Genomic DNA, 113,331 nt, shown 5'->3' on the forward strand with positions numbered 1-113,331 from the left:
CAGCCAGTCCACTGGGTCAGCTGTTTTCAGCGTGGCCCCACTCCCTCCCACACCTTTGTTATATGTTGTCAGAATGCTGGGGACCTTTTCAGCAAGCAAGGGGCTGGTTTGGGTCCTGCAAAGCCAGAAGTACAGCAGAGAGAAAGGGCTGGTGCTTATAGGGTACTATTTTGGAGATATCAGGAAACCCCAATATCACCTTTGCCCCTGACCGTTAGTGTTATGCCACTGGGGCAAAAATCACTCCCTTATTGGGCCTTTCAAAATGCACAGCAGAAGGGGGGCTCTATAAGTCATTGGTTTCTTGATAATAACAATGATGTATTTATTCCACAAATATTTAGATAGCATTTATTACAACCCAGGAATTCTTAGGCTAGTCTCTACTTTTCCTAAGACCCCTCTGAAGTCAGGCTATTATCTTCATCTTACAGATGAGGACACTGAGGTGTAAGCAACTTTGCCAAGGTCACAGAGCCACTGAGAAATGGAGACAGAATTTGAACCTGACAGTCTGGCTCTACTGTCTGTGTTCATGATTGCTATGCCATAAATAATAATAACAACCCCAAAGACAGTAGCAATGGACATTCACCCTGTGAGGTAGTTACTATTATTTTCGTGTCCATTTTGTAGATGAGAAAGCTGAGGCTTACAAGAGGATAGGACTGGCAGAAGGTCAGGTAGGTAGTAAGTGGCACAGCTGGGATTTCAGTTCAAGCAATGTGACTCCAGAGCGTGTCTTGCTAAATGTGAATGTGGTGAGTGAATCTCTTCTTGTTCTTTTTGAAAAGAAAGTGATAAAAAGAGGGAGAAAGCTTTAAGGGTAAATGTGGGAATAATCCTACTTATTTTAGCTTCTGCCAAGGGATGGCCCTGTCAGTCTTGCCTGCAGGAGGCCCATTTCAGTGTGGTGGGGGATGAGGGCTGACCAGGATACTGTTGAAAATGCACAGTGTTATGGACAACCAGGCTCCCTGCACTCTGTTCTCTTCAACAGGGGGATTTGGTTTCCTTTCCATCCATTACCTCTCCTCCTGGCTCAATAACTCCTTCAGCCATTAGAAATCATTCCTGTCTTGGAATCTTCTGTCTTGCCCACCTCTTATCTTCCAGTTCTTGTATCTGAGTCCTTGACTTCTCCCTTGTCCTTAATAGTTCAATTTGATGACCTGTCCATGTCCTATTTCCTGCAAGACCAACCCCTGTTTTGCTTTCTCCAGGCTCCCAAGTGCTGGAGGTTTGGCTCAGACCTCCAGGCCTGTGAATGTGGCTTGCTGTCAAACCTGCCATGTTGATGGAACACCTGCTTTTATATCTTCACTCATTTGATGCACATGTATGGAGCCAAGAGAACACTTATCATGTGCCAGGTACTGTGTTAGATGCTGAGGATACAGAGACCCACAAGAATCAGTCCCTTTCAAAAAAGAACTCATGATCCACTGGGAAGAAACAAATCAGCAATTACAGCACAATGGATGGAGTGGCATGACAGTTGTGAACACGCAGCACTATTGGAGCAGAGAGGAGGACGATCTTAAATCAGATGGGGTGTGTGCAGGTGTGTGTGCATGTATGTGTATTGTGAGGGAGGGAGGCATGGGGTGGTGGAGAAAGGTTCAGCCTTGCCATAGGTGAGTTTTGAATGTTGAGGGAGTGGGTGAAGAAGGAGAAGGGATCAGTGTTTGTACAGAAGGAATGGCAAAAGCGAAGGTCCTCAAGTTTGGAACAGCGTGGCCGGCTTGGGTAAATTTTAGCAACCTGATAAGGCTAGAATAAGGAGACAAAGGAGGGGACATAGGAGGGCGTGGTGGCTGGAGCTGCAGGGGAGATGAGAGAAAAGGATGGGCCTTGTGCACTGAGTTACAGAATCAGAAGTTTGTTTTGTAGGTGATGGAAAACCAGTAGAAGATTTTAAACAGCGGCATGCTCATCATGTTCAAGTCACCTTTTCAGATTGCCCACTCCACTCAGGCTGTCCACAGCTTACTGCGACATGCAATTTGTGCCCAATTTTTCTGCTTTCACCAAAGGCCCTGTACCATTGCTCTCCATCTACTCCAGAGGAACTGTGCTCCACCCACTAGATTGGACACCCGGGAGCTGGGTCAGGTGCCCCGCTCCATCATAGTCCTTCCCCCAGCCTGGCAACCCTGGTGGGCTCTCATACCAGTACTTCTGGGCTGTCTGAGGGTTAGCAAGGAAGCCAGTGGGGCTGGCACAGAGAGAGTGGGAGGGGAAGAGTTAAAATAGCACAAGGTCAAGTCCTGACACTGACCTACAGTGCCCTTACGGTGTGCTCTTTGTTACCTTTCTAATAAAGATTAGTGTAAGGACTTGATCTGGTACTTTTACTGAGATAAAGAACCAACCATTGGAGGTTTTAAGTATAGACATGACATGATTTGATTGACATTTCAATAGGATCATGACAGCTGCAGTGTTGAAAAAAACTGTATTGTGGCAAGAATGAAAGCAGGAGCCTAGTTCAGAGGCTGTCGCCTAATCCGGATGAGAGAGGACGGCAGCTTGGATGAGGATGGGAGTAGTGGACATGGTTGGATTCTGGGGATATTTAGGAGATAGAGATAGAATTTCCTGTTGTATTAATGTGGACTGTGAGAACAGAGAGAACAGAGAGGGAGTCAAGGGTGACTCCCAGGTTTATGGCCTGTGCCATAACCCTGATGGGTTACCATCGCCTGAGATGGGCAAGACACCTGAGTATAAAACCTTTCAGTGTCCCTGACAGATTTTGCATGAGTATGACGTGACCAGGAGACCAAAGGAGAGGCCCTGAAGATCACAGGGGTGTCTAAGGGAGTGGTGTCTTGGCCTTGTGGCTTCCACTACAGGGTCTAAGGTTTGGAATTTCATTATGGGAAATGTTTATTTCTGGAAAATACAAGCAACTTAGTCACTTCAGTCTTTTTTTTTTTTTTTTTTGAGACAGAGTCTTGCTTTGTCACCAGGCTGGAGTGCAGTGGCACGATCTCGGCTCACCACAATCTCCACCTCCTGGGTTCAAGCGACTCTCCTGCCTCAGCCTCCTAAGTAGCTGGAACTACAGGTGCCTGCCTCCACGCCCAGCTGATTTTTGTATTTTTAGTAGAGACGAGGTTTCACCATGTTGGTCAGGGTGGTCTCGATATCCTGACTTCGTGATCCGCCCTCCTCAGCCTCCCAAAGTGCTGAGATTATAGGCGTGAGCCACTGCGCCTGGCCCTATTTTCAATATTGATATATTTCCAAACACCTGTGTGCTACATCTGCGGTTCTATTGTGTCCTTCCGAAGGTGCTGCCTTACTTATCCTATTGCTAGGTGACAGGATTTATGGTGGCCTCTTGTGCCAGGCTCTGTGATGTCAATGTTTGCTAATCAGAAACTCTGGTGCAGGGACTCAGTAATGAATGGGTCTTTCCACAAGCCTTGTATGTTTAATAACTGCCTGGTTATCCGCAAGTGATTTCCATGGGAGTGAACCAAAAATTGCCTATCAGTCCTAATGAAGAATGCCACAATTTCTTCTGCTTTCCAGTTACTTTTTAATTTCCACACCAGCTGCTCCTAGTTCCACCAGGGCAGACTCTGCCAGCATTATCATTAAGGACTTTGTCTTCCTGTGATGTGTAACTCATCATATCACGGTCCTGTCACAGCTCAGGAGCTTAAAGAAGTGCTTGCCAGTGTAGCAGTATCTCTGGCCCGAGAGACATAAAATGTGCTGCTCCACTTATATCTAGATTTTGGGCCCATTGACAAAGCATGCCACAGCATTACTTTGTGCGTGTGTATTATGTTTGGCATCAGGGTAAATTCCACCAAGGCAGAATATGTGGAAAGTACAGGGGCCTTTGCATCAGAAAGAACTGGTCTCACATCTTAGCATTATTACGTACTAAGCTGGTGACTTCAGGTAAGTTAATTATGTCAATTATGTGCTTTGAGCTTCCCCAGCAGTAAAATACGTATGGCATCTGCCTCATAGGATTGTCATGAGGAATAGGAAGGCATAGAGGAAGCACCAGGAATGGTTTGGCATGTGGTGAGCTCATACTACTTGTTAGTTGCCTCACCTTGCCTTATGGATACAGTCTCACGAACTTCCTTGTCTGAAAATGGAGATACACTGAACATCACTAGAGGTCAAGTGCTTTGGTGCCAGGAGACTTAGGTCTGAGTCCTCATTCCTCTTACTAGTTGTGTGGTCTTGGGAAATTACTTAATCTCTTTGTGCTCAGCACCTAAAAACAGACATTAGCCGGGTGTGGTGGCTCATGCCTGTAATCCCAGCACTTTGGGAGGCCGAGGCTGGCAGATCACGAGGGCAAGAGATCGAGATCAGCCTGGCCAACATGGTGAAACCCCGTCTCTACTAAAAATACAAAAATTAGCCAGGCATGGTGGCTCACGCCTGTTGTCCCAGCTACTCGGGAGGCTAAGGCAGGAGAATCAGTTGAACCCAGGGGGCAGAGGTTGCAGTGAGCCGAGATCGCGCCACTGCATTCCAGCCTGGTGACAGAGTGACACTCTGTCTCAAAAAAAAACAACCAAACAAACAAACAAAAAAACAAAAACCAGATGTTAAGAACATTAGCTTCCAAAGATTGTTGTATGTCTTAGGTGAGCCAGTTAATTCATGGAAATCTTTTAGAGCAATGCTGGACACAGAGTAAGCTCTCTACAAATGTTAACTGTCATCATTCCATAAGGTTCCTTTTCCATCAAGGGCACATTTAGTTTGTAGTTAACAAATCCCTATATCAACTTTGCAAAGTCAACTCAGATACTTGATTTCATTTGATTCTCATAATCCTGAGAGGTAGGAAAATAACCTTTTTTTTTTCTTTTTTTGTGAGGCAGGGCCTTGCTCTGTTGCCCAAGCTAGATTGCAGTGGCAGAATCATAGCGTACCTCAGCCTCCACCACCGGGGCTCAAGTGATCCTCCTACCTCCGCCTCCCAAGTAGCTGGAACTACAGGTGCATGCCACCATGTGTGGCTATTTTTTTTTCTTTTTGTAGAGATGGGGTCTCACTCTGTGGCCAGGCTAGTCTTGAACTCCTGGGCTAAAGCAATCTTCACACCTCAGCCTCCCAAAGTGCTGAGATTACAGATATGAGCCCCCACGTAGCTTTTTTTTTTTTTTTTTTTTTTTTTTTAAAAAACTGCTATCTAACATACAGGTAACTGAAACATGAGCAAAAACGTAAATTGCTCGAGGTCACAGACTAAGTTAGTAGCAAAGCCCAAGTTAGAACCTGTCTCCTCAGCCCCTACTCCCAATTCTTCTCCAGTGTGTTGTACTGATTCCCATCAACAGCTGGATGGAGGGTATAGGACAAGTCCTTGGAGCAGTGCGGAGTCTGGTGACCTATGATACTCTTGAATCTATGACCCTATCCTCATTTTTCATAACAACATCACAGTACATTCATTGAGCATGTTCTTTGTGTCAGGTACTTTACATATATATTTTGTTAAATAACCCCACATCCATCCAGATTAGGCGATAACATTCCTATTTCATAAAGAGGAAGCGGAGGTCCAGGGGGAATTAGTAACTAGCCCAAGGTGAAGCAGTTGATGAGTGGGGCTCTGGGATTTGAATCAAAGTCTGTCAGGCTACTCCAAAGCCCATGCTTTTTTCAGTGTGCTATGCTGCATTCTTTAGTGCCCAAATTAAGCACTTTCATAGGCTATCTGGACCCCCTTGTACTGCCTATTTCTTTGAGAAAGAACACTGGATCCATTTCCAGATATAGCTCATATTATTAAGTTGGTGCAAAGGTAATTGCGGTTTTTGCCGTAGCTGCGCAACTTTGAGTAAGTCGTGTAACCTCTCTGAGCCTAAATTTCTTCATCTTTAGAGTGGGGATTACATATGCCACACCTGATCAGTAAGAGCAAACTTCATAAGACTCTTAGCCTGCATCTCTCTGGGGTATTGGGAGAGGACTACGTATAAAACGTATACAAAATGACTTCACAGACAGAAACATGATGTACTATTCTGTTTTTTTGAGATATAACTCACATACCATAAAATTTAGCCTTTGATGCCTTTTTTTTTTTTTTTTGAGATGGGTTCCCACTATGTTGCCCAGGCTGGCCCTGAATTTGTGGGTTCAAATGATACCCCTGCCTCAACCTCCTGAGTAGCAAGGACTACAGGCATGTGCCACCATGCTTGGCCAAATTTAGCCTTTTAAAATGTATAATTTGGTGATTTTTTGTATATCTTCAAGGTTGTGCAACTATTACCAGTATCGAATTCTAGAACATTTTTATCACCTCCCAAAGAAAACCTGTAACTATTAGTCGTCATTCTCAGATTTTGACAGTGACGAATCTACTTTCTGTCTCTGTAGATTTGTCTATTCTGGACATTGTATATAGGTAGAATCATTTGTGACTGGCTTCGTTCATTTGGCACAACTGTTCAAGGTTTATCTACATTGTAGCATGTGTCAGCACTTCAGTTCTTTTTCTGGCTGAATAATCTTCCATTGTATGCATATCATTTTTGTCTATCCACTCACCAGCTGAGGGACATTTGGGTTGTTTCCATTTTTTGGTTATTATGAATAATACTGCAGTGAACATTCACACATTTTTTTTAATATGAGTATTTTTTTTTTTTTTTTTTAAAGACACAGTCCCACTCTGGCACCCAGGCTGGAGTGCAGTGGCGCGATCTCAACTCACTGCAACCTCTGCCTCCTGGGTCCAAGGGCTTCTCGTGCCTCAGCCCCCCGAATAGCTGGGATTACAGGCATGTGCCACCACACCGGGCTAATTTTTGTATTTTTAGTAGAGACAGGGTTTTGCCATGTTGGCCAGGCTGGCCTCAAACTCTTGACCTCAGGTGATCCACCTGCCTCAGCCTCCCAAAGTGCTGGGATTACAGGCATGAACCACCGTGCCTGGCTGAGTATGTGTTTTAAGTTCTTTTGGGTATATACCTAGAAGTGGAATTACTGGGCATATGGTAACTCAATGTTAACTTGTTGAGGAACAGCCAAACTGTTTTCCAAAGTGGCTGAACCATTTTATATTCCCATCAGTAATATATGAGGGTTCTGATTTCTCCGCATTCTCACCAATGCTTGTTATTGTCTGTAAGGCATTAATTTTATAAAGGCTATATCTTTATTTTGAATACTTCTTATCTTATATACCATTTAAAAGACCATACTACTCAGTCAAATAGATGAGAAGATTTTCAAAGTTCATGGGTTCAAGAGGAAAAAGTAAATTTGCTTCCTTCCATTTGTAAAATAGCTTTAACGGGAAAGAACATGTAACTATTGGCTTTCATATCCTTTTTTTTTTTTTTTTTTTTACCATTTATTACCAACATTTATTCTTATTTACCATTTGTTCATAACATTTCTTCTTTATATTCTCTTGTTTTGAGAAATCATTTCAAGAATCTTGAAAGAGACTAAGTTATATGACCTTAGGTCCATAAGACCTGCTGTTGTACTGGTAGCAGTAGTAGTAGTGATTATGTATCTCTACTATGTGCTAGGCATTGTTCTATGTGCATCATGCATATTAACACATTTAACCTTTGCAACCACCTTATGAGATGGGTACTCTTAAAATCTCCATTATGCACTGAGGAAATTGAAGTACAGAGAAGTTAAGTAACTTGCCCAAGGACACACAGCAAGTAAGTGGTGGAGCAGAAACCTAAACCTACAGTCCATGTATTTAATCACTTTCTGCAGTGGTATTAATTTTTATAAACTTTGCCTGAGGTTTCCACCTATTCTGGGCTAAAACACTCTCAGATTCCAAGGTCTCTGGGCAGAGCCTAGGCTTGTTGAAATAGGTTTTTACAGTACCAAGGCCATACCAAGGGACTGTGTGAGTAATACTATGAATAGAAACAGCAAACAGAGAAAATTCCAAGTTAAGACTCTAAATCCTCCTTTCCTAAGACTTCCTCGATCCCCTCATTCAGAATTATATCTTATGACAGTTCAATTCAAGAAATATTTTTGTGCCAGACACAGTAATAGTTACTGAGATGCAGAGATATTAAGAAACAGTTCTTCTAGCACCTATAGTAGTTTGGCTTGTAGTAATTGTTTACATATTTCTCTGTTTCTTCCCTAATTTTCTCTGTACTGCTCCTTTTCCCAGGTGAATAAAAATGAAAATAAAATCTAAGTTTTAGGGTAAGCCTTTATAACCTCCTTATATTTCTGTGATAAAAATTGCCCTCATTTTTCTAGGAGGAGAAGGTATGTGTTATGTGGCCTGTTTGTTTTCCCCCAAAATTCATATGTTGAAATCCTAACCCTCAAGGTCATGGTATCAGGGGGCAGGGCCTTTAGGAGATGATTAGGTCATGAGGGTGGAGCCCTGATGAATGGGATTAGTGCCTGTATACAAGAGGCTTGGAGGAAGCTCTTCACCCTTCTATCGTGTGACGACTCAGTGAGAAGGTGCCCTCTGTGAACCAGGAGGTGGGCTCTCACCAGACACCAAATCTGCTGGCACCTTGATTTTGGACTTTCCAGACTCCAGAACCATGAGGAATAAATTTCTGTTGTTCATAAGCCACCCAGTTTATGTTTTTTTTTGTATAGCAGATGGATGAAGACAGTATGGGATCCCCATTTCTTGTCTTCCCTCCCAAAGAGATACTGACCTGATTGGAGAGATCAAGAGAAGGAAGAGGGCACGCTGGTTTCAGCTTGCTTCTCTCCACCAAGCCTAACATGTTGCTCTCCAAATCCCGAGCCTCCTCTAGGAAGGCAAGGAAATGGCACTGACATCCACTCAGTTGCTCAGGTCCCAGATCTAATAGTGTCTCTGATTTCTCTCTCTTCCTCATCCACTACTTTGAATTATATGTACATTTTGTGAACTCTTTATAAAAAAAAAATCACACAGCTGTCCACCTCCTTCCACCTCCACTTGCCCCTGGTCCAAGGACTTTCCTGCCATCATCTCTCACCTGGGCCACTGCCGTTAGCTCCACTCTTGTCTCCTGCAATTCTTTCACTACACAGCAGCCAAAACAATACTGTTCAAACATAAATCAGGTTACAACACTCTCTTGCTCAAAACCAGGCAATGACTTTTCATTGCACAGAATAAAATCCAAATTCCTAACCAGGGATAAGGCTCTTTGTGATCTTGCTCCTGGTCACGCCTCCCACCTCTTTTCCTTTTAGTCTTCCCCTGCTCACCCTTAATATTCTTTGAATACTTCTTAAATGGCAAGAGGATTTTTTCTCAGACTCTTTGCATTTTCTGTTGCTTCTGCTAAAATGTTTTCTAACCACCTCTTCTCCTGAAAACTTGGCATGGCTCATTCCCTCTCTACATTTGGGCTTCTGTAGAAATGTGACTTCCTGAGTATGGCCTTCCCTGACTCTATCTAACAGTTACCCTTTCTCCCTACTCCCACCTCTGTCATTCTCTATCCCTTCTTATCCTGTTTAGTTTATATTTGTAGGAGCTATCACCAGCATCTTACATGTTTAATGGACTATGTCTCTCTCCTTTGTTAAATATATGCACCATGAGTTTCGGTCATAGTCTTAGTGCCTAGAGCAGCCAGCCACATAGATCTCAATACATATTCCTTGAATGAAAGGAAAAACCAAGCACGTGCAGCTCCATTCCTTTCCCCCTGCCCATTTCCTTTTTCAGAAAGTCCTGTTCTCAAAATGCACACAATCTTCACTCCTATACAGGTAAGCTGACAGGTAGCTATCAGTTATCTTTGTCCTGCCAAGATCATCTGCCAGGGAGCAGATAGTCATGTGTTAGGTCTCAGCTTAAATTGTGAACTCTTTAGGAGTGCCTTCCTTGGCTACTCTGTCCAAAGTAGATCACCCTCAATGAAGCTATTCTCTTTCTCAGCATCCTTTTGGTTTCTTTCTTCATAGGGCTTATCTTTTATTTACTTCTTACTGTAGCCCCTGGCACAATTGCAAAACTTCTTTGGGCCAAAAACCTTGCCAGAGCCTTGGAGATATGACATGGTTACTATTCTGAAACAGCCTTCACCCTAGTTGGTAAGCTGAGGAAGCAGAACAGACAGACATCATTCTGTCTGCAGCAGAATTCTAAACTGTAGAATATGAGGGAGGGGACATTTGTGGGGTTGTTGCTTGTACCAGCTAAGCTAAATTCACTTGCAATGGAAAGACATGACCCTTCCAAGGACTTACTTACTTTGTAATCTGTTTCCTTGTCTATAGTATAAAGATACCAATACACCTACCCTATTGGAATAAGGGTGAAATGAAACCGTATATACCTATAAAGTGCTGTCACTATGTAAGATACATGCTAACTTACAATGCTTGGTGTTGAAAAACAAAAATGCTTGTAATTTCAAACCAAAGACCATTTGATTCCTTCCCTTTCTGTTATTAGTGTTGACAGTTTGGTATGTATTGCAGCAGATTCTCATGGGTGTAAGCAGGTTGGTTATGATGGCAAGTGGTGCACAGGCCCTTCTTTTCTTTCCTTTCCCACCATCACACCCTTCTCCTGTAGCTTGCCCTGGAATGTTGGACAGCTGGCCCAACTGTGTCCCTTGGCAGAGCCAGATGTGCTAAGTAGAGCCAATAGAACAACAAAACTGAGACCAAATATGGTGCATGGTGTTCTGGAGAGCACACAGATTGATAAAATCCAGCAAATCACCCAACCTTGATGCAAGATTTTCCAGAAAAATGATTGGAGAAGTCAGGTAGCATTATTAGGCAATTCAGCATCTAAATGGCCACATCAACAAGAGCTCTAGCCAGATAGAAATCAAGTTTTCTTTCCAGTTTGGCAAATACGGAGTGTGTGCTCCACGCCAGGCCCTCTCGTAAGAACTGGAGTAAAGAAAAGAAGCTCAAATCCTGTCCTCAAGGAGCATACATTCTAATAGGAGGGAGAGGGACAATAAACATAATAAGTAAGTTAGGTGGCCGTGATGCAATTTTAAATAGAGCAGACAGGCAACGTGAGGCCTGAGCAAAGAGTAGAGGAAGATGAGCAAGTCATGTGTGAGTCTGCATGAAATGCACTCCAGGCTAAGGGCAGGAGCGTGCCCTGCAGGTGCGAGGGGCAACAAAGAGACTGGTGTGGCTGGAGGAGACTGGGCAAGGGGCAGAGCAGTGGGAGATGAGATCAGGGCAGGAACGGGCTCCAGGTACTGTGGGGTTGTCTCGTAGGTGATCTTGAGATTGGGCTTTTACCCCTGTGAAATGGGGAACCATCGAAGGGTTTTGATCAGAAGAATCGCCTGACACATTTAAAAGAAACTGGATTATGGAGGAGTCATACGTGGAAAGAAAGACTGATTTGAGTACTATTCCAATAATCCAGGTGAAAGATAATGCTGGATTGGGCCTGGATGGGAGTGGTGGAGCTGGTGAGAAGTAGGCAAGGTGTAGACATGTTTGGAATACAGAGCCAACAGGATTTTCTTAAAATTATTGTTGATGAATCAAGCTGAGTTAATGTGCTTAAGAATGTTGTCTCTTTCTGTGAGTTTGTAAACTTTTCAGTTTATTATCTCATGTGATCCTTATGACAATCTTGGGATGTGGGAGGGGCCAGCAGCCCCATTCTCAGGACAGAGAGGTGAAATGGTTCTCCCAGGGCCACACAGCCTGGAAATTGGCTGAACTGGGGTACTCAGCACCTCAGTCCCCTGACTCCTTTTCTAGTCTTTCCTTCTTGTCAACTTGCTGCCTTTAGACTTGTGCTCTTTTAAGAATCTTACGCTCTATTTTCTGAGCTACCAATGAACCATCCCCATCTTTAATGGCTTCACTCATATCCATCCAAATTTCAAAACACAGTGATTTAGCAAGGACAAATGGGAAAATCTGCAGTGCTGGAGGGAAGACTTTCTGGCTCCCAGGCCCTGAACCCCCTCCCTCTGTCTGTCCCCTCCCCTTCCAGTTCTCTGCTCCCTCCGACCCTGTGAGTCTGGACTGAATTCAATTATTCCTCGCACTCTCATTACAGTCTGACCAAGATTTATGAGTTGATAATTGTCTGAAAGTAAGACCACAAAGTATCATTTGTGTTTGGGGCTGACCTTCCCGGTGACCTTTAGGATTAAAGGCAAAATGAAAAGTGTGATTTCTGCAGAGCCAAACAGGGTAACGTGATCCAACCCGGCGAATAATCCAAAGCCTCGGATTTCCCTGGTTGAGGACATATTAAAGCTGGGCACAAAGGCGGACAACTAATCCTGCAGGTTCATTTCACAAATTAATTTTTTTTAAGGCATCACAACCTCCCTCCCTCACTTTAGGGTGCATTCTGAGCGACGTTTTCCAAACAGGATGATGACAACAGCTCACACCTCTGAGGCCTTTATTGGATTATTTTTACAGGCCATTTAAAAACACTTTTTTGAGAGGTCCTAATTGAAAACAGGCCTCTCCCCTTGCTTGAGTTAGCAAACAGAGCATCGTTGGGGGTGAGAGGAAAATGAATTCATGGAAACTTTCCCAGATCAGTGGGTGAGACTTGACACTCACTTCCCTGAAGCACAGCACACGCGCAATAGTGGCCCTTCCTGATAGTTCTTCCTCACGTGCACCAGCTATTCAAAGACAAAACTGCAAAGAAAACACTCCTTGAGACTCAATATAAAGCTTCCAGCCAGCCTGAAACATTTGTGAGGCATCTGTGGTTCCCTGTTGGGAATATGTAATACTGTGTCATTCTGAGTTAGAAGGCCACTTCCTAAGGGAAGAGGGGCTGTTGGCCTGTGTCCCACGTGGTGAATCATAAAATGAAAAGGCCTAATAAATATGAAACTGTGATAACGTCTTCCCTCTGCTCAGGCAGCCTCTATTTTTAGTTCAATATGTATCTATTGCACCCAGCACTGGGCTGGGTCCTCTGGAAGAAATCCCGTAAAACCTCAAGGAGCTCACAGGCTGGAATATTCTTTCACAGGCAAGCAAGGACCCAGGGCTGTGCTCAAGCTGGGCTACAAGGACTGGACCAGGGTCTGGGGTTGGGCATAGGTTGGGCTGACTTGCAGTTGCTGGCCTTGGAGAAAGGAGAAGCAAAGCCATTGTGATTGGAGGAAGGAGATTCAGGAAGCAAGGACAGCTCTTAGTGTCAGTTCCAATGGTTGGGTATGAGAAAGAGGGAGTAAAAACTGGGGCTTCAAGAAGGCAGGGATTATAGCTGTATTTCCTCCCAGTGTATTCACAGTGCATCTGGTTCACCAAAGGTAAGATCAACCATTGCTGAACTTAACAATTTGCTTCCTCCCTTTGTAGTCAATTGTGGTGATATCTCTAAATGCACATATTATTTTACACCAAGTATTTGAGCATTGTCTGGGAATCATGTGTTTATTCCACTTTGGAGTATTTCTTCATGTATTTTTTGCCTTCTCTATGACATTTTAAACCCGTCTAACACACACATGTACCTGTACCGGATGGGAGGTACAACCACAGTCTCCTCTGGGGTTAGGCTGCCTGTTGCATCTGTAAAATGGAGCTATCAATAGTGAGATCAACTATGTAAAGCACTTAAAACTGCACCTGGTCTACATTAAGTGCTCAATAAACTTGAGCAATTATCATGATTAGTCACTAATACATGTGAGCGGTGTAGGTCTCACGGATATCTGTGACACATTCCAAAACTCTCCTCACTTGTTCCTGAACTATTCTTTTTTTAAACAGGAGTTGGCCCCAGCCCTGTTCTGATCTGCACGTTCTTTGTGAAGTCTGCCTTCAGCTCTTTTGGTCTGGTGTTAGGACTTTATCTCCTATGTGTCTGGCTTTCAGCTCTCTGTAAATATTGGCTTGGCCTAGTCCTGTATTTCTTACCATTCCAGATGGCTTCAAGTAAGCTGTCAGTTCACATCTGGCCTCTTGAATTGCCACCTGGAATCCCTGTTCTGACACTGTTGCACTGGTCAGCCCTCTATCCAAGTGAAGTCTTCCCAGTGGTGCACTGGAGTGGATTGCAACTGCCCATGAGGGCCAACTGTTAAAAGCTACAGAAATTTTGTAAGCTGGTCATCAAACACAGCCACTATTAAAAATTAAATGGTATCAATTCTCAATTAAATAAAATATATTTAAAACAGAGTTAATAAATACACAAAAATCATTGCCTCCAAATTACTTTATTATATTTTACCATGTTCCATACTCTCAAGGTGACTTCATCCATGGCAGCTGTGTGGCAGGAGTACTATGTAACGGCGAGCTACTTGCGCACCTCTTCTGTTCCGTGAGGTCATGTTGGCAGCTTGAAATTGATCAAGTGGGAAGCATTTACATCACAGAAATTGGTAAGAGCTGCAAATTAGGGCTTCTTTCCCCCTGGACAGCTGGTTGTTTAACACTGACCAGCACACCCCTGGTTCGGCTCTCCCGATGTGGCATAGGAGGCTGCTCAGGCTTCAAACACAATGGCTGCAACTACTGGCATAGCAGTGTGTCCCTTACTGGACTGTGACCAGGTTGAGGGTGGAGGACCAACATCTATTCATCTTGGGTCCAGAATCCCTCTTTCTCTATGCTGCCCTGTCCCCAGCCTATTTGTAGAATAAAAATTTGAATGTGAGTTTACAAAAAAAAAAAAAAAGAAAGAAGAAAAGGCCTCTGGTAACATCTGCCAAGATCCCTTTTTTGGGATCTTAACAGCGTGACAGGTAGAGAAAGGGTGAATGACAGCGAAGACTGTCATACCATCCTCCCCACTGTAACTGGAGGGAGCTGGTGTTTGGTTGGGGTGGAGTGCCCCCCAGGACACTTAGTGACTAATCTACACCCACACATCTTGTGCCAGGCAATCTCCATCAGCAATAATTGTCTTTTGAAAATGGAGTAGGGGTGAGAGAGAGAAAAAAAGAGAGAAATTGAGAGGGGGAGAGAGAGAGAGAGAGAGAGAGAGAGAGTCAGTTGTGTAGATAGAAAAAAAGACAATGTTGGACTGTAGGAGGGAGAAGGCGAAGGAAGGATAGAGTGGCTGTTTAAATATTACTTAAGGATGCTAAACATGTCTCAAAGTTAGAGTTTTTGGTGATCAGACTATCGTTATAAATGCTTGCATTTAAAGCTTTTGCCTGATGCCTGCAATGGAATGTCTAAACAGTGCACATTCCAGCTCCTTGTAACTGCAAATGGTAGAGGTGCCAAGGAAATAATAAATAGCCCTGGGTTTGGTGCATGCATAAATTTCATATAATGATAACTGGTTAACACTTTTCCAAAGGTCCAAGGAAACAGCCAGGATGACCCTTCACATTTAAAACTCAGCTTCACACATTTTATAATTAAACTGCCTTCCAGGTGACTTATGACCTGGGATTTTTCCTTTTTCCTAATAGACTGCCTTGGCATCTTGTAGGGCTTGACTGTTAACCTGGGTGTCTGCCTTTTGGGAATAATCCTGAGTTCTGGAGAATAAAAAGCCATTGCTTGTGCTTATGCAAAAGCAGATGTTCAAATGGGAGACTCTGGCCACCTCACTCCCCAATAACCTGAGCCACATCATTAGGAACATCTCTGTTAGGAATGTTGCAGGCCAAAGTTTGTGACTCTGGGCACATTAAGACACCAGGAGAGATGAAATTGCTCTTCAGTTGGAAAGTTGTCTTCTAACCTGTAGTTTGGGACAACTGGGATCTTTAGGGCAATCGATCTGAATCTGTTTTAAAATTTGCCTCAAGCATGCTGTTGGCTTTATTTCTAAAATAGTCAATTTAATCATGTAGCTACAGACTGTGGACACATGTCCTGTGTCTGTAGGTTTCCCTGCTAAGTCAGAGCCAGGCAGTACAGTATCTTAATGAAAACTAATGCATGTTTACTGTTATTTCTATTTAAAATAATAATAATGATGCTAGCAAACATGATTTTATGTATTATATATATTATATATTTATTATGGTACATTGCTATAAGCCAGGCAGCCAGGCATACTCTAAGAATTTAATATGTACAATATCATTTAGCCTTATATAAGATGAGTGTTGTTACTATCATTCTCTTTTTTTTTTTTGAGATAGAGTCTTGCTCTGTTGCCCAGGCTGGAGTGCAGCAGTGCTATCTCTGCTCACTGCAACCTCTGCCTCCTGGGTTCAAGCAATTCTCATGTCTCAGCCTCCCGAGTAGCTGGGATTACAGGCACATGCCATCACGCCTGGCAAATTTTTGTATTTTTAGTAGAGATGGAGTTGCACCTTGTTTTAATTCTATTTATATACATTTGTATGTACTGGGTTATCACATCAAATGTATTTTTTTTTTTTTTTTTACTGTGGATAGCAGTAAAATAAAGTTTGAAGAACAATTTTAAAGCCAGCAGGGACTTATAGGGGTGGGGTTTTTTAAGTAAAGTGACTAGGCAACTAGATCACACCTGCAGGCCTGCCATGTAGGGTGACCAGCTGACAGCTTTGTGTAAGTGGGTTGAAGATGAGTTGGGATGGAACCAAGGTCAGGCAGGTGAGTTAGGAATGACTGCAGTTGTCCAAGTGGTGGCTGATTTCTTTCCAGTCATGGGAATATTGTCTGCTGTGCATTTAAAAAATCTGCCCTATTCCAGGCAGGGTGCAGTGGCTCACACCTGTAATCCCAGCACTTTGGAAGTCCAAGGCGGGCGAATTACCTGAGGTCAGGAGTTTGAGACCAGCCTGGCCATCATGACAATACACCATCTCTACTAAAAATACAAAAATTAACTGGGTATGGTGGTGGGCACCTGTAGTCCCAGCTACTTGGGAGACTGAGGCAAGAGAAGCACTTGGACCTAGAAGGCAGAAGTTGTAGTGAGCCGAGATAAAGCCTCTCCATCACTCCAGCCTGGGTGACAGGGTGAGACTCCATCTCAAAAAAGAAAACAATCTGGCCTACTCTGTTCTGCTGAGAGGCAGGATGACATGAGGAATAGGGGCATGAACACCAGCCAAGTGGTCCTGAGCAAGGTCTCTAACTTCTGCCTGTCTTAGTTTCCTCATCTGCATGATGGGGATAATACTAGTACCTGCCTGTGGGCTTATTGTGAAGATTAATTGAGTCTGAACATTCAACCCCCTAGACCAATACACATTGCCTAATATAATTTTGAGATTGACAGGAAAAATGGCAATGTTACAATTATGGATTCATCTATTTGTTGCCTATTCAAAAGCTGTTTACTGAATGCCCATAGTGAGCCTGGAACTTTGCCAGCCCAGGAGATACAGGCCAGTGGAGGAGACAAATCCTGATGCTATAGCAATAATAAAAATAAAATAATTATAAGGACCACTGATATTTGTTTAGGATGACTAGATTATTAGCTCCATGAGGACGTGGAATTTTACTTGTTGTTTTCATTCATTGCTCTGTTTTTAGCAATTAGAGCAGTGCCTGGCACATGGTAAATATTGATTATTAGATAAATATGCCAGCCACTATTCTAAACAGATGTATATGTAACGATCACCCCATTTCACAACAACCCTATGAGGTATAGACTGTTCATATTCCTATCTTGGAAATGAGATAAGTGAGCCCAAGGCCACTCATTTAGTAAAAGGTGACCCACAGCAGCTGATGCCCAAGGTTCCTGCTCTATGCAGAACAGATAGTGCCTTAAATTCCTGAAGCTGTCCCCATGGCACCCTGTTTAGGGCACAGCTGATATACAGTAGGGCTCCACTGTGTGTCACCATGCTTGGATTCTGAGCTACAGCGATTGGGGAGGATCCCAACACAGTTCCACTCTGGGGTGTCTGCCTTTGAGACAAAGTAAACATCTTAGGGCCATCTTTTTGTGCCCACCTCCTTTCCAAAGCACTCCAATCAATCAGATGATGTATCAGGCATTTACCATGCAACCTGCAAAAGCTGTGGGGAGGATGGGAAAGTGAGATGGAGTTTGTTCTTTCAAATTCCACAGACTCTCTCTAAGGAGAAAGGGTTCGCACACAAGGGGAGACTATGAAAGACAGTAGGGGTTTGTGATGAGCTGTAGGAGCTCTGAAGTGGAGAGCCCAGGGCCACTTGAGTGGTAGGTGAAGGTCTGAGACAGAGCTTGGAATTGTACGTCTCCCATGGGGCCAAGAGATGCATGAAACCCCGTGTCTACACAACCTCATCAAGCAGTTGCCCGTTCTCCTAGTCACTGGTCTCTACTGCCCAGGGACCCTCATGTCATCTCTGCATAGCTTTGCCTCCTCAAAAGTTCTTTCTTATCAGCTGAAATCTGCTCTCTGGTAGGTTTTGGTTGACAGGATGACTCAGAATAGAAAGAGTGGATGAGAAGCTGCCAGGGAGGGAGAAGGCTTCAGGTGCAGCAGCATGTGATGGCTGTGAACCCTCATTGACTGAGGACTGGATTTCCCGGATGATAGCAAATGTGAGCTAATGTCTGTGCTAAGCCATGTGTCTTTGAAAAAGAACTGTTAAGGATGTTTTCCCTTCTTATTACACACACTAATTTCCTCACCAAAATAACAAGTCCTGAAGGCTTGCATCTGCTGGGAAACTGTATCCTCTGGGACCGTGTTCTGTATGTAAGTTCATTTGGAGTTTGGCCTGCGCTGGGGAAGCCTGCCTCTCCTCAATTCCTTGTGTTTTCCTTGGACAAAGGAGAGACCTGTGTTTGCTCCTTTATAAGTCTGAGAAGCCCCCTCATGGCTCGGGCCCCAGCTTGACACTTTGCTGGGTGGGGGACCCACCTGAGATGTCTTCTCCTCCTGTGAACCCTGGGAAGCCCCAGCTGTGCCGAGAACAAGTTGCTGAGTGGCTTGTTTTGGTTCATGGAGCTGACCCACCAGTCATCGGGCCCTGTGATTGATGCAGAGCCCGTGCTCTGGGTTATGTGAACTCGGAGTGTTTTCAAGGGAAAATTTTGGTCATAAGGCAAAGCCTAGCCAGGTTTGAGATAAGTGTGAAAAACACATTACAAAAGGAAACAGACTCGAAGTTTCCTGACAAGGGAAACATTTAACCCTATGTTTAAGGAGTGTGAGAAGCACACACTCAGAAACCATGCATGTCTGTGTGTGCACATGTCCCTGTGGACAGAACGGCTGAGTGTGTGCGACGGAAAGTGTGTGAGTGTGTGGTGTGGGTGTGCACGTGTTAGGGAGAGAAAGAGAAAGAGAGAGAACAGACGTGCCTGGGGAAGGCAGGGATATTAATCATGCTAAAAGCAATCTGGCCCCATGGGATTTATAAGGATCCAGCTAAAATCAATGGGAAGTTTTATGAGACAATTTTCTTCTTGTCGGCTCTGGGGATTGTTTGAACTCTCATGGAGCTTAGGATGGCACTGGCTCAGAGCTCCCCCAATCCTCACACCTGTGCATGAGACAATGTACATTCTCCATGTCTGCGCCTCTCAGCTGACTTATCTCCAAGGACTGCCATGGAGGGTTCCTGGCCTCCTGACTCCCTGGCTCTCTAGCTCAGACCTGCAGCTTCTGGAGGTCCAGAGACCTTGGTACAGCTGCTTCCTACTTAGCCTTTTCTATTCTCTTTCGCACTCAGGCATCCCGGGTCAAAGTGACGCTATGGGCCACTCCTCAGATGGGGTGCTTTTACAATTCTGTGCTGCTGGTGATGTTCCCTCAGCCTGGAGGGCCCACTCCTCCCCATTTCTCCCTGATATGAATCTTCCAGTTTAATTTTGAACTCTTTTAAACTTTCCAGAAAAGTACAGAAAATATTTACCAGAAACTTATATAGCCATCATTCAGCTTTAAGAGATGTTGATATTTGCTAAGGCCCTTTTCCCTTTTCCCTCTCCAGAGGTGAGTCAGGATATAACCATTGCCAATGTACTTTTACTGTATTTAAATATAGTCACAAGCAATACATAGCATTGTTTATGTGCCCTTATATTTTGTATAGTGGTGTTAATCAGCCCATATCCTGTGGGGAACCATTTGGCAAGGCCTGACAAGGAACATACACCAGTAATTCCACTTGTGATTGTTCATGCTAGCAAAAGATCTTGCATGTGTCTGAAGCATGTACATGGAGAGTCAATCTAATAATGTAAAAGTGGTAACAACTTAATTGCCCCTTAGTAGACCAATAAAGATAAGCTGTAGTTTAATAAAATGAGATACTATATGGTGGTGGTTAAAATAAATAAGATCTACTTACATGATAAACATAATATGTGGAAAAAAGCAAGCTGCAAAATTGTCTGCTCATTTTTTATGGGTAAGTTAAAAATGTAATCCTTCTCTTTAATGAAGTGTCCTGTGAAAAAATCCCATCTAAATGTAATTAATTGCTCTTTCTCTCCATAGAACTTTATGACTTTATTTGTTTAAGAATTACTTCTTACCCTTCACTTCCCATCACACATACATTATGAGCTTCTTACATGCAGAAACTGGGTCTTAGTCATCTTTGTATCCCCAATGTCCCAGGCTGAGAGCTTGCTTACAGTTGGTACTCAGTAAGCAGTTGTGTAGAGAGAAAAATGCTTATGTGTGTGCTTTAAAATACTCCCATGAAGGCCAGGCATGGTGGCTCATGCCTGTAATCCCAGCACTTTGGGAGGCCGGGGAGGGCGGATCACGAGGTCAGGAGATCAAGACCATCCTGGCCAACATGGTGAAATCCCGTCTCTACTAAAAATACAAAAATTAGCTGGGCGTGCCTGTAATCCCAGCTACTCAGGAGGCTGAAGGAGGAGAATTGCTCGAACCAGGGAGTTGGAGGTTGCAGTGAGCCAAGATCACACCACTGCACTCCAGCCGGGTGACAGTATGAGACTCCATCTCAAAACAAAAAAAAAAAAATAATACTGTGTATCTCAGGTCATGAGAGCTTTATTATCCCAGTGTTTCTGATGAGGAAACTGACTGAAGTGCATTATGTCAAATGACTTCCCCTCTGTCACTGATGGCAGTGAACGATGAAATCCAGGTGTCCTGTCTCTTGGCCACTGGGGGAAGTGGGAAGATGAGGATCCAGTCGCTCTTGCACAACATTGCCGTGTAATTAACTTCAAGACAGAGGGATGATTTAAATTTTATGTGACTGATCTGATATATATGGAAAAGATGGTGGAAGACTTTCTGGAAATCAGGAGAGCAATACATGAAGAACCTTAGAGATTGAGTGAGAAAGCTGAGGCCCAGAGAGGGAAAGTGATTTCATTTCAAGTCAGCATAATTGAATAAATATATTTGAATATGCATTATGTGCCAGGTGATTGCCTAAGTCCATCCAGGTAGAACAAATGGAGAAATCACTGGAAAAGTGCCTAGCAGAGCACTGGAACAGAGCAGGGTTCAATAAATGTCAATACCCCACCCCCCAACCTTTTTTTTTTCTTTAAGGGCAGAGCCAGGATGAGAACCCAGATTTCCGGATTCCAAGTCCAACATCTTTTCAACCATCTCATGGTCATCCAGAAGTGCAACCAGGAAAAAGTCTGTAGGGAGATCATGCCTGTAATACTCTTGCTGGTTAAAAAGAGTATTATGGATTTTCTGACAGCTCTTTTGCTGTGTCACATCAGCCCCCTGTCTGATTTTATGCTTACATGGCCATTACTCTCTATTAGCATACTAATAAATGTTTATGAGATTATGCTGTATAAACTATAAACTTTTACATATTATTAATTAACCTCATACATTGTATTGGGAGCTCCTGAACATTTACTGACTTGTAAAACAGGATAGTGGCGTACAGGGAGCCGTGTCTGCAAAACTGGTCTTATTTGCTGTATCTGGAGGAAGGGTTGCATTTTCATTTTTGTGACTCTTAAGTGCAAGCCACAGATAGTATAGTATTTGAAAACAGAAGACCTGGTCTTGGCTCTTCCCAGCTGTGACCTTAGGTAAATTTTGTAAGCTCTCAAAGGCCCAGTTTCCAAAATGGGCATAATAATACCTATCTGTGGGGGTACATGGCAGGTACTTAATAAACTTAAACTGAATGAAATTGAACCAATGCAGGGAAATGAGTGGAAATGACAGGAAGCCAGTTTGATTTGTTTCTGATGAAAAGACCGATGATAGGGATTTCCAAGAATGGATGGCCTACATTCCGATGTGGTAAATAATGTGTTCTCTCTGGAGGTGTGCAAGAAGCTGGACAAGGGGATTCTGTAAGGAATAGGAGGGTTTCCTCCATTCCTATGATCTAAGAATTCTATGAGTCTCTCTTCCTCTCTCTTTTTTTTATTTTTATTTTTTAGATGGAGTCTTGCTCTGTCGCTCAGGCTAGAGTACAGTGGCGCGATCTTGGCTCACTGCAACCTCCGCCTCCCAGGTTCACGCCATTCTCCTGCCTCAGCCTCCTGAGTAGCTGGGACTACAGGCGCCCGCCACCACGCCCGGCCAGTTTTTGTCTTTTTAGTAGAGACGGGGGTTTTACCATGTTGGTCGGGCTGGTCTCGAACTCCTGACCTCAGGTGATCCGCTCGCCTTGGCCTCCCAAAGTGCTGGGATTACATGCGTGAGCCACTGCGCCCTGCCAACTCTCATTTTTTAAGGCCAAAGAGGAGGCAAAGTGGGAGTGGTACTTCAGGTCTTAGATTCTAGTTTTAACTTAGTTGCTGATGAGTTTTGCAAATTAGTCTAGACTCTAGACACTTCAATCCTGTCTCTATTCTTTTATCTATAAAAGAGCTACACAAATTTGATGTGGTGATCAGAGGAGAGAATGGCTAAGAAAGCACTTTCAATAATACAAGGCTGATCTTTAGAAAAATATTAAGTTTAGGCCGGGCACGGTGGCTCACGCCTGTAATCCCAGCACTTTGGGAGGCCAAGGCAGGCGGATCACGAGGTCAGGAGATCGAGACCATCTTGACTAACACGGTGAAACCCTGTCTCCACTAAAAATACAAAAAATTAGCCGGGCATGGTGGCGGGTGCCTGTAGTCCCAGCTACTCGGGAGGCTGAGGCAGGAGGATGGCATGAACCGGGGAGGCAGAGCTTGCAGTCAGCCGAGATCGCACCACTGCACTCCAGCCTGGGCGACAGAGCAAGATTCCATCTCAAAAAAAAAAAAAAAAAAAATTAAGTTTAGCAGCTAGGTTCATTTCACTATTTTTGATGTTGATAGCCAAACATCCCTGCTTTGAATCTTCTGCAATGCTGCAAAAATGTTATGGGAAGAACCCAGACCTGAGAGTCAAGTGACCAAGTCCAGGCTGTCACTAAGCTATGAGACTTTGGTGGAGTATTTCTGTCCTTTGCATCCCAAGTAACTGATCTCATGTCTGTAAAACGAAGCTAACAAATCTGCTGTGCCAACATCATGGGGGTGTCCTGAGAGTCAAATAAGGTAATGGATGTGATTTAGTGCTTTCAAATCAGCTCTCAATTTAGCTATTTCATCAGCTGTGTTCTCATTTTCTACCCTACAAGGCTGTAAGACCTGTAAGTAAAAAGCTGTTTTTTAGATCTTTGTATTTGCCAGTGCCTAGCAAAGTGAATTCATTGATTCTGGACACATTCATGAAATGCGTATTTGGGCCAGGGATAGTGGTAAGTTTTGGGGTCAGGGATGAAAAAGACATGGCCTCTACCCCTAAGGAGCTTGCTTTGCAATAGAGGAGTAAACTATAAACATATCCAAGAATAAAGTTAAAGGAAACTGATACTGAGATCTAGCCTTTAAGGGCCCCCGCTGTGTGTGAGTGTCGCCACCTCCAGGGCAGGATAAGCTTCACCCCGTCTCTACTCTTGCAAAGAACTGACAGGCACCAACTTCTGTGTTTTCGATGGCTGCCTCTGTGTTTCTGATGGACACATAGTTTTTGGGTTTGTGTGTTTCCCTGCCCTTGGACACGTTCTGATGGAGTACAAAGTGGTAACTGACTCCTGGGGTCTGCTCAAGGTGGCTGGATGTAAAAGATTGGTGAAATGATTTAAAGCTTATAGAGATGGGTAAGTCCCCAGGGGCTAGCAGGTACTTTCCAGGGAGGAAGAGGATGCCTCTTATAAATACAATTACTATTGATTACTGTCAGATTCTTTTATCTGATTCCTGCCCATTAGGCCCTCTCTTTGTTGCTAGAAGCTCTCACTTGCCCTCTGCCCCATCTTACCTCTAGAAGTGCTTCTTAAATGAGTCCTGCAGAATCCTAGTGATCCTTGAATAGCTCATAGGTGCTAAGAGAGCATTCAGAAGAATACTTCAAAGCTTGACAATAAATAACCATTTTACTATTATGACATAAGTGGAAAGAAGGGCCAGCTCATCTCAAAACGATGGCAACAACAGCAAGGTCAGTGAATCCCCATCCAGCTGATTAGCAGCAAGAGGCTTTGAGTGGCAGCCTGACTGTGAGAGTGTGCATAAGGGACACTTGTAGACTGCTTTGCATCCACGGTATCTTCCCTTAGCGTTTGACAACACTACCCTACCTTTGCTTTGGGAGAACTGCCACTCCCTCATTCTCAGTCTTATACTTTCATATGTCCCAGGGGCCGAGCACTTTACATAGGCAAAGGCAATATATGAATTTTATTTTCTGGTCATAGGCATGACCAGATGTTCCAGTTCAGGCCAGTGAAAGAGACAGAGAGTGGTGGTCCCAGGCTTGTGGAAGAACCCACTGGAATAGACAGTGCTGTGTAGTGTGATGTGTATCTGAAGCTGCCGGGGCAATGAGGAGCCTACAGTGTGAGTCTGAGAATGGGGCCATTACCCGAAGAGCTGAGTCAAGATTTGGATCCCGGACATATTATCTGAGCCTGGGTCAAGCTGTGTCTGAAGCCAAATCTGCTCACAGACTTTCCAAGATATTCCTTTATCTAGTTTGAGCCAGGGCTGGTGGAATTTTCTGTCATTTGCATCCAAAATATTCCTAATATTATACAGTATGTGGTGTTTTACTTCATTTTTGCAACATGTTTGGCTAAACAATAATATATTACATAATAATAATAATATGTAATAATATATTACATTATAATATGTAGTAATATATTACATAATAATATGTAATAATATATTACATTATAATATGTAATATATATTACATTATAATAATATGTAATAATATACATTCCTCTATTTAATCATTATGCAAAGCTAAGAGGTAAAATTTATGATCAAATTTATAAATTAAAATACTGAGTCTCAGAGAGAATGAGTGACTCACCTGAAGATACACAGCTGATAAATGATTGAGATAGGATAAGAATGTAGGGCTCCTGACCACAATGATTGCTAAAGATGCCTTTTTCCCAAACCAGCTACTTATGGAAAGCGAATATAAAAGAAATGCAAAGGAAACCAAAGGTAATACTGGTTGCCACAATATATTTTTTTGTTGGGAAGTTTCATCCAAAATACATGGTTCCGTCCAAAGGTAAAACACCCTCAGCCATATTTCCTACGGCCAGTGCCGTGGTCCATCAGGCCTTCATCACTTCTCACCAAGTTTCCTCCAACATTTTTCTAGATGGTCTTTTGCCTCCAGTCTCACTTCCCTACTATCCATCACTCAGAGTAGGACAGAATCATTTTTCTAAATGCAAGCTGGATTATGGTATTGTTTGCTTACAGCCTTCAATAGTTTGCATAGCTTTTAAGTACAAATTCGGCTTTGCACACAAGACACTTCCTGATCTGACTCTGGTGTTCTCTTTTGCTTCATCTCCTCATTCCTCCAGTAATAGTGAATGACCCAGGGTTCTCTGAGGCTGATCCATTGCTCTACTTTTGTGTACACCATTCTAGCTGTGTGTGGAAACTGTTGCTTTTTTTTGCTTTTTTCGCCTGGCAAACCCCTCTTGTCCTTAAAATCTCCTTCATCCTTCAGATGTTGTTTTCTCTAGGAAGACTTTTATGATCCCTCAGACTGATTTGGATGTTTCTTCTCTGTGGCCCCGCTAGACTCTGGATCTATCTCTCCTTGTACTCTCACACTGTAGAGTAACTGTGTATTACATGCCAGTGTCTCCTCTAGATTGTGGGAAACAATTGTGCCCTACTCCATTTTACATCAAGGGCCTAGCAGACAGCTTGGCACATAACAGTCAGTGAATGTTTATTGCATGGATGAAGAAGGAAAGGGAGGAAATAGGCCAGGCATGGTGGCTCATGCCTGTAATCCCAGCACTTTGAGAGGATAATCGGGAGGATCACTTGAGGCCAGGAGATTGAGATTGGCCAGGGCAATGTAGCAAGGCCCTGTGCCTAAAAAAACTAAAAAAAAATTTTTTAAAGGGAGGACATATGGAAGAAGAGGTCAGTACTTTCTCTTTTGTTTGACACTTTCGTTTAAAGTATTATACACTGATGTTATATAGTTTCTTTTATTAAATTCAGATATTATGTTCTTCCTAGCTTTAATATTTGAATAAATTGCTTTGCTTTTTTTTTAAAGAAAAATTTCATGGTGTTCCAAATTAAGTAAACAGTGTTTATTTTTCTGTGACCTTGAAACACTTGGGAAATATTACATGATGAAGTGAGGAAGAGGGGTGGGGAGGGTTTTGTGAATGGTGAGAGAGAAAGCGGACATTTGGAAGCTGAGAGCTGAGGTCTCCTGGTCCCATTGCTAGCTGAAGCCTTTGGCAGGATGAAAATGATTTATGTTAGGAATCTAAGAGTAGCTAACTTCAGTTTTCGTGGACAGAAACATTCTTTCCCCAACATGTCAAGTTGGGGGTCTTGTGCTTACTGAGTCTGACAGTTGGTACGGAGTCTTGTCTCCAAGGACCTTGTCTTAAATTTGCCCCTGAAAACTTCCAGGGGAATGGCTTTTGTTCCTTTGGTTTATGCATTAATTGGGGTTCTTTCTAATTAAGTTGCTTACCTGCTGTTTCTGGTGAGTATTAAGTGTGTATGTGCTGAGCAGGAATTTTCCATGTTAGGTCTATTATTTTATGAAACAGATCCTTAATTATCAGCTCTCACATATTTGTAGAAAGTTTAGCTTCCATGTCAGATTTTAAAAATTCATGTTTCACCAGAGGCATTTTATACTTGCCCCAAAATGTGAAATGAGCTTTTGGAAAGTTGATTTCTTGACTGGGTTATCTCACTGAACCATCCTTCCCTCAATCTATCCCTCTATTTATCCATCCACTTATCCATCCCTCAATCCATCCGTTCCATAACCATTTTCTGAAATGCTATGCTTTTCCCTGCACTTCTGTAGGAACAATGAGGAGGGATACCTAAACCCAAGGTGGGGTGGGGGGGGGGGGCGGGTGGAGGACAGGGGCAGAAAAATCTTCCTACAGGAAAGATGCCTGAGATGAATAATAAGAAGGGAATGGGACTTAGCTACGTTGGTGGATGGAAAGCAGAAAGGGGGCTTATTTCAGGCAGATGGAGCAACAAGGGCCAGTGCCCAGAGGTATGAGAGGGCATGATGAGTTCCAGGGACTGAAAGCCATTTAAACAAATATTTACTGAGCACTTTACTTGTGCCAGGGGCTGCACTGAGATCTTCTGGAATGAGCTTTGCCACATGACTACAAGAGTGAAGGCCTAATGCTGAAGCAATTGCTAAGTATTAGGGTGAATGGAACATTTACTAAATAAATTTGATCTAGATGGCAAAGGCAATGGAGGAGCATGAGAGACAGGGAACTACATTCTATTTATTGTCTGCTATATGCCAGAAGCATTACCTTCACATTCTCTGTGATGTTCCATGTACTGCTGTAGGAAGAATCCCCATTCGAGATAAAAGATAAGGAAATAGAATCCCACAGAAGAAAAGCAAACAAACACTGCCAGCTTTGGGGACTAAAAACACCCATAATTTTTCTACCATACAATTCTGTCTATCATCAAGAAAGGTCTTCCCTTTGACAGATGGCTCCCAGGATTAGAATCTCCCTCATTTTTCCCTACAGCATTTGGAAAGAGAGCTTAATCATACAAGCTATGACTGTAGGCAGTCTTTTCTGAAAGAAGGCCCCCTAGCAGGGAAACTGAATAGAAAGAATAGAAAGGGGATGTCAGGGAGACATTTGAGTTTGGTGCTTTGGACCAAACCGTCTTTCAAGACGCATCTTAAATCCTTTTTCCTTTGACAAGCCTTCCCTGACTACCCCAGACTCTACCCATCTCCCCCTGCTGTGCTCTGATTTAGGAGATGGTGGCTGTGCAATAGACTTAGCAATTAATCATACCTGCCCTTGTGACAGCTATTGTACTATTGCCTTAAACTGGTATTTTACTCTGGCCTTAGAATTCATCTTTGTGCATGTACATTTTCTCCAATGAGATTATAAGCACCTTGAGGACAGAGATTTTGTCATAAACATATCTTAAATCCTTCCTTCCTCCCCAATACCTAGCGCAATTCTGTCCACATAGTAAAGGCTCAATAAATGTTTTCTAGTTTCGTATAAAAGGCCCTGCAAGGATTTCTGAATCAAAAATATGATAGAAATCAAATAAATTAGTTTGAGGAGCAGGTGATTTAGATTTATTACTTATGGTGGAATGCAAAAATTGCCACAATAATTTAAAGCCATTCTTATCAAGAGGCAGAGTCTATTTCCCGACTCCTTGAATCTGGGCTGGCCTTGTGATTTGTTTTGACCAGTTGAATGTAGTGAGCTTAATGTAGTTTGAGGTCTGAGCCCAGGCATCAAGAACCCAGCAGAAGAACTGCACAGCTGAGACCAGCCCAAATCACAAACCTACAGGACTGTGAGTTAAATAAATGTTTTTTTATTATAAGTCACTAAGTTGTGGGATGATGTGTTAGGCACCAAAAGCTAACTGTTGCATGATCTTCTTTAATTATCAGGAAAAGCCCTTGAGATGCATCTTAGCATCCTACCTTATGAGTTAGGAAGCAAGCATTCAGGAGCAGTATGACGTAGAATGATCATAATTAGCATCTTTCAGAGCCGTTGTTAGTGTCTTTTAGCAAATGTTACCTGGATGGGGAAACATATCAGGAGGCACATGTCTCAGCAGGCACTGGTCTGTCTGATGGGGAGGGGGACAAAGGAGTGTTTGTTGGCAGGAGTCAGGAAAAGTTCAGACCATGGAGAGTTCAACAATGTGTTGAAGGAACAGGCAAGACAGAGCTTGAGGGCTCTTGGGTCCATGCGTTCAGGCTGAAACGATGTAACTTGGGAGTCTATAAAGAGGGAAATGATAACAACAGTGACTAATAAATTCACTGAACATTTCTCATGTGCCACAAGCTGTGCTATGTCTCTAATCTTCACAAATGTCCTAGGTGAGGCTGAGATAAATTAAATAGGTCATATAACTTGTAAGTGATTAAATTGCCATCGAAACATAAATGTGTCTAACTCCAAAGGGAAATAGCAAACAGCTAAAAATGCCCTTTTCATTATATTGTCTGGTCTGTAAAATCAATTTCTTCCTAACTTGCAACAAACCGAATGGGCACCTATATGTCATTGCAGGCAAAACTCTTCGGGTGCCTTGGAACAAAGCCATACACAGCTGAAAACTCATGACTTGTCCCATATTGGGCATGGAAGGGTGGTTTCTCCAGTTTGATAAAATCAGGAGGTCCTCTCTGCAACATGCTTTTGTGATAACATTATGTGGCTTAGCAAGAGTTCTACAAACAGGGCCCCTTTGAAGGGATCTGTCCCTTCTGCTTTTGAAGTAGGGTGACCACAGCCCTCGAGCAGAGACCTTCAGATATCCTCAGGTGGTGGTTTCATCTAGACTAAACTAGTTACAAACCCTTCCACTTATCTAATAGTTTATGCACGGTGCACACATATGTCTTGTTGAATTGAGTAGCACAGCTTTGTGGGATTCACTGGGCAGCACGTGTGATTCCCATTTTATAAATGAGAAAACTGAGACTTAGAAGTTAACTGACATGCTCAAGGTCATAAAGTTAATCTGTGGTTGAGCTAGGACTGGACTTGGTCTGTTTGACTCCTCCTCCCATGTTCTTGACTGAGTCAACACAAAAGCATTCCCTATGTATGAGGCATAGAGACTACAGAGATGTTTTAGGCTGGGCTCCTACACCCAATAACAGCAAATGTCTGGTCTAAATGCTTTACTTAGAGTAACTAATTTAATTCTCATAACAACCCTACGAGGGAGTGCACTTTTTACTCTTGTTTTATGCATGGCAAAATAGAGGTACAAAGCAGTAAAATAGATTTGGGGTTCACATACAGGTGGTCTAGACAGGGAGTACTTTGACTTAGCCACAGCACCCCACTGCCCCTATGCTCAGGGAAGCTACTGGGGAGAGGAGTGAGATGCTGAATAACAAGGAGACCTATGACAGCCTGGTAACAGCAGGTCATGCCTGCTTGGGTTCAAATACTTGGCCCAGTGCTTAAAACTGTTTGGTCTTGGGTAAATTTTTTTTGTGTGTTTATGTGTCAGTTTTTCATCTGTAAAATGAGATTTTGAGATTGCTCACTTCATAGAGAGGTATTATGAGAATGTAATGATTATGTGTGTATGTGTGTGTATGTGCATGCATATGTTCAAGTGTATGTGCGTATGTGTGTAGCTAAGAATAATCTCTGGTCCTCCAGTTAGTATGATTTGAGTGTTTGCTATCATCATCATTGCAAGGCCATGACGTGAACTAATTTCCAGACACATAGCGCAGACAAGAGTCACAGATTCTGAGAAGAGGGAGAATTTATTGTCAGCAGGAATGGTCAGGACAGGCTTCAATGAGGAGGTAAGAAGATGTTAAGTGGATCTCGAAGGATAGAATCACAGAGTTGGGAGTTGAAGAGACTTCAGCATTCATGCAATCATATGAGTTTATCTCATAGAAGAAATCTAGGACCACAAGGGAGAGGTGATCATGCCATGTTTATCCAGCTAGTTGGGGACAGGGCCTTGACTGGAACCCAGGTCTCCTCCAAACCATGCCTGTCTGAATTTTTCTGGGCTAGAAAAATTAGAAACCCTGCATCCCCAGTCAATACTGGTGCTCCCTCTTGTAGTCCTCACTCCAGTCTAAGCACCCTTTACTACCTTTCCTCTGCCATCCCTTTGGGAGAGATGCAAGTGAGCAATGAATTCGACAGTGATAGGAAAGACCTCCTACAGAAGCAAGGGACTTGATAATCTATAAACAGTTCCTGGGTAAAAACCATGAATGTGTACAGAGCACCTACTATCAGGTGCTTACTGAATTTTCTCAATCTCCACCGTAACTGCTATCATTCTTTGTATAGATAAAAAACCAAAAGGCTTAGTTTTGTAGTATCTTAGTTTTGGTAATTTTCCCAAGATCTCACAAAAAGAAAATGTTTGAGCCAGGATCCGAACAATGGTTTATAAGATTCTTCTATCCACCCACCCATCCATCCACCCACCCATCCCTGCACACACCCATCCATGCGCACACTCATCCACCCACCCATCATCCATCTGTCTATCTGTTCATTCATCTTTCCATCCAAGAAACCTTTACTGAGAGTGTGTTCCATGTAAGGCAGTGTGCTTGGTGGTATGGAGCTAAGGAGATACATAGCCCCCTGTCCTCATAGAGCTGAGTGGGGCCTCCTTGAGGGTACTGTTGGGATAGTGTTAGGGAGGAGAGTGATGAGGAAATGGTTTATGTGGAAACTGGGCACTTGGGAAGATCATGACAAGAGGATCAGTGGGTTGCTCCCTGACTCCTGCTTCTAAGGTTGCAGATGAGTGCCCAGCTGGCCAGCTGGCCACTGGCATAGTCTGCCTCTTTGTGTAAAAACTAGTGGAATCACATATGTGCTGCTCCCAGATGCAGTCTCGGCACCAACACCTTCCAAGCAGGAGGTTCTGTCATGGTGCTGCCTGCCAAGCCTTGTCCAGAGGACTGAGGCCACTTGGCCAGTTGCACTGGGCCCTGTGCCTGTGCAGAGACTGTCTCACCACAGCGGCTGGGGGCGGCAGGGAAGGGCAAGAGCTTCTTTTGTGTGTGTGTGTGTGTGTGTGTGTGTGTGTGTGTGTGTGTTTAAGCTGGAAAGAAGCCCTTTTTCACTGCGCTCTGTACTTGAGATATTTCACTGAGTGGGAGACAAAGAGGCTTTGTGTGCTCTTCAAAGTGCTCTCTGCTGACTGTGATACACATCCAGGAAAAACCCAGACCAAAGCCATGAAGTCACCCCAAGTTCAAACCCAAAATGCAATTTGCAGTGGTTAGAAATGACAAAGGATGGGTGGTAGGATCCAGAGAAAAAAACAGTGAAACCCGATGGACCTTAAATAGATCTGAGGGCACTGATTTGATTATTTTGGGTGAAATCTTTTAAGAAAATCTTGTCAGATTCTTCACAGAAAATTTGGTAAAGCCTATATTTCATCGCCGGTCTAGCAAAGGTAAGACCCACGTTAATTTTCTTGGAATATCACTGTTGTTTTTATTCTTAGGGTATATGTTAGGGAGAAGAGCAGGGAGGTAGTTTGTCAGATGTTGTTCTTTCCTTGTTAAGCTTCACCTGTTCTTAAGAGCAACTTGCACTTTGTCAGCCACAGAATAGTGCCTGCCGTTCAGGCCAGTGTTTTAGATATAATTGAATTGCTGGGATGCATTAAACATCATAGGATTTTTAGCGGAGAAATAATTTAATGATGTGGCCTTTAGGATTGTTAATTAGCACTGTCTGTATGAACATGTAACAATAACACCACCTACCGTAAAAGCGAATGTTCTACACTTCAGAACACTCATTTCTTTAGGGCTTCCCGCAGAGAAGCAGTCATTAACTCTTTTTTTGACAAATGCTTTTAGACATGCTCTGTAGGGCCGTGAATTCACCCTTCCCTCCAATCCTGAATCCTTCTCTGCATTTATCCACAAGGCAAGCTGGCAAACAGGGAAACAAGGAGAACCGTGTGCTCAGCCCTCCAGAGTGGCACGGATTATGAGGAGGTGATGGTCCTTCCCTGCCAAGATCCTGAGACACTGTCACTCCAGAATCCAAAAAGAGATTCAGGCAAGGATGTGGGAAAGTTGGAACCCTGCATGCTGTTGGTGGGAATGCCAAATGGTGCAGCTGCTATGGAAAACAGTATGGAGGTTCCTCAAAAAATTAAAAATAGAATTACCATATGATCCAGCAGTCCCACAGGGTATTTATCCAAAAGAATTGAAATGAGGATCTTGAAGAGATATTAGTACTCCCGTGTTCATTGCAGCACTATTCACAATAGCCAAGATGTAGAAATGAACTAATATCCAACAACAGATCAATGGATAAAGAAAATGTGGAACAGACACACACACACACACACACACATCCCAGAATATTACTTAGCCTTAAAAAAGAAACTCTAAAATATGTGACAACATGGATGAATCTTGAGGACATTAAACTAAATGAAATAAACCAGTCAGAGAAAGATGAAACTGCATGAGTCCACTTATGTGAGGTATCTAAAATTGCCAAATTCGTAGAATCAAAGAGTGCAATGGTGGTTGCCAGGAGCTAGGTGGAGTGGGAAATGAACAGTTGTTAATCAATGGGCATGCAGTTTTAGTTAAGCAAGATGAGTGAGTTCTAGAGATCTGCTGTACAACGCTTTACCTATCGTCAATAATACTGTATTGTGTGCTTAAAATTTTGCTAAGAAGGTGGCCCTCATGTTACGTGTTCTTACAAAGTTAAAAAGGAAAAAAGTAATGGGATTGGCTCACTGGAGGAGAAGCTGTTGGCTTGCATCCTGCCTGCCCTGATGAAGGGAATGGTCAGGGACTTGTTTCTCTGCTGGAGTTTAGGCGGGTCTGTCTGAGCCATGGGTCTGGAGGAGGCCTGCATAGGCAGCATGCCATAGGTTTCTCTGGCTTCCTGAGAACAGAGCCTGATAATGATGGAGAAATGAGAGCTTCCCACTCCTTCTTCTGTTTACATTAGAACAGCCAAGTGTTTCTTCAACCATCCACCATTCCCTTATGTCACATGTCTTCTGAAGACACTTTACCTCTTCAGTGAGGCAAGAGCAGCAGCATGAAGGTATTTGAACACTAGATTGTGCCTTGTTCTTCAGTCAGCCAAACTTTTCCCTAGCCATGTTCTAGGCCTTGATGTCTTCACGAAACCTCACCTTCCAACATCTCACTCTGGCCACAGCCCCCTGTCCTGCTACTTCTCTTACTCCTCTCTTCTCACAGCCTTGTCTGGCCTCTGGTCCAGAGATGGCCAATGCCTGGTGTGATTGTTGCCACTCTTTCCAGCTCATTGAGAACCTCACAGACTGATCATGCCACTCTCCTATTAAACCCAGAGGTTGCTTTGGGATCCTTCTCAGCACAGGTTCCATCAACTGGAGTTGATGCGTGAGATGAAAACTATTTGCCATTCCAGCTCCAACTCCTTGATCCACTTTCTCTCAGTCCATCAGGCAGGACAGACTCCACACACTTGCATTTGAACTCTTCATGGCACCCCTCCCCTTCCCTTGCACACGCACATGCTCTGTCTGTCCAATGATATGTTCTCTCCACTTTCTCTACTCTCATGCCCAGAGCACTAAGTATTTTTGGAGTATTTTGCATTATGATGTGTACTTAATGCCACATAAAAATTTGTGGTTTCTACCTTGGAACTGTCTTTTATTTGTTCTTTATTAGTATCTTCTTGCATTTCCCAGAGAAGCCTTCCAGAGCCTATCTTGCCTTTTCAGTTCCCCAAACCACACCACCTCCCCTCCTTGTCTGTCAACCTCACCTCCCATTTCCCTGAGAAAACTGGCAGAGGCTCCCTATGCCTCCGCCCCTGCCTCATCCCCCACCCTCTGCCCACATGCACCCTGTCTCTCCCTTTCAGAATCTTTGTTATCTTTCTGCCTAGAGTGCTGTGGCTTCCCTCTTCTTTCTCCTGAGGTGTTCCCTTTTCTTTCACACTCAGCAAAGGGTCATTTCCTTGACAAAACCTTCCTTTGCTAACTGACCCTCACCACAGGCAGGCTGGGAAGTTCCCTCCTCTCTCTTCCCTCCGTATCTCGTATATACCTATATTAAGGTATTAATTCCAGGGAATTGTCATCTCTCTCTCTCTTCTAGTCTACTTTTCATGCCTGACTCTAACAGTATCTGGAATAGGGCAATGATTCAAGTTGTATTTATTGAGTGAATGAATGAATGCATTGGGAAACTGAGGCAGTGAATAGATTTTGCCCATCTCCTGGAATTGGTCATCTCCTTATCCTTCCTGTTAAATTTCACCATCTGCACTTCTCTTTTTAAAAATGATATTTATCATTTTCTATCATTGGTGTTACTTATCTATGTACAAGTCTTATCATTCCTACCACACTGCAGCTTCCTTGAGAGAGTTATCTAGATCGAAATCAACTATGTGTCTCCCAAAACGCAGTAAGTCACAAGTGTTGTTTTTTCAATATTTGTTGGATGAATAATTCTTAAGTTATGCTTGTATTACTTAGAATAAGGGTCCAGTGCAGGCTTGTTGAATTAAACTGAATTTAATCCTTTGTCATAGATATGCTGATGTCGTTTGTTGTGACCCTACCCAAATCTCTTCCGGAATTGTAGTTCCCATAATACCCACATGGAGGTTGTGGGAGGGACCCAGTGAGAGGTAATTGAATCTTGGGAATAGTTACCCACATGCTGCTGTTCTTGTGATAGTGAGTTCTCATGATATCTGGTGGTTTTATAAAGGGCTTTTCCCCATTTTGCTAGACCCTTCCCCTTCCTGCCATCATATGAAGAAGGACGTGTTTGCTTCCCCTTCCACCATGATTGTAAGTTTCTTGAGGCCTCCTCAGCCATGCAGAACTGTGAGTCAATTAAACCTCTTTCTTTTATAAATTACCCAGTCTCAGGCAGTCCTTTATAGCAGCATGAGAATGGACTAATACAGTAAATTGATACCAGGTAGTGGGGTGCTGCTATAAACATACTTGAAAATGTGGAGGTGACTTTAGAGCTGGGTAACAGGCAGAGGGTGGAAGAGTTTGGAGGACTCAGAAGAAGATAAGAAGATGTGGGAAAGTTTGGAAATTCCCAGAGACTTGTTGAATGGCTTTGACCAAAATGCTGATAGTGATATGGACAATGAAGTCCAGATTGAGGTGGTCTCAGATGGAGATGAGAAATTTATTGGGAACTTGAACAAAAGTAATTCTTGCTATCCTTTAATGAAGAGACTGGTAGCATTTTGTCTGTGCCCTAGAGATCTGCAGAACTTTGAACCTGAGAGAGACAATTTAAGGTATCTGGTGAAATAAATTTTTTAAGCAACAAGGTGTTCAAGAGGTGACTTGGGTCTGGGCGCGGTGGCTCATGCCTGTAATCCCAGTACTTTGGGAGGCTGAGGTGGGCAGATTACTTGAGGTCAGGAGTTCTGAGACCAGCCTGGCCAACATGGTGAAACCCTGTCTCTACAAAAAATATAAAAATTAGCTGGGTGTGGGCCAGGTGTGGTGGCTCATGCCTGTAATCCCAGCACTTTGGGAGGCTGAGGTGGGCATATCATGAGGTCAAGAGATTGAGACCATCCTGGCCAACATAGTGAAACCCTGTCTCTATTAAAAATACAAAAATTAGCTGGGCTTGGTGGCGCACACCTATAGTCCCAGCTACTGGGAAGGCTGAGGTAGGAGAATTACTTGAACCTGGGAGGCAGAGGTTGCAGTGAGCTGAGATTGTGCCACTGCACTCCAGCCTGGTGACACAGCAAGACTCTATCTCAAAAAAAAATAATAATAATAATTAGCTGGGTGTTGTGGTACACACCTGTAATCCCAGCTGCTTGGGAGGCTGAGGCAGGAGAATTGCTTGAGCCTGGGAAGCAGAGGTTGCAGTGAACTGAGATTGTGCCACTGCACTCCAACCTGGGTGACAGAGTGAGACTCCATCTTGAAAAAATAAAATACAATAAATAAATAAAAGAGGTGACTTGGGTGCTGTTAAAGGCATTCAGTTTTATGTATTCACAAATATATTGTTTGGAAATGGAACTTATGTTTAAGAGGGAAGCAGAACATAAAAGTTTGGAAAATTTGCAGGCTGACAATGTGATAGAAAGAAGAATCCATTTTCTGAGGAGAAATTCAAGCTGGCTGCAGAAATTTGCATAAGTAATGAGGAGCCACATGTTAATTGCCAAGACAATGGGAAAAATTCTCCAGGACATGTCAGAGACCTTCACAGCTGTCCCTCCCATCACAGGCCAGGGGGCCTAGGAGGAACAAATGGTTTTGTGGGCTGAGCCCAAGGCCTTGCTGCTTTGTGTAATCTCAGGACTTGATGCCCTGCATCCCAGGCATGGCTAAAAGGGGCAAAGATACAGATGGGGTGTGGCTTCAGACGGTGCAAGCTTCTAACCTTAGCAGTTTCCATGTGGTATTGAGCCTGTAGGTGCACAGAAGTCAAGCACTGAGGCTTGGGAACCACTCCCTAGAATTCAGAGGACGTATGGAAATGCCTGGATGTCCAGGCAGAAGTTTTGTGTCAGGGACGGAGCCTTCATGGAGAACCTCTGCTAGGGCAGTGTGGAAGGGAAATGTGGGGTTGGAGCCCCTACACAGAGTCCCTACTGGAGCACTGCCTAGTGGAGCTATGAGAAGAGGGCTACTGTCCTACAGATCCCCAGAATGGTAGATCTGCTGACAGCTTGCACCATGCACCTGGAAAAGCTTCAGACACTCACTGCCAGCCCATGAAGGAAGCTGGGAGGGGGGCTGTACCCTGAAAAGCCACAGGGGGAGAGCTGCCCAAGGCTGTGTGAGTCCACCTCTTGCATCAGTGTGACCTGGATGTGAGACATGGAGTCAAATGGACCATTTTGGAGCTTTAAGATTTGACTGCCCTGCTGCATTTTGGACTTGCATGGAGACTGTAGCCCCTTCATTTTTGCCAATTTCTTCCATTTGGAACAAGTGTATCTACCCAATGCCTGTATCCCCATTGTATCTTGGAAGTAACATGTTTTTGATTTTATAGGCTTATAGGTGGAAGGCACTTGCCTTGTCTCAGATGAAACTTTTGATTTGGACTTTTAGGTTAATGCTGGAATGAGTTAAAACTTTGGGGGACTGTTGGGAAGGGATAATTATGTTTTGAAATGATGTGAGGACTTGAGATTTGGGAGGGACTGGAGAGAAATGATATGGTTTGTCTGTGTCCCCACCCAAATCTCCAAATCTCACCTTGTGTTGTAGTTCCCATAATCCCCATGTGTTGTGGGAGGGACCCAGTGGGAGGTAATTGAATCATGGAGGCGGTTACCCCATGCTGCTCTTCTTGTGATAGTGAGTGAGTTCTCAAGAGTTATGTTGGTTTTATAAGGGGCTTTTCCCACTTTTGCTTGGCACTTCTCTTTCCTGCCATCATGTGAAGAGGGTTGTGCTTCCTTCCCCTTCTGCCATGATTGTAAGTTTCCTGAGGCCTCCCCAGCCATGCAGAGCTGTGAGTCAATTAAACCTTTTTCTTTATAAATTACCCAGTATTGGGCAGTCCTTTATAGCAATATGAGAACAGACTAATACATATGCCTAAATATCTGAAAAGGCCTGAAAGCTAACTGAATTGTTAAGTTCATGAGGGCAGGGTTGGTGTGCCTATCTTGTTTAATATCGTTCCTAGCAGAATGATGAATACTAAATAAATATTTGTTGATGAAATAATGGACAACTTTTACCCTACCCTTAGGAATTAGCAAACTCAAGTAGCTGAGAATAATTCTAGAACCACTTTTTATGAAGTTCTCTAGAGTGGACAACATTTTTTCCCTGAGTACAACTAACAAACCAAATGTCAGGAGGGGAGGTTGTCATAAGCCATTCACTCTGTTTCTTTGTTCATTTGATGAATAAAATTCCTTTTTATTTAGAATAGAGGTAGAATTTTTTTAATCCTGAGACTCTGGCATGGTGTTTGAGTCCCCAGAATCACTAGCTCAGACTGACAGACATGTTATCCCTCCTGCTTAAACACTTTCCTTAATAGATGGCGTCTGGTGCCCTTAAACGCAAGTGCATTCCCACGTGGGAGAGTGGCCATATTTCAGCTGTAGTGATGGGGTGGGCAGTGCTCTGTCAGATCAATTATGTACAAAGCTCATCTTCTCTAAGGTTCTCTCAATTTTTTTTTCTCCTGACAGTTCACCTTGTGCCCAACCTTCTGTCTCCCTGAGTCAGACCTGCAGACGATTGCATGCCACCAGCTGTCTTCCCTCCTGAGAACATGACACAAAGGAACACTCCCTGTCAAGTTCTTCGTTATCCTTCTGATGAATTTACCCTGGTTTAAACAAGTTGGTGGTAGACAGACCTTTCTCGCATTTTCACAGACGTGCCAGGAGGAAACCCAGCGTCTCTCAGTTGCCTTTAAATATATGAGGTGGTATCTCATTGTGACCTCAACTTTCTTCTGTTTTCTATTCACCTCATTTTCTATTTCTTCTGAAGTAGTAATGCCACTTTGACCACAGTGAACAGGGCAAACCACCCCTGGGGCTGTTTAGAAGAGCAGGGAGTTCTCTGCCAGTGTCTTCTCTCTTCTGTCTGGGTCAGCCTGGGCAGTGGTCAGGGGAGCTGTCTGGCTTCCTAGCAGGCGTTGTTGTTTGTGAAACTTTATAAAACCCTCTCCTGGGGTGTGCAGAGGAGATGACGGCATCACATTCTGTTATTTCAGTGAAGTTTTTGTAGTCTGACTTGGCAGAAGCCGGTCAAAACATAATGAAAGCAGCTGGCAGGGGGGCACCATGTGGGAGTATCAGAAAGGCAGCAGCTCCAGTCCACTTCCAAAAGTGTAAAGTGGCAAGTCAGGTCAGCAATTTCCCCAGTTACATTCAGGATGTGGCCACTTCTTCATGTTGCTAACTTATACCTGATCTGAGCTAACATTATTGCTCCATCTGAAGTCCTGCAGTGGCCTCCCATCTTGTCTCCCTGCATCTTCTTGTCCCCTCCAAACAGTAGTCAAAATTATGTTTTTATAATGCAAATCATTGAAAATAGTTCAAATGCTTCCATGGCTTCCTCTCTTAATTAGAATGAAACCTAATTTCTTGTGATGACCTGCCAGGCCCCTGAGACTTCACTGCCCCTCCTTTCAGACCTCCTCTTCTACCATTCCCTCACTCATCACTGCAGCCTCCTCCTCTTCTGTGGAGGCATCAAGTCCATTCCTGCCTTATGGCCTTGGCACTTGCTATTTCTCCTGCCTAGAAGGTGTTTTAACCAAACCTTTGCAAGGTTAGTACCTTCTTGTCCTTGAAGCCTCAGCTTATAGGCAACTTTCTTGGGTGAAACCTACCTGACCACCCAATATAAAGCAGACCCGCCCATTTTGCCCTGGTTTATTTTCTTCACTGTACTTCTCTCTTGCAGGATTCTTCTTATTTATATTATATGTTCCTCTATTATCATCTGCTGTCTCCAAAAGAAATTATTCCCATGACAGCCTTTTTTGATCATCACTATATCCTCAGGGTTAAAAAAAAATGCTTATGGTACTGTCGGAGCTTAACAGGTATTTGTCGAACATTTGAATGAATGGATGTAGTCTTTGCATTCTTCTGTGTCTTCTTATTCTGCCACCTGTATTTTTCATTTATACTTTCTTTAAGACGTAGTTGATTAGAGTTTAGGACCTGGATTCTGACAACATTGTGTTCAGGGTCCCATTTTGCTGCATGCTGACTGAAGAACCCTTGGGCAAGTTAACTCTCCAAGCCTCAGTTAACTGATCTCTACAATGGGGATAATAATCATAGGGCCAACTTCTAAACTGGTTGTGAAGATCAACTGGTGTAATACTTGGTTGGCCCCTGACACACAGCAATTGCTGATTAAAAATAAAAATTTGGCCAATTTATGCAGGGTAGAGTGTATTCAACTCAAAGCCTTGAGAGGAAAAATAGAGGTCCACAGAAAATTTTTAATTATAGGCCTTGGTGCTAGAGTTATCTGGATTGTTTTTTTAAAATTTATTTTATTACAGGGTCTCACTGTGTCACCCAGGCTGGAGCACAGTGGTGCAACCATGGATCCCTGCAGCCTTGAGCTCTTGGGCTCAAGCAGTCCTCCCACTTCAGCCTCCTGAGCAGCTAGGACTACAGGTGCATGCCATCATGCCCAGCTAATTTTTTTTTTTTTTTTTTTGCATTTTTTGTAGAGACAGGATTTTACCATGTTGCCCAGGTTGGTCTTGGCCTTCTGGGCTCAAGTGGTCCTCCTGCCTCAGCCTCCCAAAATACTGAGATGACAGGCATGAGCCACCAGGCCCAGCCGAGATCTGGGTTCTAATCCTAGTGCCACCATTTGAGTGTCTTCTTTAGTTTTTGATTCCTTCTTTGTAATGTGGAGAAACTTATGCACTCCTTGTAGGGTTGAGGTGAAGATTAGAGGTCATCTTTACCAAAAGGCCAAGCTGGTGCCTGGATGTGGGCGCAGTAAGCAGCAGCCACTCTGACTGTGTCCTCGCTTCCTGGGTGGTGAGGTTTGCAGTGTGGAGAGGCAGAAGGGAAGCAGACAATCTAGCAATCTGTGGAAATTTTTTTTCGAATGCTTTGATAAGCTCAGGCCCAGGGGCTGTCTCATTTGACTTCCTCTTACTCACCTTCCTGTCTGGTTGGAAGTCACCAGGCTGGAAGCCATGCCATGGCCCCTCACTGGTGGGTCAGTATGTTTTATTTCCCCTCAGTCCTCTCTAATGAAAAGCACTCACATCCAGTAAATCTTTCTTTGCCCTTATTAAAGCACTTGATGTTGGTTATTGAGGTCTGTTCCAAGCTAGGTGAGAATCAATAAGGCGATCCACTTAATCACTTCAGCAATCAACAAGCTATTTTCTTAGCTTGCACTGTGGCCAGTGCCTACAGAAATCCAGGGGCTTATCAGGCCCTTGTAACCCAGGGAGCTGCCTGGAGACTTTCCCTTTCTTTTCTCTCCTCCCTGTAAACCTCATGAAGTCCCAAGTGTTCTGAAACAGCCCTGCCCTCTGCTTGGTCTCAGGGCTGTGTTGGGTAAGATAATGACAAGCCTGTGCTTCTACTTGTACTCTTGCCATTAAGGGCTCCAACTGTCTCTGGGCTGTGGGCAGTCAATACCTGATTACAGATGGTCTCGTTTTGGCCATTGTGGCTTTGCACACTTGGGCAGGGCAACTGCTTAGAATGAGGGTGACCCTATTCCTACTGGGCCAAGCCTTTCTCCCACCTCAGTATTCAAATTTCACTATTGCCGGGAAATCTTTTTGGAACTCCCAGGAAAAGGATCAGTCGTTTCCTCCTTGTAATGTTTTGAACATAGGTTTACTCTAAGGTAGGCTGTACCATATTCGGGCTCTGTCCTGTTTTCCAGACAGCCTGTGATCTCCTTAAAGACTGGAGCTGTGTCTTAGTCATTTCTGCATTATCGAGACCACCCCAGTGCCTGACCTGCAGGAGCTCAGTTGCACTTATTGAAAAGAAAGAAGGAAGGAAGGACAATAAGAAAGAAAGAATGAATTTTTTTTTATAGTCCTGGAAAACAGCATGGTTTCAAGTCCTGGCATTGCCAATAATTGCAGGGTGACCTTAGGCAAGATATAGAATTTGTTTCAGCCTCAATTTCCTAATCTGTCAGTGAATTAGATAATCCCCCAAATTCTTTCCAGCTCAAACATTTTGTAATCTTATGCCTATAAACCTATGGTTCTCAACTCTTTCATACCCAAAGCCACTTTATATAACAAGTATTTTGAAATCTCCTTTTGCCAACATGAAATGAAATGATTGACTATTACAACCTACCTTCATCCAATTAGGAAAAAATGCTCTAACTATAATTTAAAGGGGAAATAAAAGGAAAACAATTTATGATAAAATAATACATATTCCTTTATGTAAAAGTACGGCTAGTACCAGAAGATATGATGAAGGAGTCAGAGCCTTGTACTACTATGTTGAATCACTTTGAATGATGTGACAGCTACAAATGCAGAGTGAAGCAGGTAGGTTACTTTGGTGCCTCATATGCCACGAGAAGTACTGATGTCATTAAAGTTCTAAACTAGCAGCACACAACATTTCCAGAATTGACACGGTAGTCACATTCCTGGAAAATTCAAGGTATGTAAAGCAAAGGTAGATTTTAAGCTCAGATAATTAAAAACAGGCTTTTCAGCCATGTGAATATCTGTGGAACATTCAAAAGCTCTCTGGGAAGCAGGAAGATTCTTCATAGTTCAGAACTGTCCCTGCCATTGAAGATCTCTAGAATCCTTGGCTCCTGCCCACTATGAACCAGCAGGGCCTCCTTGTACCAACCAAGAACCTGCCCACCTACCAAATATTAAAAATGCTATCCACAAGGTGGTATCATTTCTTCCAGGAGCTAGTGCTCTAAGCTTTAAAATGTTCTGTGCAGAGCAGGCTTCAAGGATGAACAATCTGTGTAGTCATCAGGGCTCCCTGCTCTTTGAAGGACCCTGTGCCTGAATACTCTGTTGTTACTCTCCTGAATTTCTTAATGATTTTTGAATAAGGGGCCTTATGTATTTGTTTTACACCAGGCCCTGCGAATTATGTAGCCAGTCCTGGCTATGTATTATGATAGGATTGCTGTATTCCTAAGCATCTGAGAGATGTTTAGTGTTGAAATGACTATTTTCCTTTGTCTAGTAGCGCTTTCTTTAAATTAGCTAGGCTATCCTTAATTACTGTAATTAATTAATTTGTTCATTTATTAAACTAATACACATTGAACTTCTATTATACACCACGTAGACTCTGGAGTCAGAAGACCTGAACCACGATCCTGAAAGAGCTTACAGACTCTTGGATTCTCTGACTTTAACATGGAATTATTAATAATAACTCTCTTTACTTATTGTACAGAATAAGTGTGAATTTAAAAAGATATAGCATTTGGAAGTAAATTGTACACTGTGACATAAATGTCAGTTGCTAATTTTATTATTGTGCTACTCTTTATCTCTGGAGTAAAGTTTTCTCCTTTTTTTCAGTTAGATAGATCATGGAACATGATGCTCTTGGCAGAACACCAAATATGAACTTTCCTATAAAAATCAGAAAACAGAGTAATTGGGTTAAGCAAAATCTTTCAATTTGGGTGTTACTAGTTTAGACTTCATGATAACTCAAAATAATTTTATCAAATTTAAAAAAAGATACGTTAAATTGGGTTTGTCACATAATCATGGAAGTTTTTGGCTGATATAGATTTCAAAAAATTATCCAGTGCTTAAATCTTTTATAATATCCCTATTGAGTATTTACAGAGCCAGCTTTGCTTAATTCCTGTGATGTGTCCTTTGGAAGCATGTGTGCCCTATGCTAGGAACATTTAAAAAAGCAATTCAGCAACGTTTGTATGTGAATTACAAATTATTCTCATTCACTCATTAAAGCAGGGCAGGGCAGCATGCTTTCCACTAGGCAAGACTTACTTAATTTTGTTGTATTTTATAGTAACAAAATTTCTCTGAAAAGATATACTTTATAATTCACACTTTTCACAAATTCATTCAGTTCACCCCTAAGCACCTAATTTTTTAATAGTGAGGTATTACCATGTTATGAAGAAATTAAAAATGTAAGGAGTGACTTTCACAAGTATTAGAATCTACTGGGATGTAGTTGGTTCAGAGATTATTAAGCAGCAACAATTTGTGCTTGGGAGGGAGATGAAACCTGGTCTTGCCTTAATTTGTTGGAGTCATGGGCTGAGTCACAGTAAGGTCCAGGCACGGGGTCATGTCAAGGCATGGTCCTAACTCTGTTATCTACAGGAAGAGAAAGGGCCGTTATACTTTGAGACTGGGGTTCTTTCCTTTGTGATAGATTTATGAAAATAGAATTGAGAAGAGTCACATTTTCATATGGACTGCTGGCTGTATATGGTTTGTTCGTGACAATTTGAAAATGGATATCTTTTGATAACATTAATAAAATGACAGATTTTATTTAGATAGTTTTATATGCAAACCTACTTATATGGATATGGATGTGTGAGCGAACACGTGTGTTTGTAACAGGAGGCATGAAGAGGTGAAAGTTATGTCCTTTGATAACACCAGGTGGGATGGACTGTTGAATGGTTTCCTGTTGGAAGGACTCAAGCACCTTGCAAGCAGAAAGTGACTCTCCCTGTCCAAAGGGGTGCGAAACTTCTCCCACTGCTGAACCTCACAGGATAGAGAAACGATACAGCTCTCTGAAAAAGTGGAGTGGCAGGGGTTTCAGGTTAGGGAACAGGAAGCTGCAGGAAAATGCTGAAGGTGTTTTCAGAGTATGTTGGTGGGAATCAGAGTTTTCCCTAGAAATAAATTATTTAATGCTTGGGACCTAGTGTTTAAAGACTGAGTTCTAAGAAAGTGTGCAGGCAAAGACTAAGGGCTGCAAAGCAAGAAATGAGCATTCCTGTGTGGAAAGCTTGGGACGGGAGACTCGGGGGCCACAGGAAACGCAGAAAGACTGTTCTGTAGCCTCATTAGTTACACGATTCTTCAACCAACCTGTACCAGACTCACCGTGGAACTCATTAAAAATGCTAATTCCTCAGCCCCACTTCAGGTCTGGTGATTTTGGAATATGTAGTTTTAAGCAAGCTTCCTGGATGACTTTTAGTCACACTGAAGGCTGAGAATGAGGAGGAATGGAGTAATTATTGGTGTAATGCCTGTCTGCTCTCTATGTCTTCTATGCGAACAAGGACCAGGTCTTGTTCTGCAATGTTTCTCCGGCACCTCGCTCAGCCCATCGACCATCAAAATCATTCAATAAATAGTTTCTGAATAATTAGGCAAATGAATGAATAAAAGGAACTATAAACTGATATGATAGCCCACTCTATACCTTTTATAATTCTTTGTATTTTGATAGTAAAGGCCACAATTTCCAGTTCCTATTTAAGGACGGGATTAGACATTTTCAACGAAATCCATTTAATGTTTTAAAAAATCCTGCCTCTAAGAGCTTTAAAGTATTGTTATATATAGGTATCTTGATTAGGTGGATTCTTGCTGATTATTATAGTACAGATGCTGACGCTCAAAGCGGGGAACTCTGGGTGTGTGCAATGTTAAGAATTCTTTGTTAATTAAATTTGTTTCTGTCTCTGCTGTCTATTGCACACCTACCTAGAGGGATTGCAGGGAAACATGTATGAACTTACAGTTAAAATCTGGAAGAAAGAGTTCAAAGACAAAACACATCGTATTGTGGTGTTCTGAACATCTTTCAACTCCCTCCCTGTTACGCAACTGAAGGATACAGTGGAGCTGCAACCTAACCCCAAGCCCTTCTTCCCCAGACAGAGGTTTTTTTCATAAAATCCACTCAGGCCCTTCTTCTCAAGTTCTCCATACACTTCTCACCAGAAAAAAGAAATCATTCATATCTAACAAAGGGTCTTGGATTCTTTAGATAGTTTCCATTATAAGTTTTTGGCACCATTATTACCCTCAGCTCAAGTTACCTTTCTGATCCCTCTTCTTTCATCTGCTGAAAATGGATTATTTCCTTATTAGCTCAAAACCGTTACTGTTCACTGGAAGCAGGCCTGTGTATGAACAATGCTACCCCTGGCGTATTCCTGAAGATCCCCGTTTGTTCAGAAACCTGCCCTTAAAGCAAGCTTTCCTGAGAGTGGAATGGCAGTGGCTTTTCAGGAAAGGCTTGTTATCACCAGAAAACTTTCTAGACCCTTGCCTCGAGAAAGCTGAGCATGGCCAACAAGTGCTGGGAAACCATAACAAAGTACTTTCTGTGAAGGAGATGTCTCATGGGTTGGCTCTATTGGGGGTTCGTGGGTCTAAGAGGCACAATGAGGAGACTTGGGAGTCCTTCCTACACAGCTTCAGCCAGAGTTTTTCTGCTTTGAACTATTTCATCATGGAAATTCTACTTCTTGGTTCATTTGGGAAAAAAAAGATCTAGTTCCTAAATATTTTGGAAATCATCTTATGGACTATCTCAAATTTGAAATATTTCCTGAGGTTCTTAGCCAGGGTTCATGGATATTATTCAGGGATATTTGAATTTGGATGAGAAAATAAATTACACCTTTATGTTCACTAATCTCTAAAAGAAATTTATCATGTCTACTAATTAGGATGGTGAGCAAGTCGCAGTAATATTAGCAAAAGCCAGGACTTTGTCCTCTCTAGAAATCACAGATATCTTCATATCACATTGCAATTGTTGAAGATGTCTTGAAACATTATTTACATTTACCACTATCTTGAAATTCTGGTAGATATTAATCCCTCTAATAGAGCTTGCTTTGCGATGCAGGAATACAGAAGCACTATTCTTGCCATAGCACAATATTTGAAATATTTTGATACATGGATTTGATAGTTATATATTTGATAATGTGTGTATATTTGATCACAACATACTTAGTAACTTTAGTTGCTCAATGCACTTTCTTTTATGTGTTTAAAAAACTACTCTGAGAAGAGGTCCATGATTCACCAGATGTTAAATGGGTCCATAGCATAAAGAAGTTCAGAACCCCTGAAAGCAACTCAGGGTCTGCATTTTGTGATTGTAGTAGCTAATGAGTTGTGAGAAGTAAAAACAGCCCTTGACTTGAAATCAAGAGGTCTGTGTTTGAGTCTCAGCTCTGCCACTTAACAGCTAAAGATCAAGTCATGGGCTGCTTCGAGCTCCAGTTTCCTTACTGTTAAAGGGAAATAGAAACAATAGCCACCTTGTGGGGGTAATTGGCAGGGTGAGATCAAGAGCATAGGATCTCTCTGTCTCTGGTCTCCCTAACTCAATTTTTAAACATCATACACATGCATGCATTCTTCTTCTAAAATAGAGTCCTGATGATATTATTCCACCTCTGCCTACAGGATACGGTCCAGCATCTCAGCCCAGCACAAAGTTCTGGAACCTTCTCCAACAGTGCTCCCCACTCAACCACTTCAGCCATGAGGAGCTTTTTGTCATTTCCTTGTCACATCATCCTTTTCCTTCCCTTAAGAACTTTGTCCATTCAGTTGCCTGTCCTTGGAATAACTGTTCCAGCTTTTCGATTCAGAAAATGTATACTCAAATCGTGCCCTTCTCTCTGCAGCTCTTCCCCTGCTTCTCTCAGCAGACTCCCTCTTCCTCAATGCTCCCAGGGACGTGCTCTGCTCCTCTATTATAACGTTTGACACCCGCTTACATTAATTCATTTTTACCATGTTTGATTTTCTCATTCTCATTTATATTATGATTTTTTTCAAGCTTGGGATACAAAGCTGTATTAGGGAGAAAGGTTGCACAGTTTAAAAAACACGTTGATATTATCATCACATTGACTGGATGTTGGTCATTGTATTTCTTTTATTTTGGAATTCCAGATACCATGAAAGGATTTGAGGGTTTTTTAATGTGAATCCAAAGATGACATTTACAAAAGGTGGAGAAGCAGTTCCCTACTGAGGGACATGGATACAAAAAGCAGATGACACAACACATGTGAGCATTCCCCACGTGCGTTCTGGGGAGGCACAAGCAGTGGGGCCTTGACCGGGGGTGGGCATCTTCCTTTGGAAGTTTCGAAAAGCCTTTCTCTCTCTCCTTCTTCTTCAGCCCATAGAGTTCCCAGGGAAGAATGAACCCAGATTCTTGACCTGCAGAGATGGCGTACTGGCTGGAGAAATCTCTGGCTGGCGACCGTGCTATTCTGTCTGTCCACCTAACTGTGGGCTCCCAGATCACCACTGCCATGGGCAGGGGGCCGTGGGGTGGGCCTGCTTGGGGTGACAGGCTAGCTGTGCTCTCATAGCAGAGGTGGGAGAAGGGAATCACATCTGGTGAGCAGCTATGTCGTGCCAGGCACTGTGCTGTGTATTGCACACATCTCAAACCTTGTGACAAATGTGTAAGATATTTTTTATGTATTACAAATGAAGGAACTGGGCTCAGAAAAGCTCCATTATTTGCCCAAATTGCAGCAGTAATGCAGGAATTTGAATCCACATTAATCTGACTCCACAACCCATGTTCTTTCACTGAATTCCCATATCCTTGTTCCCCCTACTGTCCTCACTGGTCAAGGTGAGCTTGGTCTTCCACAAACAGGCTAGAAAAGTATGCTTACTTATCTTTAGCTTTATGCTTTTAAACTAATTCTTAAAACTCTTCTCTGGATAAGTCAAAGACAATGGGAATGTGTATTTCTAATACATTAATTATAATACATTACCGGTTTACACAATGCCATCACCTTGTCATTTTCTTTGACACAACATCCCCCTCCCCTCTAGTTTATAAATGAGGACGTTGAGGCACAAAGTGGTTAAGTGACTTGCCCAAGGGGGAGATTTGTCCAATCATAAAGATGGGCCTGAACTTTTTCTACTTTGCATTCTTACTTGAAAGGCAGGAAACATATGCTCAAGAGGGAGATCTCACGAAATTTCATGTCATATCGTGCTCTCGCTAATTTAATCCTGTCATTCCTGGTTATATCCCTTTGGAAAAACCACCACCAGTGCCTTCTCTTTTGATATATTTACAGTAAAAATATTCCCTGTACAAACCATCTCACTCTTTCACAGGGAACTGGCTTGGCCCTCTCCCCTGAAGTGGGTTGCACATCCACCCAGCCCACCCCCAGCTCACTCTAGCTCCCTTCCTGTTAGAATTTATTCAGAACCTCCCTTTCTAGGAGGAAGCAAGGAGGGGGCAGTTATCTTCGTGGACTTGGGTCCTCCTGGACCCTTTGTCCTCGTGGTTATGTTTCAAACAGAGTTGAGGGCTCCCCAAAGGGGAAAGATTATTTAAGTTTTGTAAATGCTGCCCTCCAAAAACCACTCCACATAAATGTTTCATGGCTTAGCCTCTGTGAGGCCAGAGCTGGAACATTCAGCTGTGAGGGTGTTTATATTTGTGGAACTCTCTTGAACATTTGCTGTGGGTTTTAAACAGCTGCTATGCTGAAGCTCTGGGGATAGGAAGATCATGAATATTCAGGTGAAGCCACCAGAATGAACAGCCGTTAATAGAATAAATGCCTAAACAGTTGTGTAAGGCTTATTAAGACCTATTGGGGCTGAGATAATAAATTCCCACTCTGACATGTTGCAACTACTGTCGCTTAAACACTTTGGACCACCTCTTCTGAACTGAAGGAAAAAATGATGTTAGTTCTCTGCGCGAACACAAAGAAACACCTGGAAGCCTTGGCAAGGGGATGAGATTTGGCAGAGATCTTTCCGTGTACCGATGCATCCTCAGGAAAATGATGTGCCGCTCATTGTTCCTGTTGTCAAGGTTTTCGCAATCGACTTCAGGCTGGAACGGGCATTGCTCTTGCACTGAAGAAAGGCTGTCCTGACTCCCTCAGAGTGCCTCAACATCAACCAAGAGCCACCGTGAACCTCTGGGGCACTGAGCCTGGCCACCAGCACCCCCACCCCAGCCCATATGGCCTGGGCCTCTCCCTTGGTAAGCCTCTTCCAACAGGGTATCAGAGGAACCAAATACACACTTACACTGGACGCTTGCTTTTCATTCGCTTGCTCCATAATCCATAGCAGGGAACACAATGCAAAGATTGCAAATGTAAAAATGACCTTTCCAAATGGTAACACCTGGTGTGTTAAAAAGTCCATTGCAGACTGGGTTTGCGGTGTGCACACTGTAAATATGGGGAATGTGGGAAACAGTAGAGAGGGACTGTTTTCTCCTTTGGGTGTTAGCTGTCACCTTGTGTTAGACTGAGCCAGACTCCTCGGTTCTGGCTCCCACAGTCACAAGACATTAACCAAGGGTATACAGAGGAACTCACCCAGGTTCACACCTAGAGAAGACTCAGTAATATTTGATCAGCAACCTGCTGTCAATTTAGATAAGTGGCATTTGACTTCAAATAAAGGTGACTAACTCAATGAAGGAAGCCTGTGCATAGAAGGCAATGTTTGCTTCTCCCAAGCTGTCAGGGAGAGCTTTCCCACCCTAGCAGTGGTCACTGATTTTCTCCACCTCTGAAGACATGGTGGGGTCCTGCCAAAGACTCTGAGCTGTCAGAATTCTGGAAGAGACAAACTCACAACAAAGAAATGCACATGTCTCAATGTGGCTTGGGAGGAGTAGCAGATTTTAGAGTGATGCTGACCTGAATTTGAATTGTGCTCTGCCACTCAAGGTCTGAGTGTCTGAAAGCAAGTTATTCCACTTCTGTGAGGTATAGCTGACTTGCCTGTAACACAGGCATTATTCTACCTACTCACAAACTTGTTCTGAGAGTTAAAAAACAAATAAACCACCTGGTGGAGGAGTTGGCTTATGGTCGGCAAATCCATTAGTGTGTTTATTCATTTATTAACATGAATCATGAACAGTTATTCATTAGTTTGTTTACTTCTCTTCCTCCTCGTTATTTCTACCAGTAACTTGAATAGGGTAAGGTTTTAAAAATTCCCTTGCAATGCAGAGATTAGCTTTTCTCGTATGCAGTTTCAGATGTCTCCATGCCTTTAATGGACTGGATAAATCAGAGATTTGCCTAAAAGCCAGGCACATGTAAGGGGACAAAACTTATATGCCCCTTTCCTTCAGCCTTCCATACTCTACTCTCCATCCATTATCGGTGACCTGGTTATCAATATAAGAACCAAATCTGTTTCAGAACCTGTTGTGTCATGGTCAAAGTTCCAGAGGAAAGAACAGATGGAATAAATTAATTAGTCAAAGCATGCTTAACTGGAAGGGCACTTATTTCCAGGAGTGGCCAAAGGGTAGTGGAACATGCAAGGGAAAAGGAAGCAGAAGTCCCTCAAAGAGTCCAAGGGCTAGTGCTGGGCATCATTCTTTATTTTGAATAAAGATGTATGGTTTTTGTTCCCATTAGCAAATAAGTCAGGAGGGGTCTGACAGTCTTTGTTTTTCCAGAGATGGGTCAGAAAGTGACCCTGAAAATCTGTCCAAACGGTAACACTCTTTCAGAAGGGGGGTGGGTAGGAGAGCCTTTAATGTGATCTCGATGGAGCTGATCAGACACTCGTCTGTAATGATGCCTCCTGGCAGGAGCTTGCATGGGGTTGGCTGGACAGCTGTCTTCGGGAAGCTCCCGGCAAAGCCTGCTTGCTTGGCCAACAGCAGGGGCCCAGCTGATCAGAGCCCGGATCGTACTGCTTCTCTTTCTCTCCTTTTTTCCTCCTCTCTATCATGGGCGAATACTTATTTCATCACGTCCCTGCTCCCCATCCTTGGCACCTTTCAATGTTGACTGTCACTCCCTGGGTTCTGATTTGAAGACTACCACTCCAGGATGGAGGACTCTAAGAATGCCATACTGTTATTTTTATCACACAACAGGTGTGTACTCTAGGCAAACCCACACAGAGTAGAAGTTCCCTCAAAGCCCCAGATTACGGATTTAATATGCTAAAAATACCTGTCCTCCCACCCCGATTCCATCCTAGGTCTCTTTGTCCCATGAAGTCACTCTCACCATTTCTCTTTCCCTCTGAACTTGAACAAACAGCAAACAACACATGCTTTTTATTGCTATTCTGGAAAAGAAGAGCTGTTTCCAATGAAAGCCCATGCCAAGCAGAGTCCCTCTTTTTCCAAGAGGTTTTGGGAATGAGTGAATTTATTTTCAGGCAACAAGCAGGAAAATAAATGCCAAACGGAGGTTGCTTCATAGAAAACCAATGCAGGAAGGGACCTGAGAGATGATCGCCTCTGACCAGCCAATGCAGGTGAGGAAATCTGGGGCCCAGAGGTTAAAAGATTGCCCCAATGTTAGGGAGGATAGGAGAGAGCCAACGGTCCCACTGGGAATAATAATGAGGATAAATTACGTTTACTGAAGCCTTTGTTTTAGATGCAGGCTTTCTATCATTACTCCTTAACAACCCTCTCATATTCAGGCAAGGAAACACCACTGCAGGGGGGAAGTTAGGTAACTTACCCAGGGTTACACAGATAGTGAGTGGCAGAGCTAGGACACATGCTTGGGCCAGTTCAGTTTCAAGGCTGATTGCTTCACCGCAACTCACCCTCCACCACCTCCCATTGCTCCCCACTTGCAAGAAGTCACTGAGTCCAGAAGACAACCAAGGATTCTGCGCTTGCTCTCAACTGGAAACAATTGGATCAAACTTCCCATGTTAAGTTGCCCAGTTTTCCTGGTCAGAGCCAGAGTAGGGGAAGTAGGGACACAGATCTCCCATGCTGAACCTTAGCAAGCAAGCCTATGGCACTTGCTTAATCTCTGCGATCTTACTTTGCAGTTGTGGTTAGAGGTAATTTTAAATATGTCCCAGATGTGACTAGAGGGTATTGAGCAGGTCTCCGCATGGGAGAGCTGGGCCATGTGTGCACCAGCACCTTGGGCTGGCTCAGGAAGTGGGTCTATCAGCTGAAACGTAACAAACTTCCTTTTCCCTCTGGCCAGAGGAAACACAAGGTGGAATGGGGGAGGGGGTTGCAGCTGGCTTGAGTTGAATGGCTGGGAGGAGAGGGCTCCCAAAGGAAAAACATCAAAACATGTTCTGATGTTCTGTCTCTCTGCAGTGTGCTGGGGTATGCATGGGGTTCAAAGTCAGGTAGATTTGGGCCTGCCACTTTACATCTGTAGCTGGTAAGTAGTTTTAATTCCTCTGAGCCTCAGCATTCTCATCTGTAAAATGGAGATCTTTATTTGCCTTATAAGGCTGTTTTGAGCATTAGAGAGAAAGTATGCAAAGAATCAGGAATAGAAAATGTTGGCTGTTATGTCAGTATTTTTGGGCAGGAACAATAATGAAATTAACAGTTTTTAGATTTGTATTTTTCTCCAGCTCTCTCTCTTTCTGTTCAACAGTTCCCAAACTTTAAAGAGAACAGATCCCAAGGAATAGTCTTAGGTTTCCTGAGTAGGGTTGATGGCTAGGGGTGCCAGTTGCTCTACCGAAAGAGAGATACTGGGCATGGTAGCAGTGGCTACAGGAGAGGAATGGGTGTAGAGAAGTTGCAGGAAGGAGGAGAGAGGGAGGAGCAGCTATACAGAAAGGTGCTTTGGGGAAACAGAGAGATTTCCAAGAATGAGTTAAAGGAGGTTTTGCTTTGTAATATAAAATGTGAACCTCCTCCTCTATCTCCATTAAGAAACTTTTGGTAAAACCTGCATTATGCTTCAATGCTTTCAGAGTATGCTTTGTGATACCTGTTGCTATCAGGCTCCACGATATGAGTAGCTCAAAGTAACTCGGTTATACTCAAGCTACTTTCAACAGTCTGTGTGCTGGGAAGGGTTACTCTGTGTTCTCTGGCTAGTGCCTGGAGTGATCAGCTGAGCTGACAACATAGGTGCCATTAGCAACTGGCACTGGGGACTGGCTTTGGCATTCAAAGAGCTTTTTTCCCCTTGGTAAACTCCATGAAAGGGATGATATTGGTGGTGGTATGTATAGGTATGTATTGATGAAATTCAATCTTGGGCACTTGAATCTGGAATCTTTGAAAAACTTCAAGGAATGGTCAGCATTTTTCTTTTTCTTTCTTTTCTTTTCTTTTTTCAGAGTCTTACTCTGTCACCCAGGCTGGAGTGCAGTGGCATGATCTCAGCTTACTGCAACCTCTGCCTCCTGGGTTCAAGGGATTCTCCTGCGGTTTTAAAGATGTTTTCCTCAGCAGTATATATCGGGTTAGGGTGTGTGAAGAAGGAAGAACTCATGGGAGCTATTTTGGTCCTGTAGTGTGCAACAGATGAGAGTCCTGGTTGTCTGAGAGTAACGATAATCAGTGGATCCTACCCTCTGGGGTCTTAGAAGGAGGCCCACCCAGGGTGGGGAGTGGAGAGAGAGTGCCCAGGCTAGGAGTCTCAGCTCCCCCCTCTCATGTGACTATTGTCAAGTCATTCAGCTTCTCAAGTCCCTCTGCTGTAAAGAGTATCAACAGGGACTACCAAACTGGGTCCTTGGGAAAATTTAGCAGGTTATCATGAAAGTGCATTGTTAACTACAAACTGCTACACGAATATACAGTTTACAATGATAAGGCTCTGGACTCAACCTTGGCTCTGACGCTTTCTACTTAGGTGACCCTATGCACCACCTGTGACTTCTCTGAGCCTCAGTTTCTTTGAAGGAAAGGAGGGGCAGCAGCACAAACTCTGCTGATTTGTTGTGAGGATCAGAAGAGCAATGTTGGCAAGTGTGTTTCATAAATGATAGAGTACCATAAATGAAAAAGTCTCCTGCAACTGCTTTTACCGCTTACAAATTTTAGTATCAACCTCATGTAGACTAAAAGAAAAATGGAGCCCTTATATTAAATGCTACAGAGGGCATACAGCCTTTTAATGCCCTCTAACACTGATTTCCAGTAAGGGAATGACTGTAAGCCTTTCTGAAATGAAACACTCTTCCACAGCATTTTATTTGAACTTAATTTTACTACGCACCTAGTGTGGACAGAGTTCCTCTATGGGTAATACATGACTCACCCCTCAAGCTTTTCCAACAACAGTGAAAAGTTATAACTATTTGATTTCCCCAATAAAGAATTATTAGCAGTAATAATCAGAGAATATTAGGTTAGGCACTGTGATCCCAATTCTCAGGGGAGGCCCAGACTTGAGTACAGTAAATATTTTATAATAATTCCCTGGCTAAACAAAACAGATGCAGAGCCCTGAGACTCAAGGTCTGGATTGTAGCTCCCTCAGTGAATCAAGCCACTCGCCTCTCGCTCGGTAATTCTGGCTTGGGTGCTACGGATCTGAACTTCTAAAGGCTGCAGGACAGAAGGCTCTGCAAACCCCAAAATTCAACATATCCCAAATCAAACAAAGCATCTATTCCATAGATGTGACACAACCAGCTTTCTAGTTTCTAAAATTCAAGATTTCAGTGTCACAACTGACACAACCTTCTCACTTATTAAGGCCCATCAGGACTGGACTGTGTCTAGCCAGGCAGATCACCTAGTCAGCATTTGCCATTTGTCATGTCCTTCCATTTTTGCACCCACTGTCCCATGTCAAGCCCTCATTATTCTCAGGTGAACCATGGACATTTTGCTTGCTTTTAAAAATCTCATCTGGATCTCATTGTTCTAGCCAACTTTAGTGTATCCTTTGTACAAACACTCTCCACTCATGTAGCCATGCTGGGTTTCTAAAGCACAGGTATGAGCATCCCATTACCCTGCTCATAAGCTATCCATGGCTCCCTAGTGCCTATAGGGTAAGGTTTACACTCCTTGGCCTGGCATTCTAGGACCTTCATAATCTGATCCCTATCATACCTTGTTCTTTAGCTATACTCAACTCCTTGCTGTTTCCTAGACACACTTTGCTTTTCTTCCTCTCTTCCTTTGTTCATGCAGTTTTCTTCACATATGAAATCTCTGTCCATTTTCAGGGAAACTGTGAAGAAAGACACTTCCCTCAAAAAACTGTCTTTTCCATAAGAATCGCTTAGCTGGAGCGAAATGCCTTTTTAACCTATATGCCCACAGAACTTCCTGCATCTTATACCAGCCCTTATTACTCACACTATAACATGAAATATAAGGATCACAGGTAGGAGGCAGCACAAAGGATACTTTCTTGTAAATGTCGCATCTGAACCCTACCTTTAAAGAACATTATCCCCTATTATTCTCTTTCATAGAATTTCGTTGTTTCTCTCATTTAACTTTGTTCATAATTTATATTTGTTCGTATACCCATTATTTAATATTTGTCTTACCTATAGCACTACAAACTCACTTTGGAAATGGACCGTGCCTGTATGTATATGTCTATCACCAGGGCCTAGCAAAAGTGCCTGGCTCATAGCATATGTTAAATAAATACTAGTTAAGTAAATAAACAAAGAATGAAATGCCTGCAACTCTACCTAGATTGACAACTTCTTGTGGATATCTTTGCACTTCACTGCTCCATCTATCCCGGTCCTTTTGCTAGCAGATGCCCAACCAACAGTAACTGAATTGGATTTTAACATTAAGTATTCATTTCTTTCTGTTGAGTGAGGAAACTATTGTGATCAACTTGTGGCCCTTTCGGTTTGTTCGTGAAAGAAAAGTCATCAAAAAGTAGGCAATAAGCTAGTCTTTGCTTGCATTCTGGCAGATTTATGCACCAGAGATTCCCAACATGCTTCCCAATAAAAGCCTTTTCATGGTAATGCAGATCTACAAAGTGGATGTTAGTTGCAAAAAGATAATTAACAAATCTCTGACCTAAGTCTGTTTATACTGCTACTGTCAAGGGTAATCATGTTAGTTTAAGAAAGACATTTTGCCTTAATTCTAAGTGTTCACACATGAAAATGTTGTCAGGTATGGATTCTGGCTATGAAATTAACACCTGCAGAAATTTATATATGTGTTCATATTGTGGATGACCCATAACTTTAATGAGGGCAGAACACAATTCATGTGTGAAAAAATTGACCAGACAAATTGTTCAACCGTTCATCTATTTGTTACTATTTTGTACTTTAATCTTTCATTCATTCATCTGCTGACTTGACAAGTACCAGAGTGGTAATTGTGGGCTTAGTAGAGTGAAAGCTATAAGCTCACACAAAAGGTATCAGTACCAGCCCTCAGTGAGAGCTTAGTGTGCATAAAATGATCACAGAAGGCTTTATGGAGAAGTCAATACATTAAAAAAAAAAAAAAAAAGCTTCTTCCCTTTAACAAACCAACAGAAAAATGGGATCTTTGTTCAGTAATTTTATTTTATTTTATTTTGGAGAAGGAGTCTCACTCTGTTGCCCAGGCTGGAGTACAGTGGTGCTATCTCAGCTCACTGCAACCTCTGCTTCCCGGGTTCAAGTGATTCTCCTGCCTCAGCCTCCTGAGTAGCTGGGATTACAGGCTCTCACCGCCATGCCTGGCTAATTTTTGTATTTTTAGTAGAGATGGGGTTTTGCCATTTTGCCCAGGCTGGTCTCGAACTCCTGACCTCAAGTAATCCACCCACCTCGGCCTCCCAAAGTGCTAAGATTACAGGCATGTGCCACCATGCCCAGCCTTTTGTTCAGTAATTTTATATTGCTCTTTTCTGTTGGGCCCATTTGGTCATTAACCATACTGTGAGTGTGTGTTTGTATGTATACATTATGCATATGTGTTTGCATGTATATAGTAAACTAGCTATGCCTAAATTCTGGCTTTGAAGGAAAAATGGAGGAAATTAAAATTTCTAATTTCAAAATCCATTGTTTATGAAATGTCTTTAAACTATAGAACTCATCATTAATAATAATCTACTGTGTGGTGAGCCAGTACAATATATAGTCAGGCGGAAACACTGGTGGGAAACCAGGGTAGGAGGCACAGCATGGGTCACTCAACCGTCTGTCTCTAGAGAGTGTCTAGGGCTTTGAGTTATGTGATATAAAAATCACTGGCTTAAATTTATCTCTGTTGTCTTTCTTTCAATGTTTTCCTTTGATTTTCAAAGTTTTGTTTACTAGATTCATGTGTTTAGTCTATCAGGAAGCAATCAGAATACAACTAGCAACAGACATTACTCTCCATGCATAAGATCCCTTCAGATATAGAAGAATCTACCAGTACCCAGGTGAAGAAGAAACAGTTGTCACTTGCTAAAGGGTCTCCTGGCACCTTTTCTCCAGATCACAGTTAGTGAGGAGAGCCCTAAAGGGATCTCAGTTATGTCTGAATCGTTTCAGGCCCATCACACAGTGTATAAAATGATGAACATTTGGCAAGGTGCAGTGGCTCACGCCTGTAATCCTAGCACTTTGGGGGGCTGAGGCAGATGGATCACCTGAGGTTGGGAGTTCGAAACCAGCCTGAACAACATGGAGAAACCCCGTCTCTACTAACAATACAAAATTAGCTGGGTGTGGTGGTGCATGCCTGTAATCCCAGCTGCTCTGGAGGCTGAGGCAGGAGAATTACTTGAACCTGGGAGGCGGAGGTTGTGATGAGCCGAGATAGTGTCATTGCACTCCAGCCTGGGCAACAAAAGCAAAACTCTGCCTCAAAAAAAAAAAAAAAAAAAGAAAAAAAAAAGGTGAACGTTTACGTTACACCACCAGCAAAAGAATAAAACCCCATAATTATAATGGAAGATCTCTACCTTTTCTTTAATTGCATTTCCTCTGCCCTCATTGCCCCCAGCCCCCTTGAGGTAACCACTCTTCCGGATTTGCAGGTCTGCCCTTATTTTCTGAATACCGTAGAGGGCAATTTGGTTTGTATGAACTCCAGATTCAGTTACTCAGCAAGGAGAATTTCCAATTCTTTGGGATTTTCTGCCTTAGATGATCACTAAATTCTTTTTTTTATTAGTTGATTTGACCCCCTAAAGATAATTTAAATTTGACTGGGGTATTTAAGCATGTGGATTCAACTTGAGTAAGTTGTTCCACAGAGACCATGGCCAAACTCTCCATTAATTCGGTTCACTTATGGTGAGCAGCAGTAAGACTGGGAGGAACCAGGAGGATGTAAAAATGGAAAACTAAGGGAATCCTAAGGGAAAGGCTAATGAGAAATTTTGGGAACATAATTGTCATCCAACTATTTTAGGGACTGTCATTCTTCATACTCCTGACACCTAACGAGTCATCGAGTATTCTCAGTTCCGCTTCTTAAATATCTCTCAGCTGTGTCCCTTCCTCTTCATCTGCATACACAGTGCCTTAGTGTATTCAGGCCCCTGTCACTGTGGCCCATTCTATTGTAATAAGTCCTTCTCATTTCCTGACTGTACTCGCTGCCCTCTTAATTCATTCCTTTCACTGAACTCAGAAATATCTTTCTAAAACACACATCAGAGTAAGTTACTCCATTTTGCTTGACACCTTTCAGTGGCTCCCCATGGAGGTCAGGATACAATCCTGTCTTCATAGTCAAGGTCCCCACCTGCCTCTGCAGCTTCCTGGATCGGTTTTCTCTGCTGCTCACCCTTGCTCCAATCATGCTGAGCTCCATGCAGTGTCTTCCTCTCATGTAGATGTGCCTGTGGCTGCTATTACCTCCTGCTTGTCCTTCAAGGCTTAGGTATACTGTCACTTTTTCTGGGAGGCTTTCCTTGATTGGCTCTTTTCAAGTTCTCATGACACCTCCAGACTCTTCTATCTTTGCACTTGATAAACTGTCCTGTAAGGTTTTACTAGTTTGTCTCTCACCCTTTAGTGTAGGTTCCTTAGAAGGTAGGGACTGTGGTGTTTATTTCTGAACTATGGCACTCCCCTACAATGCCTGATCTAATCCATGCTTGTGAAACAGATGAATGTATGCATGCATGAGTGAAACTAATGGAGCACAATTGAGGGCTATTCCCCCACTTGCACGTAAGCTCCAAGAAGGATGAGGTTTTTGACTGTTTCATTCTTTGCTTAGCCTCTGCACCAAGAACAGTGTATGTCACATAACTGGTACTCAATAAGCAGTTCATGAGAGAGTGAACTATGACTTTTTCTGCGTGGCTGCAAAACTGTGACTTTTTCTTGGCTATTCCAGGGAGACTGTCTGAGGTACCCTTTCCTGCCCTCTGACTCACTACCAGGAGGCTCAGCCCTGTGCATGCCTCAAGCTCACCGAGCAGGTCTAACAGCATGATTGACACTTTCTCTCTCCACTGTACAAGTAGTTTTCAAAATATTGGTGTGTGAACCACCTGGGAAACAATTGCACCAGAGTCACCCAAGGTGCATGTTAATATGACAGGTTCCTGGGTCCCACAGCACACTAGCTAAATCAGAATTTCTGGAGTGGCTCCAGGAATCTGCATTTTCGCCAACTTTCTACTTGTTTCCTATGGACACTAGGAAGATTCAACAGTGGCATGGGCTGCTCTAGAAGGGTAGTGAATACCCATCACTATAGAAGGTCTAGAAGAGGTTGGGCAGCCTAGGACTGATAACACTGGGCATGTGTTTCACTCTCCCACTGCACCTCCTAAATAGGAAAAGAGTAGCATGGTCCCTGGCCCAACAGGCACTCAGTAAAACTTGCTGAAAAGAATGGATAGATTCTGAGATTTGTTCATACAAAATTATGTAAACACATGTAAATGTTTATTCATTATCTACATGCTCAGTGATTTACATGAACCAATAATTAGTCCGTTTTTTTTTGGACTTGAAATTCTCTTTATGTTCTCAAATAACACAGCTGATTTTAAGCCATTAAATTTCTTCTCTAACACTTTCATTAAAGTCACAATTTTCTGAGTATTACAAAATTCCCATAAAGAGGAATCCCTTAAAGTTAGTGTGTGTGAAGTTGACCTGGAAAAGGGAAAATGGGTCTTGAAATTGAGGAACCACAGTTATAACTACCTTAACTAATTTACAAAACACTCTCCATGAAAGAGGATGTAAAAAAATGTAAACGTGGTGTGCACAACATAAGCGGTTTCTTTCATTTGACAAAAGATACCTCTTGTTCCTCTCTATAGTCGGCATGTTTTATCTTTAGCATTTACAAAGCATTGGCATTTTCAAGAATATTATTCAGATCACCTTGATGCTTTCCCTCCTGGGATCTTCCTTCCCAATCAATAGAAGTGCCAGCAGCAGAAAGAATCAAGAAATCCTTGTTGAGCTGAGAATGCCTGTTCAGAACAAACTGGGAGGATTTCCTGACTTGTTTATCTTTCGGATTTTCAGCCGGTGACCACGAATTCCTCCAAAGATGTACTTTTTGATCTTTTGATATAGTACACAGGCAATAATTTTTACCCCTCTGGGTTTCACGAATTTCAATATCTGCGTTTTCTGTTGTTTTAGATGTTTAAAGGAGATGATAAAAATGCTGCAACCCAGATAATGATCACCTTACTCTTCAAAAATACTGCCCAAGGTACTGCTGATTATCATTACCTCTCTGTATCTGGTCTCTTTCACTACATGGTAGGAAATTATGTATGGTGGGTTGAATGGCTGCCCCTGTCCCGACCCCCTGCACTCCCTCCATCCCCCGTCTTCCTACCCCCAACAAAATATGTGTCCATTTGGACCCTGAGAATGTGTTCACCTTGAATCTGTGAATGTGAGGCAGGAGAATAGGGTCTGGAGGCTGGGAATATAAGGCCAATTCATGCTGACTTCCTAGAACTAAATCAAATGGAAACACTTCAGCTATGACAAGAAAAATCCTCTCTATTTACATAGGGATTACACTGAGTAAATGACTTTGTAACTTTACTTCATCCTCTTCATTTACATAGGGCATACACCAAGTAACCAGTGGAAACCTCTAGATGGTATTTAAACCCCAGAAAATTCTGTAAACGGGGGTTTGAGCCCCTATGCTTGGGCCTGCTCCCATCCTGTGGACCGTATTTTCATTTTCAATAGATCTCTGCTTTTTTTGCATCATTCTTTCCTTGCTTTGTGCGTTTTGTCCAGTTCTTTGTTCAAGATGCCAAGAACCTGGATACTCTCCACTGGTAACAAATATGACTTTGTTTTTAGCAAGCAACTTTGCAGTGTAATTAAGTTAAGGATCTTGAGATGAGATCATCTTAGAATATCTGGGTGGGCCCTAAATCCAATGACAAGTGTCCTCATAGGAAGGGAAGATACACACAGAGGAGAAGGTGGTGTGAAGATGGAAGCCAAGACTGTTGATACCAGTTGGAGAGCACCAAGAACTACCCGCAGCCACTGAAAGCTAGGAGAGAGGCATAGGACTGTCTCCTTCAGACCCTCCAGAAAGACCAAACCTGCCTGCGCCTTGATTTCAGACTTTTGGCCTCCCACATTGTGAGAGAATAAAATTTTGTTTTTGAAGCCATCTAGTTTGTGGTAATTTGTTACGGCATTCTTGGGAAATGAATACACTGTACTTTGGATCCAGTATCTCCCAGTTATTACCATATCAGTCTCATCAGGCTAGAATTATCCTGAGGTTTACGCCTCCTGCTATAGTAAGAGGAGTTTTACTCCAGAGTCAATGCTGGGCATCAGGGCCTTTAGGGACAACCATGGTCATCTTCTGGTGGAGAAAACGGAAAACTAGCTAATATTTGTTGGTCATTTGTTATTCGTCAGGTGTGCTAAGAGATTTACATGCATTACCTTAATCTTCACAGTAGATCTATGTATGAAATCAGGTCTGTTATTTTCTTCCATTTTCTAAATGAGGAAACAGAGCCTCAGGGGATTTCTCATGTATGAATTTAGGGAATCATACTGTCGAGGGTAGGGTTGAACTCCTAACCTGGATCAGCCTCATACCAAAGTCTTTTCTCTGTATCACAGGAATTATGGGGAAAACAAAGAGAGCCCCTTGAGGGCCAGGGCCATACTAAGGAGATCTTTCACATTCATGAATGCATTCTTAGAGATCTGTGTGACTTCTTAGGTTCTAGAGATCTCTCTACTTGAGAAGGGGACAGTGGGCTAACTCATGAAAGAACTCTCAGGATGAGTGACTTAAATCTGATTCTTATTTAATCCCCCAAACAGGATTATGTGATCATAATTATTAACACTATGCCAAGGTATACAAGTCATGAGATACGGAGGTTGCTCATGAATAGAAGAAACCACCAACATCACATTTCAGAATCTATTTATTTTGTGAATCACTTTACATTTTAAAATGTATCTTTATCCTAGAAAAAAATGTTGATAAATATCTCTCTAATCTCTGTGTAGAAAGGAATTTTTTAAATCCTTAAAATTAATGGAAGGAATCACAAAGTAAAATTTAGATAGGTTTGACTTCATAAAAATTAACTGCATGTCAGAAAGTATGTTAAGCAAAATTAAAGGGCAGACAAACATCTGGGGAAACACTTAGAGCAAATATAAACAAAGATTTAGTAATACTATAGGATGACTTTATACATATTGATAGGACAAACAACACTATTCTCCAATAGATAAATGAAGCAAGACGTTAACTATCTCAATGATTTTTACAAAGTGTATTCAGCAGCAGAAAGAAGCATCATAAAATGCCAAATCCACAAGGTAAGCTATAAAATCATGTTCAATATACTAATGAAAGGTAACATTTATTCAGGGCTCATCACATGCCAAGCACTGTATTGAGTGCTTCCCATGCCTTATCTCCTTGAGTCCCCAAGATAACCTAATGGGGTATGCACTGTTAGCATTTTCATTTTATTTATGAGGAACCTGAGGCTCAGAGTGGTGGAGTGACTTACTTAATGTCATGCAACAAATCCCTAGCACAGCTGGGACTCAAACTCAGGTCTTTCTCTGAAGTCGTAATTCCTTGTTTCCAATGGCTTACTATGTTAAGTGACCTGGGCCCCTGCCTTTTGCTCTTTATACCTCTCATAGTACCTTGCAAATAATTCAGCCTTCTGAATTGTGGGAGGCAGAGTAATTTATTGCTTAAGATAATAGTTTTAGGATCAGAATGCTCTAGGTGGCCCCGGACAATGTAACTGCTCCCATCTTCAGTTTCTTTACCACAGTAAATTGTGGCAAGGATTAAGTGAATTTGCATGCTTGGAGGGCCTAGGACATTTCCTAGGACATAGAAGATGATCAGAAAATGGCAGGGAATACTAAATAGAATGGCATCATACCTCTTTGTGTGTAATAAGGCAAAATTATTTGTTATTTTAACAGTTGGCACAAACAATATTTTGTGTGTGTGTGTGTGTGTGTGTGTGTGTGTGTAAGGGGAGGAAATTGTCTTTGTTTGAGGGAAAAAACCCTTGATGACTCATTAAAGGTATTTGAGATCTGAGGGTATGAGTGTTTTAAACCCAGCCTTCAGAAATCATTATCACTCCTCTCCCTCCTCCCTTCCAAAAAAGAGAATGGTTTAAACAGTTGCATCTGAGAATATGAGATTTTTTTTTTCTCTTGAGAGGGAAGAGAAGAGAAGAGTACAAAGGGGTAGAGAATTATGTGGGGTGAGGCTGAGCTGGTGGGAAGGAAAGACGTGAGCTAAAGGAGGTCTGAGTGAAGTTTCACTTGCAATCTTCTGCTTTTAAGATGGTGCCATCTTTTACATTTCGTGCTTAACATGATGTTGTGTTACTGTGTCATTACTCCCTCCTCGTCTCTCCATATCGCAGTGACATCTGCCAAAAATCTCCTGAACTCACAAATGCTTTGCAAGAGCTTTTATATAAATAGAAATGACCTCTCTCATGGACAGGTGGACATGGGCCAAGGCAGAGATGGCACTGAGAAAGGACCTTGTAGACCTGGATGACCGTAAGAACACAAGCCCCTCCAAGAATCCTCAGAAATCTTAAAATGTCAGTGGAATAAGTGGGGATTCACACTGATTAGGAAGAGCCGGGGGACCTCTACTGATATTTGGTTCACCTTTGTTGCCTTCCTGTTCTTTGCATGTAATAAATGCTCAGCAAGAATTTCTTGAATAACTGAGGAGAACAATAGAAAGCATATCTATGTGGCTCAGACTCTAATTACATTGGAGTTCGCAGACAGGAGAGACCCATGTGCTAGCGGAAGCAGGGAAGACTTTGTTCAGGTGTCACTCCTGACACCATGCAGAGCTGACCCAACAGCAAGTTTTTCTGTTGTCTCTGTGTTGATAGGAGCAGATGAATGGAGATTATTGGTGAAGCCAGCCAGCTCTGTCCCAGGTTAGAATCTGGTATTGGCTATTTTGGACAACTCTGGAGGATACTTCGATATAGTGAGTGTGGTCAGAAGTGGACGGTGCTGTTGTAATCACAAAGGAAAGAGGACCAATGAATTCATTTTGGATGGGAGCAGACAACTCCAGGATCCAGTGTAGGTGGTGTGGGCACAATGGAAGATGAAGAGGATTGCCCTTGCACATAGACAGAACAGGATTTAGCCACAGAATGGTCACTTTGCCTGTTGCCTAGGAAAGGGCACTTAGGATGCCTCTCAGTTGGAAGATATTATCTCCAGATGGAGTCCTCTGCCTGTTGGCAAAGTCAACAGCATTATTTGGTAATATTTTGATGTGCTATTTATGTGGAAAGGGGGCTTATTGACATATCTCTGACTTCATGCGCAAACAGCTCTAACTTTTCTTTCTGAAAGTGACTGTTGCAATGAAGATGACAAATCTCAGAAGGGCACTGGAGGCGGGGGGCAAAAATGGGCAGGGCATGGGCTTGTGCCTAACACCATGTGTCCTGGCTAGAGTGTCCAGGCCTGGGTTTGATTTGCATTCAGGCTGCATCTTTGGTTGGTGAAGCTGGACTCGCCTGTCATTCTGATGAATCTGGCAAAAGCTCCAGACAAGGGGTTTCAATGAAGGCAAAACACTTTGGAGGGCTGGAATGGGAGGGGAGGGCTTGGGAGAATTACCGGGGTGGTGGGGGGTTCATGTCATGTATTTGCATGTTCATTGTCTCCAATTGGGAAACAACAACTTCAGAAAAGCAAGCAAAGAGGTTCACATTATTTTAGTGACCCTGAAAAACTTGCACATTTCTGCTAGGAAATGTGTGCCTTCCCTCTATGCAGCATTTGTTTTAAGTATTTAGCTTCCCTACACAGTTGTAAGTTCACTTGCCTGTTCTCTCTCCCTCCCTCCCTCTCTCTCTTTCTCTCTCCCTCTCTGTCTTTCTCTCAATTACTTTAGTCAGCACAAATTTGGAGGCAGAAGCAAACCTAGTAATAGCATATCTCATGTTGCTATCAATTTTCCGCCAGAAGACCATTTCAGGACACAAAGTCCTTTGTCTATTTCCAGAAGCTCGATTCAATGACATTACATAAATGACTACAATACTATAGCATGTTCTGCACCGTTTCAAATTGTAACCTAAAAAAGGGAAGAACCTGGATCGCAGCCAGGGTGTAATGATTTCAGTTCTTAAGAAAATCCAGCAACCATTACACTACATTCAATATTTTCTTGCTGTGGAAATTTAAGATTCGACTCTAATCAAATAGAAAACCCCACCTCCTCATCCTCCATTTTGCTATGGTTTCTGTTACTAACTGGCCTCCCACGTCTGTTTTGGCTTAAAAAAATAAATAAGTTTACAATATGTTTTTAAAAATTGGGCTGAATCAGACAATTGTATATTTTAGAAAATGAAGGCAAAATGTAAAACAGGCTAATCATGATTCCAAATTCAATCTTCAGGGCCCTAATTGATCCCATCCCAAAGGTAACATTCTATCTTAATTGACATGCTGAGATGGTTACAATTATGTAAAATAAAACTGGGCTGGTTGGAAACCCCATGTCTTCTTGTAGAACAGGAGATGGCCAGCTTTTATAATAGTTGATTGCAAAAGGATGCAACCACTTTGCTCATATTTCCTATTTTGGTTTGGCCCTTGTACATGTGCATTGAGGTTCCCCCATCCACCCTTTAAATAAAGTATGGACTGCAAGGGGAATTTGATGCCATTATATTTTCCTTGGGGTTGGGGGAGGACATCTTAGAAAGGGTCAATATTTTAAATGCCTATTTTTTAAGTCAGGGGTGTGTGTGTGTGTGTGTGTGTGAGAGAGAGAGAGAGAAAGAGAAAGAGAGAGAGAAAGAGAGAGAGAATGAAGCTGACATTTCCATATTTGTTGGCCGAGTGATTTTTCTGTGCAATTGTGACCACACGCACGAGCTTGTGTTCAGCCTTGATAGGAAACAGATGGCAGTGAGTGTGGAGATCACGCGATGCTGGGCCCATAGAATGGACTCACAGCCCTTCCAGGATGCCCATGAAGGGGCTTCACCCTTTTTCAGATCCCGCCAGACATTGTGCCTCCCTGCTGAGAGCACCCTGAATGGGAGGCCAGGGCTCCCTGGGGTGATGCTGGATGCTGAGGAGGCAGGAAGGCGGGAGGCCTGTTTATGCAATCAAGAGAGGCAGAGGCCTCCTTCGATGGCAGGGAACACCTGTGCCTCTTGGCATCTTGCCTCCCTGGATGGGCGAATGAAGCAAGCCTAGTGCATGGTGATTAGTATTATACACCCCCTCCTGCCGGCAACGCCAGCCATAGGAGTGCCGTGAACATCACATATCCATCTAGCTCCCTCCTCTATCTCTCAAGAATGTGGTCTGTGAGCATCCCCACTGACCCTGGCTTAATTTAGAGCCTCAACACGTCTCTCCCAGATTGTTGCAATGGATTTTCTCATGGCCTCCTATCTCAGCATCTCTAATTCATGTAGGAGCCAGAGTTGTACAAATCTGACAATGTGACTTCCCTGCCTAAGCCTTTCCATAGCTCCCCAAGTGACCCCAAATAAAACACAACCGTTGTTACTTATTTGTGTAATTATTTGTTTAATGCCTATGTTGGCTGCTGGTTTACTCCTATATCGATGGCATGGAGCACTGTGTTGGGGGGCCTCAGTAAATGTTTGTTGACTGAATAAAAAATTCTTCCTTGAGAACCAAGGAAGACTGCACCTCTAGGGCATTGTACAAGTGTGCTAATACATTTTTCCCTTAGCACCATATTAATGCCTTAATCAATATTTATCACCTCCTCCAGGCCCAGATAGACAAACAACACAGTGACAGAAGCACCCTTTGGGCAACAGGTCCAGTCTGGACATGCTTAGCTCTTCAGGAAGGAACTTGGACAGTAATTAATAAGTGGAAAATATTCTATTTTGTGCTTACTTTTTCTAGATTTTAAGGACCTCATGGCTGCATGGGTCTTAGACCACCTTGTTCAAAAAACTAATTTTCTAGGAGAGGAATTTTCTGAGCCCTGGGAAGGTTATGACTTCCTAGGTGACCTGTACTCAGTTATCGGCAGGGCTGCGCTGAGAACCAGGGATTTCTTGTACCATATTGGGCAGGGGCCCAGGTTAACTTGGGAATAAGCAAAATCTCTTCATGGTACCTCTGTTGATTCCATTTCACTTCTACACTCCTCCTCCATTCATTTCCTATTTTTATGTTACTTACGCTCAAGGCCCCCATGTGGCCTGTTCAGAAGTAGGCTGGGACAAAGGAAGGAGAGTGGACCCCTGCAGTCAGAAAGACCTGGGTTCAAATCCAAGCTCTACTACTTCCTTGCTTTATGAACTTACACAATTTACTGAGTTCTCTGAGCCTCAGTTTTCTCATGATAATAATCTCATGGAGTTGTATGAGGATTGAATGAGGAAACATATGAAAAGCCTCTGACAAATCATAGAAGCTTAATGAATATTCAATGCCTTTTCCTTCCCACAATTCTTTACCCCATCAGCACTCAGCCATTTTGAGTTTCTGTGCCATACTCTCTGCCAAGTTACTTATACTACTGCATTTCCTCCCTTCTTTGCTTCCTCTTTGCATGTATCCCGAGATAATACGTGCATTTCAACAGGATCTTTCTGGAATAATTTATAATAATTTCAATTTTATAATAGATATAGTTATATAATATGTTATATATTATATAGCAAATTTGCATATATTTACATATTTTAATTCTGTAATAATAATTTTTTTTGTCAAAAAGATAAATGGAATCCTATGGTCAATAGGTGATTAGAAAGGATGTGGCCTTTGGAATCAGACATTGAATCTCATGTCTCATACTAATAGTGACATATCCTTGGGAGGGCTACTCTAACTTCTGAAAATTAGAACTTGCTCTCCTGTAAAATGGGGTTGATAGTTTCTACCTTCCAAGACTGAAGAGAGGATTAAATGGAATGGTGGCCCCATGCCTGGTACCGAGGAAGTCCGCAGGAAATATAGGGTCCTTTCTACCTCCTGGTGCAGTCTGGGGCCCATAGGAATATTTCCAAAAACTGATTGTTGAATTACATTGAATTTCTAAACCCTAAAGGATTGATTTTAATGTAGGGGGCGGTGGAGGAGAAGAGAGTTTCCCAACAAACATGTCCTAAGTTACATTATATGCTAGGAAGTGGAGATAATGAATGCACACGGTGGGTCACTGTGGTCCCTAGAGGAGTCACAGCCACCCACTGAATACATCCAGCATCTGTTATGGGATTTTCAGCCTAGATGTCAACAGAACATATATATTTTATAGTAAACAACATGACAAGGTGGCCCAGGCAAATAGCCACAAGAGTGCTCACAACTGACACATACTCAAGGTGGAGTAAAAGGAGTTTTTCTTTCCTTTTTTTTGTTTTTTTTTTTTGAGATGGGGTCTCGCTCTGTCACCCAGGCTGGAGTGCAGTGGCACGATCTCGGCTCACTGCGAGCTCCACCTCCCGGGTTCACGCCATTCTCCTGCCTCAGCCTCCCGAGTAGCTGGGACTACAGGCGCCCGCCACCACACCCGGCTAATTTTTTTTTTTTTTTGTATTTTTACTAGAGACGGGGTTTCACTGTGTTAGCCAGGATGGTCTCGATCTCCTGACCTTGTGATCTGCCCGCCTCAGCCTCCCAAAGTGCTAGGATTACAGGAGTGAGCCACCATGCCCAGCCAAGGAGTTTTTCTTTTAGGCAGGGCTCGTAGGACATTCTTTCCAGGTGACACTAGTGTGTGAGGCGGGCTTTGAAGAGAAGGCAACTGATCAGAGTTTGGAGAAGACTCTATTGGTGGGAATGCAGAAAGGATGAGCTCTCTTATGGCCTCCTGAAACATGTCTTACAGTTTATCCGGAAGCAGAATTGTTAGTGGGGTCAGAAACTGGTGGAGTACAGCTAACTGGAAATTGTCCATAATTGACATGCACTGACGCTGTTATTCCTGATCCCTAATGTCTTGGATGTCACTTTTCGAATTCCACCATGTTGGTTATAATACTACAGGAGGAGGGGGTTGCTGAATAGCATCAAACTAGAAAAGCTGTTTGTGAGTGGACACACCAGCTCTGACACTTGCTTCATTCATTCAGTCATTCTTTCATTCATATTTTATGCTGATTATATGCCAGATATCTTCTTTGGACAGTAGCATAGCAAGGGTAAATGGTATCCATTGCTAAGGTATTGTATCTGTTCTGTCTCTCTCTCCACCCACTTGGCCCATGTTGCCCTAGAATTTTTCTAGTTTTGTTTTGAAATGGGGTCTTGCTTTGTTGCCCAGGCTGGTCTTGAACTCCTAGGCTCAAGCAATCCTCCTGCCCTAGCCTCCCAAACAGCTGGGACTACAGGAACATGCCATAGTGCCTGGCTTAGGTTCTGAAATTGTCAAGAGTAGCATCTTTGTGGTGGCTTTATATGCTGGTTCCAGAGATGAGTGTCCCACTACTACTCTCACCCCATGTGCCTGTATTTGGTACTGTGAATATTACAATGATGTACAAGACATAGTCATGCTCTCATGTTTTCTGACTAAGGCGTCAGGTGAGTTGAGAGAAAATAGAGTCTTATCAATGCTATGATAGATGTAAGCATGATATGATCTGAGGGACCAGAAAAAGAGAATTAAAACCTGATTGTGATGTCAGGAGGACTTCTGGGAGGAAGTGACATCTGAGATGCGGCCTGGAGGAAAAGTCTGCGAGAGTAATTTAGGTGACATGAGGAAATACTGTGTGCTGGGCAGTATTCTAGCTGTGAAGTTTACAGCGGTGATGAGCAAAATAAAGTCGCTACACTTAAGGAGCTTTCTTTCTAGTGGAGAGAGAATGAGAGGCAGAGAGAACACCATGTACAGAGAACTGGAGGCATGATTAGGGAACAATATATAATTCAGCAAGCCTAGAACCTAGAGTCCACAGAGGAGGAAGCAAGGAGCGGGTGGTTCAAAGAAAGATAGGACTGAGAGGTAAACATGTGTGTGCGTGTGTGTGTGTGTGTAAGTGATTATGAATGACCTTGCTGTGTGTGTAAATGATCACGAATGGCCTTGCATACCAGGCTAAGAAGTATAAACTTTGCCCTGAGGACAGCAGGGAGCCATTGAAGAATTTAAGCAATGAAGCGGCATGATCACATGTCTCTCTTAGAAAAAGAAGTGGCCACAGAAACAAAAAATCACTCTAGTTTCAAGAATGAAAATAAATTGGAGGGAGAAAATTGTGCAACCTTGAAATAATTATTTAACCTCTCTGAGCCTCATTTTCTTCATCTGTCCATCTAACAGGGTTGCTGTGACATTAACTAAAGTCATAGCTCTGGCATCACTTGGTCCTGTATACTCTTCATGTTTCAAGATGATTCCTTTTTTAAAAAAAATTAAAAATTTTAAATTTTTGTGGGTACACAGTATATTTATGGGGTACATGAGATATTTTGATACAGGCATACAATACATAACAATCACATCGGGGTAAATGGATGTATCCGTCACCTCAAACATTTATCCTTTGTGTTGCAAACAATCCAATTATATACTTTTAGTGATTTTAAAATGTAGAGTTAAGTTATTATTGACTATAGGTGCCCTTTTGTGCTATCAAATACTAGGCCTTATTCATTATATCTATATATTTTTTTGTATCCATTAACCATCCCCACTTCCCCTGCGCATCCCCCATTACCCTTTCCAGCCTCTGGTAACAATCGTTTTACTCCAAGATGATTCCTTTTTAAGAAACCCCAAATGCTGAATGGATTTTAGTCAACAACTTTGAGACAGAAGCCAGGACGAAGCTGGACTGGGTCAGGGTTTCAGATTGACATCAGGAGCATAGACATGCAGCCCTGAATTCAGAAGAGAGTTAATGAAGGCTGTGGTGTGTCTAAGGATTGGTGATGGAATAGGAGGTGGAGTGGTGGAGGGAGGGAGAGAAAAATTGCTACTCTGAGGCAAAAGGCAGAATCCCTGTCAAAGAGAAAAACCTTTGTCTCCAAACACACCTGCAAGGGTGTGTCTGATCATAAAGAGGCTCTGTAGCTGCTGGGCATGGTGGCTCAAGCGTATAATCCCAGCACTTTGGGAAGCCGAGGCTGGTGGATCACCTCAGGAGTTCAAGACCAGCCTGGCTAGCATGGCAAAACACCATCTCTACTAAAAGTACAAAGATTAACTGGGCGCCTGTAATCTTAGCTACTCAGGAGGCTGAAGCAGGAGAATCACTTGAACTTGGGAGATGGAGGTTGCAGTGAGCCAAGATCTCGCCACTGCACTCCAGCCTGGGCGACAAGAGCAAGACTCTGTCTTAAAAAAAAAAAAAAAAAAAAAAAAAAAAAGAGGCTCTGTGGCACAGCCAGGAATAGCTGCGGGGAAGGGATGAAGAGAGATCCAAACAGATACAAAGTAGCTGGGAATTTGGGGAGTTGAGAGCAAGACAGAAAAATCTAGAGGTAGGAGGAAGAGGGAGAGAGGGGGAGAGAGAGAGAGAGAGTGACAAAGAGCGGCAGAACACCAGGGATTCTGAGGAGAAGGTAAGCAAGTGAGAAGTTCCAAGTGGTAGGTATGGTGCAGAGATTTTAAGAAGAGGAATGTCTAATTGCTTAACAATGACTCAGGTTGTATGCTGTGCTATTCCGTTTTGTAGTCCCCCTTCCCTATTCTCCTATAGTCTCAGTAAACTTTTCAGTAGTGATATTTGGGGTAAATCCAGGGGAAAAGTGGAATTTTGTGTTGGAATCCGCATGGAATAGAAAGAATAGGACAGGGCCGGGCCCAGTGGCTCACACCTGTAATCCCAGCACTTTGGGAGGCCAAGGCAGGTGGATCACGAGGTCAGGAGATCGAGACTATCCTGGCTAATACAGTGAAACCCCATCTCTACTAAAAATACAAAAAAATTAGCCGGGAGTGGTGGCGGGTGCCTGTAGTCCTAGCTACTCGGGAGGCTGAGGCAGGAGAATGGTGTGAACCTGGGAAGCGGAGCTTGCAGTGAGCTGAAATCACACACTGCACTCCAGCCTGGGTAAAAGAGCGAGACTCTGACTCAAAAAAAAAAAAAAAAAAAAAAAAAAAAAAAAAAAAAAAAAGAAAGAAAGAAAGAAGAGGACAGATACAAGAAGGAAAAGCAGTAATGTTAACTAGATTTAGTAGGAACAAAAAATCTGAGTATCAAGAGATCAAGAATGTATAAATCCTGTAATCCACAGAAATCTTGGGGAAGAATATTAGATTTAATGTGGAGTGGGAGTGGGGGTAGCATCTCAGCAATTTTGTCAGAACCTTAAAGAACAAAAGCGATGCCAACTGACATTTGAGTTGCATATGGAATTTGCAGTGACCATTTGCAGAAGCACCAGGAAAAGTACATGTGGCCTTCTGGGGAAAGCACCAAGCAAGCACCTGAGTTAGAGCCTTATCCACTTTATCTACATTTAAAAAATGTTATCCATCCACCCGTTCAACCATCTCTCTGTTCACCCATCCATTCATCCACCTACCCACCCACCCTTTCATCACTTCTATCTCTTTCTCTCATTGTTCTTTAGAGCCCAAACTGATAAAGTGAAAAAGTACAGGAAATCCTCTCCTATTCCTTAGACTTTCCACTGAAAAATGTGAAACTTTAGACCTTTTTGGACTCTTCTTATTTTATTGGAGTTTCTTGCTAGTTACCTGCACTGCCAACAGAATCATCCTAACCAAATGTGTATAGCTTCTTACTTCACAGTTTGTGACCTAGATATGGGTTGAGGACTTCAGGATTTAATTAGAAACCATTTCTCCCCATTTTGGTGGTGATTGAATAATATAACCTATGTTTCAAATCCTCTTAACTTGACCTGAATCTGTTATGTTTTCCCCTTAACTATTCAGATTAGTTTAGTTTTTTTTTTTTTTTTTTTTTTTTTTAAATAGAGATGGGGTCCGGCTATGTTGCCCATGCTGGTCTCAAACCCCTGGCCTCAAGTAATCTTCCTGCCTCAGCCTCCCAAAGTGCTGGGATTACAGGCATGAAATACCTTGCCTAGGCCAGATTGGTTTAGAAGAGATGTTTGGGAGATTGTGTCTTCAGGCATTGAAAGAAAATGAACATTTTTTTTCTTGAAAGACTCCCATTCATATTTACTATCCACCTTTATTTTATCCAAAACCATTTGGATGGATGACCTTTATTTTACGAGCAAATTATTGAGGCTCCCAACATGGGTTTAAACATGTTGTGGTGAACAGGTCTTTGCATTACAACTCCATGAATCTAATCCTGAATTTTAAACTCTAGGGCACAAATGATTTTCGAACTAGGTTGAAGCCAAGTTTCCAGACTGGGGTTCTGAATGTAGAAATGCATAGTGTGGGGGAGTCTGAGGTTATATAATAAAGGCAGAGGCAAACCTTAGCAAGGCCATGTGGAGAGAAGCACCTGGAAGCTGTAATGATTGCTTGGCTTCCTGTCCTGCAGTCCTTTAATTCTCCAGGTGCAGCCACTTACTCTGCACCTGTGGGCTCAGCCTTGCCCTAGAACATGGAGTCAGTCCTGCCTCTATTTAATGATTAGTACCCAGTGACTCAGATTTGCATCCTGGTTTGCTTAATTTGCCTGGAGTTTATTCTATTCTGACCTCCTGTTGTATCTGAAGTCCAGTTTCCTGGGAACTGGTTCTTTGCACCCCCTTTCCCCATCCCAGACCACCTGCATGTCTGGATATTGCCAATGCTGTTGAAATCAGGATGTCACTTACAACTAATGCTTCGAAATGCCAGCTGCTTCTCTGCCTACATTTTCCCTATTTCAAGCATTTTCTTCATGTGTTCCCTTTAATTGGGGTTTGTTTAATCTCTGGATCCTGGTTCATTTTCATCTCTTTCTTTGAAAACTTCTGTGCATCACTCAATGTACTACCCAATACAAAATGCCAGGGAAGAGCAAGGAGGAGTATCCTACTCCTGGGGGTGATTTGGGGGTGGCTCCACAGAGGAGAAAACTTGAGCCTTAGAAGATGAGTAGGAGTTGGCTGCATAGATAAGTTAGAAGAACATTTCAGTGAAACAGCAAGACAAAGCACACATTGAGTTTGGGGGCATTTCAAGCAGTTTGGGAAGGTTCAGGTACTGGATGGGTAGGAGGTGAGGCTAATGAACTCGGCAGGGGCCAGACCAGTGATGACCTTGTGTGAATAATTATGACTTTGGCAGTGGTAAGAGTAGAGAAGGATGTTGTTAATAACACCGAAGCCAATGTTTCTCTTTATAATATCAACATAACATGAGTATGAATAACTTATACAATAAGAACAACTAATTTATTTTCCCAAATGACTTTCCTAGGATGTTCCTGAGCATTTCTAACATCCATGGTCAGACATTTGGGAATTGCTGTGTTAAACTGTGCTAACCAGGTTTCTTGGATCCTTTGATGTGTTGATGTGCTTTGTGACTGGATGTGTCTAGAGGCACTTTCCAAACATATTTGACTACTACCTTCCCTCTCTTGCAGTATTGCAGGGGACTAGAGTTTTGAGCAGCACACGTTGGCGATAGAACTAGGATGTTCTGCATAGTGTTGTCCAGTTGAGAGCATTTATGAACAGCGAATCCTGGCCTATAGGGAAGCACCAGCTGCAGGGGCCTTGCAAAAGTGTGACGCAGCTCATCTTCTACCTGGCTTTGTTCTATCATCCGTATCTGCTAAGATGTTACTGCTAATCACTTAGGCATTGCACAAGGCTGCTCAGTGTTCACCATTTCTGAAAGTAAAGCACTGGAGAAAGAATCAATTGGAAAGGGGGTGAACGGTAGTAACAGAGAAATTCTAATAGTGGGAAGAAAAAAATGAGGAAGAAACTTTAGAATGGATAAAACATTCTCACTGAAATTGGACATGGAGCCAATTCTCAAGTTATATTTCTGGTTTAGAGACATTAGGCCAGGGTTGAAGACATCTGGGTAAAAATGACCAATAAGTCAGTGTTTCCCAAGCCCTGGAAAGGCAAGATCTTACTAACTTTTGTAACTCCAAGGGAGTCCTTCATGTGAGGTAGGTACTCAATAATTGTGTCAAATAATTAAATTTCTTTTCTCTTGGGGGCTTAGCCTTCTGTTAGTAGGCTTGTTGGTTTCCATTGCTGTAAAAAGTAATGTGTCTTTGAAAACAGTGGTTATCTTTGGGAGGTAGGATTGTGACTGATTTATATTTTGTGCTTTCTTTTGATGTGCATTAAACATTTATTATAATAAATGAATGACTTTTATAATCAGGAAACAACAATAATTCTTTAAAAGGTGCGTCACTAGTTCTCCCTTAAGCAATTTTCATAGGTAGAAAAAGTAGAAGGCTGAGGGAGTTTGCTTTCATGGTAACAAAAATGAATTCCACCCTCCTTCTGGCAGGGAAGGGTGGAGGGAAAGACTGGGGTTTAATTTCTAAGAATCGAGGCTAGCATAGTAACTGGCATGCAGTGAGTGTTCTACACATATCTGTTGAATGAATGAATATCAGGGTGGTTGGTGAAGTTTATTATGCCATTCATTCATTTCCCCTCCTAAAGATCTTTCCAGTTACAGAATTCCTCCTACAGCCTATAGGAGAGGAACGGGTGAGACAGAAACAGGACACAGACAGCTTGAGTGACCTGCCCAGGTCACTCTGTAGGTTAGGAGGTCAATTTAGCCTCAGGGCTAAATCCAGAGACCTGGGCTCCACCTCCCGGCCAGGCACAGCAGGTCTGGCAGGGTCTTCGGCCATCAGGGTGCTGCACAGCAGTGGATTGCATGCACAGTGCTGCATTCATTCCACCAACGGTGGTGGTGTTTTCAGCACGCAGCTGCCTCCTAACAGCTCTCCACTCCATGGAACATGGAATGAAAGTAACTTTGAAAAAAAAAAAAAAGATCCTCACACACTAGCACCCTTCCTGCCGGCCCTGTTGTGATTCTGCACCGAGGGTGCATTTTAATTGATGAAATGTGCTACACAGCCCAACCAAATTGAAAAGTAACAACCTTCACTTACCATTTGGAGATGTGACGGAAGTGCCAGGAGTTAAACTCCGAGGACTAAATGAAATAACAGAAGCTCCCTATCCTCTCTTGAAGAAGCTCATTAGTTTTTGCTTTCTCACATTCTGTTTGCTGTGGCCCGCAGCCAAAAAAATGGCGATGCAGAGATAATAAGTGAGAGTTAAAAATATGAGGAGAGTGATTGGGAGGTGCAGGACCTCAGGCAGCTGGGTGAGGCGGGGTGGGGGGGCAGTGGCTCAGGTAGGGTGAGTCTGGGAGGGGACAGGAGGGAAGGATGCAGAGACCAACTGAGGGAGGCTGAGGAACAGAGAGAGACAGCCACATGCAGGCACACAGGGAGATGGAGAGAGGGGCAAGGGAACAGAGAGAGAGGGAAGGGCAGAGAGAGAGAGGACGGGACACAGAGGGTGAGAGGCAGCACACACACAGAGACAGACATCCATAGGAGGTGCAGAAAGGATGGAGAGTGGGAGAAGCTGAGAGAAAGATGTGGGAGATTGAGTGTGCTCTTGGCAAAGGTCTACAATAATTGGAGTGGGTTCAACGGTCAAGGCCATGCTGTGGGGAAGAACAGGAACAGGGTCAATTACATCCTGCGGATCCCTCAACACACCACCCCATGGCAGCATTTAGACATGAGGGAAACTGGATTTAATGTGAATTTTGAAGGCAGCCATGGGAATGACAAGTAGGGCACATTGTCTTCAATGTGGCCAGTGGCCTGCCAGGCAACCCAACCTGGCGCCTTCATCTATGATGAAGGCTACAAAGCGTGATTCCTTGGTCCCAGCCCCTGCTTGCCAGGTAAGCTAAGAGGCCCCTGAGGCTCACCTCCTCTTGTCACTAACTTCCTAGACTTCCAGGCCTAACACAATATAGACAAGCCAGGAGCTTGCTGGGTGCTGGTTGGCAGAGCACACAGGTGCACCACCTCCTCCCTTCCTGCTACTTCTTGATGATGTCATACAGATCACTCCAGTATTTAGGAAATGCCTAAGCATCTACTGTGTGTGCCAGGCAGTGGTGAACTGGCTCAGCCTCTTTCCCCCAAGACTGTCCATTTCACTGGGAAAGACAGACTAAAACATCAGCGCTTCTCCCTAAGGCAGAGCACAGGGGTCCCAGTGAACTGCGACTTGGGCCAAGCTTTGCAGGAGTGTTGCATGTACACGTCTTCCACAAATGCCACAGTGTTCAGGCAGACTTGGGTCTGAAAGGAAATGTCAGGGAACAAAAAAGGAAAAGGAAAAGAAAGGAAAATGCTAGCATTTACTCTTGTGCCAGGCACTGCCACATATGTTATTTCATTGAATCCACACAGTAACCCTGGCACGTGGCTATTTTTATCCTGCTGGTTTTTTTTTTTTTTTTTTTTTAAGTAGATAAGGAAATAGAAGTTCCAGGAGGTGAAGAAACCAGTGCAAGGTCCCTCAGCTAGTCAGTGGCAGAGTTGCTAGCCTGGGTCTGTCTTTCTATTGCCCCAGATTCCTACCAAGGCCTCATGAAATTCATCATCCACTGGGCAGGCCCAGAACACAGCCAGGCTCCGGCTGCCATCCCCCCACACCCTCATAAATGTATTTTTCAACAATGAGGTTTTCTCTGCAAGTTAGTGATTTTATGGCTCTCAGCAAAAATCTGTGACACCAGATGTTAAATGCAGCAGGAGAAAGTTATTTTCATCATTGGTGAAATCTTGCACAGTGCACCGATTCTGGTCATATCTGACTTCAGGCAGCATGTGATCTGATTTCTGTTTACAGAAAGAGGCCCTACACGGGATGACAGAGAGACATGCATGGCTATTTGGGCTTCTGGGTGTTGGGAAAAGGGACAGCTCAGCATAAGACTGCCTGAGACTTGTGACCTGACTGGGAAACAACACCTGGCTTTGTCTGTGGTCTCAGATCTCCTAGCCAGAAACCCCACAGTTTCTTGCAGGGGCTTGACAATAGTGCTCTTGGGACCTGTCCACCCTGCGGCCATCACTCCTGCAAGTCTAGCTGGTGTGACAGATTGACCCCTCCTCTATTTCACTTCTGTCTTCTCTGTTCCCTCCCACCAGCATATTTAATTCTATCTGTGTTCCTGGCCAGCTCTCATGGAGACAGGATCTATGGGGTTGAATCACATGAAATTGTCATTTTTGTGTGTGTAGGTAAGCAACACCCACATGTTGGTGATTGCATTTCATTCATGCTAATATATTGACAATTTCAGTATCGTATCCAGGGTGGTTTCCTTACTGTAAATTGGAAGGCTGTGGTAGTTGGATCATAGGGTTGTTGAAAGGTTAAATTAGATAATGTTATAAAGACACTAAGGTCATTGCTTAGAACAGAGTCAGTGCTCTGTAAATGGAAGACAGTATTAGGACATGATAACTATTGTCCCTAGTTCCTTACCCTATCCAGAGTTTCTTGCCCCCAAAAGGAGCCTTGCCTCAGACTCTTGCTTAAGGCTTACTTGTCCCCCTCTACAACTTGAGCCTTCTGGTACTCTGGCTTAGGTGCCAGGTTCCTACCACCAAAGACAGTGGCTCCAGGCCCTGTTGAACACCCCTGAATTTCTGCCTGCGTGACCATTGACTGAGTCAAGGTCGTTCTTTCATTGTCTGATTGCCCCAGCATTGCCAACATCTGAGGCAGTGGGTTTTCTCAGCCCCTGTGTTCATTGAGTTATGCAAGTCTTTGGTTTGCTTCCCATTGTATCTAGAAGAAATGAGTATCTTCCGGGGGGTGGGGGACAGTGATCGCTCAAGCTGGGCCTTACAAGGCAATGTACTTTGCTGAGTCCAAAGGCCTGGTTCTCAGTTCTGTAAATTTAGAAACATGATATTTGTTCTTAAAGTCAGAATAGAGCAGGGTTTCAGGACAGATTCCTACTAGCCTGGTGCGTAAGCTGGGCCAATTTATTCACTTTCAATGAGAAACAGAGCTGCCGAAGGGTTAGGAATGCTTGGGTCAGCACATGGTCTCCTTGTAGGAAAATCTGCAGGGGAAGTTTATGGGATGCTTGGTGAGCAGTGAATCTGAGAAAAGGAGGCCAGCATTTTGAAGGAGGCATGAAGCCTGATGAATGTCCCCTGCCTGCAGCAGGGCACCTGTTTCCAGTGGCCAGCTAGTGTCACTGACAGATTCACTGGCTTTCCCTTCTGCAGGGCCAAGCAAAAACAGTCATTTCTTCCCTTTAGAATTTTTTTTTTTTTTGGCTTGTTCTATGATGACCCATTTTCTTTGGTGAACACCATCTTCTATACTATTTACCAGTGATTAGTTTCCTTAAATACAATTAAACCTCAGGTTTGCATTCCTGAGATTATCCAAGTTATAATTCAATTCAATTCCAAATGACAAATATTTCTTGTGCACCTACTATATGCCAGGCTTGCCGAAGATTTTCTACATCATATTAAATTCACTTTCTTCAATGACATTTAAATTGAAAAGTATTTATTGAGCTAGGCCCTGCCTGAGACCCTGGGGAAACAATGGTGGACAGTTTGTATGTGGTCCTCATCCAGTGGTCTGGTTAGGGGAATGAGACAGGCAAACAAGCAATTACAAAGCACTGTAGAAGGGTTAAGAGGAGCTGTACAAAGTGCTATGGGAGCTCATGAGAAAGGCATCTAATCTAAGTTTAAGGTTTCTGGGAGGGTTTCCTGGAAGAAGTGACATCTGATCTGGGGCCTGAAAGATCAGTAGGGGTAGGGGAAAAGTGTGTTCGTGTGTTCGCGTGTGTACATGTGCTTGCATGTGTGTGAGTTTGTATATGTGTGTGAGCTTGTATATGTGTGTGTGAGTGAGTGGGTGTACATGGCACAGTGAATTGGAATCAGAGAATTAGCTGAGGTGAGGCTAGGAAAGTAGGCAGGCACCAGAGACAGTGAGGTCTTGTTGCCTCTGTTACGGAGTTAGGACTTTGTCCTGACAACAGTGGGAAGCTATGCAGAAGCTTGGAGCGGGTCAGGAAGTAATCCTATTAGTGGTTTAAGACGATCACTCTGGCTATGGTGGGCTTTGGGAGATTTCTAGTATCCTCTACTGATACTTTTACAGATATGCCTTGCATTCTGCTACATGTGATTAAAATTTCCCCATGATTGATGGATTGTTTATTTTATGCATTATTTTCAAGTTTTTGATGAGGAGGGGATGGGGGGATGGGAAACACTCTTTGTTCACCTCATGAATGAAGGATGTCCTTACCCCCTCTCCCTTCCTGCCTGCTCTTGCTAGAAATGCATCACACCTGAGACTAGTAATAAATGATAGCAACGATGCTCACACAAAAAAACAGGTCTTCCCATTAGCATTCAAACACTTTTTTTTTTTTTTGGTGGAAGCAAAATGGCCATAAAAATGACTTTAAAAGTAAAAATTACTAACTCTGCATTTGGTTGTTTAGGTTACTACATGATTTCTGAGTTAAGGAGGAGTCCAGCATGTGAGTGACAGAGACATCTCCGAATGATAGGTCATTGATTACTTCCTTAATGGAACAGGCTCTGGGGAAGGACAAAGATAATCCTGTTAGAGAAATCAGCATGTTCTAATTGACTTATGCGTAGTGAAAGCAGAGGGCTCCATTCCTTCTCCTTCATTTGCTACCAGCAGGCTGAGAGGGAGCAAAGCTTGGCAACTCCTGCCTGGAACTAGGTTTTCCTTCCCCAGGCAGAGGAAGAGGGACCTGACCCTGCCCTGTCATGCGCCATTACCTGCCTATTTAGGGCTTCCACAGTGAGGCAGGGTAAGGGAACAAAAGGAAACTTCTTGACATGTACAGAGTTACTGCTCACTGTGGTCCTGGCTTTAACACTTGGGGGAGTGATTTGCTAAACTGCCCTTCTTTTACCACTTTGTTAGCTGTTAAAAAGTGTATGTGTGTTGGCCGGGCGCGGTGGCTCACGCCTGTAATCCCAGCACTTCAGGATGCTGAGGCGGGAGGATTACCTGAGGTCAGGAGTTCGAGACCACTCTGGCCAAGATGGTGAAACCCCATCTCTACTAAAAATACAAAAATTAGCTGGGCATGGTGGTGAGTGTCTGTAATCCCAGCTACTCGGGAGGCTGAGGCAGAGAATTGTTTGAACCCAGGAGGCGGAGTTTGCAGTGAGCTGAGATGGCACTGCTGCACTCCAGCCTGGGCGACAGAGTAAGACTCCAGCTCAAAAAAAAAAGGAAGTGTATGTGTGTTCGTGCGCTTGATGTATGCAGCAGATAACAAGGGAATACAACTCTTGATGGAACCAGTTCTGGACAACTCTGGAAAACAGGAACTTGCCCTTGTGATTTCTCAACCTCCTTGGCTGTGTGGGTCTCCAGCTGCTGGCTTCTCTTCCTCCCACCCATTGCATTCATGGGGTTTCCTTTCTTTTTTCCTTCTTCCTTTCTTTTCTTTATCTCTTTCTCCCCTCCCTCCCTCCCTCTCTTCCTTCCTTCCTTCCTTCCTTCTTTCCCTCTTTCCTTCCACCTCCTTTCAAGAAGGATTAACTTGCACCTTACACTATTCCATAAGCATTTATAGAGAGCCAACTATGAGTTATTCCTATGCGCGCAACAAAAATGAGTAGGACATAGGCCATACCTTCAAAGTCAAGACACAAGTAATTATTCTATAAGGCAGAATGCTTTGAGGGTCATAAGAGGATAGGAGAAGGCACCAACATTTATTAATAACAAGCACTTACTATTGGTCAGCTACTTTCCACACATTATTTCTTTTAATCCATATGAAAACCAAATGAGGTAGGCATTTCAATACCTATTGAGAAGATGACATTCAGGGAAGGTAAATAGCTTGTCCGAAGTCACAAAGCTGGCATACGAGCACAGGTCCATTTGACTCCAAAACACACGTCCATTTTCCTCAAGTTTTAAAGTCTAAAGAGAATAAATACAACTTTTGTGGGAGAAAGGGGCTATCAGTGAAGGTTTCATAAAGGAATAATACTGGAGATGGGCATTGAGTAGGATACTGTGTTAATATTTAAACATTGGGGCTATAGTGGGATAATATTTTTAATCAGAGAGTGAGGAAACATACAAGAAAACTTTCAGATGGGTAGTAAATGACAGAAGGTACCAAACAGAATTTTGACATGCAAATTGAGTTCCTGAGCTGCAGGAGAGGGGCTTTGGGTTTAAGCCCCAGCTCCACCATTCATTAGCTTGCTTATGTGATCTTTGGCAAAAATAACCTCTCTGAGGCTCAGTTTCTGCATATGTAAAATGGGAACAGTACTATCTACAGTAATATCTGTGAAGATTAAATGAGCAAATGTTTACAGCATGCGTGGCACATGGGAGGCCCTCAGTCAGTGTTAGCCATTCTTAAGATATAAAGCTATGCATTGGGGTCCAAGCCCCCATACTTGCTCAGGAGAAAGAAGTGAGCAAATTCTTATTGTCACAGTGGGTGTGGGTGATGGCTCTCACAGGCAAACATTGTTTCCTCTAATGACATATCACTGGGTCATGTCTGGGAATGTAACTGTTTCCACCTTTTTACTGTACAGTTAGTAAATGCCTTTACAGGTTTCTGTTTCCTAAGAAGGCAATTTTAGAAGCATTTATTATCTTTGGTGCTTGCTAAAGGCTTTCTTCCCTCCTTTGTTGCGTTAGTGGTAGGATACAGAAATGAGCGGCCAAGAAGAGCCTGGTGTTGGGGAGCGTTAAAATGCTTTGGTCTATTGTGGCCAGTTTGGTCTGTGCCGCAGAAGGCCTGTGATGTTCACGGCCCAAGAAGTCTGAGGAAATAGGTCTGCAGAACACAGAAAGATGCAGCCTCATAAAAATCCTGCTTAGAGCACCAGGATACAGGGTCTTGGGCCAGACTCCATGCAGTGAAAGATGGTCAGGCACTGTGCGTGCTGCAGAAAGGGAACGTAATACCTCAAAGGCCCATCTATTAACCCCAAGGCCAAAATTTACAGGAGAAAAATTTTTTACACTTCAGTAACCAGATCACGTCCCTCTCAAAACCCTCCAGCCACTTTGGTTCATACTGTGGCTGAAGTACAGGACTTGGCTCCTCTCTGCTCACCTGTCTGACCTCAGCTCCTACTACTCTCCCCTTTGCCCATCCTACTACAGCCACTTTAGTCTCCCTGCTTTCCTAGAAAGTTCCAGGCCTGCTTTCAACTTAGGGCTTTTCCTTCCATCTGGATGCTCTTTCCTGACCACACTGTTTAGTAGTGCGCCCTCATGTCCTGGTACTCCTGTCTCTCTTACTGCGTCATTTTTTCCATAGCACTCTTACCTTCTAACATTGTGATGGGTGGAACTGTGTCCCTTCCCAAATTCCTGTGTTGAATTCCTAACTCCCAGGTCCTCAGAATGTGACCTAATTTGGAAATAGGGTCTTTACAGAGGTAATCAAGTTAAAATGAAGTCATTAGGGTGGGCCCCAATCCAATCTGACTGGTGTCCTTATAAAAAGGGGAAATGTGGACACAAATCCACATAGAGGGAAGGCAGCGTGAAGAGACACAGGGAAAAGACAGCCATCTGCAAGCCAAGGAGAGAGCCCTGGGGCAGATCCTTCCCTCACAGCCCTGAGAAGGAACCAACCCTGCTCACACCTTGATTTCAGACTTTTAGCTTTCAGGTGAGACAAAATATTTCTGTTGTCTAAGCCACGCAATTTACGGTACAATTTAATGGTAGCCCCAGCCAACGGATTCGCAGTCCCTGTAACTGACTTTCTCAAAATTAAATTTATTCTCTGCCTCCCTCAGGAGAGCATAAGCTGCTCTAGACAGAGATTGTTTTTCTGTGCTGTTCACTACTGTAACCCCAGTACAACAATGATGCCGGGCATATCATTTCTGTTCAATAGATATTTTTAAAGTGAATTTATCAGAAGACAGAGAATTCATAAGTCTATTAGCAAAGTGCCCATCTCAAGAACAAGACCAGGAGGAATAGGTCTCTGCCACTGTTTGCTAGGTTTGTCTACATAAGAGTGAGGAGCCTCAGATGGTGGATGCTGTCTTTGCTTTCAGCAGGTTTGGGAAACTTGAGCCATTCTTTAGAAGACTTTTAAGGATGAGGAGGGTGCAGCCCTCCTCCGTGTTCAGAGAGAGTAGCTCCAGATGGAGCATTTAGCACAGGGCTCCAGATCCAGTTACACTCGACCGCGCTGCCACAAGCACTAATAAGGCCCGACGGCCTAATAGGCTGTCCTGTGGTGAGGCTGTGTTGGGAAGAGGTTACCAATAAAAGATTATTCTCTTGACGGTTAGCTTGGCAGGGGTGGGTAGTGTTAGAAGTAGACTTGGGTCAAGGTGTGCTAGGCATGTGGAAATTCTGGGCTCCCAAGCCTGTTTCTAAAGCAGCACCACCTTCCCTTTTTGCTGGCTGCAGCATCAGACAGTTTTTCAGAGACACATAGAATCTTCTTTCTTTTCTTTGGCTCTTCTCTCATACTAGCCCAAATGAGGAGCTGAAGGTTATTATTGTCATGGTATAACATGACATACAATTATCATGGTATAATAGCTTTTACTGAGCACCTACCATGTGCCAGGAGGCTATTCTAGATCCATAAAGTGTGGGGAGAGACAGGGGTTAGGCACATACATTAGAGAGGTGTCATGGGGATGGAGTGAAATGCAGTGAAATGAAATGACGAGGAATGAAAGTGCCCAGTATCGCCTGTGGCTTAGCGTGAGTGTTGAGGAATATGTTGCCTTTCTTTTTTCTCTTTCTTTGGCTTTCAATGTGGGTAACAGCTTGGGGCAGAAGGCAGGGCATGTTGAAAAAAAAAAAGGCAAAGCAGTGTTCTCTCCTTATCTTTTCACTCCTAGTGCCAAACTGTGGTGTTTGTAAAGAGGCCAAGAGATTATGGTCTGAGTGTTTATGTCCCTCCCAAAATTCATATGTGGAAACCTAATCACCAGTGTGATGGTGTTAGGGGGTGGGGTCATTGGGAGGTGATTGGGTCCTGAGGGCAGAGTATGAATGGGATTAGTGTCCTTATGAAAGAGATCCCAGAGAGCTGCTTCACCCCTCCTGCCATGTGAAGACACAGCAAGGAGGTGCCGTTTGTGAAGCAGAAAGTGGGCTCAAATCTGCTGGTGCCTTGACCTTGGACTTTGCAGCCTCCAGAACTATGAAAAATAAATTCCTGTTGTTTATAAGCCAAAAAAAAAAAAAAAAAAAAAAAAAAAAAAAAAAAGAAAAAGAAAAAAAAAGAAAGAAAAGAAAAAAAAGGCAAGCTGGTCTTATGGTGGGAAAGGCAATTTTGTGTTATAGGGTTTCAGAGTGGGGACACCACGAGGGCTGGAATGGTCAAGGGGACAGGAGTAGGTGCTGGAGGATGAGAGGAATTCTGGGAAGGGGAGGTGGATGAAGGCATTTCCGCTGAGACTGAAGCTTGCATATGTTGTAGAGAGCTGTGGGTTTGGGAGGCCCCAGAGGCAAAGCTTGGGTCCTGGTAGGTTGGGGGCCAGGCTCTGTGCTATGGGCTTTGTGTATCATAGTTCTTTTAAAAGTTACTTGCCTCTATAAGGTAAGTTCAGTTACTATCTCCACTTTATAGCTGAAAATATGATGGCCCAGAGAGGGAAATAACTCAACCCAGTTCACACAGGTGGTAGGAGGCAGAGCAGGGTTTAGTTTTGGCCTGTTTGATTCTAAAGCTTATACCTTCACCCGTGAACCTGATAAGTGCAATCAGGAGCTAGTGAGCTGTAAAACAGTTCCTTGTAAAACAATTTCCTTGGCTCGAAGCCGCCTTACTCCAGTCTCTGCCTCCATTGTCACAAGGTGGTCTCTCTGCGTGTCTGCCTTCACGTGGTGTTTTCTTCTTATAAGGACACCAGTCATATTGGATTAAGGCCAGCCCTAAGAACATCATCTTGTAACTCGATCACATGAAACTGTTTCCTCCGTTCTTTCTCACTGTCAGTTGCTACCTCTTTTATTCCCACTATTCACTCAGGGTGTGGGTACAATTCCTTTATCTGGCAATGTAATTCCTTCTGGGGAGTGTAAAGCACTTTTCTAGGTGTTATTTTACTCCCCCTCACCATCTCTGTGATGGATAATTGCACCTTCACTGAGGCTAAATGAATGCCTGTGAGTATGTATGGGGTTCCTAGGGCTGCTGTAACAAGTACTGCAAACTGGGTGGCTTAAAGCAACAGAAATTTATCGTCTCACAGCTCTGGAGGCTAGAAGTCCAAAATCAAGGTATTGGCAAGGTCATGCTCCCTCTGAAACCTGTAGGGGAGAATCCTTCCTTGACTCTTGCCAGCTCTGGTGCTTTCCTGGCAATGCTTGGCTTTCCTTGGCTCGCAGCTGCATTACTCCAATCTCTGCCTCTGTCTTCCCCAGGTGGTCTCTCTGCGTGTCTCTGTCTTCATGTGGTGCTTTCTTCTTCTTACAAGGACATCAGTCATGCTGGATTAGTTCCCACCACTACTCTCTGGGACCCCCAAATCAGGTAAAAATTTGAGTTTGTAAACTTCTAGCACTTTTTAGTAGTGGTTCCTTGCATTCCTCTAAATTCTCTACACTCTGTCTTACCTCCTCGCTTTCATTAATTTAACTAAAAATTGGGATTATCCTCTTTCTTCCTTGGTGCTGGAGTGTCTTGTTCTTTAAGGCCTTTCACCTCTGCAAATTGTCCTCTTCAACCCCAGCCTGCACTGGCTACTTGTTTCTCTAAACCCTGTAACAATTAGGGTCATCTTGTAGGTGGGTTGACTATTTTACAGTTCACCAGTTCCTGATTGCCACTTTAAAAAATTTGCCTTATTTTTGACAAAGGTGCCAAGAACATACACTGGGGAAAAGGCAGTCTCTTCAATAAATGGTGCCAGGAAAACTTGATATCCATATTCAGGAGAATGAAACTAGACCCCAATTTCTTCTTATATACAAAAATCAAATCAAAATGGATTAAAGATTTAGGCTGGGTGCAGTGGCTTACTCCTGTAATCCGAACACTTTGGGAGGATGAAGAGGGAGAATCACTTGAGTCCCGGAGTTCAGGACCAGCCTGGGCAACATAGTGAGACCTTGTCTCTACAAAAAGTAAACAAAATTAGCTGGGCATGATGGTCACATGCCTGTAGTCCCAGCTACTCAGAAGGTTGAGATGGGAGGATTGCTTGAGGGCAGGAGATCAAGGCTGCAGTGAGCTGAGATCAAGCCACTGCACTCCACCCTGGACAACAGAGTGAGACCTTATCCCCCCCTCCACCCCATCCCACAAAAAAAAGGATTACAGAATTAAACCTAAGACCTCAGACTATGAAACTACTACAAGAAAACATTGGGGAAAATCTCCACGACTTTGGTCTGGGCAAAAATTTTTTGAGCAATACCCCCAAGCACAGGCAACCAAAGGAAAAATGAACAAATGGGATGATGTCATGTTAAAAAGCTTCTGCACAGCAAAGGAAACAATCAACAATGTGAAGAGACAACCCACAGAATGGGAGAAAATATTTGCAAACTACTCATCTGACAAGGGATTAGTAACCAGAATATATAAGGAGTTCAAACAACTCTATAGGAAAAAATCTAATAATCTGATCGAAAAACAGGCAAAATATTCAAATAGACATTTCTCAAAAGAAGACATCCAAATAGTAAATAGGCATATGAAAAAGTGCCCAACATCACTGATCATCAGAGAAATGCAAATCAAAACTACAATGAGATATCTTACCCCAGTTAAAATGGCTTATACCCAAAAGACAGGCAATAACAAATTCTAGCAAAGATGTGGAGAAAAAGGAACCCTCATACACTGTTGATGGGAATGAAAATCAGTACAAGTACTATGGAGAACAGTTTGAAGGTTCCTCAAAAAACTAAAAATAGAGCCTACTTTACCATCTGGCAATCCCATTGCTGGGTATATACTCGAAAGAAAGGAAATCAGTATATTAAGGAGATAGCTACACTCCTATATTTGTTGTAGCACTGTGTAAAATAGCCAAGACTTGGAAGCAACCTAAGTGTCCATCAACAGATAAACGGTTAAAGAATGTGTTACATATGCACAATGGAGTACTATTCAGCCATGAAAAAGATTGAGATCCTGTCATTTGCCACCACCTGGATGGAACTGGAGATGATTATGTTACATGAAATATGCCAGGCACAGAAAGACAAACATTGCCTGTTCTCACTTCTTTGTGGGATTGAAAAATCAAAACAATTGAACTCATGGACATAGAGAGTAGAAGGATGGTTATCAGAGGCTGGGAAGAATAGTGGGGGTGAGTGGGGAAAAGGTGGGAATGGTTAATGGGTACAAAAAAATAGTTAGAAATGATGAATAAGACCTACTATTTGATAGCACACCAGGGTGACTACAGTCAATAATAACTTAATTGTACATTTAAAAATAATGACAAGAGTATAATTGGATCATTTGTAACACAAAGGATAAATACTTGAGATGGAAATCCCATTCTCCACAATGTGATTATTATGTATTGCATGCCTGTATCAAAACATCTCATGTATCCCATAAATATATACATCTATTATATACCCACAAAAATTAAAAATTAAAAAGAAAGAACATTTGCCTAACCAGGTATAAGCTCCTGATTCTCAGAGATAGAGACTAATCATGTCTTTGTTTGCTGCTTTAGGGTTTAGCATAGGCTTAGCACGTTGTAACTCTCATTAAAGCCTTGCTGAATGAATGATATTTGTTTGTTTCTGATTCTAACTGCATGGCAGAGTCCTCTGGAATAATGTGACCACCCAGCCTATGACGTGGAGAGCTGAGCAGTGAGCTAGTAAGGCTAATGCTTGCAGGAAGCCAAACTGTGCATTCAAGCCCTGCACTCAGTATACTTGACTTTTTTCGTAAATTTGATTCATCTGGTTAATTACCTTAACTTTCCACCAGACTTAGCCTGTACCAACACAGCCAAAATTGCAAGAGGTTTGGCCAATCTAAGGACTAGTGGGTCGGAAGCTAAACTGATCAGAGAACACAGCAGGCCCAAGAGGATAATCTAAGGGTTGCTTTGTTCCAGGTGTCCTCAGAGAGGCTCCGCCCCAGGGGATCACATTGCACCTCCACTCCTGGGGAGCAGAACGCTTCTCTTCCCTCTCCAAAAGCTGGCAGGGGCCCTGAATACTGTCATTCTGTCCTCGCCAGCTGTTTCCCTTGCTGACAGCACATCCTTTGTGAGGCCCTGGCGTTTCCTCCTCCTTCCTAAGCACTTCCCCTGAGACTTTCCACGGATGGCAGTGGGGCAGCAATGAGCAGAGCAGATGCTCAGCCCTTCTCTTTGTTAGTGGAGGTGACTGTCCCAGTGTTTATGACACCCATGGAAGTTGGCAAGAATATGAAATTTGGAATGTAAGAATTTTAGGCTGGATGATGTCTTTGGGATAGTTTTACCCAAATGAACCTTGTTTTGCCGGAGGCAAACTTGGAAGTCAAACAATGAAGCTACCAGCTAAAGAGGCACTTTATGAGGATAAGATGGTAAATCTGAGATTAGGACACAGATCTTCCACCATTTAGACCAGCATTGTCTGCTCTCCTAGGTCATTTTGGGAGTCAGCAAGACAGGAGCAGGCAGGGATTCTGCCCCATAAAGGAAGTATGGGGAAAGGCTTCCCCCTGCATGCAGGATTAAATCCATGTGAGCTGGTCTCTGCTCACCTGTCCAGTTTCATTTTGCACCTCTCTTCCCCTTGTTAACAAAACTCTAGCCATCTTGACGTTCATTTCCAAGCTCCTTCAAACTTCTGAGCTCTCACACATCCTGTTCCCACAATCTGAAGTACTCTTTTGCCCACATTTCACCTGGATAATGCCAACTCATCCTCTAAGCCTTAGCTTAAATATCACTTCCTTAGAGCAGCCTTCCTTGAGCACTGTCATCTAAATAACACACACCATTCATCACATTCACAGGACTATGCATTTTCCTTCACAGAATTGTCTATTTGAAGTCTGCTGCTATGCTAGCTCACCTTGACTGCAAGGCTCCTGACAGCAGGGATTACTGTGTAATCTGGGCCAGGCACATAGTAGGCCCTCAATACATACCTGCTAAATAAATGAATGAATGAATGAAATAAGAGACTGACTTTTTGGATAAGGTAGGACCAACCTATTCATCTATTGTAGTTTTGTTATTGCTGCCGTATTATAGAGAACTCATTATTCGAGCAGGTCTGGGATACAGGTATTATAATACCTGAGTTTTCATACACATCAGTTGAGGGTCAGAGAGGAGGAGTACTTGCCCAAAGTCATCCAGATTATAAGTGACTCTATTAGTCCGTTCTCATGCTGCTAATAAAGACATACCCTAGACTGGGTGATTTATAAAGGAAAGAGGTTTAATTGACTCACTGTTCCACATGGCTGGGGAGGCCTCACAATCATGGTGGAAGGTAAGGAGGAGCAAAGTCATGTCTTACATGGCAGAAGGCGAGGGGGTAGGTACAGGGCAACTCCCCTTTATAAGACCATCAAATCTCATAAGACTTATTCACTATCACAAGAAAAGCATGGAAAAGACCTGCCCTTATGATTCAGCTACATCCTACTGGGTCCCTCTGGTGACACGTGGGAATTGTGGGAGCTATAATTCAAGATGAGATTTGGGTGGTGACACAGCCAAACAATATTAGTAAAAGCCTGGGCTGGAATGCAGGTTTGCCTGGCTCCAAAACTGAAATTTTAAAACTATTTTATGATGCCTCCATTGTATGTCAGGTACCTTTTCGGTGTGTCAGAGTATCATGATGTGCCCTTTGTGCATCAGATATTTCAGGGTCTGGTTTCCCCAAGATTGTACACCTAATTAGGGAAAGAGCCAAGTTTCAACAAAACCTTGCTGTCTCTCAAATTAGAGTATTGTATGCTGGCTCCATCCTCAGGGCACACCTTGGGTATACACTCTTTGTGGTCTAAGGTTCTCTAGGGCACACACTAGCAGAGCCCTGAGTAGCATGGGTTAAAAAAGAAGCCATTACCACATCCATTTACCATGAATCCTGTTTTGTTTTGTTTTTTTTACCCTGAGTAACTGAGAACAAAGCTCACTTCACCAAAATGTTCTGATGCCAGGGGTCCCAATGAAACTCCTGTTTTCAACCACTTGCACATAGTTAAGTGGAGACAGTTAAAACCCTAATTACTGAGCTGGTGGGTCCCACTGACACCTGTAAGACATTTGGTACAGTGCAGGAAGTAATGCTTCCTTTCCAGTTTACATCACTATTTAATCTAATTATTCCTTCCAGTTTGGCTTTCACATATTCCATCAAAGAAGAGATTGCTCATTTCCTTGTGAAACTGTATACGTCCACCGTAATGCTATTTTTCACCTCTCGTAAGTAATCTGAGATTTCCTAACCTTCTCCCCCTACTGTATTCTCTGGCTAATGTATAAACTTGGAAGAAGTTTCTTGACAGAGAAGTCAAGAGGGTCTCACTTGTGGGACAAGCATTTCCATTTCAGAGAATTGGAGAGCTCAAAGGGGCCTTTTACTTCATCTGCATCAAAAGTCCATCCTTTTCTAATTGAGGACACTGAGGCCTAGACAGCAAACTCTTCCTGAGCTCCTGCCATGTGCAGGCTCTAGGAAAAAGGAGTGGATGAGGCCAAACAAAGCCCCTGCCCTCAAGGAGCTTGTGTCCAGAGAAGCAGAGAGAAATGAATGTAATTGAAAATAATCAATGAATTCCAAATGCTCAAATCAACGTGTAAAAGAAGTACAGGTTTTCAATGAGAGGTTCCCTGAGTAAGTCATGCTTAAAATAAATCATAAAAAATGAAAAAAGATTGCACCAGGTGAAGAGTGAAGAAAGAACACTGCAGGTGGAGGGAACAGGCATGCAACTGGGGTGACGGAGAGATGTCTGGAACAGTGGGAGTGGGCAAAGTAAGAGAGAACACAGTCAAAGAAGCAGCTGAAGCGGTGGGCAGGGGCCAGTCTGTGAAGCTTTGGAACACCTGTTAAGTTCTCTCCTTGAGGTCAGGAATGGATACTCCATTTTCCCCAGTAAATCTCTCTCCACCCTTTTGCACTCTGTGCCCTAGGAGACTGACCTCTGGGGGTCACCTTGAGACAGCTCGGTTGCCCTCTGCTTTCTGTTTGGGTTTGGCCACTAAGAGGCACCAGGGGAGATTGGAGAGCTGGAGGAGTGACCTCAGTGTATTCATTCCCTGGGCTGTTCCCCTGCTGGGTTGCGGGTTGGCGAGACACTGCGCTAGGGAAGGCCCCGGCTTCTGTTAGTTGATCATCTCCTATGGGCTTCCCTTTGCTTGTTCCCTTAGGCTTAAGGGTGGTGATAACTCTCTGCCTGGCCAGTGTCTGGTCATGTCACCTCTCTTGTTGGTGTCACTGTACCCTGCCCACTCCACCTGTAACCAGTCCTTCGTGAAACTCCCTTCAGTTGCTCTGAGTCTTCCATCTTTCTCCTGCAGGGTCCTTTACAAAAGGGCTCTGGCATCAAAGGGCAGCCGGCGGTGGAGACGGCCCTCAGAGCAACGACGTCAGTGATGTGGATCAGCGGCTGCAGCTGAGGAGAGCGGACTCAGTCCCAGTCCGCTGAAGGAGGGACATGAAGTCAAGGGAGAGGCAGCTGGCAGACCTAGCAGGGGACCCTCTAAAGTCCCATGAAAGTACATATGACCAAAAAAGGGCAGCTCTCAACTCCTGCCAGGCCCAGAGATCTCAAAGCCATCTAATGAAAATGCCTATTAAGTAAGAACTTTCCTACATCCCTTTCTAGCCCCTATCCCTGACCCTGTGCCCCAACCATGAAGGGGCCAGACATCAGGATAAGCAAGCTGGAGGAAGAGATGGAAAGGAGAGGGAGATTGTGAGAAGCAGAGCAAGTGAGCTCTAGGCACTCCCAATGCGTGAAGGCATGTCTTCTGCCCACAGCAGCCAGCTCAGGAGATAGGAAACATCCACGGATAAATTCTAATCTCTATGTTGAGTCACTGGCTAAGAGATGTCAGAAAAGTCATAAGATTGCCAAAATTTTCATCCAGGTGCAAGGGAATGACTACTACTCCCACCAAACAGATTTGGAGAAATCAGGAGAAGCAAAACGCCCACACTTGCCTTCAGGATTACCCTTCATGAGACCCTTTCTTCTTGTTCAATTGACCAGTGATTTTAGGGAATGCTGCAAACTAAAATTGTGTTGTGTTTACAAGTTGCCTATTTCACTGTTGAACTTATTTGACCATGCAACACTTTTTGGGCTAAAACCCCAGTGTAATTTTTTCTTGCCATGTACTTTGGAAAATGTTGCTTTTGATACCAAACACACAAGTAAACAAATAAATAAAACAAATAAACATTTTCTTCCTAGGGAGGACATTATAATAATGGCTGGTTAGGGCTGGTATGATCTAGTAGGCAATGGAACTATTGTTTTCGGTGTTAATCTGCCCCAAAGCACAGTTTTAATCAAACAATATAGTTGTATAATAAATAAAATGTCCATGCTCAAGACCAGGAAGTTATAAAAAATCATCAGAGAATACTTTGCGTATGTCACATGTTATATAAATGGTAACTCATGCTAATAACGTGAACACTTTGTATTCCTTTAATGATCTCTGGGACCCCACAGCTCATACAGAGTCAGGGGAGGGGCCTATTGGGCATTAAAGAGAGAGTGTTAATAGAATCATGAGTATTTGTTTATCATCTGTTGGCCATCAAAATGAAATGTGGTGGACTTTTCCTGTATAAAGTGATGCTATAATTTTATAACAAATTTAAAAGACTTGCTAGAATTACAGAAATAAAGTAATAAATGAAAGCTAGTGGCCAGGCGCTGTGGCTTATGCCTGTAATCCCAGTACTTTGGGAGGCTGAGGTGGGCAGATCACTTGAGGTCAGGAGTTCGAGACCAGTCTGGACAACATGGTGAAACCCCGTCTCTACTAAAAAATACAAAAATCAGCAGGGAGTGGTGGTGCATGCGTGTAGTCCCAGCCACTTGGGAGGCTGAGGTATGAGAATTGCTTGAACTCGGAAGGGGGAAGATGTAGTGAGCCAAGATCATGCCACTGCACTCCAGCCTGGGTGACAAAGCAAGACACCATCTCAAAAATAAATAAATAAATAAAAGCTAGGAAGAGAAAAACAACAGATGGAAACTTGCCCTAGAGAGGCTTTGGAATTCACCTTTGTCCCAGTGAGAGAGAATAGACCCAGTAGGCAGTCTTAAAGCCACGGTGTATCTCAGGCACCCATCCTTTACATTTTCCCCACGAGGAAACAAATATTGAGGCTTGTGGGTGCTAGTGTAACAACTGTCACTTGGAAGGTGTTCACAATATATGTGCCGAATGAATGACTCTGCCAACTCTGTTGTTTCCTAGGTGAGAAGGACACAGGTCCTACTGTGTCACTGTCTCCTTTCCTCTCTGCTTTGCTGCCAGTTTTTTTTTTTTTCTAGATTGTGTCTAATGTCACTAAATGTCTAAATGTCACAATATCACTACTAGGTAAGAACTGTGATTCTTATTTAATGGATGAGAAGACTGAAGCCCAGCAAGATCACACAGCTGGTGAATGATAGATAAGGTCTTATTGCCCCAATGTGAAAGTAAAACTCAGTAAAATGTGCCTCTTCTTGGACCTATTGGACTGTTGCACTGTTGCACACTAAGCCTATTACACAATAATAATAAAGCACAGAGGAGACCCTCGGTATCTTTCTAAAAAGCTTTAAGTGTGAGAGTTTGGGGCCCTGTAGCTCTGAACATTTTATGAAACCAAGTATAATAATACTCGATAGGCATTTCCATGGGTATGAATTTATGAGACATTAGAAAGGAGGCCTAAGAATTTTGAGAACAGAGTTAAGAGGATGACGCACATTCTGATTTTTGACAGCATCTTGAAATAGGTGCAGTTTGTGTTTGGTGCCCTCTCGCCTCCATTTAGTGCCTTCAGAACCTAAAGGGCTGGGTATTTAAAGGTGGAATTCCAGGCACTACAGTAGGCAATGGAACTATTGTTTTGGGTGTTAAATCATAAAGGAGGCTCCTTCTTTCTCCTTGTGAGCATCTCCTTTAGCATTCCTGTGAAGTTGCCACATCTTCCTGCTCAGTAGAAAGCCTTGATTCCTATGGCTAGTCTTACTTTACAAAAGGAAATCCTGAGGAGTGGAGAGCCAAACCAAGTCAAGGAAGGGGCAGACTGCATTCTCCTTTGACCTCCAGACTTGTTAGTTCCTTGACTTTTGGATAATTTTGTTCCTTCACCCAAGTACACTAGGAATAGCTCATTAAACTACCCTTATTTAAACAGATCACGATTACAGTCTCTGCTACCTCCATTAGCACTCTGAGCTCATCTCTCACTGTTCTTCCCCACTCACTCTGTTTTCAGCACATCAGCCTCCCTGATGTTCCTTGAGTAGATCAGGTGTGCTTCACCTTTGCAATTTGCTTTTGCATTTGACCTTTGCACTTTGCCTTTGCACTTCACCTTGGCACTTGCTGTTCTTTTTCTTCCTCTGGGTACCCTCATGGCTCCTCACTTACCTCCCTCAGCATCTTATTCAAATGCCAACTTTTCAGACTCAAACTCATCTGACCACCCCATTCAAAACTGAGAACCTTCCCTTACCTGGAACTCCTTATACCTTTTCTGTATTGCTGTATTTGTAGCATGCAGAACCAGAACAATGTCCAATACAGAGAAGTTACCCAGTAAATATACTGAATGAATTAATACATTTAAGTAGCCTCTGCTTTAACTGGATTTCCTGCAGCCACTAAAAATTCTGAAATGCCTGTGCCCAGGTGGGGCTTCCTATTCAAATACCTCTCATTTTTATTAAGCTCCTTCCTGGTCACCAGTCTGAGGTCAAACTTGCTGCCTAACAGGGGCAAAGAAGGAACACTGGCTTCAGTAAGCACAGTGAAAATACCAGGAATGGCTACATACTTGGAATCAATCCCATATTCTACCTTTAACACCCTTCTTAAATCCCCTTTCATTTCAAATTAAGGATGACAAATAAGAACCAACAACTCAGAGTTGCCTGGTTTTCAATGTTGAATTAAAACTTAAGTCAGCCTTCATTTTTATCAATCTTTATTTTAGGGTCAAGAAGATGGGTTCTGGGGGTGGAGCATTTGGTTTGAGATCCTTGTTCCATGCCATAGTAGCTACGTGACCTTGGGTAAGTTACTGCCTCTCTCAGTGCTCCGGTTTCCTCATCAGTAAAGAGAATATGATTATAGCTACTTCATGGGGTTGTGGTGAGAATTAGCTGGGGAAATACGTATAATGCACTTAGAACAGTATAGAGGAAGTGTTAGAAATTTCCCTTATCATATGGTGGGAATACTGCTATCTTTCATTGACCTTAAGTGGAAGAAATGCACCCCAGTTACCTATGTCAGCTCCAGACTCCTGCTCTGGGGGTGGGGGTGAGGGTTAGTGATTCTTTGGGTCTTATATCAGTGTGACTTAATGAGACGAGGAGTGCCCAGTGATGCTGGTTACTTAAAAACACCACCCTCTAGCCAGCCTGGCTGGGCCCTGGTGATTACTCCTGCCCACTGGCATCCTCTGGTAGCCACTGCCTGTGCCTGTTGGCTGGAGAAAAGACCACATTCGGCACTCTTGCCAAGTCATGAGTGAGAGGCAGGCTGGTGCCTTGCCCAGCCCCATGACACAGGAGCCTGTTGCCCCAACTGAGATAATTTTCTTGTCACTAGGCCTGAAATCCTCACTCGAAGTCATCTTCAAACTGGTGTTCTGAAACAGGGCCAAGTCCCCAGGCCTGAGTTTGCAGGCTGGGAGCTGGTCTTCCCTAAAATGCACCTTTCTAAGAGAAGGAAAAAACTTAATACAGCTTGCCAGGGGGAATTAAGTGTCAGTGTCTGTTTTTTTGAATGGCTATTTGCATGTAGACAGGAAGCTTCACAGTCTTTTGCAAAAGCAGCGGGGAAAAATGAAAAAAGAAATCCCTCACCTCCCCAGGGAGACATTTGAGGAATAGTCAAGCCTGAGGGAAGTTTGGATGCCAAGAAAGCCATGTTCTGCACTAGTCAGAATGTGGACATGGTGGGCGAGATTTGGGCAGCTGCACAGCTACTGGGCAGTTTTCTATTCAAACCCACTCTGGCAGAGGGGAAGTGCTCTTTCTTTCATTCTTTCATCACTTGTTTTTTCTTTTTTCTTTTTAAAGGAAAGTTAAAAAAAAAATTACAAAAGATCCAGAGACACACTGATGTCACTGAGAGGGGAGACCCAGGTCATCATCAAAAGTTGGTTTTAGGGGACCCCCCTCTCCACCCCACAAAAAAAGCTGAGCTCTAAAAGGCAGCCTAGACAATGGATCAGATGCCAAACCATGTGAAGTGCCCAAAGGCAACTCCAAAACACTCGGCCCACCAGTGGGTGGAGGCTGCCAAGGAGCCAGATGCTGTAGCTTTAAAAATATCTTCCGCTGCTTGGCATCTGCAATTGCAGGCTGCTGTCTCCAAGAAGGAGCGGGCGAGGGCTGGGACAGCTGGCCAGGCCGCAGCAACCGGCGTATATGTAACGAGAGCGCCTCTAACCACGGGGCTGCCCATTTGGCCTCGTTAAATCACCCTCAGCATATGGTGAGAGACATCTGCCCAGGATCTGGACCTCACAGCCTGGAAGAGGAGGGCTCAAAACAAGCATTCTGAGGCCTGGGAGGGCTAGAGGCAGCTGGGAAGGCATTCCCAGGGCCGAGGGCCTCCTTTGACAGAGACCTGGTTCTGAGAAAGAAGGGACTGACTCAAGGTCATGCAACAGTGTGCTGTCAGTGTGCTGGGGAACAAGTCATTGAGATTCCTTCAGCCTCTGTTTACTTATCTGTGAAATGGGGTAAAGTATATACCTCATGGACTTGATGCGAGGGTTAGATAAAATAATTTAAGTGAATACACCTTGCTTAATACATTTCAGTTGACTATGATTCGCAGTCTTCCAATTATAAACGTTGAAAACAGCCACTGACATGTTATGTTTTCAAGAGGCTTTGGGAAAGATCCAAAACTCTCCCCAATCCGTCTCTACCTGCTTACTGCTGGATGAAATTCACTTACCCAGGAATTGCACCAATTTTTGGCTGCTATTAAAATGCAGCCTTACTTCCGAGGGCAAAACTTTGAACTGTGAAGAGTTTGCCCTCAAGGCAGGTTTTTGAGGGCTAGCAGGGAGTCCTAAAAAAAAAAAAGGCAAACTAGGATGGGAGCCAACACCTTCATTAGAAAACAGCTCTTTGCCTCTTAGAGCCATTTAACTTTCCTCTACCTTAAATCTCGACTCCAAATAGCAAAACTACGGTTTTATTTATTTACTTATTTTTTGGCTTCCAGATAACATTCTATTGGATTATTTTTATACCACTACCCTCTCATTTTAAAAAGCCACTAGTAAGTAAATTCTTAAGTAGGGCAATGACCCAGCCTCGAAGGTAGTGGGGATATATACTCCCAAAGTGGTATTAAATAAGAAGAAATTCATACAGATATGCTGGTGGACATTGGCCATGCATACCTATGGTAGCTAGAGACACACCACTTTTTTCTCTTTATATAAGAGTACTTCATAAATATTTCTGAAGACTATGACAAATCCTTGGAAGTATCCAATATCTTTCCAAGATCAAATCTGAGACTTTTCATTACAGTGACATTACTATTCTTTCCTCATATTTGTGGTTGCATTGCCAGCCTTTATTCTCACCTGTCTCCAATCCCAACAACCTCTAATTGCCTTTTAGAGCTTATGGGTTCCAGGTTCCACTCCAGGTGTGGACACATGACTGTGTTAATTCAAGCATTGTCTCCTACCCTCTGGCCACAGTTTTGGTTTGAGAATGGGTCATAGGATGGACATGGATTCAAACAGATTGACTTTGTTTTTTTATTTTTATTTTTATTTTTTTTCTGGGAATGCTGAGACTGTTTCTTGTTAGATATAAACGGGGAAGAGACTAGGGAGATTCTTGCCTTAAAACTCCAAGGAAGGCAGAATGGAGAATCTGGGTGACTGAGTTGCTAGATCAAGCCATGACTGAAGGCCATGCTACATTTGGACTTTTCAATGACAGGAACCAATATAGTCTTTTATATTTTAAGCCTGTTTGTGTATCCTGTTTTCCATATTGAGCAACTGAAAATATCCAGATATGCTCAGGGAAGCCCAAGGAAGTTGTGCTTACACATATTTGGTCTTGGCTTAGTTTTAGATTGTCAGTTGAGACTTAAAAGTCTTTTTTGGTTTGGTACATATGTTACATGACACCATTAGAGCTTGGGGCTGAGCATGCTTGACCTCTTGTAGCATGAAAAAGATACCACCCCTAGATTAGGAATGAGAATAAATGGGGGCAAGTCCTCACTTACCACCAAAGAATACCATTTTTGTCCTCCAGTTCCCCACTTGAATTGACAAGTGGGACATATTAAATTAAGGTTTACTAAACTTCAGCCATTTATCTATTACCCTTATATATTTTTTTCTGTATTCACCTGTGCTATTAGTTGCTTTAAATTAATTCACTTTCAGCATGCTTATACATTGTTGGTAGAAATGTAAATTAGTTTAGCCACTGTGGAAAGCAGCTTGGAAATTTCTCAAAGAACTTAAAATGGAGCTAACATTCCATCTGGTAATTCCATTACTGGATGTACATACAAAAGGAAATAGATCATTATACCAAAAAGGACACATGCACTTTGTATGTTCATCGCTGTGTTGTTCATAATAGCAAAGACATGGAATCAACCTAGGTGCCCATCAATGGTGGATTGGATAAAGAAAACGTGGCACATATACACCATGGAATACAATGCATTCATAAAAAAGAATGAAGTCATATTCTTTGCAGCAACATGGATGGAGCTGGGGGCCATAATCCTAAGTGAATTAATGTAGAAACAGAAACCAAAATACTGTATGTTTTCACTTATAAGTGGGAGCTAAACATGGAGCACACACGAACATAAACACGGAAACAATAGACCCTAGAGGGGAGAGGGAGGGATGGGGACAAAGGTCAAAAAACTACCTATTGGGTACTGGGTTCATTATCTGAGGCAATATACCCATGTAACAAACCTGTACGTGTACCCCCTGTATCTAAAAATAAAAGTTCCAAAAAATTAACTCACTTTTCTTAATTTTATAAATCATTTAATAGTAAAAGAAAATGTATATCATGATAGCAAATGTGAAAGTCAATATTTAATGCACATTTAAAAAATATACCATTATTAACAAAAAAGAATGTGTACCACCTAAAATTACCTTGCATATGATCCATTGGGGAAGTCTAGGAGTCGGCCATTGGTTTTCAAGCTGTGTTTTTATGGAACTAAATTGTTTTGTTGTGGCAGTGTTAGATGCAAATTTCATTTCGTAACATATTTTAACTACAGTCATCCATTGCTTAACGACAGGGATACGTTCTGAGAAAAGTGTCCTTAGGCACCTTTGTTGTGCCAACATCATAGAGTGTACTTACACAAACTTAGATGGTATAGCCTACTACACACCTAGGCCATATGACATAGCCTATTGTTCCTAGGCTACAGATCTGTACAGCATATTACTCTACTGAATTCTGTAGTCAGTTGTTACACAATGGTAAGTATTCATGTATCTGAGCATATCTAAACATAGAAAAGGTACAGTAAAAATACTGTATTATAATTTTATGGGACTACTGTCATATATGTGGTATGTCATTGACCAAAATGTCATTAAGGAGCACATGATTGCATTTTGAAAGTTGAAATAAAAATCTATGTTTAGTGTTAGTGTCAGTTTTGGGTTCCTTGTGTCTGTTTTTCATATTTATGTAAAAGAATATACTTGTCTCTCTCTCTGTCTCTATATATATACACACAGAGACTTAAGTATATTCTTTAACATAAATATAAAATATTTATTAATATTTATAATAAATATTTACTTACAAATAATATTTATATTGGAGACCGACAACGTAATTATTTGAGCTGCTAGGCAACTAATTTTTATATGCGCTTAGAAGAAAACATCAACAATCTCTGTGGAAATATTTTAAAAATAATTTTCATCAAATTTTTATTACAGAAAAAGACTAATACCACAAATGGCCAATAATTCCACTGCCCACGGAATCCCTTGGATGTTTAAAAAATAATAATGCTTATCTGCATGTACATTCTAATTTCTTATAAGTATGTCGTTGATTAGGAAGATTGTAGCTCTGCAATGGTCTTTCTGGAATTCAGACTTTTAATCTAAAATTGCACAAGTGAGTCACAGGTACTCCAAATAAGTGGCAGGCAAATATCTCATTTACTTGGCCAGTCCTGTTGTCAAGCTGTAACAATCTAATTCAGTTGTGTGTGAACTTGTGACATGCTGATCCCTGTGAATCACATGTTATAGACAAATTTAATGTTAGTGCAAGTTTTGGGCTCCTTGTGTCTGATTGTCATATATATGTCAAAGAATATCGAGGACTATCATCGGTATTGTTACTGGTTCAACTTTGAAACAGAAGTGTCTCACTATCTTGCCTTCAAGCTTCTGGCTCAGATTAAATGAAGAGTATCTTGAGATTGCGAGTCAAGCTGTTAACAAAAAACAAACAAACAAGAAGCCCACAGATGTTACCACTTTCACTACTTATCAGGGCAATCAGAATTTCCGTGAGGCCAGGCATTCAAATCAAAATGCCAAAATAAAGACAATAACTGAGGCTGATGTGTTTGCAAATATCATCCATAATTCCAATATCAAATGTTAGCATTCATCAGAATAACTTCATTGCTCTTTGTGGCTGAACTTGAAGAAGTAAATATTATTAATTTTAAATTATGAAATAACATTTTATTAATAAAGTAGCAATACACACACACACACACACACACACACATTCACCTGCAATATCTGAAAACCAGTGGACCGTATGATTTTTAAGGTATTCTTCCACCTCTAAAAATAAAGTCAACCTCTTAGGCTGACTCAACTTCAAAGTTGTGGTTGTGAAAAATAATAGGAAAATGACAGGTAACATTCATACAGTGCTTTGCAGATTCATAAAGTGCTTTGAAGAGTATGACTTTCAATCCCTAACTCTAACCTCAATTTTTCGGTGCTGCTTTCTCTCATTGCCCCAGGCCACGTTAAGCACATCACTGTCTAGGCCCCCAGGGTTCCTGCTTCATAATTTTGTACTGCCCTACCACAGCACTTTAGAATTATTTCTTTATCTGCTTGCCTCTGCCCATGGATTGTAATCTCCTCAAAGGAACAGACCGTATCTTGTTCATCTTTGTATTTTCAGTGCCTAGTGTAGTGCAGAGCATTTACTTAATGAGTGTTTGGCTGCTTAAGTCAATGAATGGTTTCTTGGGAGTGAACAGAAAAACTGAGCACTGAGTGATTAAGTTTTTTGTTTTGTTTTTTTTTCCATCAGCTCAGCACATGTCTTCCTCATCAGGAATATTTATTAAGTAACAGCATATGTTGTCCTCATCAAGGAATATTTATTAAGCAACAAATTTGCACATAAAATTTGGCAAGGTACCATTGTCCCGGACGCCCATTCTCTCCCCTCAGTCCTGACACTGTCCAAGTTCATGTCCTCATTAACTTGGGTCTGTTGCAAGAGCCGTGAACTCTTATCAGCACACACCTGACTCATTCCTATCTACGAGCCTCTGCTCATATGTTTCTCTCCACCTGGAACACCTCTCCTCATCATTTCTGCACATTCGTTATCACTCGTACTTCAAACCCTTTCTGATAGTCTCTTCTGGCCCAGTCCTAGCTGGAGTCCAGAAACACCATCTCCTGAAATGCTCTAATGCAGCCTGTTACCCTTCCACTGTCCTTATTCTTCTTAAGGGGAGAGTTTATGTTGAATCATTTGTGTGTCTAGCAGAGCATCAAAAGCATATAGTACATGCTAAAAAAATTGGTGAAAGAATACTTTTTATGGTCCCTATGGCTGAAACAAGCTAGCCACTGTCAGTATCAGAATAGAATCCTGGAATTTTGAATCAGGTTCATCTGTCCAACTAAGAACACAAAAAGAAATGATTCCTGTTCTTCATTGGTTCACACGTATCACAGCTGTGTATTCCCAGGACAGTTACTTAGTGTGTCCAGTTCCCCAGCTTTTCTTTTGCTAATCATGATTGGTAGCATATATCTGAAGAACAAAACAGGTAATAGATGCAGAAGTATCATTATAGGGCCTGGCCCCTGGGAAAGGTCAGGTCAGTGGTCACTACTATTACAGTTGTTGTTTTTGTTATTGCCAAACAATGCTGTAAAAAATCTTATAAAAATTGGAAATTAAAAAGCATGTGAGTAGCGGAAGAAAGCTACAGAGATTTTTCAGTTGATGAATTTGTCTCTCAATGGAGAACTCCCTGAGGGCAGGTTCTGCATCTTATCTATCTGCATCCTTAGCATAACACGATACTTGGTACTGAAAAGGGATGCATTAAAAGGCTCTCTGATGTAACTGGATGCATTTGTCGATTATGTTAAGAACAATTGTAGTATTCTGAGTGCTCACTAGGTGACTGCTAGTGTCCTAGATCCTCTCCTGACTGTTTCATGCAGTCCATGCAACATTCCTGCTAGAAATAAGCTATTTTCCTATTTCGTGGCAGAGGCCACAATGAGGAGGTAGCCTAGCCATGATTAAGATGCAGGTCTATTGGATTCTAAAGCCCCTGCTCCTCACCACTGCTATACACACTACAGTATTGCCCTACAAAGTTAGAAGGTTAATGCAATATTCTAGTCCCTGAACTAAGGAAGGGGCATAGATGATGGTGAGGCAGAGAAGAAAGCAGCAGTCAATTGACTTTGGAGACCGATTCCTTGGGGAAGGGAATTAAGAGTTGGATGGAGGAAAAGAAGAAAACTAATGATCACAGAGAGAATTCACGAGAGAGGCAAGCTAGTGAGCCAGATTGCCCAGGATCTAGAGCGATACACTTCCCACCACCCCAGGCTCACGGTGGCTTTCCTCATAGGTTTCCTAACAGGCCATGACCGCAGTTGGCACTGGCCGGCTGCAAAGCAGGCCCGATCTGTAACAGCAGTGCTAATGGGAAGTTGGCCCTGCCCCAAGCGGGTATGGAAAGTGGCTGTTGGCTCTTGTGAAAATCCTTGGTCCCGGCCACTTTTCCACAAAGAGAAATTCACCATCCCAAAGAAACGCCATCGCCTGTTCCTGGTGCCAAACTCGAGGAAAATCAAGTCGTGAGACTCTCTCTCATTTGCCTGGGTGAAATGACAGATAGCAAAAGAGCTTTCAGTTTCCTCTACCCCCAAAAAGTCTGCCAGAGATATAAATATTTAAAAACAGGAGCTAGACTGAGAGGGTTAGCTTTCACTGTGTCTTCTTTGGCAAGCTTTCGATCCACCCACCAGATATCATTTTATTCTGTGTAATGGAATGGCAGTTCTGGGTCGCACATCCCAACTTCTGACACACTGAGTAGAAAAAAATGACTGTGACCCTTGTAAACTATTTTTGTAGTTTCAAACTGATACAGACTCAGGTTGTGAATGCCAGATTGAGTATAGCTATGAGAGGTTTAAATGCTTTTTTTTTTCCTGCTGTTTCCTTATTTTTATCTCCTGCTAAGAAGTCCTCTTTCTGATTTCTGTCCAGTCACTTAACTCCTTTTCCTTGGTACACAGGATGAAAAAAAAAAAACAAAAAAAAAAAACTGCTTTCATTTCAAATTGGTTAAGCAAAGTACATAAAAGTGTACAGTCTGCATTTCTTTGTTTCTCTCCCATGACAGTCCCCAAAATTGTCGATAGAGAAGACAATTCAAAATTATTAATTCTCTTTTTCATATAGAGAAGTGGGTGCAAACCCCCATGAAATTAAACAGGGTTGAATCATCACAGATGACCTTCACAATCCAGGCCTTCATAATTTTAGGTGGATTAGAGAAAACTAATGAGGATTTTGAAACAGGCTTTGGACTAAAACTCTCATCATGCAAATCCACTGAAAGACCCCATAACTTTAAAGCACAATTAACCTGATCCCCAGTTCGCACCCTCCTGTATCGGACTCATTTTACTTCCTCTTATTCTACTGTCTTCACAAAACAATGACGACAACAATGCAGCAGATATTTTTCTCTATTTTTCATTAGATTCTGTTGTTCTTTTTCTTTCTTTTTCTTCTTTTCTTTTCTTTTTGTTCTCCATTGCTCTGTCCTCAGAGTCCTTTTTAATTTGGCTTAGGACTCACAAGAGTTAATAGGCGAAGGGGGTTGGTGGGGGAGGAACCCACTTGTTTTAAGCCTGGAGCCTGTCACCTTTTCTTGGCAATTACACTGCTAATGGCTGGGTCCCAAGCAAAGTGGCAAAGAATATCTCTTCTCACGTTCCCAACTCACAGTGCATTCCCAAATACCAGATGGTGTTTTTGGAATCCATTTCACTATGTTTGATATGACAATACTTTTGTATAATGTTAAATTATATATAACTATTGCAAATAGCTGAGATCAGAACAACCAAGAAGCGGAAAATTAGACACAAGAAGGAAAGATAGAAACTAAAGACTGTGGACTTTCATCTGCCCCCATTGTGCCCTGTTTCCCTTGGATTTCCTTTTAATCTGAAGAGGATTGGCAGGAGGGGTTGCGGTGTGGGGGCGGAGGGGGGGTGTAGTGTGGAGAAGCATGGGGGGATGGGGAAGAGTGAAAAGTGGTGCTGCTGTGTTGTTGCAATGAAATTACATCAAATCGGGATCCTCTCCCTGTTAGAGTTTGGTACATATCATGAAAAACTTGCCAGACATTTCGAGAGCAGCGTCATCTCATTTCAATGGCCAAAAACCTCAAACTAAGCCAAAGAAGACTGATAAAGCCCCACGACCAACCCTTTTTGGAAGCTGTGTGTGTTTTTATTTTTTGTTGAGGGACAAGCCAGTGAATCACCAGACCTGAAAACCTCAGTCACCGCCTTAGGAGCCATGAGAGGGACAGGGAGAGAGAAAACAAATTCCGACCCAAAACATTACAAAGGAATTCAACAGAAATAGTCCAGAGGTTTCTTCCTTGTTTGAGGGCATATGGATATATTGATTTGATTTCTAAAAAAGTGGATGAAACTGGACCCTTTCAATAAAAATATCTCCAAGAATCCACCCTTGAAAAATGCGAACAGCACCAATAAAGCTGTATTTCTACCCTGGATGGCCAAATGGAGTAAACACACCAGTTTAATTTTAATTTTCTGGCTATTTGACAATAGGCAACCTCTGGTCCTCCTTCCCCAACCTTCAAACAGGCCTTATCTCCACATTGCAGGACTTATTGATTTCAGCCCAGAGCGAATGCATTACAGCCAAGTGATAAATTGCTTAAAATTATTCTTAAATGAAAATGCTGGAAAAATGCAGCTTTTTGAATGGAGGGAGGGCAGGACAATTTCCAAACTGCATATCTGAGAGATTCTTTCAGCTGATTGATTTCTTCTTCATCAGTCACATTACCAACCTTCAGAGGTGATCATCAGAACCAAGGCCCTACCCTATTCATGCCACTCGGATTGTACGTGGCGAATGAGTTTTTTCCCCTATCACCAGTCTTTGCTCCATCTACCCCTTCTCTCAACAATTAACCCCTCCCCTACTTCCTTCTTCTCCCAGCATATAGCCGAACAGTTCTCCCCGGAAAGCTCCTACAGCTCCAGTGACTACTACATAATTAACAATAACTTGTAGTAATGCAATTTAAGAGTCCTTTTAATGGGCAGCAATGGTAGAATGTATAGCCCATCTTTCTTTGTCATCTGAGAAAAGCGGCCTCATGCAGAGCTGCTGGTTGCTGAGTGACGCTTTGTTGTTTGCACCAGACACAGTACCAGCTGCACTGGCAGGTAGCCGAAGTGCAAGGAGATAGCTGCCAAACTATGCTATACAAAGGGAGCCGTGCCAGAGAGAAAGGGACCTTTGCATGTGATGACCTTTGACCCCCAAGCCAGCATGGATCCCATATTCATCCCTTCCAGACAATTGCATCTTTCATTCCACCACAAACTATGATTAGAAAGGGAACATTTTTGATCAGGGTTGGTTAGCTTATAAGTTCCCACCAATAGAGTTATTGGATTTTTCTTCCGTTTTAACTGTGACAATATTTTCCTTAATCTGGGGTAGGAAGAGATAAGCAATTAAAAAAGGGAAAATTATAAAAGCAAAACAGTAATCCAGCCAATGATGAGGGGTAGGGATTCAGGGAAAGTGAAAAGGGTTTAGATAATGGCCATATGGCATTTAAAAAGTCAAACGGAAATTGAACTCTACCTGATCATGGGGACCTTCCCATAAGGAGACTAATAGAATTGTGCATTTTTAAGGAAATTACTAACTTTCTCAATACTGCTATATAATACTTCCTTTATTCCACCAGCAAAGCTTTTGTTTGGGCAACTTAGATTAATGAGAAACTAACAGCTTGCATTTGAATATGTTCTAGCAAGTTCACTTTTGTTCTTCTTTGAAAAACATCAGTGATCTTTGGAAAACGGCTTTTATTTTGTGTTTTAAAGCCATTCTCCATCAGGACCTGTGAAAAGAAGCCTCAAGCTCAAGTAAAGACCACCTCAAAGTCACAGCAACCTTTTTGAACCTAACTCTTCACCATCTTGTCTAGTGGGCAGGGGAATCAGTTGTCAGCATTACATACCTACCACAGCTGCATACCAGAGTGCACCTAGGAAACGTTCCCACAGCGGCCAGAATATAATGATCCGAAGTTTCAAATTCTACATCTTTCCAAAAAAAAAAAAAAAAAAAAAAAAAGGTCTGTGGTGCATGTGGGGGTAGACTTTGAGAGCTTTTCCAGCAGCAGAGGCGTTTCTGGAACAGCCCTTCTTTGATCTGCCTCCCTATCAAAGGCACCGTTCCTTTGAGGCGGGAGAAAAAACTGATACCTGCAGGCCAGCCTGGAGGAGCCGCACCTGACTTCAGGCTCCCATGTGAAGCCGTCTGTTCTTTATTTTCACTCCGTATGAAGCTAATGGAATTTGCAGTTGATTAACCTCAAATCTGGAGAAGTGATCCAGTCTGGGATTGCAGCTGGCAGGGCTAGGGCTACTTGTACTTCTTAACTGAGTCAGACAGCAACAAGTGTTTTTCCTCAAAAAGTAAAGTCCCAGAGAAATGGGCATGAGAGGGAGAGTCCCACAGCTCCAAGGACAGCCAGCAGGCATGGAGGCAGACTGTCTAGCGTCTGAGCTGCAAAAATAAGATGATGGTGTCTAGCTGACAAATTAAACCAGGAACCTGAGATCCTCTAAAAAAAAATTCACAAATAAATACATGGAGGCTCTGCTCTGTGGAGAGTCAGCAGTGTTGTGGTTAAAGCACGGATGTTGGAGACAAGGACTCCCTGGTTTGAAATCTGGCTCGCCTACCTATTGCTGTGTGACTCTGAACAAAATACGGAACTTCTCTGTGCTGCACTCTCCTCATCTGTCAATTGGAAGTAATCAAGGAATTTTAATGAGCACTAAATGAATTAATGATGGTAAAGTGCTTAAGAATAGTGCCCATCATAAGCTTATAGGTATTTCCTTAAAAAATACATGGATTTGTTTTTAGGAAAATATGCGAATATACATTTTTCTTTTAAAGTCATTACTCTTACTCATAATGCATAAAGAAAAATTAGAAAATTCTTCATCAGCTTCTAAAAGATAATAGTACAGGTATACTAATATTGTGTTTGGATACATTTTTTATGAAACTAACTCTCACATTAAAATTGATTGAATAAGCAAGTAAAAGACATTGGGTTGTTTCTTATTGTTCCGCATCAGACAGCAAAGGTTGCTGCTGAATTTTCTGAGGGGAAGCTTCCACATATGGTATATTTAGTGCATGAAATGTGGCATTTGGATTCCTGTGTTTTTTTTTTAAATTGTCATATAAACAAATAATTCCAAACATATTTCTTCTTCATGGATTTGTTTCTATTTTGCAAATTGTTTCAGGCATCAATAAACAGGATTACACAAATGTGCATACAACTGCAAAACTCATTTAGTTTAGCAAGTGCTTCTCACATATTCATTTACTCAACAATGCTACTTTCAAGTCATGTCAACATTACTCCATTTCTGCCTCATGACTAATACAGTGTTACTTAAACCCATTTCACATCTTACATCCAAGGAATACCACCAACCTTTTTGGTTTGTACCACCTGGTTTCTAATTAAAATTAAATTGAGAAAGAAGCCTTCTGCAGAAGTGTAGATTCTTCCATAGCACACTTATGGGGCCGGCGTCCTCAGCAAGGATTTAAAATATAAGACCACTAATGTGAAAGCTCATTATAGGAAAAAAGCAAAAAGTGAAAAGCACATTAGACCAATTAAGAGGCTGTGAGTGAGAGGCATATGGGTATCCAAGAGTGTGATGCTTTCATTGTCCGTTCTTTCTATCAAGGAGAGTGAAAAGAATTTTTCACTTGTAACATAATACTGTGCCAATTTCAAAAATAGGTCCATAATATATGTGGATGATAGAACAGGGGGAAACACAAACTGAAGCCCCTCACCCTTAGCATAATAATAAGAGAATCTACTATTTTGTGTGTGGAGTCAGAGATTTCCAAACGCTCAACCACTCTAACCACCGTAAACAGGGAAACAATACCCGTTATTCACTCAATTTTCTTGAGCTAAAAAAGGCAAATGATAACAACATATGCTCCAAATGTGACCCATGCAGTTTAGCTTAAAGGCAAAATAAGATAAAAGTCAGCACTGCACACAGAGTTTAAACAGAAACATACGTATCTATACACTTTCTTTCCCTCTCCATATGTTACCCTGTGGTGGGAATTATAATACTGTGCATCACACCTTTCACTCAAGGATCTCAAGCCCCTCTCAGAAATGAACACAAACCCGTAAACCAGCTCTGAGAAGCAGGTGGTGAGTATTATTATTACCATTTTACAAATGGAGACAGTTAGTGTTCCCAACTTCTAGTTGATTGAACTCAAGGCACTGCCACTCTTTATTGGGGAGGGGAGAGTGTTCCTTCTCTTCTCTCCCTCTCTCTCTCTCTCTCCCTCTGTCTTTAATTTCAGTGACAACACAAATGCATGGTAGCACTTAAAGGTGGCCTTATTCAATGATAGTGTGTAAAAGAGTTTGCTTCCCTTCCATTTACTTTCCTTCATCCCTGAAACTGCCAAATACAACTCTTGATTCTAAGAATGATCTCAAACCTTCTTCTATGTTTCTCTTTTGGATAGAGCTTGGAACACTAACAAGTGAAAGTCACAATCCAGGAAAGTGAGTTCCTGAATTTGATGTTTTCATTACCAAGAGTAAAATGTGGGCAGCTTAGAACTGAAACTGACAAGTAGCACCCTCTGTGATGCAAACTTTTGTGCTGCAGCTGGGGAAGTTGACTTAGACAGCTTTCCAAAGCAGCCTAAACTCTAAATCCAACAAAGAGGGGTATGTTTCATAGCAGTGTTACCCAGGACAGAGCTTCAGTTGAGGTTCTCAGTTACTAAATTTTAACCCAAGCACAACTGCTTAGGAACCTGAGGTCCAAGTGAGCACACAGAGGATGGTTTTGAGAGCAGGCTTCCCAGGGAAAACCAACCTCTGAAGTCAGCAAGTTGGAGCTTATGAATTATGAGCTTCCTACCAGTTTCATGTCCTCTGAAGTTGGGCTTCAATGTGCTATAAAACTGGTCTTGTGTAGATGACATGCTTTCTGAATTTGACACAATCGATTATTGGGAAAAAGAGTTTTTAAAAATTATGAAAGTCAGTTTGCTTTTCAGGTCCATGTATCTACTTGAGAAGAGCTCACTTTGCTGATACCACGTTCATAAAAATTTGTGTTTATGGGAAAGACTATTATACTCCTCATGAGATCCAGCACAGAGTGAAATACACAGAGATGCGGGCTTGAGAAGTCCTAGATTTTTTATTTTTAGGAGGATCATATATAGCCATAAGAGGGAAAAAAACATAAGTCAGAGATCCCTCTTCCTCCCTTCCCCTGCTTAAAACAAAAAAAATAAAACTACAAAGGAACAAAAAGATGTATTTGTCTAATAATAATAATAATAATAATAATAATAACAGCTAACATTTTTGAGTGTTTATTTCACACCAGGCACTGTGCTAGATACTTTGTAAGCTCACACCCTTTAAAAATTATGAGAAAACTGAGGCTAAGAGGGTTTAAGTAACTTTCTCATGGTCACACAGGAGGTGCTTTTGGACTCTAGGTCTGTTTGCTTTCAGAGTTCATACTCTTAATCACTTCTTATATTGCCTAAGGTCAATTCTTACATTGCCTAAGTTGTTTATGTGAGTTACTATGGTGTAATTAAAATAGGAAGCGAGCGAGGTGGCAAATAGAAGTTACATGTAAAATAATTTCTTTATGAAGACCTGCCTTTCCTCCTCTGGATGGATCTCATCTGAATCAACTTTTACAAGCCTCCTAGAAGTCTAACTGGCTGTATCATAATTGTCTTTGCCTTCTGAGTAACTAAGCCAGTGCTAGTTGCAAGTACAGGCTCAACAGAAGTTTATTTAATAAATCAATAAATGAAATGGCTCTTGGTTCTTTGAAAACACTTTGACCCATCAATGGATTATTGGTGACAACTTTTAAAACAGTGGCTAGCTTTTCCAGGTGTTGAGCCAGCCTCCCCTTTCCTTTAGTCCGTGTGTGTCCATGGCATGTAAAAGGATGGAGCCATTGTGAAAGACAGCACGGTGGTTCTTCAAAAAGCTGAACATAGAATTACCATACGATACAGCAATTGTACTTCTAGTATGTACCCCAAAGA

The 113,331-nt window shown here is 42.7% G+C and overlaps 2 long non-coding RNA genes across 2 annotated transcripts; both read left to right on the forward strand.

Moving 5' to 3' along the window:
• The first annotated feature begins 881 nt into the window (after nucleotides 1-881).
• On the forward strand, nucleotides 882-91,515 carry LOC129143807 (uncharacterized). The gene is made up of 3 exons (XR_008547724.1): nucleotides 882-1,564; nucleotides 87,819-87,927; nucleotides 91,406-91,515. It is a non-coding gene; the product is annotated as an uncharacterized LOC129143807 (long non-coding RNA).
• Nucleotides 52,723-62,573, forward strand: LOC134809076 (uncharacterized). Its single transcript, XR_010153719.1, has 2 exons — nucleotides 52,723-53,443; nucleotides 61,569-62,573. It is a non-coding gene; the product is annotated as an uncharacterized LOC134809076 (long non-coding RNA).
• Nucleotides 91,516-113,331: the final 21,816 nt, after the last annotated feature.

Source organism: Pan troglodytes, chromosome 1 (genome assembly GCF_028858775.2).
Source record: "Pan troglodytes isolate AG18354 chromosome 1, NHGRI_mPanTro3-v2.0_pri, whole genome shotgun sequence".
In the NCBI taxonomy this organism is placed as follows: Eukaryota; Metazoa; Chordata; class Mammalia; order Primates; family Hominidae; genus Pan; species Pan troglodytes.